This window comes from Chenopodium album, chromosome 3, assembly GCF_948465745.1.
Source record: "Chenopodium album chromosome 3, dcCheAlbu1.1, whole genome shotgun sequence".
In the NCBI taxonomy this organism is placed as follows: domain Eukaryota; kingdom Viridiplantae; phylum Streptophyta; class Magnoliopsida; order Caryophyllales; family Amaranthaceae; genus Chenopodium; species Chenopodium album.
The window spans coordinates 71,799,231-71,904,192 of NC_137836.1; the positions used below are offsets into that span (position 1 = coordinate 71,799,231).

The 104,962-nt window shown below is 34.1% G+C and overlaps 10 protein-coding genes and 1 pseudogene across 14 annotated transcripts; 5 read left to right on the forward strand and 6 right to left on the reverse strand.

Moving 5' to 3' along the window:
- Positions 1-20,497: 20,497 nt before the first annotated feature.
- Positions 20,498-21,883, reverse strand: LOC145624128 (glutathione S-transferase U8-like). The gene is made up of 2 exons (XM_081677089.1): positions 21,552-21,883; positions 20,498-20,887 (listed from the first exon to the last, which is right to left on the reverse strand). The coding sequence occupies exons 1-2, from the start codon at positions 21,867-21,869 to the stop codon at positions 20,528-20,530; spliced, it is 678 nt and encodes a 225-aa protein (XP_081533215.1). The 5' UTR covers positions 21,870-21,883; the 3' UTR covers positions 20,498-20,527.
- An 8,361-nt stretch (positions 21,884-30,244) lies between these two features.
- On the forward strand, positions 30,245-34,766 carry LOC145616106 (phosphatidylinositol:ceramide inositolphosphotransferase 1-like). The gene is made up of 12 exons (XM_081670816.1): positions 30,245-30,753; positions 30,850-30,939; positions 31,571-31,657; positions 31,740-31,808; positions 32,412-32,492; positions 33,029-33,100; positions 33,261-33,321; positions 33,405-33,507; positions 33,968-34,063; positions 34,157-34,203; positions 34,291-34,418; positions 34,510-34,766. Exons 1-12 carry the CDS (start codon positions 30,721-30,723, stop codon positions 34,588-34,590), a joined length of 948 nt encoding a protein of 315 aa, XP_081526942.1. The 5' UTR covers positions 30,245-30,720; the 3' UTR covers positions 34,591-34,766.
- A 6,469-nt stretch (positions 34,767-41,235) lies between these two features.
- Positions 41,236-49,684, forward strand: LOC145616117 (ethanolamine-phosphate cytidylyltransferase-like). Its single transcript, XM_081670826.1, has 10 exons — positions 41,236-41,840; positions 42,678-42,913; positions 43,139-43,311; positions 46,388-46,459; positions 46,906-46,973; positions 47,619-47,739; positions 48,614-48,679; positions 48,804-48,926; positions 49,163-49,257; positions 49,391-49,684. The coding sequence occupies exons 1-9, from the start codon at positions 41,518-41,520 to the stop codon at positions 49,232-49,234; spliced, it is 1,254 nt and encodes a 417-aa protein (XP_081526952.1). The 5' UTR covers positions 41,236-41,517; the 3' UTR covers positions 49,235-49,257; positions 49,391-49,684.
- Positions 49,685-50,357: 673 nt separating this feature from the next.
- Positions 50,358-53,757, reverse strand: LOC145624129 (multiple organellar RNA editing factor 2, chloroplastic-like). Its single transcript, XM_081677090.1, has 4 exons — positions 53,253-53,757; positions 52,113-52,210; positions 51,955-52,020; positions 50,358-50,787 (listed from the first exon to the last, which is right to left on the reverse strand). Exons 1-4 carry the CDS (start codon positions 53,675-53,677, stop codon positions 50,645-50,647), a joined length of 732 nt encoding a protein of 243 aa, XP_081533216.1. The 5' UTR covers positions 53,678-53,757; the 3' UTR covers positions 50,358-50,644.
- Positions 53,758-54,910: 1,153 nt separating this feature from the next.
- On the reverse strand, positions 54,911-58,328 carry LOC145625314 (homeobox-leucine zipper protein PROTODERMAL FACTOR 2-like). Its single transcript, XM_081678372.1, has 9 exons — positions 58,183-58,328; positions 58,000-58,075; positions 57,025-57,477; positions 56,836-56,937; positions 56,462-56,662; positions 56,187-56,358; positions 55,825-56,081; positions 55,603-55,698; positions 54,911-55,489 (listed from the first exon to the last, which is right to left on the reverse strand). The coding sequence occupies exons 1-9, from the start codon at positions 58,326-58,328 to the stop codon at positions 55,091-55,093; spliced, it is 1,902 nt and encodes a 633-aa protein (XP_081534498.1). The 3' UTR covers positions 54,911-55,090.
- Positions 58,329-59,385: 1,057 nt separating this feature from the next.
- LOC145616126 (uncharacterized) lies at positions 59,386-63,719 on the reverse strand. The gene is made up of 9 exons (XM_081670830.1): positions 63,463-63,719; positions 62,220-62,350; positions 61,961-62,046; positions 61,743-61,837; positions 61,378-61,474; positions 61,030-61,144; positions 60,563-60,717; positions 60,346-60,471; positions 59,386-59,720 (listed from the first exon to the last, which is right to left on the reverse strand). Exons 1-9 carry the CDS (start codon positions 63,642-63,644, stop codon positions 59,487-59,489), a joined length of 1,221 nt encoding a protein of 406 aa, XP_081526956.1. The 5' UTR covers positions 63,645-63,719; the 3' UTR covers positions 59,386-59,486.
- A 1,064-nt stretch (positions 63,720-64,783) lies between these two features.
- On the reverse strand, positions 64,784-66,424 carry LOC145616137 (protein WHAT'S THIS FACTOR 1 homolog, chloroplastic-like). Its single transcript, XM_081670838.1, has one exon. The coding sequence runs from the start codon at positions 66,099-66,101 to the stop codon at positions 64,872-64,874; it is 1,230 nt and encodes a 409-aa protein (XP_081526964.1). The 5' UTR covers positions 66,102-66,424; the 3' UTR covers positions 64,784-64,871.
- A 3,196-nt stretch (positions 66,425-69,620) lies between these two features.
- Positions 69,621-79,783, forward strand: LOC145624131 (uncharacterized). The gene is made up of 17 exons (XM_081677091.1): positions 69,621-69,863; positions 69,972-70,061; positions 70,205-70,316; positions 70,441-70,468; positions 74,176-74,274; positions 74,375-74,444; positions 74,538-74,572; positions 74,681-74,755; positions 74,835-74,930; positions 75,978-76,041; positions 77,401-77,454; positions 77,941-78,026; positions 78,122-78,182; positions 78,298-78,362; positions 78,507-78,612; positions 78,876-78,964; positions 79,308-79,783. Exons 1-17 carry the CDS (start codon positions 69,798-69,800, stop codon positions 79,468-79,470), a joined length of 1,359 nt encoding a protein of 452 aa, XP_081533217.1. The 5' UTR covers positions 69,621-69,797; the 3' UTR covers positions 79,471-79,783.
- A 922-nt stretch (positions 79,784-80,705) lies between these two features.
- On the forward strand, positions 80,706-83,015 carry LOC145624130 (L-type lectin-domain containing receptor kinase SIT2 pseudogene; annotated as a pseudogene).
- An 858-nt stretch (positions 83,016-83,873) lies between these two features.
- On the forward strand, positions 83,874-90,103 carry LOC145624132 (uncharacterized). Of its 5 annotated transcripts, XR_014110386.1 has the most exons (4): positions 83,874-86,104; positions 87,319-87,536; positions 87,832-87,886; positions 88,341-90,103. XR_014110386.1 is itself a non-coding variant. In XM_081677092.1 (2 exons), exon 1 carries the CDS (start codon positions 84,123-84,125, stop codon positions 86,094-86,096), a length of 1,974 nt encoding a protein of 657 aa, XP_081533218.1. In that variant the 5' UTR covers positions 83,874-84,122; the 3' UTR covers positions 86,097-86,104; positions 87,319-90,103. The 5 variants fall into 5 exon arrangements, 1 of the variants encoding a protein (XP_081533218.1); XR_014110384.1 differs by having other exon boundaries at positions 87,319-88,409; positions 88,975-90,103; XR_014110383.1 differs by having other exon boundaries at positions 87,319-87,886.
- A 3,069-nt stretch (positions 90,104-93,172) lies between these two features.
- On the reverse strand, positions 93,173-94,182 carry LOC145616145 (uncharacterized). Its single transcript, XM_081670845.1, has 3 exons — positions 93,781-94,182; positions 93,564-93,629; positions 93,173-93,461 (listed from the first exon to the last, which is right to left on the reverse strand). The coding sequence occupies exons 1-3, from the start codon at positions 94,090-94,092 to the stop codon at positions 93,324-93,326; spliced, it is 516 nt and encodes a 171-aa protein (XP_081526971.1). The 5' UTR covers positions 94,093-94,182; the 3' UTR covers positions 93,173-93,323.
- Positions 94,183-104,962: the final 10,780 nt, after the last annotated feature.

Here is a 104,962-nt window from a genome sequence, read left to right on the forward strand (position 1 = left end):
TCAATAACAGTATAATCATGGAACATTCTTTGGTAGGTTTTAATTTTATGCTTCTTATTCTTTGCTGTTTTAAACTCATGTAAGTACTGGTAGTCTTCCTCATCTGGATTAGTTGGCGTCATAATCTTTTCAACCCTTTCTACAGTATCGTCACTTCGAGTATCACTCTCATCTTCAGACATAGCAATGGGGTTGTTCCTAATATCATTACTCACGCTTTCAGACGTGATCACTGAGTCGCTCATCCTTTTTCTACGTTAACCCAATGCAAAGAACATTCAAAAGCATAAAACAAGCACATCATAGAAGTAAATCAATTAGAACATAATTATAACATGCTAAATAAATAAGAAAATAATACTTCATGTGATAATTAAATGCAAAAGAGAGGAAAAAAAAATATGCGTATGATGTATGCATGCATTCCCTTCTTAAGTCTACCCAAAACTCACCAAGTAGAGAAAAAAAAAATTCAAATTTGTTATAAATAAAATGGTTTAAAACATACTTAGTTTCAAATGGATAAAATAAAAAAAAAAATTTGTCATTAAAATTTTAAATCATTGAATAGGCGCCTAAGTCATACTAAGCTAATTGGCTTTAGTGGTAATTAAATCTAACCTAAGCTCTGATACCACTTTGTAACACCCCAATAATTCTCTCTTAAAAACCTGTGAGAAACCTGTATATAACCTGAACAATTTTCAAGAGAATTACTGGTGTGCTACCGCCACGTGTTCAAACGTTAAGGCTATCTCAGAAATTAGCAGCGGAAAACCAAAACAGTTTTAAATAAACCTCAAAACAAAGGAATTAAATCAAAATAAGTATTACAAGATGGAACCATTAAGGCCCTTATTCAAAACCCAATAAAAGTAGTAAGTGTTTAAATTCAGAGTCCTAATAACTTCAAACTCAAAAGAATTAGCGTCAACTAAAAACAAATTAAATTAAATTCAAACTTTGCAAAATAAATAATATGGAAACCACCAACTCTCTACTCAAGATCCCACAACCCTGATGAATGCTGCATGTGTGAGAACCTGTGGTTATTCTGCTCCCCAATATTACAAGTGTAAAAATTGGATCGTCACAGGGTCATTGAAAGGCGAAGGCCATGACCAAATAAAGACACACACAAAAGCACGCAGTCAGCAAAGCTGAGTACATACAAGCTGCGAAAACGAATTGAGAAAATACCTAACATGCTACCAATATTCAAGCACAAGCATCATTAAATATAGACTCAATTCACGACTCGATTCACAAGTTTATTAAGACCTCACTATTTAATATTAACTGACTCGTTTATTTATTTCATTGGATTTAGCAATAGACAAGGTTGTCCAACCCATGTCCCATTCGGAACATCAATAAAGAAAATCCCCATGCCTCCTTTCGGAAACATCAATAAACATCCAACGACCACGGGCGCGACTCCGTGACCGTAGTTAGTATGAGATCTCACCTAACTCCTAGTTTTAGAAAAATAATATTTGAAAGAAGAGACTCGTAGATCAGACGGCCTCGAGAAAAGTACACGGCTAATACCCCATGTACCCCAACCCCTGATTGTCATTACTCCAGAAGTGCACCAATCTAGAGTTTTATTGCTCATCCATCTTGCACTTTACGTGATTTACAGGTTTAAACTTGGTGATGACTCATATGCATAACAATACAATTAATCCAATATCAATTCAATCAAGCAAAACAACTTTCCAATTTCAATTCTTGATTTATTAGTGGTAAGCAACATTTATTATTTATTCCATTACTACCTCGGTGTATAAACACCTTGAGTGCATAAGGCACCCCAAAACCTTAACCTCGTCTTACAAGACTTGCATTTCTCCTTTACTCATCCTGTTTACATAATCCTGAACGAGTAATTATTTGATCTTTACACCAATCACATACCTTTGCCTTTAAGCGCACCTTGCATAAATAAAGCACACATAATACTTGCATTATAAACTAGTGCACATCATTTGAAATTCACAATGTATAACCAGACAATTTAACCCAGTCAATCCTATACATGATACTAAGTTCTCGATCCGTCCTTAAACATGCACCTACAAGCAAGGTTTCGTATCTTGTACGTACCTTGTGTAAACAATCCGGTTGGCCACTTTAAAACTAGAAGTCGCCTTCTACAAAGTCCTCTCCTAAACCAAACAATTAGGAATAAATCAATACCAAAGCAATTAAAATTACAGCAATACTAAACTACTTTAAAACCTCTTAAATTACCAAAACAAAGTCTTTAGATTGTCCCCAAAAATCAAGGTTAGTAATATAACATCCCAACTTTAAGTTTACATGTTAGAATTATGAAAACATAGTGTTTTATATCAAATTACAGCAACTTTAAAGTAGGTAATTAAATCTGAAATTTTGTTTTAAATATATAAAATAACCCCATAAGCATAATTACTTGAAATAGTCATTATATAGCAAGTTAGTGTGTTAAAAACCCAAGAATATATCAATTCAATGCAATTAGAGGCTTCAAAATAAAAGGTATAAAATCTGAAAATTCTTATTAAGATTAGAATATAAATTTCAAAGCTTTTTCAATCACAAAATACCCACAATAAATATTTTATAGGTTTAGAAGCATAAAAACATGAAATTAACACTACTAATCCATAAAAATTGAAACTTTATTAAATCTGAAAATTTATATACAACCAAAATAATCATATTTTGACATACTTTGAACATAGAATAATTAAGTAATTTGTTTAGTACGTTTAAAACATGAAAAATCAACACTTTAAACCCTAAATTTATACATACTCAAATCTGAAAATTAATATAATACTTTAAACATGTTAAAACCCATAAATTTATAATCTTTTGTAATTTACACATAATATCAAAGCCTATTATCAACAATTTCCTAATTGAAAACGAATAAAAATTGAAGCTTTAATTAAAAATAACAAGAATAAGAGAAGGAGAAATAAGGGGAAGGAGAAAGGGAGGAGTCGAACTGCTGGGCTGCTGGCGGCGCGCGGTGGCTGCTGGGCGGCAGGGGCGGTGGCTGCTGGGCGGCAGGGGCGGCAGCAGTTAGCAGGTTTGTTTTTTTTTTTTTTTTTTTTTCTTCTCTTCGTGAAAACAGTAGGAAAGGAGGAGAAAAAAAATGAAAGCTTTTCTTTTTTTTTTTTTTTACGTGAGAAGGAGGAGGAAAGTGAGGGTTTTTGAGGGTTTTATTTGGGCTTTGGGTTTCTTAATTAGATTAGGAGTAGTATTTGGGTTTTAGGCTATGTTAGAATTACTTGTAAATTAATAAAAATACACTAGTTTATTTTAAATCCTTTCATAAAAATAATTTATTTAATGAAATTGCCATAAATATAATTGTAAGAATAATATATAAATAAATTATAATTAAATTAAAATATGGGACTGTCTGCTTTCTGGAAAGTTGTAGAGGTAAACATTATTCCCTATAAAGTTTAGCCCTATATGCTTAGTTAGCATTTACTCATGCTTTAGCTTTTTGTAGATCTGGTTCTATGAATACTTTCCTTCCATTGCGCCGGCGAGACCATCGCCGAGGGGGTATCCAGTGAGCGCCTCTTGGGGCGGCCACCATGTGGACCTGTCTACTGCACGTGTCCGGAGTCGGATCATCTCGGTACGATTTTTGGTGCTTATCTTGCTCTTCTGCGACGTTTTATACATGTTCTTACCCGATTGGTATTTTTATAGGGACCTGAGGTAGTATACCGGCCATGGGGTGGTTGGACAGTCCCTGGATTAGCTGCACAGCACTCTGCTGAGAGCCGTTACTTTCTGGGGACCTACGGAGCGGTTGCGTATTTAGGAGAGAGAGTTGCTAGACAGCACTCTTCCGATGCCTTTGTCGTTCCTGCTCCTCCACCACGCCACATGTTCGACGAGAGAGAACTGTCGAGCATGGCTGAGGAGCCTGGTTCTCTTTGGCGGTCCCATGTGATCCTTGGGCGGAGTTATGCTGAGGAGCTACTTCCTTTGTTAGCTCCAGCCCCCGTGCCGGCCGAGGATGTGAGGGTAAGATTCTTGGCTTTTTGTTTTTCACTGAGTAGCCCCCAAGTAATATCTTACTAATTTCTTTCTGTTTCATCAGGAGGGTCCTACTGAGTTTGTGCCACCTCGTATGCCCATCCACTACCAGGGGATGTACGGGCCGATCGAGGAGATGATTTCTCCGGCTCCTGAGGGTGAGCGCTTCGTGGAGCGGTCGATTCCTCGTCATCAGACCAGAGTAAGTCTAGCTCTAATTCAGAATCTTGTATTCAGTTATCATGCATTTTTACTGACTTAACTTTCCTTGACAGTTCTCACGCGAGGTGGTTTCGGCTATGGCACGATGCATTGATGCCTTCCGGAGCCAACTCGTCCGGATGAGGAACGCGGCTACCTGTCGTCGAGACGACGCTGTCCGAGAGGTACCTTTTCTTTACTTATTGTTTCTGCACTATGCTTCAGTTTTCACCTTGTTTCTGATTTATTTCTTTTGCAGGGTCAGCCGATTGCTTCTCACACCCGTACGAGGCCTGAGGGGCGAAGAGAGCCGGCGAGGTCTAGCTCGAGACGTCGTCGCACTTCGTCAGGAGGTAGAGGTGGTCGTTCCGAGGCTGCTCGAGCCGACGTTGCTGAGGGCTCAGGGTCTTCTTCTGAGGAGGTTCCTGCTGCACCGTTAGGAGAGGCTACCTCGGCTTTCAGAGGTGGTGGGATGTACGAGGTTGGCTCGTCATCGCAGCAGCCTCCGCGGTCTCAGCCTCAGGTTGGCCTTGGCTGGAGCGGTCCTGTTTTGAGTTTCCCTCCTCCTACAGAGACTGGAACTGGTGCTGAGGCTGGAGCTGGTGGAGAGGTGACTCCTCGGACGGCGCAGTTTTATGGCATGATGGGCCTACGTCCTCCGGCGCCGTAGTTTATTTCTGTATATGTATTTTATTTTGACTTTTTGTAGAACTTTGCCTTTGACTTGTTATTTAGACACTCTGTTCTGTAAATCTATTATTATGTATTATTATTATGTTAGTGTATGTTAGTGTGTGCAAATGTGATAACAATTTTGCGCAAAAATTCCGTCATTTTTATTATTGATGGAGGGTATTATCCAACTCTCTCCCCCAAAAAAATAAAAAGGAAAAATAAAACGGAGAGAAAGGCTGATTTTTGAATTTTAATATAAAATCCAAAAAAAGAATAAAAAATTAACTAAACATAATTGCTATATTTAATTAATTAAGAAAAGGATAGAAAGATATTTAGAAAAAATTAAAACGGGGCCATAAAGTCATTAACCGACTCCAATTTAATATCAAAACGCAAACTGAGCACGTGCGGCTGTCCTGCTGACTTGGCGCCAGCTGGCGCCAGCCTGCGGCGCGTGGCGCCAGGCGCTATTGCTAGCGTGTGGTGCCAAGAGCTGTTGTGTGGCGCCAATTTCGGGTGTGTGACGCCAATTGACGCTGACTACGTATTCCAGTCAGGTTGAAATTCCTCGTAATTTGTGCATAAATAGCCCCCTGCTCAGTCGATTATTCACATAATTCCAGCGAAAAAATTATTCTTCTCTTTAGAAAAAATAATAATCATGTCTCTAACCACTAAAACCTTCACCCAATATTCTCATGAATGGTGTCGATCTCTCAATGCTAGAGAAAGAAAAGAATTGGATTTATTTCACTTGGGGGGAATATATGGCATTAAAGGGGTAGATCTAGACATAGACTTCATTCATACCGCTTTAGAATATTGGAACATTGACACACATTGTTTTAGAATAGGATATGATGAAATTAGCCCTTTGCCAGAGGAATTTGGTGTTATTTTAGGCTTCCCTGCAATAGACCTGGTAGTGATCCCTAGAGTAGATGCATATTACTATAAGGATTTTGAGCGCTTCTTTAACTTGAAGGAAAGGGATTTATCAAGGATAGTGAATGGCAATGTGGTGAACTTAAAAGAATTCGCACGCTATTATTTTGATAAACCGCTTTCTGAATCTTTTCACATATATAGAAGAAGGGCGTTCTTATTCTGCATGCTTAATCAATATTGTCTTAGTAGTGGTAAAATTAATGAGGGTCAATCAATTATAACCACTGTGCTAGAACAAATTGAATCAGGGAGAAATCCGATGCCTTTAATAGTTGGAGAGACTATGATTAGTCTAGATGAGTTGAAAAGGGACCCAAAAGCACCCCTTCGCGGTTCTCCAATTTTATTACAGGTAGAAAAATAATATTCTTAATTGCAGAAATTAAAAAATATATTTTTGTATTGTAATATTGGAATTTTTTTTTTTTTTCAGATGTGGCTAATGGAAAGGCTAGGATTAATTAGCCCTCCGGACGACATTGAAAGTTATACGCCCACTTGCTTTGTAAGAAGAAAGAAGCGCATCCCTAAAATTGGGCGCCATGGGTGGAAGAAAGTCTTTGAATCACGTGACTTTGCTATCAAGTGGGTCATCCCATGGTGGAAAATAAAAAGGATGGTTGGTGTTAACAAGCAACCTTTCTGCCGTCTTCCAAGCTTGTCTCTCATGACATATTATTATCCCTGCAGAGTAAAGAGACAATATGGCTTGCTTCAAAATATTCCTTCTGGGGATCTTCGTCCTCCCTATGAGTATCCCATATCTCAAGAAGTAGATAAATTTGACACGTACTGGAGCGCTAGACCTTTATGGGAAGTGATTACCCAAAAGGTTCCCCCTTCTTTGCCTAATGATGTAAAGAAGTGGTTGCTGAAGAAGTCTTCAATTGATCAGGGTAGAACTGATGTGAAGAATCGTCTAGGTGACAGGGTGACACCGGCCAAGGAACGCTTAGGTGCAAGAATTGAGTTCAAGACACCTATAATGCCTAAGAAGAAGAATACTACTAAAGACAAAGGGAAAAGGAAAGTTATAGACAAGAAGGCTTGGGTGGAAAAGAAGCATGGGGTGCTAGCTGAAGGAGAAACAATCTATTCTAAGATTGAATGTAGGTCCTCTAAAGGATGCCTATTGGCTAAAGTAATGGATGAAGAGGAGGAGGCGGAAAAGAATTGGAAAAGAGCAAAGAAGGAGAAGAAAGACTAGAACATTGCTTAGCTTTAGATTTATTAGATTCTTAGTTTTTATTTAAAGTTAATTAATTTCAGCCTTATTTAAATTCCATTAACAATGTAATTTTATTTTATTAATGAAATTTCAGCTTTCAATTAAATTGTTACTTTAAATTTATTTTATTAAAGCAATGAAAAAAAAAACCGAAAAAAATTGATTTTCCAGAAATTCTTCGAGTACGGAAGTCGAAAATTTTCCGAAAAAACACCGAAATTCGCCCAGATTTTATTACTGAATTGGCGTCAATAATTGCGAATTGGCGCCAGTATTGAGGTCTGGCGCCAGGCGCTAATACCGTCGTCTGGCGCTAATGGCTTTTTGCTGGCGCCAGGCTCTGTTCTGTGACGCCAGTTGCTTTTCCGACTGTTGTTGACTTTTTGTTGATTCTGGAATGCGGAGATGTCGAAAAATAAAGTGGCCGCACCCATAATGGGTTGCCTACGTATCCTTTCTTAAGGAATCAGGCCGAACGTAGCTCTCTTGAGTGTCCTACTCAAGTAATTATGGGTAGTATTTTTTAAGTTGGTCAAGATTGGTCATGTTTGAGAATTCATTGCCATCCATATCAGTTAATTTTGCTGCACCACCTGACAGGATTGTTTTGACAATGTAGGGGCCAGACCAATTAGGTCTAAACTTTCCCCTTGGATCTAAAACATTTTTCCTTAGTGCCTTTAATACCAAATCTCCTATTTTGATATTTCTTGTCTTGACCTTCTTATTAAAATGTCTAGCCATACGAGTTTGGTAACACTGAGTGTGATGTAGAGTTTCTAGTCGTTTTTCGTCGAGTAGGATCAATTCTTCATATCGTGCCCTAGCCCATTCGACTTCATCGAGTTTACTCTCTAGTGCAATACGTAGAGATGGTATTTCTAGTTCGACAGGTTGTACGGCATCCATTCCATATACCAAAGAAAATGGTGTATTTCCTGTTGACGTACGGATTGACGTGCGATAACCCCACAATGCAAAGTGAAGCTTGTCAGGCCAATCCTTGTAATTTTCTGTCATTTTCTCAATGATAGTCTTTAAATTTTTATTAGCTGCCTCGACTGCTCCGTTTGCTTGAGGTCTATAAGGGGACGAATGATGATGTTGGATACCATATTTATGTAGCAATTCTTCACATTCGGCTTGAAAGTGAGTTCCATTGTCACTTATCATTTCATGTGGGACTCCATATCGACAAATGATATTTCTCTCGATAAAAAGTGCTACATGTTTTGCGGTGAGTTTAGCATATGATTGTGCTTCAACCCACTTCGTAAAGTAATCAATCGCTACTAGAATAAATTCATGGCCTCCTGTCCCTGAAGGAGCGATCTTGCCAATTATGTCAATTCCCCATGTAGAGAATGGCCATGGTGAGGTGTAGGTGTAGAGCAAAGATGGAGGAACGTGCTGTAAGTTGGCATAAATTTGACACTTAGGGCATCTTTTCACATATTGATGGCAGTCCCTATTCATGGTAGTCCAATAATACCCTTCCCGCATTATTTTCTGGACTAACATTTTGCCATTTATATGAGTTCCACAGATTCCTTCGTGGACCATTCTCATTATTCTTTGTGCATCCACCTTCCCTACACATAGGAGAGCTCGACCTTTAGGTACCCTTTTATGTAGCTCGTTGTCTATGAGTACATATTGAGAAGCCAAAAGCCTCAAGGCTCGCTTAGCTCTTTTGTCAGCATGAGGAGGGTATTCTCCATTAGTGACATAGTTGAGAATGTCTGTGTACCATGGATCTTCTTTTTCTTCTTCATCTTCGTCTTGGACTGGGTCGTCATCTTCTATAGCCTGTATATATGCCGGTTTGTGCCTTTTTTCGATAGTTAGAGGCATTTGCTCGATATCCGTGGGAATCCTAACCATTGAGGCTAATCTTGCCAAGGCATCAGCAAATTGATTTTCTTCTCTGGGTAGATATGTGTATTCTACCTTCTCTAACTGATCGGTAAGAGTTTCCAGATAAGTTTGGTAAGGAGCTAGGCTTTCGCTCCTAACTTTCCACCTTTTAGATATTTGATTGATGATTAGTGAGGAATCTCCGAATATCCTTAACTTCTTTACTCCCAATGCCAGGGCTGTTTCAAGGCCTACCACACATGCTTCATATTCAGCAGCATTGTTGGTAACGTCGAAATCAAGCTTTATTGAGATTGGGACGTGTTCTTCTTTAGGTGATACTAGTAGCACTCCGACACCACATCCCTTTTGGTTTGAGGCTCCGTCAAAATACAAGGTCCAAGTATCATCTTCGGTGACCATCAAATTTTCATCTGGAAATTCGCTGTCCTGTATTGGTGTCGAGTCTTCTATTGGAAAGTCTGCCAGAAAGTCTGACACCACGGATCCTTTAATAGCTTTTTGTGGCATAAACCGTACATCGAACTGGGCTAAGTTGACTATCCATCTTGAAATACGTCCATTGAGCGTTGACTTCTCAAACAAGTATTTGAGTGGATCCAATCGAGATACCACGAAAACGGTATGCACCAACATGTAATGTCTCAACTTAGTTGTAGCCCACACCAAAGCGAGGCACAATTTCTCGAGTGGTGTATAGCGAGTTTCGTATTCGAGCATCTTCTTACTTAAGTAATAGATTGCATTCTCTTTGTTTTCTACCTCTTGTGCTAGCATGGCTCCCATTGTCTCTTTGGTAACCGTCAAATATAACCTAAGAGGTATTCCAGGAAGTGCTGGCGCTAATACGAGAGGATTTGCGAGATAGGCTTTGATCCGGTCAAAGGCTTTTTGACACTCGTCATCCCATGTTACTGGTACATTCTTCTTCAGCTTTTTGAAGATTGGTTCACATATCGTTGTTAGTTTTGATATGAACCTACTTATGTATTGTAACCGGCCAATGAATCCTCGAATCTGTTTCTCGGTCTTGGGCGGTGGCATTGACATGATTGCTTTAATCTTGGTTGGATCTATCTCTATTCCTCTAGAGCTTATGACGTACCCCAAGAGCTTACCTGAGGTGACTCCAAAAGCACATTTTGAGGGATTTAACCTCATATTGTATTTTCTTAGCCTTTCGAAAAATTTCCTTAAGGCTACTTGATGGCCTGGACGGTCTTTTGATTTCACAATCATGTCGTCTACATATACCTCGACTTCTTTGTGCATCATGTCATGGAGCAAGGCAGTTGCTGCACGTTGGTAAGTAGCACCTGCGTTTTTCAACCCAAATGGCATTACCGTGTAACAGTAAGTGCCCCATGGTGTGATAAAAGTTGTCTTCTCCATGTCTTCTTCCGCCATGAGAATCTGATTGTACCCTGCGTATCCGTCCATGAATGAGAGGAGCGCGTGATTTGCTGTGTTGTCTACCAGAATATCGATGTGTGGCAAAGGGAAGTCGTCCTTTGGACTTGCCTTATTTAGATCTCGATAGTCGACACACATCCTTACCCTTCCATATTTCTTTGGAACTGGGACGACGTTAGCGACCCATTCGGGGTATTTGGATACCTTGATGAAACCTGCAGTTATTTGTTTTTGAACTTCTTCTTTTATTTTAAGTGCTACGTCGGGTTTCATTCAACGTAACTTTTGTTTTACAGGTTTCATTCCTGGAATTAATGGTATAGTGTGTTGAGCTATTTCTCTGTTAATGCCTGGCATATCTTCATATGACCAAGCAAATACATCGATAAATTCTTTAAGCAAGTTAATTAAATCGGTTTTTTCTTGTTTATTCAATGTTAGTCCGATTTTAACTTCTCTTTTATGAGTTCAATCATTTGAGATGTCAACTGTTTCAGTCTCTTCAATTACTGGTGTTTTCTTTTCAAGTGTTTCCATTGCTTTAATAAATTCTTTATCTTTTTCATCGTTAGCTAAGCAATGTTCGTCATCTTGGGTTAGGGAGGAACACGAGAAGTAAGGAGAATGAGCGATATTATTATACTCTGAGATAATTACATCAAAGAGTGATATGTCCTCAGGGACTGGATCACTAACTATCCTAGGAGAAGAAACAGGAAGGGAAGGCGTTATAACTAGAGACTTAGAAGATTCTAAAGGGAAAGACTCTGACTCAGACTCTGACTCTGACCCCGACGATTCTTCAAACATTGGCCCTTGTCCTGTCGTGATTGATATCTTCCTCCCACTCGGAGTAATTACCTTGATAGTCTTGCGCCACCCTTGCAGTAATCCTTCAGCTGGAGTAATTAGCTTCGAGGGGTCGAAGTTTTCGCTTTGTAGGACCGTTTGAATGAGTGAGGAGTTGTCTTCCTCATAAACTGGCTCATTCTTTTCTCGCCCAAACAGTAATCCCATGACATTAAAGTCAAAGCATGGAGGTGCTTTCTCCTTATGGACGGGAGTTGGGATTTCATCAGTGAAATAGCAATCCAAGAAAATCTCGAATCCTGGTTGTCGTATGCCATTTACAACAAATGGTTCGGGAAATTCATAGCATGGATAGTCCTCTCCTTCTTTTATAAACTGACCATTAAGCGTAAGAGGGTACTGATCCATTGGAATTGCTTTCTTTTGAATGCGAGCGTCCCTACGTGCTTTCAATTTGTCCTGGGCTCGCTTGAGATCTTTCCGAGTCGGTTCGAAACCAAGTCCGAAAGTATCCAGTTTAGGGAGGCCAGGTGACTCTATCGATTTTGCTATCCCCTTCTTCTTTCCTAAGGTCATCCCAGGGAAGTGTCCTTGTTTCTTCAGCATAGTGTTGATAATCATGTTGGAATGGGGGTCGTGGCAAAGAGATGTCCTTTCATCCTCTTGGATTAAGGAGACTTCTTCGTTAAAGCCCCATAGGTCTTCATCATCTTCGTCGTGCTCCACGTTGATGATTGGATTCTCTATTGATTTGATCCTCATTGGCGAAGCATCAATAGTGATGGGGATTCCTCCAACTATAGCTTTCACTTGTTGGTGGAGAGATGAAGGGACAGCCTTTAGGTCATGGAGCCAAGGGCGTCCTAACAACAGATTGAATGAGGCTTTGATGTCTACCACTTGAAAAGTAGTAGCATGTTCTATTGCTCCTGCCGTCACATTTAGGGTTATTTTGCCAAGAGCTTGACGTCGAGTATTATCGTAAGCTCTTATTCCTTGTGTGGACGGAGTTAAATCCTCATTCTTTATGCCGAGCATCCTCGCAGTCCTAAGTGGACAGACGTTAATAGCCGATCCATTGTCTACAAGCGTCATGGGAACATTCATTCTTTTGCAGACTACTGTGAGGTTTAACGCTTTGTAGTGCTTGTCACCCTCCGGGGGTAAATCTTTATCAGAGAAGGTGATTAGATTAATTGGACTAGGGAGATCACTCGTGAGGAAGTTAGCTAGTCCCTCAGGAGTGGTGTCAGAATCTATCCCGATTTTATCCAAGGCATTCATCACAGCCAACCTATGTTCTCGAGATGTTGCCAGAAGTTTCCATACATTCATCTCTACTTTTGTCTTCTTGAATTGTTTAACGATGTCATTGTCTTCGATGATAGGTATGGGAACTTGTTGTACGGTAGGCATGGGTTGCGTTGAAACAGGAGGTTGTATTCTCCCGGATCTTGTGAGGACGTCTATTGATGCATCTTCTTCAGCCCAAATGTCGTCCGTGGTGTATGATATGGAAGGTGAAGGTCCTAATATGTCTTTTAGATAGACATCTTCTTCATCACTGTCCCATACTCCATTAACATTTATATCCTCTTCTTGTTGAATTCGGACTAATTCCTTTCTATCAATCATTTTCTGCACCAAATCCTTGAATTTGAAGCAGTTTTCTATGGTGTGTCCTCCTGACTGATGGTATTGACAGTAATATCTATCTGTTCTTTTTAATGATTCAAATGGTCTCGGTTCGAGAGGTTTGACTTTGCCACTCTCGGAGAGCATTTTAAACATTTGTGCATACGGGATCCCAATTGGAGTATAAACTTTATTGCTCTTCTTGGGTCTTTCGGTGACTTGTAAGGGAACGTGTTTTGCCTCATAAGCCGTTTTTACTGGTGTAAATTCTCTCTTAGGTTCTTGATCATATTCCTTGCGAAGTTCATTCAGAATTTTGAGAGTTTCATGTAACAGTTGTGATGTCTCCCTCGGATATAGTGTGAGTATTCGTATCTCTACCTCATTTGCTAGTTCTGGAGGATTATCCTCAACATCGAAAAAGATCTCTTCTTCTTCCTCTTCGGTCACTTTGACAGGCTTAATGAGAGATGAGGGGTCAACTTCACTTTCTTCATCGGAGATAACCAATGTGTGAGCTAGAGGTGCATTGTCAATACTCGGTTTCTTACTGGCAGGAGGCAACAGCAGCTTATTACTGTCAATCAGGTCTTGGATAGCTTCCTTAAGCTTCCAACAGCTTTCAGTAGAATGGCCCCTACCTTGATGATACTTGCAATGTGCATTGGGGTTCCAATTAGGCGATCTCTTCTCGACTGGTGGATCTCCGAATGGTCCAATGGGAGTTATAAGACCTTTTGCATTTAGCCGATCAAACGCGGTGTCATAACTCATGCCAATAGGAGTGAAGTTTCTCCTAAACAGTTTCTTTTGTCCTTGGTTGTTCATGGCAAGGACTTCTCCTAGATTAAAGGTGCTAACATTATTCGAGTGGGCGGTTTTGGAAGAAGAAGGATTGTCGCTCTTCTTTCCTTTCCAGCCACTGTTGGAGTTATTGTTGGCAGCTTTAGATTTAGCTAAGTCATCTTCAATATTAATCCCAATATCATAAACAGCCTTAAAGGTATGAAGGTTATTTTGATATTTAAGATGTTTTGAATATTTTTCTTGGAGATTTTTAATGAACAATCTCACGGACTCTTTTTCACTTGGTACCTCAATCATTTTAGTTGAGGTTTCTCTCCACTTGTTAAAGAAAGATGTGAAGCCTTCATTTTCCTTCTGCTTGAGAATTTCAAGTTCTCTATGGTCAGTTTCGACTTTAACGTTGCACTTGTACCTATCGACGAAAGCGTTTGCTATGGATTCCCAGGTAGAGGTCTTTTCTTTTTCAAGAGAAAAGAACCATTGTTGGCAAACGGTCTCGAGAGATAGCGAGAACAAAGAAGGGAAAATTTTCTTATCGACACCCTTGATACTCAATATTGTTTTAAATGCTCTTAGATGGAAGTAGGGGTTGTCGATTGCCCTAAACTTTTGGATGTCGTTGGCACTGAACTTCTGCGGAAGAAGATCCTTATCCACCGAGACCCCTTGGGATGTGAGTTCTTGAAATTTGTAGTCGCTGGACAACTTGCTTAGGCTTTCTTGCATGAGGTCCATCTGTTGTTGCTTCGCGGGATCTTCGATCTTAAGTGCGAGAAGCTTTAGTGTCTCAGTTACAGTAGCCAATTGGTTCTTGAGATCGTTAACTTCTTCCTGAGTTGCCATTATAACTCTTGCTTTCCTCTTGCGAGCTATAGGTTTGTCAAAGAGTTGGACTTGTACGAAGAGGTTATCTTTGATTAATCGTCCTTCCTTTCTTGACCACGCGCTGTAGATTAAGCCAGTTTGCGTTTTAATTACTTGACTCGAATCAGTTTTGACTTTATGGCTTTTGTTAAAAAAAAAGTATGCATATTTTTAGGGAGCAATGCATATTTTTAGGGAGCAATAATGTACATGTGTTTAGGGAACTTAAGTACTATTTATTGGAGGATTAATATCCGACTTACCCCCCTAAAAAAAAATGACGAAAAATAACGCGCGCACACAAGACTCCTTTAATCATGGTCAAGACATGTGTAATGGTGTGTGTATTGAGTGTAAGTGACATGCTTGGACTCTTGTGTAAGACCATGGGACTTAGTGCCTAAACTCGAATATTGATTCAATTAAGCAGAATTAACCGAATTAAACAGGAAACTGAATAATTAGACATTAGGTGATGACTCGACAAATAATCCGAACTGTCGGCCAAGCGACAGGACTGGCGTCACAATATGGTGGTTGGTGCCAGACTTTTTAGTAAATGTTTGGCGCTACACACCATACAGTGGCGCTACAGCCCAGATTTTGGCACCAACATTGGAGCCTCGGTCTGGGACTGTTTTCGATATTATTAGTCAACTTGGGTATGCCTAAAGTCGTACTAGGTCAATTCCGATTAAAAGAAGAAAAACTTTATTGACTCGAATTGATTAATTAATTAATTAATTAGGCAAAGTTCTTTAAGTCATTAATTATAATCTCAACACAAATCAACAAACGGTTAGGAGGAGCATAGAATATATATGCGCAACAAATAATGCACAATTAGTCAAGTAGGCACAATATGATGCAATGAGTTCGCAACCTAACCATGGCGTTAGTTCTCTAAAGTTCGGGATATGGTTTAGTCAAACAGGGTCCATGGTTAATTGTTCAGATGCACCACGTAGAAGCCTAACCGTGAAGGGTTAACGCATGTGGATAGAACACCGCGAGTTTTTTAGGAAAAAACTCACTTCCATGGTTTGGTGAATTCAACATCTCAGATGTACCCTTTGTTGCCAGGAGCGTTCAATCGGGTAGATAGAGCATGAATTCCCAGAGGGTTATGTCCATATGTAGAACACATATGGGTTTCAGAAAAATGAGAAAAAAAATTCAATCAGGAAGTAGGATCGAGCAAACAATACGAAAAACCGGTCGAAATTAGAACGCATATTTCTGGCTCGGTATTGGAGGAAATTGGCGCCAGCAAACAGAGACTGGCGCCAGCTTTTAACTGTAGCGCCTGGCGCCAATACTGGCGTCTGGCGCTACGGCTAAAAGTTTGGCGCCAAGCTCTGGCCCCTGACGCTACTTCCCACATGCCTCAGCAGCTTTCTGTGCTCAATAAAATCATCCAGTTTCGCGCGGTGTTATTTCAGTCCTAGTTGTGAAAGACATTTCTCAAATTTCCTACGTGTAAAATCCTATGTTTTTGACTCATTACGGATGGTCTTTCCAATGAGAACCTTTTTATGCATATGCCACAATGTTAATCAAAATTACGCACATGAAATACTTAGAACTTTTCGAGTCTCATCCACTCATTCTAAATCATTGCCGAAACAAATTCAGGAATTAAAATAGAAATCCTCCCCAGCGGAGTCGCCAAAAACTGTAGGGAATAATTTCAAGCCTTTAAATCCCACTAACTTGAACCCCACTGTGATCATACACTAAAGTACGGTGGCGTCCAAAAGGGAAGAAGATAGAGCAAAAGAGTCGCCAACAAGTTTTTAAGGGACTTGTAAACCGTTCATGAGGTGAAGGTTACACCCCTTAACGATCCAAGAGATCGTCAACTCCATAAGGTCATGAACCAGATAAGGGTCCGGGGATGAAGGTACAAATCCAACCTAAAAGAGATTGAACCTGCCCTAATAATAGGCCTCTACTTTATTCTGCTCGTATTCATGTGCGCTTTCTGACTAACATACAATCAATAGGATTAACCCTAAACCTGTTTAATCTATGTTGGTTGAATTTAATGCACAAATAAACTATTATTGGTGATCACTTGAATTATAATCACAATTAGCCCTAACAAGATTATTAAATATCTTATTAAGCGTGATTGCAAATACCAAATTCCCTTTAACCTGCAATAAAAGGTGATCAAGCAATAACAATATATAATAATATGCATATCAAGCAACATAATAAATAATCATGATAACTAATAATAATAATCATAAATGTTAGAAATAACATAGGAAGCATCATACTTTTAATCATACTTGATATTAAAAACACCCTAGACATGATACTAGGAATACCATAATAACAATATAAACATGATGTCTACATCATAAAATCAATTAATCAATAAAGTACTTACTTGGATGCCTCGTACCTGTTTCTAATTACAAAATACACACGTTAGTAACTTCAAGGAAAATAATAAACAAAGCAATTAAATTAAATAATTGAAAGAGAGATTTGGGACCAAACCCTCAGAAATTAAAACCTTTCACGTCTAGGGCGAAGGCAACTTCGAATATGGCTAGGTGTATCAAGATCTTGTGAATGCGGAATTTTGTATTAAAAAGCAAAATAGAAAAGAATACTAAAGAATCAATGTTATTGATGATTGATGAACGAAAGATGATGAATGAAGAGAATTGATGAAGATTGATTAATAGATGTAGATGATGAAGATAGTTGATAATTGGTGTTGACAATCCGTCCATGAAAACGGAGTTTTTGATACGATATTTATAGAGAAAATCAGCCAAAAAAGATAATTTATCAAAACAGAGTCTGAAGACCACAGAACCACCTTGGCGCCAGCCCTGGCTCATTGGCGCCAGGACCAGTGGTTAGCGCCAGGCGCCAATGGCTGACGTCTGGCGCCAATCCTGGTTCCAGGCGCCAAGGCCTGGGGTTGGACGCCAAACCGGCTTTTAACGCGTTTTCGAAATTCTGATAAAATTCCCGTACTGGAAGATAAAATAATATAATTTCAGTCGAAATGCTATTTAATCTAATTAAAACTCTAAAGAATCCTAATTGAATTAAGAATGATGAGAACCTTCTAGAATGTTCTAGAAGACCAAAACCATTCCTAATTACATTAGGAATGATAAATCATATTAGGCCCTCCCCTAGATCATTGGGCCGTACTTAAAACTCAAACCGGGCCCAGTTTAGTAAATTGGCCATAACTTCCTCAATATTAATCGGAATTGGGCTTATAATATATCGTTGGAAAGGTCTTTGCAAGCCCCATCCAACTACACCACTATTGGACCCATATCATGGACCAACCAAACTGGATTGGCTGTTTTCTTAAAATAAAGTTTTCAAAAACAGAGAGAAGAGAAAAGAAAAGAAAAGAAAAGAAAATAAAACTTTCCGCAACACTAGACCTTTCCACACTTTCGTTTCATTCGATTATGATTCGACGTGAAAGGTACTCATCACTGGGTTTGGTTTTGGGGAGACACAAATGGGTGTCTACACTACCACACTTGTTTTTTCATTCTCTTTCACTCTCTCTTCTCTCCTTAATATATGTGCCTAAATCAAACGCATCAACTAAAAAAAAAAAACGGAGGAAGTATATTACATTTATAACTTGATTTTTTTGGAATAAATTGGTTGTAGAATGATGACATGAATGCATGTAAGGAAATCTTTATCTTAAAAAAAATACAATTATGACTTGTGATTTCCTAATAAAAAATCAAAAAAAGTTAAATAAAGGTAAACTAATTATGAATTATGTTGTACTTTAATGTTAGATCCTAAATATATTTATTTTCTTATTTTATGTGATTGATTCTATATGGGACTAACATTATGAAACGAAGGGAGTAAGAAACGGATGAGATGGAGTACTTAGGGTCTGTTCACATTTACTAAACTGAGCTGAACTGAACTGAGCTGAAATGAATATTTTATAAGAGAGGGAAATTAGCAGCTGAACTGAACTGAACTGAACTGTTTGGAGATAAATTGAACTGATTGAAACTGAACTGAACTGAATTTAACTGAAATTAAGTAAATGTGAACAAGCCCTTAATCATGTTGATATATTAAAATTACTTATGCACATTGAAACATACTCATTCCTTAATGTTACTTTATTTGATATCTTTAACTAGTTCCCATCCCGGGCTATGTCTCGAGATATTGCTTTTCGAAAACTTTAGTATAATGAAGTGTTAGACTGTTAGGTACTGTTTGACATTTGAAACTAAAAACTTAAAAGCTTGGGAATGAAATCAATATATATAGCTTACCAACAAATAATGAGTTGGATTAAGATAAGATGTGTATAATACATTTATTAGATGAAGCCCGTGCGATGCACGGTTTGTTTGATTTTTTTTAAATAATGTTTTTTTTTTTTTTTGTATTTATGAGCCTAAAATTTGTTATATATTTAGATAAAATTCCTAATATTAAAAGATAATATATAATATTTAATTAATTTAAACTTAAAAATCTCATTCGCCAATTTTGCTTACATGGCATTTAAATTATTTAATTCTAAAAGAAATTAATAATCTCTTATTTAATTGGCTACTACTAAGATTTATAATCCTACATGGCGCGCTGAGAAAATTAGATCCTACGTGGCTCTCTAAAAACTCGGGAAAAAACTCCCCTTTATATATATATATATTATTAGATTATTGCTACATAACTGAGTGAGGTTTAATAACTTGTCTAAATCATTTACAAAAATAAATCCATAGGAATTTATTAAATTTCGCTTTGAAATATTTACCATTGATGTTATATTGGCTAAAATGATGGTTAATTTCCTAACTTACATTTCAAAGATCACATATTCGATACCTTGTAATAACAATTTTTATTTTTTAATTGAGAGAGTTAGTTTTTTATATTAAGATCCTATTCAGTTCACCTTTACATATATATATATATTAAAAATAATTTAAATTTAAAGAAAAAAATTATATATAATAGATAATAAATAAAAATAATTTTAATTCGGCAAAAATAAAGTAACTAAGCAGGCTCTAAGATAACACAAAAATAAAATACGAGTATTTATTTGAGAGAAGAGTGTCATGAGGTTTATACACTTGATTAGGGACGGTTTTTAATATATTAGAATAAATATATAGATTATGCGTGCAACGTTAATCTTGCTTCAATACACTATCGTATAAACTTTACGAGTGAATTTGTCACTACATGATTTAGAGGGGGTGGATAGTTCTTTTTTATTTTTTTTATATTTTTTATTTTTAAAATTATAACCTAAAATAATACAGAGTACTCACTTTGTTTTTAATGTTAGTCTCATTTGGTTTTTACACAGTTTTAAATGTAATATTGTAATTTAAATAATCTACGCTAATTAATAAATAAAAAAAGATCTAAAAATTTTCATATTTGAAAATTAAAAATCAAGATAAACTAAGGGTCTGTAATTTTCAGCTTAATTTAATTAAGTTCAGTTCAGTTTAGCTCCAATCAATTTAGTTCAGTTTCTAATTTTCATCTCTCATAAACAATTCATTTCAACTCTATTCAGTCCAGTTCAATTCAGTTCCAATCAGTTCAATTCATTCAGTTCAGCTCAGTAAATAAGAATAAGCCCTAACAAGATTAAACATGACTATTTTGAAATACTTGCAAAACTGTTCAAATATTACATTTCATTTCCATTGGAGTCTTAAAAAATTCTAAATGAGACAAACAAAAGAAAATGGAGAGAGCATGAAAAATTAACATTGATTATAGTCCATCATAACTTAATTAAGACTGCTCCAAATTATAAAGAAAGAAAAACGTACATACACACGTCTTAAAACTCCCACAATACAAGAGAAAATCGATACAAATGATGAGAAACAACGATAAAATTCTCTCTAAGAAGAAAAAAAAAAACATAAGTGTAATACGATCTTTAAGTCGGTCTGTTTTTTTTGCCCCACCCATCTTTAAGAGAACAAGAAGTTATTACACAATCTACTTGTTTAAATTCTCGAGAGTTTCATGACGAAGCTTAATAAGGGCAAATAGACTATCTATTGAAGGCGAATTTTCCTTGATGATGTTGCACTTTACATATTCCTCCATCCATTTGGTCAAATAGGGATAACTTTCTTTTGTAAGAATGTTCTTTCCAAAATTTTCTTGGATGGTTACTAACCCACAACCAATATAGTTTGCAACAATGTCTACAAATCCAATATTTTCCCCTCCAAAAAACTTCTTACCTTTAATCTCTTTCTCAAGGATTTCTAAATTTTCTTTTGCTTCTTTGAGTGTTTTTTCTTGTTCTTCATCATTTGTCGCCCACAATGCATTCCGAAGTGATGGTAAGCACTGCAAAAATAATTTTCACTATCATGATGAGTAATTCTTTAGCCTATATATGTGCTAAATCTTGTTATTTTGTACAAATAAAAGTTACTTCCTCCGTATTTTTCATTTGACGACTTGTTTCAATTACTTTATCTACTTTTATTAGTGCAACACTTGGATTTTTACATTTGTCAATGCACTTCTTTGACCACTATATAATAATAAAAATTACACAAAAATTACAGATTATTGAGGTTGAAAATACGTATTTTATCGAGATGTATCTAACAAGATTCCATATAACTATTTTTCCTAAATTAAAACTCATAAAAGATGGCCAAAGACACGTACGTGTATATATGTAAAAGTCAAAACGTACCAACTCATAAATTTAATTGTTAATATTTTTTAGTACGAGTAAAGATTTATTTTTCAAAAAAAAAATGATATATTGATAATATTTTTTCTAACAAGATTGCATAAATCACAAAAGACAGTTAAAGTAAATGTGTGAATAACGTAACAGTCAAACTAAATAGAAAATATAAAACTGACACAAATGCAACGATGTCAACATCTTTACTAAAGTGAAATATTTAAGACATAAGACACAAAGATCGAAGCAAGAAGTAAGGCAAAATCAAGGGAGTACGCCGTAGTAAAGATTGAGAAGAGATCGAGTTACCTTATCATCGATGAATTTAGCCCAAAACCGAGCCGTAGCCTTATAGTAAGGATCCTTAGGCAAGATAGGATAACCTTCCCAAACCTCATCAATATACTCCAAAATAACTAGGGACTCAGCAATTGGCTTACCATTGTGTATTAACACAGGAATCTTCTTATAAATTGGATTACTCTTTAATAGTTCAGGGCTTTTACTACCATAAGGATCTTCTTCTTGGTAATCATATGAGATACCCTTTAATTTAAGGGCTATTTCTACCCTTTTACTATATGGACTACCCCTATTTCCTAACACTTTTACTCCTTCTTCACCCATATTATAATGATCTGAAGTCAATCAATCAATCAAAGCCTTAATCCCAAAAGTGGGGTCGGCTAACATGAACCAAATTTGATTATTCCGTGTAGTCATCAACATAAATCTTTCTCCTCCATCCCTTACGATCCAAAACTTCATCCTCACGTAAATCCATGCACTTCATATCCTTCCTCACTCCTTCCAACCAAGTCATCTTTGGTCTCCCTCTTCCTCGTTTAATCCCTCCATGGTCCCACTCTTCCACTCTTCGCACCGGTGCACCCTCGGGTCTCCGTCTTACATGTCCAAACCAACGCAGACGATTTTCCCTTAATTTATCTACAATGCCCGCCACACCTACTTTCTTGCGAATAACCTCATTTCTGATTCTATCTCTTAAAGTGTTTCCACACATCCACCTTAACATGCGCATTTCCGTAACCTCCATCTTTTTAATATGCTCTTTCTTAGAAGCCCAACATTCTGTACCATAGAGCAACACTGGTCTTATGGCAGTCCTGTAGAATTTTCCCTTCAACTTTAAGGGAATGCTGCGGTCGCATAGCACTCCCGTGGCCGCTCTCCATTTAAGCCACCCTGACTTAATCCTGTGGGTCACGTCTTGATCAATGTCACCATTCTTCTGGATGATCGACCCTAGGTACTTAAAACATTCACTCATGGTCAAATCCTTTCCATCCAAACTCACCACTTCATTGCTTGTCCCCCTCTGAGTGCCAAAACGACATACCAAATATTCAGTCTTACTCCGACTTAGCTTAAACCCTCTAGATTCCAACCTTTGCCTCCATTGCTCCAACTTGACATTAACCCCATCCTTAGTCTCATCCACCAAAACGATATCATCTGCGAACAGCATACACCATGGAACCTCATCTTGAATTGGTCTAGTTAATTCGTCTAGAACCGTTGCAAAAAGAAAAGGGCTTAATGCAGACCCTTGATGCAATCCGATTGTAATAGGGAAATCTTTTGTCAACCCTCCGCATGTCCTCACATTTGTTGACACATCCCGATACATATCCTTAACTAGGTCTACATACCTTCGTGGGATACCTTTCTTCAACATTGCCCACCAAAGTATCTCTCTTGGCACCTTGTCATATGCCTTCTCTAAATCAATAAAGACCATATGAAGATCTTTCTTCTTTACCCTATAAAACTCCATCATTTGTCTTATCAAATGGATTGCGTCCATAGTAGATCTCCCAGGCATAAAACCAAATTGGTTATCTGAAATGCTTGTGCATGCCCTCAACCTTTGTTCAATCACCCTTTCCCACAACTTCATAGTATGGCTCATAAGCTTAATTCCTCGATAGTTAGAACAATCTTGAGCGTCTCCTTTGTTTTTATAAACCGGGACCAAGGTGCTCTTCCTCCAATCTTGTGGGATCCTTGTAGCCGTCCATATCTTGTTGAAAAGGTTTGTTAACCAATCAATACCAATCTTACCCAAACACCTCCACACCTCTATCGGTACCCCATCAGGGCCAACCGCCTTCTTAGGTTTCATCTTCCTCAGTGCAATCTCCACCTCTACTCTCCTAATCCTTCGCACATACTCCATGTTGATTTCTTCATCACTCATAGAGGTATCTCCTATCACAACTCCATTACTTCCATTAAATAATTCATCGAAGTACCCCTTCCACCTGTCCTTGATGCCCTCCTCTTGCACTAGGACCATTTGGTTCTTATCTTTGACACACTTCACCATGCCAATATCCTTCCTTGCCTCTTGTCTTCTCTTTGCCATCTTATAAATGATCCTTTCTCCCTCCTTGGAATCAAGCTTTTCATAAACCTCCTGATATGCCTTTTCTTTTGCTTGGCGAACAGCTGCCTTTGCCTTACTCTTAGCCTCCTTATACGCTGCAAAGGTTTCATCACTCCTACATTTTCCTAAGGCTTGATAGCATTCCCTTTTTTGCTTAATTACTGCTTTCACCTCTTCATTCCACCACGAAGTATCTCTCTGTACCGAAGTTCTTCCCCTTACTTCCCCTAAGACCTCTTTGGCCACTCTTAGGAAACAGTTCTTCATTCGTAACCAGGTCATGTCCGGATCCACCTCTCCATCCCAATCCGCTTCTTCAATTACCTTTTCTGTAAAAACCTTAGCTTTTGCATCCCTTAGGGTCCACCATCTTATCCTTGGTTCTTCTTGTCTAACTTTTTTCTTCGCCTTCTCTTTCAGACGAATAGTCATTACCAATAGCCGGTGTTGGGTGACCACACTCTCCCCTGGGATAACCTTACAGTTTATGCAACTTTGTCTATCTATGCTCCTTGTGAGCAGGAAGTCTATTTGAGTTGCATTTGCTCCATTCCGAAAAGTTATCAAGTGTGAATCCCTCTTCTTAAACCAAGTATTAGCCAAAATTAAATCATATGATTGGGCAAAATCCATAATAGCTTCACCACCGGCGTCCCTCTGCCCATACCCAAAGCCTCCATGGACACTCTCATAGCCATCTCGGCTCGCCCCAACGTGCCCATTTAGATCCCCTCCAATATATAACTTCTCTGAGTGGTGGACACCCTGCACCACCTCGTCTAGGTCCTCCCAAAATTGTCGTTTCTCTTCTGCATCTAAACCCACTTGGGGAGCATAAGCACTGATAACATTCACAATCTCCTTGCCACATAGCAACTTCAGCCTTATCAACCTATCGTTCTTCCGATAGACCTCGATCACCTCTTTTGCCAACCTCTCATCGAGAACCACACCAACTCCGTTCCTAGCTCCACCATTCCTTGGGGCGAGCCTAATTACTATTTATCGATAATGATCTGAAGTGATTAAGTTAAATATGGATTCTTTTTTTTTTTTTTTTTCTAAAGGATAGAATTATGGATGCTTGGTTTGTTAGTAATGGTAGAACCACTTGGTTGTATTTATAGCTGCGAGCCTGCTAATTGTTTTTAATGTGTATTATATGGCTTATTATTAATTATTGATATTCTTCTTTCCAAACATTAAATATTAAGAGAGTGTTACATACACCCGGGTACACCGTATACTCATAAATATTTTGTTCTTATTTTGATAATTGTTTTTCATTTAATCATCAAATGAAGAGTGAAACGAACCTTGGATTAGTTGAGTGTACGGTACACGCACCCAGATGTATATAACAATTTCTATGATTAAATACTTGGTCTATGATCATTAATTCTCTTTGATAATTAAATAATTTATTACGAAAATATGCATTGTTTTTTATGTAAATGAAAATATGCATTGTGATTTGTGACTAGTCTAACAGCATTTTATAGATTATAATAACAATTATAATCAAGCATTAGTGATAATATATATAGGATCAAAAGTAGTACTCTGTATATATAATGCAAAAGTTAAAGTGATGCACTTGCTTAGCAAATGTAGGCTAGCTACTATTTTAAGCCTATGTCATTAAGTTGCAATAATTTGCAGTTTCTAGAAGGTTATGCAAGATTTAATTTTCGTACCAATTGACTGTTGGTGTAGTGGTGATTGAGACTACACTTGATAAGGAGAACCTGTATTCGATTCCTTGCAACAACAATCAGAAGGGGAGTGGAACCTAAATACCCAAAATTAACCCCTAAATCCGGATTAACCCAAATAGTGAACCGGGCGTAAAGAAGAAAAAAAAAAACTCGTTAGAGTCATCGCACTGCAATGACGTAAGGGATGATCAAATATTATGAATGTTAATTAGCTTAAGCAATAAAAATATACTCATGTTTATTACTTTATTTTATACTCCTGATGTTTGTTTGGTACATATAGTACATCGCACTACTATGTTTCAAGCCTTCAAGGTAGGAAAAGTCAATTTAGGACGACGTTTTACATTATTATTCAATTCATCAAATGGAAAGTGTCACATGTCAATCCAATTAAGGGCATGTTCAAATTTACTGAACTGAGCTGAACTAAACTGATTGAAGCTGAACTGAACTGAACTGAACTGAACTAAGCTGAAATGAATATTTTATGAGAGAGAGAAATTAGGAGCTGAAATGAATATTTTATGAGAGAGAGAGAAATTATGAGCTGAACTGAACTGATTAGAGTTGAATTGAACTGAATTGAACTAAACTGAACTGATTAGAGCTGAACTGAACTGAAATTAAGTAAATGTGAACAAGCCCTAAGTTTGCGAACTAGACCTTACATGAGTAATGGCTCTAGTAGGAATTAAATCCGTTATTCTTACCACTAGCCACTAGGCCATGTTGGTATTATGAGTGGAATTATGGTTTAGGATTTTCTTCTCATACTTCCTCTGTTTTTATTTATTTGCAACAATTCTTTTTTCACGCTTGTCGATGCATTATTTCAATCGTTTATATCTTTAATTATCAATATGTAAAAATTATAAATGTTAAATATTAAAATAAATATAAACCGAGACGAATCTAACAAGATGCCACATGACTATATTTTTTCTTAACTATAAATCGTCAAAGCTAGTCAAAGTGGAGTACATGAATAGTGTAAAAGTCAAAATGTTGCAAGTATAAGAAACGGAGGAAGTATATTACTCCGTATGATTTATTATTATTAATGGTATTCTTCTTTCTGTTTCATATTATACATTTATAGTTTTATACACGTGTCATTAATTATAATTTGCAATTTCTAAGAACTTAAAAAGTATATGCAAGACTCAACAATCATTCTAAGAAGGTTATGCAAGAGTGGCTAGACTAAGGGCCTGTTCTCATTGACTGAACTCAGCTGAACTGAACTGAGCTGAACTGAGCTGAGCTGAGCTGAACTGAACTGAATATTTTATAAAAGAAGGAAATTAGGAGCTGAACTGAACTGAACTGAACTGAATTTCAACGTAAGAGAACAGACCCTGAGACTCATTGCAGTCAACACACTGATATAACGCAAGGGGTCATCTACAATTATACTTATGAATTAAGCAGTTACAAATATTTATACTTTACTCCTATTATCATTTGTTTGGTACCAACAAGTACATTCAGTACATTGTACTACTATGTTTAAAGGTAGGTGAAGTCCATTGAGGGAGTACAATTTTGATACTACTCCCTCCTTTTTTAATACTTGCTCCACTTTTTATTTGCGGCCGCTTTTAAATACTTGTTTCATTTTCTTTTTTGGAAAGCTCTTACAATATTTAATTAATTTCTTTCACCTAGTGGACCCAACATGTATTCTATCTCCTCCAATTCTCTCCACTACTTTTGCCTTTTACATTTTTTAATTCTTCCACCAACCCCACTACCTCCATATTTTATAACTTTCTCCAAATTTTTCTAAAACTCCGCGCATAGAGAAATGGAGCAAGTATTTAAAAACGGATAGAGTACTTATTTATAAAGTATAAACTTAAATTTTGAATTTAGAAAACTTTTAGATTTATCAGAAACAAATTATAAATGTTTGTGTTAAAGTTGTTGAGTTTAATTTATCAAATCAAATAATTATTGAATCTAGTTCATTTTATTGACATTGTTTGAAACTTTGAATTCGATTGTATTACGTATACTATTTGATTCAATTAGCTTTTATTTGAATATGATTTCCTTCCGATTGATTCAATTACCTTTGCTTGAATGCATTTCACTTTAATTTGATTCAATTAGCTTTGTTTGAATCCGTTTCACTCTCATTTAATACAATTAGCTTTGTTTAAATTCATTAAACATTCATTCTATTCAATTAACATTGTTTGAAGGTGTTTCACCAAATATTTAGAAATTTGTATGTTAAGTTTGCTCTTTTTTATATGAGTACTACTTTAAAAAAAATAATCATCTTTCTATTCTTTCACAACATAATACACATTTTTTTAGGCAACACAACGTCACAACATACTATACACATTAGTCCATTACCTTATACTAATATACTTGTAGACAATTCTCTTTTAAATTTCTCATTATATAGTCTTGTTCTATAAGAAAATTTGGGCTCAGCAGGTTAGGCCCAAGCCTCCTTAAAAGCCTTGAATGTTAATTGATTGAAATCTTAATGCTTCTTCTAGACTCTAGAGTTTGCAATTTTATTATTTATTTTATTTTATTTTTATTTTTGTGTTTTAATGATCACAAATGTTTAAAAAAAACCCGGTGTACACTATTTATTGTATGACACTATGAAAGAAGAAAGTTTTCCCTCCTTCATTCCAGCAAAAAAATCTTCACCCACAATTATAACATTACTTTTCTCTCTCCTCTCTTCCTTTCCGTTTTCCAGAGATTCAAGCTAAGCTTTCTCACTTTTAATTTGCTTTCTTCCTTCTTTATCCTAGTATGCTAGTGCATAATATCCTTTATCTGCAAGCCCCAAATGGTTATTACCTCCAAAACTAAGTTTTTTAAATCTTTCAAGAACATTTTTCATCATCAAACGACATTTGTTTACTCAATTGCCCATAATGCTAATCACATCAACAGAAAATGCTTATCAATCATCTCAATTCAATTACTACGAGCTCCCGATCTTCACTAATCCAATTTCTGATGAAGTTGATCTAAATGCATGTACATTTTATTTGTTTATTTATTTATTTTTTTATTGATTTTGTTGTTACGTGATGTTGATCTTTATTATTTCGATTTGTTTGAGTGATTGTACTATTTTTTTTCATGACTATTGTTAATTTTGTGTTTATTTTTGTTGATTTTGATACTCTGTTTTGCATATGCAGCTATATTTTTTTTTGTGAAAAAGGGTCACTTTTGTGAATAAAAAAGGTCACTTTTGTAAAAAATGGTCATTTTTGTGAAAAAGGGTCATTTTTGTGAAAAAAAAGGGTACTTTTGTGAAAAAAGGGGTCACTTTTGTAAGAAAAAAGGGTCACTTTTCGTAAAATGTTCAATGTACAATAAAATTATTGTAAATCAGGGGCATGCAAAAGTTTTTGTTTAATGATAACGTCTGAATCAAACAAAAACTTACCCTTATTTTTAAAACCAGACCAGCCACCATCAAAGTAATCTTGACCATCAATTTATTCTTATGCCTCTTGCTTGACATGCTTGTGATCTCCCCCTTATGATCAACGTTGTAAATCTTGTTATGAATCCTTGGCCTTTTCGTGTGCTAGCAACCTTATGGGAATTGAGTCAATTGACTTTAGTCTTTGAGAGGTGAAGTCTAGGCAAAAAGAATATTATTATCATTGCATGCTAAAAGCTTCTTTTTTTTTTTTTTTTTTTTTTTTTTTTTTTTTTTTGTTAGATCTTGTGTTTTAATCAATTATTTTCAAGAATGGGTATTTATTTCAAGTATTTTGATTTAGAGAACCATTCCCAATCATTGTTATGTTCACCTATTCATACTAGGAATTTAAAGTTCATATAAGAGTTTTATATACTATAAATGAAACATAAGTTTGATGATTTTTTTTTCTTTTATTTATTTATTATTTTTATGAGTCTAGAATCTCTAATTAGAATTTATTTGGATTCTCAAAGTTGAAGTTACAACTAAAATAAGATATAAAAAAACAAAAAAAAAAATCAGATAAGTTTCAATAAAGTGAAAAATCAAACTATTCAAAAAAAAAAAAAAAAAACAGTGAAAAATCAAGTGAATAAAATGTATTCTTGACCTCCTATATTGATTTATTGGAAACTTTCTCAACCCTAAATAAATGAAACCTTGATACTTATAAATCGAATGGTGAATTGGCGACAACATCCTTCTAGAATTTAGTTTCAATTTTTAGCTAATGTGTTCATGTGGTTCAATATCTGTATAAAATTGTTGCACCATCTTACAAGTTGAAATTAGCCTATGAGAAGACTTTAAAGAGAATTTATTCCCTACTAAAATAGATATTTTAATCAGCAGAAAGCATTTAAAAAGTTTCCGAAAGATACAATTTAGTGACAGAGCGTTGAACCTTAAACATTTCAAATCCTTTTACATTCATTCATACACCAAGACCAAGTGACTATCATAATCAATATTAAAGTTACTCTATAACACTTTCTCCATTTTTTTTTTGTAAAAAAAAAACTGGTAATATTCAGCCATAGATCAACTTACCTAAAACCAACCCAATTTTCAAAGTCGACCTAGCCAATCAAGACCTTTAACAAAACCCCGTCCCATTATACACTCCACTAAGACGACGACTAACAAGCATAATAGCATCGCAATGTTGACCAAATGGTATGTATCCATGTTCAAAGATGTTTCAAAAATCGCTAATAACACCAAGCATTAGCCTACTCATTCATAGTCGTAGCAATAAAAATTTGAACAAAAATGTGAAAAATGGGCCCATAAAATAAAATTCAAATTCTAAATTTCAATAGTTGACCACGACCATAATCCTTGATACAGTTAATAAATAATCTCTCTTTTTTTTTTTTTCTTTTTCTTTTTCTTCTTCTTCTAGAGAGAGAAAGAGAAAGAAGAGAGAGAAAGAAAAGTAGGCGTTAATAAAAAGCCTACCTTTTTTGCCAATTCAACTGTCTTCTCCGTGTTCAACTCGCGTTTTCTACCCAGCCTCACACCCTCACACCACGACCTCCACCATTCTCCCCAATCAATCTTTTCTACACAAAATTAATTTAATTAATTTCTGCGATTTTTAAGGGAGATTCATCTTCTTTGATTCAACATTTTTTTTGTTTGTTCATAGTTTAATTATTGAAGGAGAAATTAGGGTTTTCTGTGTTTGATCTTCGATTTGAAGTCGATCTAATTGTAAATTTGATTACTAATTAATTTGAGGAAGAATAAAATTAGGGGAATTTTGAGGTGAATATTGTATATGAGATTGATTTGTGACGGAAATGATGTTGACCTTATTAGATGTGTTGTAAAGTAATATGGCCTTGGTTGTTCATTGCTTAAATCATGTCGCTTTACATCGGTCGCGAAGCTTCAAAGGTGTCTTTCTCTCTCCTCTTTTTTTTTAATTTTTTTTTTTGAAATTTTTCAAAAAATTTTGGAATAATTTTGGTTGAAATTTTGTGTATGATGAAGCTATGGAAGAGATTTTGTGCGGAAGTATCAACCGAAGTCAATCTTCTTTTGGAGCATTGGAAGTACATTTTAGGAGGACTTGTTTTTCAGGTTTGTTAATTTTTTTTTTTTTTAATATAATTTTTGAAATTTTTTTGTTTGATTTTATGTTTTTTGGTACAGATGAATTGGTGAAGATTCAGTTTATGTGTTGATAGTTTTGTTTTAGTTGATTTTTCGAACAACTCGAATCGATGTTAGGTTTGATGATGACTAGATTGAACTGGAGAACTATCAAGTTGTGGTATTTAGTTTTTTTGTAGGAAATTAATGTGATAGTTTTTTAGCTTGTTTGATGATTGAGGGTAATTGGTAGGGAAATATCGAGTTTTTAATCGAATTCGTAGTAATGCATATGAGAAATTTACAATGTAGGATGCTCTGAGGTTATAGAGAAAATGTGTAAGATAGATTTTATTCTTGGAGTATTGTGGCAATGATATAACAGTATGAGCTCATTTAAAGTAAATGATGTAGAGTGGTCAAATTATAATGGTCTTTAATATTGATCTTGTTTTCACAATGAGATGTTGATCGATCGCCTTTTCCTCCGTGATTTGCAACATGGTTTACCTTGAAATTTAGGGTATTATGATGGCTGGCTGGAAGTGGGAGATTTTTAGATTTACTGGTTCATTTTTCCTATAGTACTATCTAATATGTGAAATAACTCTTTTTACAGTATATTCATGGTTTGGCTGCACGAGGTGTTCATTATATACATAGGCCTGGACCAACGCTTCAGGATGCGGGTTTCTTTCTTCTTCCTGTATGTTCATTATCCAAATTCTGTTGATTGGATTCTCTGTTTAATATCTTTGATGTTCTTATCAATGAGTTCATATCTGTAGGAACTTGGAGCAGACAAGGCTTACATTAGTGAGACTGTATTTTCCTCCATTTTTATAGCCTTTGTTTTGGTAAGGCTCCCTTAACTCATACATCCTGGTTTCATTTTTTTATTATATAGTGTAATATAATAGTTTTAGCTCACCAAATAGTTTGTAGAAATTCTGTTAGATTTTTAGCTACAGATGTGGTTTTCGTTATGGTCATATTTCGCTGAATATATTCAGTGATTGGAAAGACATTAATTTAATAGACCAAGCCTGTTGGCATGCTTATCTACTAAAACCAGTTAGTTACTGATGATATTGAAATCAGCAGTGTTGGCATTTTGCTGACCAACTTATATTTGCATTTTCTCAGTCTTGATAAATAATGCACCATTTAACCAATCAATTTTGTTGAATTTGTCATATCTAAGGAGACCTCTTTGCGTATACATAGTGGAAGTAGGTTTACTTTGTCAAGGAATCGTGTTTTATTGTTTTAATTACAACCCTTGAATTGTCTCTCTCTTGTATTTGTTATCTGTCCATTAAAAGCAATTAATTATTTTAAATCTTTTAGATCCAGAAAGACAGTGACTGCTTGACTGGTGTTATATTTCTTATAACCCTTATCATCCATTCTTAATTTATGATTGTATGTTTTCTCATGATGTAATAATTATTTTGCAGTGGACTTTTCATCCGTTCATTCTCAAAAGCAAAAGGTTCTACACAGTTCTAGTGTGGTGCAGGGTCCTTGCATTCCTAGTTGTAAGTGAACATCCACCCTTTCTTGAATAGGCTCTGTGCATTGTCATGCTTAGAAGGTTTTGATAGAAATTAAATCAAATATATTAGAACTAGTGCCTTAGTTACGGGATACCATCTGCTGGAATGTAAAAGTTAACTTCAGGGTTTTTGACAATTCATCGCAATATACTATGAATAATGTTGTAGGTTTTGCATCGTCTAAGTTCAGCTTATTGAAACTCTGTATATCAGCTTTGACTTTTTGTGATGAATTTGTATTTTGAGCTTGTGTTTTATTTATTTCTAGACTACTTTTTCTAGCTCACATAATGAGAAACGTAGGATCCTATCAGCCTCAGCTGTGTCAGCTGTGACTTTTGTGCTGTTTAATTGCACATATGTTTTTGCATATGAATTTTATACTGAATCTATTTTACTATGTATTTATTGTACATATTATTATTAAAAAATATTGTTCCAGTTTACCATATACTGTATTCTTCATGCTACCATGACAACAAAAATAATAATATTGTTGCTGTTAATATTTTGTTCAGGCGTCACAGTTTCTTAGGATCATCACATTCTATTCTACACAGCTTCCTGGTCCAAACTACCACTGCCGTGAAGTAAATCTCTACTCTGTTTGTTTTCACATTTTCACGAGTTTACATACTCTGTGTATTTTATGTCTTGTGTTGTTATAATGTTGGATGGAAATTTTCATTAAAACTGTATTATGTCTTGTGCAATTATCTATTCTGATATGAGTGATGGCTATGCACACAGGGTTCAAAACTAGCTACTCTTCCACCTCCACACAGTGCATATGAGGTCCTTTTGATTAACTGTGAGTTTCTATTATTAAAATTTGATCTTATCTGGTTGATATGTGTTGCAATTCTATGCTCATTATAATTTGCCTGTTTGCAGTTCCTCGAGGGGTTCTCTATGGCTGTGGTGATCTCATTTTTTCATCACATATGATCTTTACTCTCGTGTTCATTAGGACCTATCAGAAATATGGCTCTAAGAGGTAAATTCTTCAAAACAAATACACTTTTTCACACTTAAACACTTAAACCTATTCTCTTTTTACTTTTATCAAATCTCCAGCACTTCTATGTAAAGGGAAACTTTGAGGATTATGGTCTTGTTCTTCACTCTTAAACAAGCAAGTTTGGAAAAAAATTTAGTTCAGATATAATTATACACTGTATATAAGGATTACCTAGTTCTTCTACAATAAAAAAAAAATAGTTTACGTATGTTTAAGTGAGGAGATTATTAATTTCAGATGAAACTTTTCTACGATCAGTAAATGGGAATTTAGGTGAAGAAAACGAAGTTTATGTTCTCAAACTCTTTTTAGATGGTACTCTGTAGTTGTTTTAAATGTAATAACATCTCTCTATTGCTTCTTGACTAGTCTCTTTCTTATCATAATGATGTTTATCTGGCTGTGCTTGATAATTTATTGTTGGGGATCAATCCAGGTTAATTAAGCAGTTGGGTTGGCTACTTGCTGTGGTCCAGAGTTTATTGATCATTGCATCTCGCAAACATTATACCGTGGATGTTGTTGTGGCGTGGTATGGGTTGCCCTCATTATAATCTCAGAATCCTGATTTCATATTACTGTTTTGCAGATAATTTAATTAAAAATGTAAATGTTTTACCCTCAGGTATACAGTCAATCTGGTTATTTTCTTTGTTGACAAGAAACTTCCTGGTAAGTGGTGCTTTATAACTCTCTCCAAACATTTATTGGTATAGCTCTTCATATCATTTGTTAAATTCTTTGTTCATGGCGATGCAGAAATTCCTGACCGGTCCAGTGTTGGCGCATCTCTCTTGCTTCCAGTAAGCAACAAAGAAAAGGATAGCTGGAACAAGGAGGAAAATCACAAGCTATTGAATGGAAACTCCGTAGATCCCATGGATAGGGTACGCAGTTTGTTTCAATTCTCAGCTTTTTTCAATTTTTGTTTATGCTGTATTTTTTGCTGATCAGTTTGCTTGTTTTGAAATTCCACAGCGACAACGAAACGGAATGAATGGGAAGAACCTCGAGGACGGACTTGCAACTCACAATGAAAGTGCAATTAATGGTGCATAGATGAAGAGTTTCGGCGACAACTAATTATGATTGAATCCTGTGTTTAGGAGCTTGGATGGATGGTGTTGTTAATTCTGATTTTAAAATAGAATGAAATTTTGGTTACTGAGATTAATCATTTGCCTCGTCCATGTAGATTCTGTTATGTATAAAAAATATTCTAAATTTGAAATTAATTCAGTCTTTTAGATCAGTTAAAAGTAAAATATAGAATCCTTCTGATGAGTAGTCAGTACATATATAATGGTGCCTCCAGTTGTTTCTTCAGTTATGCATGTGAGAAATCAGTGGATCCTTTTATCTTTAGTGCTGGCAAAAGTACCTAATGCAGAATATTTATAAATCAACAAAAGTATGTTGCTAGCAAAACACTAACAAGAGTTGGCTCAAGTGGCAAGCAACTTGATGTCGCTTAAGGGTTCGAGTCTCACCGTATGCAGAAACTCTTGTTGGGAGACTCACCCACCATAATCCAAGTGTGCTACCCGAGTCGGATTCGGATGTAGTCGGAGCTAAGCTCCGGTGAACCGGATGGACAAGCAAAACAATTGGGGTTTTAGAAGAGGTAAATTGGACTTAAAAAAAAAAAAGTTGTGTTAGTTGGTATGACCTAATGAGACATGTTATATCTAATTAGGCAACTTAGACGATTATGTTCATGCAGATTAAATTGAAGCACGAGTTTTTTTCGTGTCTTTTTAAATTTCTCTAAATCATTCTCATGTCGTTTTTTAACCATAGATATAGAGCCTTAACTACGAAGTACTCCGCACTAGTCAGTTACAAATAACGGAATCACTGGCATGATGCGTGAGTAACAATGCAGCCCCAAACACGCAAAGTTTATGTGGCTAGGAAGCAGCAGCATGTCTGTATATTCTCTCTTGCTTAATGTTTGTTTGCTGTTAGTGTGTTTCGTTTATTAACTAACGTAGCAACAACAATTCAAGTATATGCACATGCATTGATGCACTCTCGGGCGCTGGCGTCTGGCGTGAGTGAGTTGTTGGTTGTATCGACTTTGGTTGAAAGGTACAGAACATAAATGCTGGCTTTGTTTGGAGTTGCCTTTTTTCCTTTTACTTGATGTTGTTGGCGTTTTCTAAATCACATGTTCCCCCACAAAAACTCCCTGTATATATTCTTGTCAATTGTTGCCAATTGTAGGAATTACTTTGGTTTCATGTACTTTTGCATACAATAGATGTGCTGTTTTGAGTTTGGATGGAGCCATAGAGGGGTTGTTGTGGTCTATTTATATTATACTACCTCCGTTTCATAATCATCTCATCCGTAGGTGTTCAGCGTACTATAGAGTTGTAGAAAAGTATAAGGTGGGGATTATAATATAAAGTATAGTTAGTGGGATATCTCTAATTGTTGAGGGAGAATAAATATAAAAAAAATTGTAAGTAGGGTTGATCGGAAGAGAAAAAATAAAATAGTAATGAGTCCTTATTAAATAAGAAATTGTTGCAGTTATTATGAAATAGATATAAAAGAAAAGTGTTGCAATTATTCCAAAATAAAGGGAGTACAAGATACATACTTCGTATGTCATTATTTGTTTATTCCATTTAATTTTTCCCGATCTTAAAGATATATCTTTAAATGTAATTATATACAAATCCCACGTACTCAAAACACGAATCTAACAAGATCTCACATAAATATGATACCATACTCATTTTTTTTTTTTTTTTTTTTTTTGTGTGTAAATTAGATATAATCTGTGGTAAAATTTGAGAAGTCCAAATAAATAAGTCAACAATTTTGTTTAGTTAGTATGACATTTTGGTAAAAAGAGGGTTTGACCTATTAATATTGCGTCATTTTTCTATTAAAAGGAAATATACAAAAGTTAGTTAAATCTTCTTTCGAGAATGTACCCTAACTTAACTTCAGAAAATAAATAAGAAAAGTTATTTTCTAGTCCAGATTAATATTTAGATATGGAGTAATTTTTAATTTGATGGCCTAATAATAAAGTTCTCGATTTTTACATAACCAACTACTCGACCGGGCTATTGAGACACATGATGGAAAAAGAAAACCTAAAATTGAGCCAACGACTTCTCTAAATGGCATTCGAGTTTCTCATGCATAATATGAGTTTGACGAGGGAGCCCAAATTTATAACAGAGATAAACCTGGGTTGTTTATCTCACGCAATATTTGTATTACAAATGCATTGGCTTTCGCGTTGGCCCATTGAAATAACAGAGTATTTTGTTCTTTAATTGTCATATGACAGTGACATATGGACCTAGATGACGGACGTTTGCAAAATTCATCATCTTCCTCCTCCTATCTTCTTCTTCCTTCCCGTGCATCTGCTTTCTCCCACCCTCGATAAAATAGAGAATCAGTAAAAATTATTTCAATTTAGCAAAAATAGCTTCAATACAATAAAATAATTTCAGATCGATAAAATTAATTTCACTTTAGCAAAAATAATTTCAGTTTTACAAAAATAAGGTGAAGTGAACAAGTATTTATTTATTCATTTATGTTTTTTATTTATTTGGACCAGTCCAAAGGAGGAAGCCCACTAAGCCACTAGAACACATAACTAAGAAGCCCAATTAACGTCCCTTATCAACAGATAATCAACTAGAGCTAGCGCTAACATACGACAGACGAAGTTACTACAGTAGCAATTTAGCAACAAGCAAAAGGGACATCATCAACATATAACAACAATCGAACTGCTTCTAGGTTTTTCTTAGTCTTAGCTTATAGATTTGCCTCTAATAGTCAAGATTAGTTTATACTCCCTTTTGTCCCTTTATGTTTAAAACATATGACTCATAAAGCTCTTACATAAAATGAGCTCATGGTGCTAATAACAAAAGACGACATAAAGAGTAATACGTACTATATATCTTTCATGTTTTGAAACCGGTTAACTTTTTCTGATTGTGTAACAACAATGATAGAGGTAATTCTATTTTAATCTATCATTATGTCTAATTATTGTGCAGCTTGAATATCTGTTTTTATAATTATGTTTTTGTATGTGTGTTTGAGGGTGAATGTACAATATCTCTATCTAGTTCATTTCATTTTTCTAGTACTTCTTTTAAAATTATTTAAAAGTAATTCTTATAAAAATTATTCAAAGTTAGAGTATTTGTTGTTAAAGGTAGTAACTTTAGGGGCGTACCTTTGACGGCTTTGAGCTACTTTAAATGACCCCAAGTCCTAGCGAGGTCAATTGCGCGATTGTTAACAAGTTTTTGCCCAACACTCTCACAACAATTAATATAGTGGTACAAAAGACAGGAAAAAATTGCATAACCTCATACATAAAATTTGAAAGTTATATACAATGACAATATTAGATGAGAAATTAAACTCAACTCGTTATGTTATAACAGATGTGTGCAATGGAACGATTTTGGAATTTACCCTCAAACACAATATAAAATAAATAGCAAAACACGATAATAAAAGAGACAATGTTTATGAAGAATTTGGATTTCTTCCCTTCAAACAAAAATATTGTTTTATTAATTAAATTTCCAGTCTTCCAACAAAATAAGTTAATAACCTTCTTGGTGGTTATCCTCCTCAATAAATCATCATTACTTTCACCCTCTTAATGATTTTCCTACTCGAAAAACCATCATGGATGATTTTCCTCCTCAATAAACCGTCATTAACCCTCTTGATAATTTTCCTCTTCAATAAATCATCACAATTTTCTAATAAGTCTAAACCCTTTTATTCATGCTAACCTAGAAACCCACATCAATTTTGATATTTTACTTGTTCCCCAAGCTAGAGGTGATCATTTGCGGGCTTGGACGGGTAGCGGGCCGGGCCTATGCTTATTTTTTGTCCAACGGGCTTTATGTAGCAAACCCGAACCCTTTTATGCGGGCTTGATACTTTGTCCATGCCCGCGGGCTAACGAGCCTTAATTTTTGTTTTATTTTTTTTTATAACACTAACTAATTTTTTTATTATTTACTTGTGCTAAAATTATTTTGGTATAGTTGTCTTATAATTTTTTGTTCACAAATGGTAATAGATTTTTTAAAAAAAGGTTGAAATTATGACATATGTTATAAATATGTGTAAGATAAAACTTATTTAAAAAGTGTTAATGATAAAATATAAAATTAAAATGAATAATTGTAACTAATAAAAGCTTATAGTTCAATATAGTCTCTTTGCATTTATTTTCAAAAATACACAAAGTATGTCATAACTAACTAATTAAATAAAATTATTAAAATAAGATTATTATTAGGGAAATTCTCTTTGGTAACACTATATTTTTTAAAATTCTCAGTGGTGAATTGCAAAAAAAGTTATTATCATTGGTAAACTTGAATTGTTGCTTACCAAAGATAATAGCTATTTTAATATAAACTCACTAATCATGGTTAAATTTTTTATTTTTCAATAATTAATTTATTTTAAAAAAATTAAAAAATCGCATCCCTAACCCTCCCCCACCACCAGCCAGCCTGACCACCCTGACCCCCGTCGCAGGCGGCCACGTTAAGACCGACAAACCCTACCTTTCCCAGCGTCGAACCTGTCCACTATGATCGGCAGGCCTCCCCTTCCCTAGTGTCGAACCCTTCCACGCCCAGATCGCACAACCTTTCTCAGCGAACGACTGCTTGGGCGGCCATATCCGCCGTTGACCCCTCTTTACTAGCAAAAATCGCCGCCTTCAAACCCTTACACTGAGCAAAATCGACCCTAAAACTGAGCAAAATCAACCCTAAAATCGAGCAAAAAACAAACTCAGTGAAATCAAACCCTAAAACTGAGGTGAATCAAGCCTAAAGCTTTGAAAATTGAAGAAACACCTAATTTTCGACCTTAATTTCGAAACCCTAATTACAGCAACACAAAGGAAATTGCAGAAACTAACTAGCGAATAATCGTGAAGGGGTGGTAGTTAAGGGGGAAGGAGAGGTGCGACGAGGTGGGGGAGGCCGGCGCACCGGCGAAGGTGGGGCTGGGCGCCGGCGTGGGAGGGGGGGATGGAGAGTGCTAGCTGTTGGGGTTTGGGTGATTTTTTTTTTTTTTTTTTAAAAATATATAATAAATGTAAAAAAAAAAAAAAAAAAACTAACTATGGTTAAATATTGAGTTAAAATTTATCATTAATGTTATAGTCAATTGAATATGCAAAATTCAAGTTTACCAATGATATTAACTTTTTTTGCAATTTACCACTGAGAATTTTAAAAACCATAGTGTTACCAAAGAGAATTTCCCTTATTATTATTATTATTATTATTATTATTATTATTAGTAGTAGTAGTAGTAGTAGTAGTAGTAGTAGTAGTAGTATATATTAATAAACGGGCCGGGCGGGCTAGCCCGCGATACATATTTCTTGTCCATACACGCCCATTTATGTTAACCGGCCGGGACTAGCCCGCCCAAATATCCAATTTTTTTCAAAAAGGTTGTCCAAGCCCGACCTTTATGCGGGCCGGGTTGGACAGGCTTAGCGGGTCGTCCCGCCCATGAAAAGCTCTATCCCAAGCCTATATAATTCTAGATTGATTATATACCTAAAAGTCTTGATACATAATATCTTTTCCCAAAACCAATATCGTTGGTATTTGTCTATTTGATAAGTTTAGTTTATTAATTTTATTTCTTAGCACAGTATACTAAAACCGTTTATGGCCCCAATCTAGTTCATTTAAATCGTCTACAACATGTGCTAGAAATCCAAGCCATTTATAACCCGAGTAAATATGAATAACTGACTTGTTTCAACTCGTAACTCCGTAAGGACTTAACCTGTTATGTTTGAACCGTTTAAGACTTGTGACCCATTTATCCTAAGCCATTTACTATCTAAAAGCGTTTGAACTTGAGAAAAACTTGTGTAAACATGTATTTTATCATTCTATAGTATTCCATTATTAAAAAAAAACAAGTTTTATTTTATTACAATTTTAATTGAGATGTTAGCAAACACTGATGAGTTGAACATATTATTGGTTAAGTAAAGTTTGTTTAGTAAATGAGCCTTAAACTATTGTTCAAGTTTGTTCAATTAATGAGCGAGATTTTACTGGGCTTCCTTGCGAGTTGTTTGCAAACATATTGACTTATTAGCATCTCTACCACTAGTTCATTACCAGATTAACCAAAGTCATTAAAACATTGATTGATCATAAATCAATCAGATATTCCTAAGCCACTTTAACTCAGTTAAATATGTTTCTGATTTGAGCCATTTGAATCAGATATATGACCGGTCTCGATTACATCCTTACTCGATTATAAGTTGAACCAATAGGAATGTAAACATACCCAATGTATTTCAATTGAAATGGCCATGGCCTCCTAAATTATGGCCCAATTTGATTTGAAACCACACTAAAGTAATTAGACTTAATAATTTTCAAAGTTGACTCAAACCAATCAAAATAAACCTATTTCCACATGACTTGTCTTCTATCCAACCTCAATCAACCCGACCCGAAATCAATTACGCTTTAACACCCTATTCAATCCGATCCAAAATTGATCACGCGTTAACACCCTATTTTAACATACAATGACACAAAATACCTTTAACTTTAGGGGAAAGTACCTTTTATCTTTAAGGGAAAGTACCCTCTTAACACACAAAGAAGTCACAGAGTACCTTTTCAACTAAGAATCCAAATCACACACAAGACACATTCATTGCCTAATATAGTACTTTAACCTTTAACTTGAGAACTTGTTGATAAACTAAAGCATCACTTTTTCTGTGTCAGAATCAATTCCTCCAGATTTCTCTACAACATACTCAGAAGAAAATCAGAAAGATATCATCTTTAACGTTAACAAACAAAAACCCCATTTTCCCAGAAATCTAAGGCAATAGTCAGAATTACCCATTTTATGCCCAGCTGAATTTGAAGAGAAAAAGAATCATCAAATTCAATAACAATGGCGTCGGATTCAATTGTTGAGAATAATGGAGAAAAGAAATTGAGGTTAATTGCGAAATGTGTGGTGGGAGGTGTGGCATTAGGGTTATCAATTTGGGGGATTCATGCTAGTGGGTTATCGGAAACCCTAGAATTATGGGTTCGGAAGAAGAAGAAGCCAATTCGTGTTTATATGGATGGGTGTTTTGATATGATGCATTATGGCCATTGTAATGCTCTTCGTCAAGCTCGAAATCTTGGGGATCAATTAGTTGTTGGTGTTGTTAGTGATGCTGAAATCACTGCTAATAAGGGTCCTCCTGTTACTCCTCTTCATGAAAGGTGTCTCTTTTTCTCTGATTTTATGTGAAATTCATGTATTTTTGGGATGTTTCAGCTGGTTTTTTTTGAATTATGTTGAAATTTGTGAAATGGGTTATTATATTTGTGATGTTTTATGCCTGTCAATGTTGTGTTTACTCAAATGAGCTAATTGAGACTTGAATTTCATGTATTTGTAATAAAAACCCGAATTAGGTTGTTGCGCGAGCTAGCCAGCAAGTATTCTGGTTTGTTCTGCTGAGGCAAAGGCGGTCGTAGATGATTGATTGTTGTAGTTTTGATGTGTTGTTACATTGTCAATTTTGGAATCTAAATGATTATTAGCAAAGTAGACTATGTATGTGTTAACATGTTTGAGTAGTCACAATTTCCAAATGACAACTGAAGTAGATCACCATTTTGTTTATATTTGATAGTGAGATTTTTAGGGGTTTTGGATATGATGTTCTTAGGTTGACTATGGGGTATTACAATTGCTAGAGATGTTATATGTTCTCTTGGAAAAAGAAACTTCTATATAAGGTTGTGCGGTTTCTTTTACGGAATGTCATTAAATTGTTATTGTTAGTATGAAGAGAGCGTGTGAAGTATTTATATGGAAGATATTTCCTTTGACTTAGTAGTGTCTTAGGTAATAAGAAGAGCATTGACTTAAGATTGATATTTTAATTATTTTACGACTTAAAGCTTGCAAATATTGCTGGTAATCTGGATGAAGTTATTGTTACATGTTTAACTCTAATTCTGAAAAGTTTAAGGGATATTGTCAATTGTTGCATAGCTATACTGTTAGATATTGTGATCACAATAGCTCTATAATATCAAACTTTTTGACAGGATGATCATGGTCCAAGCTGTAAAATGGGTGGATGAGGTCATTCCTGATGCTCCTTATGCAATTACTGAAGATTTTATGAAGAAGCTTTTTGATGAATATGATATTGACTACATTATTCATGGGGATGACCCATGTCTTCTTCCTGATGGATCTGATGCTTACGCTCTGGCCAAAAGAGCTGGCCGTTTTAAGCAGATCAAACGTACTGAAGGAGTGTCCAGTACAGACATTGTTGGTAGTAACTCTATTCTAATATTTGATTTATTTGCCCTGCATTATGCTTAATCTAATGTAAAATGGTATTTTTCTAGCTATTTGGCTTTTGGTTCAGTGACAATATTCACCTGCTGCACCTTTGCTATATAAGTTATTTGTTAAGTAGCTTTAGACTCATGCATATGGTTTTCATTTGGTACTGTAACTTATGTGTTTTCCTGATACATTTAGTGTCCCTGTGCAGGACGTATGCTTCTTTGTGTTAGAGAAAGGTCTTCTAATGAAAAATCCAATCACTCTTCCCTCCAGAGACAGTTCAGTCATGGCCATAGCCAAAAGTTTGATGACCGTAGTGGAACTCGTATCTCGCACTTTCTTCCAACATCTCGCAGAATTGTTCAGTTTTCAAATGGAAAGGTACCTAACATCCCCTGTAAACAACTAGAGTATTGACTTTTGGAATGGGGTTTTTCCTTTTTTTTTTTTTTTTTTTTTTTTTTTTTTTTTTTTTTCAATCTTTCATATACAAGCTTGTTACATTTGTTCATTTGAATCCTCAAATTTCATGTTAATTTGAATCCTCAAATTATTAAATTAGGATATTTTTGTAAGAGTTGGAAACATGATTAGATTGCATAAGTCATATTGCTATCTTTGGAGATGATAAATCATCATCATGGTCAACTATCCATTGACTATTAGGTGATACGAAGTATTAGATATGTTAAGACCACTCGAAAAAGGAATCAATTCAGGATATCTTCAGTCAGTGTGGTCTAGAAACAGTTTCATTATATTTTAATTTTTAAGTGTGTGTTGAAGGTATCATACTGGATATAAATTCTAAACAAATGAGGCTACACATTCCAATCTCACAAAGTCTCTTAGAATAATTGCAGACATATAACAAATCAGTGTAAGAAACGGAAAACCCATTACCCCTTGAGTACTTTTTTTTTTGAAACAAGAACATTGTTATTTTGTTCTTCTGCATATCCTGGTGTGTGAAATGGGTGTGGAAAGAATTTTTAAATTGTGGTTTGTCATGGGTTCTCACTCCTAGTTTTTTGGGTTTTAGTCGGTGAATTATTTTTTCTTATATACGCTTAACAGCCTTAACTTATATAACAACATATAACTTCTGACAGAAAAAGATAGGTGGGAGCTAACATAATGATAGTGAAATTGATAGGTTTATGCTTAGTAAGTAAAAAATTTAAACACCTCATCTCCTACTTTGGATATATTTTATTGTTCTTGTTGCTCTCTTCTGCTGGAAAAAAAGGATACTAACTTTGAATAAAGCAAAAGCACTAAACTTCAGTTCTTCACCACTTACCCTTCCTATGCAATAAGACTTTTGGAGAGTTAAGTCCACCTGGCATCCCCTAGGGTTTAATAGTCAGTAGTCAGATCTTAGTTCTATTAGATTTAGACACTAGGAGATGGCTAAGGTCTATGTCAGCCTGATCATTCCATATTGTGCACCATGACCATTAGAAATGTGAAAGAATTTTGATGCCATCAGGCAAACATATATGGAAATTTATGGGGTTAGGGAGAAGGGGTTGAGATCACTGGGGTGAGGTAGGGAGTGAGCTAGCTAGGTAATATTGAGGAAAAGAAGCAGAGCAGATTCTTTAAAATTTTTGGTACCTTTTTTTTAATCTCCCCTATGGCCCTACAAAATTCAAGTATTGGAGGTAACAAATTGATGAATTGCTTTGCTGTCCTGTTGATGAAGACTTTCAGATTATAAGTGAGAGAGCACTGGGGGAGGATAAAAAGAATAGAACTAACGAGGAGAGGAAGTAGTATTGAGCAAGAGAACATAGCATATTTTTGAAGATTTTGGTACTTCTTTGATCTCCCTTAGGGAGTTAGGGCCCTATGAAATTGGAGTATTGGTACTAACAAATTGACGAATTGCTTTGCTGCCCTGGTAATGATGACTTTCAGATTATAAGTGAGAGAGATAGAAAGGATATAACAAATGAAAGGAGGTGAATTAAAAATGCTAAATTTATCCAAAAATTTGTATAGAGATATTGCTAATGCTATTATGGGAAAATCAGTTAATTCATCTTAAAGTGAGATTAACAATCAAATTATTTGCACTAGTGCTATCACCATTGTGTTGTATCCAACTTGCAGACTACCGCAATCACAATCTGTTATATAGTACTCCGTATATCAAATTAAATCTACACAGTATCAATAATTAGAGAGTGAGCATTTCCACAGGAAATAGAAATATATAGGACCAGTCATTTGAGGGAATTAAAATTCAGTATGTGGTGATTAAATCATCCACCAATTGTCACAACAGCTTTCAGTATTTTTTATTTATTTTAATTTTTGATGGCAAGCAACTAAGTATCAATATTCCATTACTCTAGTAGAGAAATCTATGGGGCTAAGATGAGCCAGAGTGCGAGCCACTTCATTAACTTCCCTAAATACTTGTTGGAAATGAAGCTTTAATGTATTTGCAAGGTATTTCACAGAAATGAGGATGATACGATGGGTGTCTCATTTAGTCACACATTCAAGGATAAGATTGGAAATGAAGCTACTCAAGCAAAGTTGTCACAGCTGTATAGAGAAAGTGAATATACACCTACAATGCTTTGGGAATAGAGGTGACCTGGTAAATCCTTCAGTGCATTGCCTGAAGATCTAAGCCTCTAAGGGGATTCGAGGTTTAATGCGAAGTGAGAAACATGTGGTGATAAGCGTTGGTGATAGTGTGAGGATAGCCTTTTAGTTTTTGATTGTTAATGCTACATGCCTATGACATAGTATAATCATAGAAGAACTTGCATGTGATCTAGCTGTGCAGGGGTTGGTTTAGAGAGCCTCTTAAATGTAGATGAGTATGCTTGGGCCTTTTTTTCTCTCCATTTATTTAAAGCTCAGGTTTCCACACAAGTTAACTAGCTCAGAAAGCCCAAGTAAGTTCTGTACTTCTGCTCAGGGCATATAACTGAATATTTTAATTTCAGATCAGCTCAATCTAGGGCTAATATGTTCCAATATGTATATCTTAGGGCTTCTAAGTTCAGGTAAGTTCAATTCAGGGATTATGTGTTACAGTGTGCTCAATGTAGTACTTGAGCTCAGTTAGATTCCAGGATTTGTTAAAAAAAGTGTGGGGCCATGAACCATGAAAAAAAGACAACAAGAGGGAGAGAAAAGTGAAGAAGCATCTTATGCCAATAATTTGGTATAAACAGTTACTTCATTGTATCTTGCACAGGCATCCTTGAATTTGTATGCAGCTATGCTAAGACTTTTGAAATCCTAAATCTAGAAAGAGATTAAAAAGACTGAAGCATTTTTGCACTTCTTGCAAACTAGGTATATACCATACTTAATTAGAGTGCATAAATTTCACTGACAGTCTGAATCAAATTGTATGATCTGCTTGATATCATGCATGAATTGTGCAGTCTTTATGATAGTGATATAATGTTTCTCCTTCTATTTGCAGGGCCCTAAACCAGATTCACGTATTGTTTATATTGATGGCGCTTTTGATCTTTTCCATGCAGGGCATGTGGAGGTATGGTTCTCTTTCTTAACGCTTTATGTCATAATTTTTCTTGTTTTCTGTTTTTCCACCTTCTTATGCCCACATGCTGTCGCTTCTCCTCCCTCCCTTTCTATAAGAGAGATTAAATATTACTTTCTAAGTGGCCTTGCTGGCCTTTATCTATTGTATGTTAAGGTTAAGGCGCATAGAGTTTTCAAGCTTCTATGTTCAACTGAATCTGCTTATTGTATCTTATGACCTTATGAAGCCTTTGCAACTCTAGCTCAATTTAGCTAGTTTAGTTCCACATCTGATTCAGATAAGTCATAAATGAACTGATCTGATCCAAAATACGACATGTAAAGTTGAATAGAGCCGGATCACATTGTTATTCTTGTTTGCATTGTTTAGTTTATTGTTGTATACCTATGAAATTTATATGCTAACTTCAATTGCGATGTTCTTTTGACTCATAGATATTACGGCTTGCTCGGGAATTAGGAGATTTCCTTCTTGTTGGAATCCATACTGACCAGACTGTCAGGTTATAATCTATGCCCTTCTCATGTAATAATTCCAGGACGGGGTTCACTTCAATATTGATTTCATTAGTAGTATCTGTTGTTATATAGCATAGATTGTAATTGCCTTTATAAACAATAATAATCTCTTTGCCTTAAATATGTAGTCCTTTTTCCTTCTTTGCATGTCATATGACCTTGTTTACACCCACAAGTACATTTATAAAATCATTCCGGTATCCTTCAACGCCACTTTTGACTTGAATGAAATAAGTAAATGCTTGGGGAGAATTTATGTGTCTTGAGCTATGTAGTGATAAGTTCCCTAAAACTTCAATTTCCCTCAAAGAAACTAATTTTGGATGATAGAGTTAGTAGAAATTAATTTATATTTGTTTAGGAAAAATGTTAGCCTTTTGTCTTGTTTTCTGTGGTTTTCTTTATTTATTTATCTACCTTCAACTCTACCCCCCAATATAGTTCTCCTGCCAATGTCTCCGTCCACTACACCTCCTCTTTCACCTACTGAGGTTAGGGTGTGTGATGAAGGTGGTGTGGGTATGCCTACCTAAACTTTTTGAGTTTGATATAAGTGTTTTTATTCTATTTTCCCTTTTCCTCCTCTCTCTCTCTCTAGAAACTTTGTTTTAATGTGTTAATTTGTACAGTGCTAAACGAGGTAGTCATCAACCAATAATGAATCTTCATGAAAGAAGCCTAAGTGTCTTGGCATGTCGCTATGTAGACGAGGTCATCATTGGTGCTCCTTGGGAAGTGTCTAAAGATACGGTTAGTTTTCTTTTCCATTTGGTAGCTTGTGGTTTCTCTTTTCACTTGTTGATAGTGCCCCCTTTCATTATACAAACTTTGTGAATTGAAGAGGAGCAATAGTCAAAAAAGGTTTGCTCTAGCCAATATTGAAAATATTGTGCTCGATCTTTCTGTTTGGTCAGCTGTGTTGACATTTATGCCAATATAAATTTCTCTTGGCTTCCCTCTCTCCCGGGTGGCTCCATTATGAATGACTCCACCCTCTCACATTCTGTTTACCCATTTGAATTCTTGGAAAGAGGCAAACATGGAAATCTTTTGCTGAAATTGTTATTATTTATCAGACTTACTGAGCTGCATATCTTTTTAGATGATATATATGTTTAACTATCATTATGATTGTATCATGAATTGAAGGTGTTACATCTAATATAGAACAGTACAGAGAAATTGATTTTTGTAAGCGACCAATAGAATGAGGGATAATTAGTCTAAATTAGCCTAAATGGTCGTACTATCACTTGAAAACATAACAATGGAGTCAATGGACATAGGAGTTTATTCTATTGACACTCCCTTGGATATTTGATTATTGAGCATCTTGTTAAAATGCAAAGTAATGCTCCCTTTTTATTTCTTCAAGGATTTTGTGCCTGTTCTGTTTATCTTTTGTTTATTTTAATTAATAACAAATGGTTCATTTGCTTTTTTTTTTTTTTCCTTCATATTTTTATTAATTTGCTCCATTTCTCTTTTTACCTATAACTCCTAATTTGCAAATTTTTTTAATATAGAGAAATAATTATTTTTGTTTTGACATTAATCAAAACATACTCTATCTTACTACATCATTAGCAGTTTTGTATATTTTACTTGTTTGTTGCTGGTGCAGATTACGACCTTCAATATCTCATTGGTGGTCCATGGAACTGTAGCTGAGAGTGATGACTTCCAGCAGGTAAATACTCTTTTTTTTTTTTTTTTTTTTTTTTTTTTTTTTTTTTTTTTTTTTTTTTTTTTGTCGCTTCAATGTAGTATCTGATCTCTGCTTGATACTAAAATGCGTGAATTGTATTTTACAGGAAGAAGACAACCCTTATGCTGTCCCTATAAGTATGGGCATCTTCAAAGTTATAGAAAGTCCATTGGACATAACGACCACAACAATTATTAGAAGAATCGTTGCTAATCATGAAGCTTATCAGGTGTGCATTTTTCATTCTTACCAGCTGTTTCTTCCTTTTGTATTCATCTGAAAGCTAAGGTAGCCTTTTCTCTACTTACACACCTTTATACATCCACCAAATTATGCATATGTGCGCCTATTTTATTTAAAGAGGGGGGGGGGGGGGGGGGGGGGGGTTCTCTTTTGTTGGATTATTATCTGATTTAACTTGTTGAGTTGCTGTCTGATCTATTCTTCCTGATTTTTTTTTTGCAGAAACGGAATGAGAAGAAAGCAGCGAGCGAGCGGAAGTATTATGAAGAGAAGACTTTTGTGTCTGGTGACTAAATCTATTTAGAAATTATGGATAGGTAAGAATTTTTGCTTTGCTTCATCTTTTAGTCGATTATGAATTGGAATGGCTAGTGGGCATAGTGTTTTATTCAAGTATATTACGAGTATATCACATGGCTGACTAAAATTTTCTGGCCATAACTTCTGCAGGCTGCAACGTTGGTGTTTGTTCAGCATCATTTTTTGGTATTGATATATCTTGCGAATGGAAATAAGATGATGGAAACTGCAGTAAAAGGAGAAAGGGCAATACAGAAAGCTCTTGGATTGCACTTTCGAGGTTCTGCGGTTGCATAAAAAAAACAGTATAGGAATAGAAAATGGATTACTGCTTCTTGATGATAGGCAAGATTATTAGATAGTCATATACATACTTGTGTAATCTTTTCAGTTTTGTGATTACCTTATTTATTTAATTAATTAATTTTGATCCCTTTTCATGCAGTAGGTATTTTTTCAATGGACAATTTTTGGGTAGTTTGGTCCAACCCTCCACCTGAAAATAATAGGGTTATGATGAGGCCACATATATGGATCTCATATTTAATTCACTTCATAAATTTTATGTTGGTGGTCGGGGAGCTTGTGTGCGCGTAGCAAACACAACTACGAGAGGAGCCAACGATGGAAAAACGAGTTTGAGACTCTGGAATTGTGGGTGTTTTAAAATGAGGAGTGGAACAATATATATAGGCCTTCTTGGAAAAAGTTGTGTAGTCTCCCAAAGTGTAAAATTGATCCTCATAATTCCTGGAATAAGTAGTCATTTATATCTCTCTTCATGCTCTTATTTATGAATGTAATGCGCAGTAAGTTGTTATTTGAACAAACCCTTTGCTGGATCATATTACACTCCATTGTTACAATTCATCAAAATTCCATCGTCGGGGGTACATATACATATTGTTTAACAAATGGAAACCTCCCATGATATATTGATAATACAAGCATACCCATCCAAAGACGATGATGACCCAGTAGAGGATATTGATTGAGAAAGAGTGAAGACAGAACAGAATAAGAAAATGATCTATTTTTCCCCCATCACAATTTTGAAAGCAGATCAAGGCCCTTAGTCTGTTAGTCATAGATAAGTCTCCTTAAATTTACCAATTAGTAGCCTTGCAAAACAAATTTTTATACACAAGTCCTTACTGAATATACTTAATCAAACAAGCAGTAGATAAAAGTTCTCATTTCCACAACTCGAAGTCCCACAAGGAGAGACAAAAAGAACACTTTTTTGAACCTAGTGTGACACTGAAATTACAGATAGACTATTGTGAGCCCTAGTTCGACACTACAAATTCTGATAGACAGCCAGCATGACCATGCCGAACACATTACTTGCAAACAACCAGGTTATTAGCCAGCGCAGGTCCTCTCAGTCCATATTCACGGAGTCTACCTCATATTTTCCCTCCTCCTTTGATACCTAGTCCTATCATTATATCTTGGTCTGTCTTGATTTCTTTGTGGCACTGGTTCCACTCTCCTTTGCCTTTCTGGAGATCTCTGGACAATTTCACCATTAACGAACAGCTCCGCTGCAAGAAATTAAAAATACAGCATTTCAGTATAATGATTTCAAAACTATTGCTAGGAGAAGCTCCAAGGCAATCACAACTCACAAATTGTGAAATTCTCTAGTGAATATACTTAGTATATATATGGAGTATCTTCTAAACCTTCACATAGTATCCCTTACTCAGTATGAGTGAAAGGAGTAAGGATAGGGATGACACCACTTTATCAGTTTATCATAGATACTTTGGTAATTTATTTATTAAAAATTATGTTTATTCAGAAGTCGTCAAAGGATGGGACCTTGGACCAATTCGTCTTCCAAGTTAAGCATTACTGGGAATGTAAACAAAGGAACAAGCACAATTCTCTACATTACTTGACACGACTAACCTATTACTTCAGTTAAAAACACATCTTCACTTTCAGTTAATGATTGCAGTTGGCTACAGAGTAGAAAAGGCTATCATATTGCTAATGGATCACCAATTGCAGCAAATAGGACAAAATGTTGAAAAGATTCAAATAGTAGTTTACAGGAAACAACTACTACAATAAAAAAATTCGAACATAGTCAAGTAGGGTCTTGTTTGATTCGTATCAACATCTACTTTCCAAATATCATATTTTTATAATTTTTGTCGTACAAAATCAAAGATATTATTATTTGGAAGTTATGCATTGGCAAACATGTCTTAATGAAATGTGTCAACTAATATGAACAGGAGGAAGTATGCAAAATAAGCATAATCACCGTGAATCACAAACTTAGACAAATACATTTAGGCAAGGATATACTATTCAATATATTAAGTAATTAACAAATTGACATTCAAATCATTCTAGCAGGTTACAAATCTTATAGAGTCAAGGTCCCTCAACTCATGACTGATGACTCTCAAGTATTCCAGTATGCTGTAAGAGTGAGTAAGACTATAGAATATACATGGAGTATATTGCAATAAAAGGAAAGAGGGCATGAAATCAACCAAATTAATAATCTATAAGATAATGCATCGCTCCAACAAATGAATTCAAAATATGTCCTTTAAATGAAATTCACAGTGGCAGCTAATTTTTCAAATATGTTGCATGAACAAACTGTAGTGGAGATGATAGGCATAAAATATGGAAAAAATAGGCATTTAACCATAAATAGAGGCAACATTTTTAATACACTAGCTATTTACCTCCATAATCTTTGTACTCAGCATCCACATAAGAATCAGGAAGCACGAAGAGGACACCAGGCAAACCTACAACAAAAAATGGCATCCAAATTAAAGGTAACAACGTTGAAAGAAATACATTTACCAATCAAATGAGTGACTACTGCATAGTCACATACCTTCCATTTTGTTAGCAGTTTCTTCATCAACTTCACAACCGAAACCAAAGTACCTTTCGCATGACACATTATAAATTTTCTTCTTGGCTTCCTCTTCACTGAGGTAATAAAACAACGTTACTTGAACATAAGATAATTATCATATTCATGAACACAGCTACACTTTAGTTACTAGCTCTCCCTCTAATCCCTGATAACCTTCTTAATGACCAATAAACATGTTCTACTATTCTATCCTATTCTATTCTATTCAAATGCATACACGAATTTATGAAGAAAATAAATAACACAATATAGGCAATTTAAAGTAAAATGAGTTTGAACAAAATGAAATGCTAGCCGAAACAATTATCAGGCCTTGGTCACATTCATAATTTACACAACAAGAACCTGATTGTACGACTGAATGTTGTTGGCACCGGTTTTTGGAAGTGTTAGTACGATTTAGTGTTGTTGGCACTGGTTTTTTGCCATGGTTTTGCGGTCAAAGGTGTTAATTTGAAAACGAAATATTTTCCTTAACCCTTTACAACTTTCCATGAATAGATGTTTTGGAAAAAAAAAAAAAAAAAAAAAGTTTTGTAGCTACCACTCTACCAGGGTATTATGTTTTGAATTAGCACCATTTAATCTATCAAATGATAAAGCACATTAAAATTGTAGAAACAAAACAAAAAGAACGCTGAATTTGCTTATATCTTGCAATTAAAATGATAAACAAGAAATTTTATTATTTATTGAAATCAATATCATTTCTTCCAACTTTCAACAATAAAAAAAACAATCAATATATTTAATCATTTTTCTACCCAAAAATTCAGCATTTAAATAAAAATAAAAATTTGCAACCTCACATACCAAAATCATGAACCAAACAAACAACACCCATTTCACCAGACTGAATAATAATTTATAAACAAAAAAAACAATAAAGCTAATGAATTGATGAAATAATTATATCAACATTTCACACTAAACAATGAAAATCCTAAATACAACAGGAGAAAAAAAAAACAAAAAAAAATTCAACACAAATTATGCGTCAATTGGTGTAATTAAGGTATCGATTAAAACAGTAATACGAATTAATTAAGATAAAAGAAACAAAACCCAAAACAAGAAAAGAGTGATAATATTTACCTTCCAAGAACTTTAGCTAGGGTTTGAACATAACAATCAATCATCTGCTGTTTATTAGCACCTTCACCACCAGGCTTATCCATAACAATCAACCAATGCTCATAATCACACCCAGGAAACAACGGCGCAATCTCCGTCGGAGGGCGATCGCTAAAATTGGACCCACCGGAGTTGTTGTTGAGGGGCGAGTAGGGTCCAGAGCGGTTGACCCGGCATCGGATGGAGTTGAACCGAGTTGCAGAGATGACTCGGACTGAGTTGGAGATGAAGACGGAAGGACGAGCTGGGCGAGGGAAGGCGGAGATGGGCGGAGGGTGGGTGATGGTGGTGGAGGAGAGAGAATTGAGGAGACGTTTGAAGGAGGTGAGTGTGGTGGTTGTGGTGGGGCGGAGGGAGGTGAGAGAGCGGGTTATGGTGGACGCCATTGTTGTGGAGGAGAGAGAAAATGGAGGTCTGAGAATTGAGAATGAGTGTGAGGGTTTTAGGTTGGGAGTTTTCAAGGATAGAACATAGAGGATATTTTTACCCGTTTTGAGGAGTGATCTAGACCTGGTCTATGGGCCGGGTTTGGTTAGATTGTTTTGGGTCGGGTTATCGGTGTTTTTTTTTTTTCCGTGTTTAGAGAGCCACTAGAGCAGGTCATGATAGAGTTGTCAAAAGCTGACCCCACTCGACCCGATCTGAACCCAAATATTAACCGACCTGTATGAATCTGGAAAAATGGTGACCCGAACCTGATTTGAAACCAACCCTAGACCTGAAACCCCATCACCGTGATTAGAATCGATCCAAAATCTCTTGGAACTGGAAGGGGAGCTCTAACCACTTGAGTTATCCCTCACTCTCATCGATGTTGATAATAAGAGGTGTCAGTTGAGGTTAGCAGGTTGGGTTTCATTGTGTCTAATTTGAATCATGGATCTCATGGTACATTATTGTGTTCATGTAGAATTTTAAATCACGTACTTTGAAGTTAGGTATGTTTTTTTTTCTTAGAGTTATAGTAGATGCATATTTCATTGGGGGTTAAATTGTTGAAATATAAACTCCATTTGTATATATTTAAGTGTATTACTTTGATCAACACACATGTTAATGCACAATTTTAACCATTACTCCATAGTATCTTTAGTTTTGTACTAATTTACGGAGTAACTTACTTAATAACATTTGGTTTTTATATACAAGTATTAATAATTGTCAAGTCAAAGTTAGTATGTGAATAATGTAAAAGTCAAACTAATAAATTTATACGGATACAAAGAGAGTCTTGTATGAGATTTTAGGGTGAAAGGATGTGACTCATTTGATTTTAGGCTAAAATGCAAAAATTGCAATCCATGATTTGATACATTCCAATTAGAGCATAACTACTAATAAGGATGTTAAAATCAAATTTTATAATTACAACATTGTAAATGAGAATATATGAAGGTAAGACTAATAAAGTGTTGGCTCACTTTATAAGTTTCTTATCTCGCTCAGATCCTAGAGGTAGGGGTTTTAAATCCTACCAAGTGAGGTGCGTGTAGGAAATTCCTTCCCCTCCCTTCTACTCTCAAGTGCCTGACCCGCAGATACTAGATCAAAAAATCGTAAGGATTGAGGTTTAGTCAAGGTCCTTATTACCAAAAAAAAAAAAACTAATATGTACCACACGAGCCTTAATAAACTATTGTCAACTCGAGTGATTACCATTGATGATATTTTCACTTGTTTGTATTAAAGAGTTTGCAATATAAGGTTAGAGATTTCAAACTTAATCTCAAAAAGTAAAGTGTAACCATTTTAGTGAAACGAAGGAAATATAATAGATAAGAAGTTTAACACGACGAATTTCAATGATTTTTAATTAACAACAAGGATCCTTCTACACCAGCCTGATTTGCACTAGCAGGGGCCTCAAATAATGCAGCCCTGATAGAAGAAAGTGCACCATTTACAAGATTATACAACTTACGTATAGATCTTTTAGGGACATTTTGTGCCCTTGATGATTTATCTAAAAGCTGAAACGAAACAGTCACTATGCTTCCTGCATCCTCCTCTGCTTGACTAGGATCCATGTTAGAAAGTATCGCGAATCCAGAAGGCAAAAGAGGTATTTCATCGATGTCTCCATGGCTCGATAATGTAGTGAGGGAGTCACAAGTCATGGGTGAGAAGAGCACGTATGAGGCTACCGCGCTTTCATGTTTTTCTTGTAGAAAAAAAGTGTCAATTCTCCCTTTACCATCCTACAATTTTCCAAGAGCAGAGAACAGTTATACTGTTATATATTCTTAGGAATATATGTAACAATTTCTTACAAAAAAATGTACTGAATTAACTTGTAATGTAGTCAACATACCACCATTTTGGTAATGGAAACAATGTCTTCAGGACCTTGACCACTGTGTACATGGAATACTTCCTCGGAAGCACGTTCGAGTGCAAGCGCATCCCACTACAGCATAACAGTATGTAATTATAGGCAAAGCAACTATGCAATGCTATATATCATGCATAAACACAAGGAGGAATTTAACACATTCTTGAAGAATAACCAATAATAAGTTCATAAACTACGTACCTTGGTTCGGTTTTTGTCATTGCCCAAGAAGCTAAAAACTTTCTTAGCAGAGAAGGGAAACCAGGAGGATGTAGTCACAGTCAATAAGCCAGGGCTTTGATCATCACTATTAAACGTCTTGATTAAAATGTCGTCTCCTCCTTTAATCGATATAGGCTTGTAACCATTTCCTTCGGTAGCACTAGTAGCACCGTAAAATTCTCTTCTCATCCTCTCTGCTAGCCTCAGCAACCTCTCCACTCGAAATGGACTTACCTCTGCTTTAACATAAGCATCATGTACAAGCTATAATATTAATTAAATTAGGCGGCTTTTGTAACAAGAGGAGGGTGCAGGGGAGCTTAGAATTTGATTATCATTACCTTTAATTAGAGTATTAAGACTATATTGTATTAACATGTCAAGGTGCTGACACTGTCGCGATAATGTATCAACCCATTGCTTTGCACTAAAAACAATTCCTGAGCTGACTAGTGACTTGAATAATGGGTGAACTGATGCAATTTCGGCTTCTGTATGCTCAATCCAAGTCACCTATTTAAGGACCGAAAAAACAATATAAGATTTTGTTTATGTTTATGGACTAATAACAAGATTATATGTTATGTTATGTACATTGCAATATATAAAATCTTGCCTGAGTGTTTCCATCAGGTAAGCCTTGAATTAAGCAGCCAGAAGGTCTTCTTTTGCAGTTCATAAGTGGATTGTCTATCAAACTTTCTAATGAAATGTCGACGATTGCCCACGTGTTGGAGGACAACTCTTTGCAGTATCTTGCAAAGCAACTCTGCCTTGTTACAAGAAGAGGAGAGGGAGCATGGTACTCAGCTGACATCTACACAAACCATAACCAAAATTAATGCTTTAAAGCGATTTCTGTAGTATGTAAGATTTATACAACAGGTTACCGCGTTAGCTATGCAATCCTCTCATAACCCCTAATGAATGAGAGACACATAAACAGCTAAAAACTCGATAACACAAGAATAAGTGAGAGAATTGAATTACCAATTGCAGGGCTCCATCAAAGGTTTCTGATGTTCCCGGTGATATAATTCCTAGGACAGTAGCCCTTGAGAGGATTTCAGAAAACACAAATGACCAAAGTCTCTAAGAAAACAAACCATATGTTAACTAATTAAGATAAATTTCATTAGATCAAAATAATTACTCTAAGCTAAGAAGTAATCAACATACCACATCCATCAAGATTTCGACTATACTTATTGCAGGCATGTGTACATAATTAACTTCTCGCTTACCATGATGAACATTGTTCAAGGACTTGTTCTGTTCTTCCACGACAACATCTTCTTCTTTTGATGACTTATTATTGTTGTTATTAGTAACGATAATTTCATCAAAGTTAGGGAGGTCTAAAGGAGCATCTACCGCGATTATTTTAATAATCTCATCCAATGTGGTGTCTAAGTTAGAGTTAAATTTCCTATTATACTCAACCATGTTAAGGACCTCCATTCCTTTATCCAAATCATGTTGCCATAAGGGATCTCCTTCTACGAACATTTTCGTTACTTCATCCATTGCCTTCTCAGCCAACTCCTCGATTTTATGCTTGATAGTGTCCGCGGACAAAGAAAGAGACATTAGAAGATCAGTTGCTTTCATTCCTTGGCTAAATTCATCAACCTAAAGTCATGAAACAATAATAGTAATAGATTAAGCTATTTAGTTAATGATAGAGTATATAAAAATTGAAGTCCATGACATAAAGGTCACGAGATCAAATCACATCCGTCTCGTCCCACTTTCAAGTGGAATATTCTGCTCATGGTATGAGGGGCCCATGTCGCATCACACCTCAAGCCTAAAGGGCTCTCATGTAAGGGGCGTGATAGAGTATATAATTCAATCCTGACCATGGATTTCAACCATCAGCTTAATTTTTTGGTTGAGTTGTAATTTAACATGATATCAAGAGCCAACATGACAGAAAAGTCACGAGTTCAAATCTCACCCACCCTTTAATTCCTTTCAAATCTCATTAACAAACATTTATTATTATTATATCAATTTGGAATTATAACGTTATTATTAGTTCAATTTACACTATCAACATGGTTATTACAGATAATAACCGAAGTCTCAATCAATATGAAGCAAAATTAATATAAACCCATGTTTGTGTCACCAACATACAATAGACTTTACCTGTGAACTTAATTCGACATTATAATCATGCTGAAACTCAACGTTATTTCCGGGCAGAGGAGACATCTCCATTGAACTGAAACAAGGGAGAAAATGATCAACATTAAGAAATATTGATTGAACTGTGAAACAAAATCAAAGGATACTAGAAGATCAAAACAAAGGTACAAGTACAACACGTACTCTTTTATCGCGACAAATTCATTAGAGATCTTCATAAGGCGCAAGAGTGAGTGAACTTGAGCTACCTGTTGTTGATCCTCCATTTGTGTGGGATTATTTTGATCCTCATTACTAAAATAGTTGCCTTCATATATTGTCATTGCCATTTTTTTTTAAAATGTATTCAATTCGTTCTTTTTTGTTCTATTCACTTTTAATACATATGAATGAATGCCAAGAAATGAATAACATAATCTAAATAAAAAGCCGAAAGCCTATAACGTAAAGCAGTAAAAGTTGTAAGAATGATCATTTGATCAAACTAACATAGCAAGATGTTTGGATGAAAAAAAAAAAAAAAAAAAAAAAAAAAAACCCAAGAAAAACCTACAATTTTGAGGTAAAAAACATAGAGAGAAAAAAATTAATATTTCCTAAGAAAAAAAATCATTATTTCTCCATATTTTTTTGCATGGCTAATTGAACTGATGTCATAAATTGTGCCTTTTCTCTGGGAACAATCAAAGTTTTAGGGTGGTGGTTTAGAACTTTGACAATTTCCTTTTTTTTTTTTTTTTTGCGATGGTATGGTTGTAGCCTTATAGGAGTACAAAAAAGAAGTAATCATAATCCACAACATTTACTCTGTTTTATCTCAAATACTGAAATATAAATTAAAACAAAATATGAGACTACCAATAATAATGATGCGCATTATAATTCCGAACGAACAAATAGTTCACAATTATGAATTATAAATTTAATTATAGTTCGGAAATTACACATGTTAGTTCATATAATATGAACTTATAGATTAGAGATTATGTCTTATATAATATGATACTTTTATTATTATGCCAATGCAAACGAATATATCAGAAATTTTCACATTGTATATGTATAGCAAATATGTTGAAAATGTTTTAACTATATGTTCATTATTATTAAATTATATATTCATTTGGAGCCACAATGTACATTGTGGTGCCTTAATAGTACTTGTATTGTAGTGTTGTATCATCTTCCTTTTAAATGATTCAAAGAGGCTAGGAAATTTCATTAGATGCCATCAAATGTTTTTAACAAATGTGGCTACATTTTCTACACGTTCTAAATTAGTGGCTGAAGTACATCAATGTTGTTAGGCAATACAGCTTCCCCCTTCGTTTGGGGCGTGACTTGGATTGAATCCGAATTAGTTGAAGTTTAATAATTGCAAAACTGTGAGACACAAAAGCATTGATTCCAAGAAATAATACAATTTCAATGTGATACCTCTATGTAGCTAATAAAGAACAACATAATTGATGAATTTGAACAACAGATTACAAAACTGTCTCTGGGTCATTTTCAGAGTGAAAGAGCTTGAGATGACCGGAAGAGTTTAGAAGTGCACTTATCCTACGGAGAGCAGCAATTAGTGTCTGACTGCTTTTGCAGAAAGCAAATCTGATGTACCTTCTTTGATAACCATCAGGTGGACGCTTTGTATGGAAAAATCCACATCCTGGAACTGCAACTACGCCTGCCTGTTTTATCAGTTCTTCAACAAAATCTATCTGCAAGAAAGTGACCCTGAAATTTAGTGAAATTCAACAAGCACACGTTGAAATGACCAAAACATAGCTTTGGTTTGCTATGGACTAACTATAAACAAACTGTGTGTGCTGCTAAGGGTAGTCATTTCATTTTAATCCAGGGTCCAAGGGTAATAGCCTCTGCATATTACAAGAGTTAAGGCGATGTATACATCTAATTTTCCCAAGGGTTGACTAGTTAATAGCCATGATAAGCTAAGAATGCATATCAGGGGGGCCCTCAGGGGGACTTAGGTTGTGCTATGGGGACTTTGGGGATTTATTGGCAGTATTTTTGGGGTTTAATGGGATTGTAAATTTGTGATATGCAGTTTCTGCAATTTGTAAATCTCTGTTATAACTTTGGAAAGGCATTATGGTGACAATCAGGATGCTGATAACGAAATATAAATCCAATCATAAAATGCAAAATAACATGCATCTATAAAAACTCGTCACATAATAGTTTGATATTTATATAGTTGATTACTTGATGAATAATGCCTCCTCCATCATAATCCATATTGATTAATAGTTTGCTATAAGACATAATCTTTATCTTTACCAAAATAATGCGAATAGAAAGTATTGAGAAGATACAACTTACGTCACAGTTACTGTAATCCTTGGGAAGCTCTGCGAACATGAAAAATGAACCCTGAGGCTTAAACTCAGTCTGAAAACCAATCCCACTGAGCAATTCTGCTATGAAGTCCCTTCTGGATTCAAAGTCCTAGTAAACAGAAGTTGTAGTGATAAATTTTTTTAGAGACCACAGCACTGCACTATAAGGAGGAGAGATAATTAGCTGTTATAAATCTTACTGTTCTAAGTGACTCGTAATATTCTGGGGGGCTCTGCAAAGCTACCAAGGCAGCTTCTTGGAAAGGTGCTGGAGCAGAATCTGTTAGTCTTATATGTATGTTTCTAATAGCATCAGCTATACATGCAGGGGCAATGGCCCATCCAATTCTCCAACCTACAAGAGTAGAAGATGATCCAGAAAATTATTTACCAGGCAAAACAATTTACCAAGATTAGAAAATTTTAACAAGAGAAACTGGACAATTTTATAACAGGAAAAAGAAACTCAATTTCATATTTCATAACTTTCAAAATTCCCAAATTTAATTGCAAAGAATTGTCCCCATAACTTTACAAGTAATAAATCTCATAACATGGATCCAATCCTGTATGCGAGAGTGCCACTTAAGAAGATAGGATCCATCCTTGGATAAGAAATGCCAAATATGAAAATGGTTGCATAGTATGGGAAGGTAGCTGAGATCACCTGTCACACAATAAGTTTTAGACAAAGAAGAAGTGATGATGGTCCGCTCTTGCATTCCTGGAAGAGAAGCGAGGGATATGTGCCTTTCATTATCATAAGTTATGTATTCATACACCTGGAAAACAGATTATCTCAATATAAGATGTGGGTTTCACTGTCACCTAGTACTCTAGTAGATGTCATAAGTCTTATGGCAACTATTGATCATAAAAACAGCATTAATATGCAAAAACAAAGACATCATGGGACACCATATAGTACGCTGAACCTCAAAAAAAAAAAAAAAAAAAAAAAAAAAAAAAAAAAAACTTTGATGCCAATTGAAGTAAGAAAATTATCTGCCCGTACTTCATCTGTAACAGCTAGGCAGTCCCATTTTTGGCAAGCTTCAGCAATTATGTCCAGCTCGTCTACTCCAAACACTTTACCTGTAGGATTATGAGGGCTGTCATTTTGTATCAGTAATTTACATCATATGTAGCAGTTTCAGTATACTACATAGTTGTGATTTGAAACATAGTCATCATACTCATCAAAACAATCTAGTGATGATACCAAGCTAACAAACTTTTTCTTCTTTTGACAAATAGCATTTAAAGCCTATAGCAAAGTTATTCAAAATTGCTCCTTTATTTTCTCCTCAATAGCAAAGAATTTAGGGTGCATGACTAATTAATTATTGGAGAGTAAAGAACTGCAAAAAAATTCCAAACCTGTTCAGTACAATAGCTTTTGTCTTGGAAGTACAAGCCTTCATGAGTTTTTCTGGGTCCAGAGTCCAATAAGGAGGGTCTAAGGGCACAAATACCTGGCCAAAAAATCAGAGTTCAGGCAAATGATATACGGAGTATGTATTAGCCATCTTCTATTAAATCATTCGGGAGTAGTGAGCTGAATTAAGCCTTAAGCAAAACATAAAAAAAGGGCTTACTGGGACTCCTCCAGCCATACTAATGCAAGATTCATAAGTCTCATATGACGGGTCAAGCACGATAACTTCATCACCTCGATCAATTACTGCACATGGCATTCAGACTTTCAGAGAGTACCATTGAAAACTTGTTAGACCTACTATCCCTATATTTAGTGAAACAAAATGTAATGCAATTTCTACTAGATAGTGTGCACATCTTCCTTTTAGCCATTGTATTACCCTGTGTTGCATTCTACCAAGCATAAGATGAACTTACAGGCAAACATTGCTGCAGCAAACGCCTCAGTTTGACCACAACAAATCACTATATCTGTCGCAGGGTCAATATCCATACCGTGCATGTCTTTCATATTCTTTGCTACATAATCACATATTTCCTGCACATGTCTACAAATCTAGTCAGATTCAGACTCCATATACCAAATCAAATCTCAAGGATCACAATCCTATAATAGCTTAATTAACAAACTTGCTCATACAAGCTATACCTCAACACTGCTTTATAAACAATTCTAATCAGCTCGGAAGCAAAGAGAATTCTGTGTAAATAACACAATTTAAATCCTTATAACATCCAAACTAGAAACTAATCCTGGCCTCGTCCCAACTAGCAAAAACATATGCAGATAATCATTTTACACATACTTCAACCATCTTTTTAGCACCAATAGTATAATTCCAGCTCAAAACTACCTATTAGGCACATTCAATACTCCCCTTCTATGATAAAACAGAGATGATCCTTAATAAAATTAGTCCACATCAAATGAAATCAAAATATCAACTCCATACCTGTATACAACATATTTACTTCTAGTGCTAAGACTGCTAACAAATGCAATCCATCAGCATGTACATTATAATCCCGGTGTAATTTTACACCCTCTCACATTCCCGTGTGGCATGATCATAATCTATCCAATATGTTTATATGTCCCCTCGGAACACTTTTTTTTTTACCCATTTGCTTATTTGGTTGTATCTTGCATTGGGTTGTTTGATAGAAATTGCCTAATTTTCCAATTTTTATAACAAAGTATCCCAAGAATATCCATCAAGAATAACCCTAGGAAACTAAAATAAATTAAGTTATGGGTCTATTATACATCGAATGTAATTTTACACCCTGTCACATTCTCACGTGGCGTGATCATAATTTACCCACATATCCTTGGAAAACTCGTTCTTTTTACCCATATACTACTTATTTGGACCTCGCCCATACAAGCAAACAACACAAAAAAATAATCTTAGTTGTATCGTGCAACCGGTTGTACAATAGAAATAATTAAATTTACTAGTTCTATAACAATAAGGCAATAACTAAGCATCCCAAGAATATTCACGAAGAATAACCCATAAATAGGAAACTAAATTAATTTAAATCATGGGTCAAACCATCAATAACATTTTGGGGAAGGTGGGTACAAATACAAATAAATACTCCAATATAAAAGAAGAAAAAAAATAAACAAATGAGAGAGAAAATAATGTAAAACCTGTATTGATTAAAGTCAGAATTAATGGCAGAAACAGCAGCATTTTTGATATGGGAAGGAGCAGGAAAATCAGGGAAACCTTCAGCAAGATTAATGGCATTGCAACGTTGAGCAAGATGAGAAAGTTGTTGAATTGGTGAAGGTGTTGATGATTTTGCAAATGATGATAGTTTTTCCTCCATTTTTTTTTTAACTTCTGGGGTTCAAAGAAATCAAATAAAAACCTTATCTTATCATATTAATCAATGGGTCGTGCATGAAAAAGGGCGGCTTTTGTTTATAGATTAAACTTTGTGGGTATTAATTATATCATCTGAATTACTGTTAACACGTCTTAATCAGAATAATCACCAGCTGCAGTTGTACCACTACTTGTACCCGTATTCAATTTGAGTGGACGAGTGGTGAATAGGTCGTTTGAATTGGGAAAATTTGATTTGAGTTTTAGAAAGTTCGTTTTTTCTTTTTAATTCTTTGCTATGGATTGTGATTAGCTTTCGAGTCAAGTTTTATCTAATTTAATTATTCTTTCATTTGGGTCTAAATTGAATTTTGTAATTTCAATTATAATTTGAGATTGAGTCAAGTGTTTTTGGTGGTGTTTGATTAGTTTGGTTGACAACTTAAGTAGAGTGAAAATTCATGAAAAATTGAAAATTGATATGCTTTGTATTAAGTAGTTGTTTTGTTGACATAAGTAAAAAATGAAAGTAAAAATTCATAGGAATTTACATTTCCTACAAAATATCGAAAGCACATCTTGATCAATCAAAATACATTGAGATTTCAAATTCCCTTGTTAACTAAACAAATTAAGTAATTCCTACCCATAAATTTACGATTTACAATGATAATTTAAATCCCACGTTAAACATATAAGCACTTAACCATTAGAAAAAACTTGTAAAATTACACTTTCTAACGTGTCAAGTTACACTTTCTAACACTAACTATTATGTACAATGATAATGTGACAAATACAAATACAAAGTATAAAATAAAAAGCCAAGAGCAAGAATTAAAGATGTTCATTTGGGTCAAACATGTTTCTCTACTAGGAGCCTTGAGCAGAATAAACATTGATACTGATTGCAGAGATTACATTTCCTATAGATGTCAACCAACACACTATCCACAAGAATCGTGTTGCTAAGATAGCAATAGATTACTCTATGATTTCCCACAAGATCAATAATTCAGAGCTTAACAAGAAATTCCAAGCCAGACATTTTAGGTGAAATAATCACTATAAGCACTTTATTGACATATTCCTTCTAGTTACTAGCCCTCAAGAACAATAAACATATCCAAAGTAAATCAATGCAGAAAGACAATTTCATTATGAACCATAAGCATATAAAAGAGAACCGAGACAGACAGACTTCGTATGTTCAACAAAAGTCTCAATATTAGTTATTAATTCTATCAGCGAAACTTGAATCCTTCCTACCGCTAAGTGCTACAAATTTGGCTTTAAATCTCAATATAGGACATGTTTCGATCAAATTTGAGCCATCATATGCTTCCTTAAGGAAAACTGTGCTTCGTACACCCTTGTTGGTGATATAGAAAATACCATGATGCTTGATTAAGCAAAGTATTAGCCTAGCAGGTAAGAGCAACTCAGACTGAAAGGCACTCATTTGAAAAGATGTCATCCTTTTCTCAATGGTCAAGCTTAGAAGCTCATGGAGCACTGCCACAACTCTTTTCCTAGCCTTAGGATCCGCCTGATCAAACCTCCTTGCATTCAAGTATGGAGAAGGAAATTCTGTTTTCTGCCATCTTTCGAGTTCTTCAAGGAAACCTGTATTTGGCCGAAACCCAGCAGGATAGCATATATGAAATGCATAAGGACCAGGATAATTGCCATCCTTCGAAATTTTAACTTTCTTTCCTCTCCCTCCCTCTTTTAATTCCCCTTTTCGAACCAAATTCTCCTCTCGAGCAGTTACTCCAAGTGAAGAATCCCAATTTTCCAAGTACAAGTAAGCCTTTCCATTAATATCTTTCACTGAAAAGAACTCAGGATACTTAGGAATCAATGATATCTTGTAATCCATTGGCAAACCCAATTCATTTTCTATAAGCTCAATCTTTTCCATTGGCACCTTACAATCAACAGTCAACATTAACAACTTCCTCAGATTCTTAACCAGAATAGGCTCCATAAGCATTCGCGCATCATCTTCTTCTGCTGCAACTCGTTGTGCTTTGTCAGTAAGCCGAACTGCAACAGGAGCACGGTCACCACCACTAACATGAAAGATTGTTGGGTACTTTTCAATGGCAGCCATACAATTCCATTTCTGCACAAAACCCACTTCCTTTTCAAGGTCCCTAAGAAAGATACATTTGTTTTTCTGGGATTGAATGATGTCTTTAAGCTGCAGGATTACAGCAGGCTTTTTCTGAAGGTCCATGACTTTGTCGAGTTCATGAACCCTGTAATAGATTTTCTTCTTGGGTTTGCTTCCTCCACTAGTTTTATGCCTGGTTTGTACTAACATATGACTCAAATTTTGACATGGGTTTGAATTCAATGCAGCAAAATTGTGCACAAAAACCCCATTTAAGCGAATCATATTTGAAAATGTTCTTTGAGGCATTACGTCGAACAGATGGTGTGCAAAGTGCATTCAAAACCACTCCAACTTACCCTGACGATTTGCTTAAATAGGTAAATTGACCAAAGCAATTCTATGACTAGTTTGTAATATTGATCCCCGTTATAAACAAATTTGATCAAGTTTTTCTCTTCTTTGAAAATCTGGGGAAAACAAAAATGGTAGAAGAAGGCAATGGTGGCGCTGTTTTCTTGCTAGCCATGAATTCGCTGATGAAATTAGCAGTGAATTCACGATCGCTGAGAAAGGTGGGTAGGAGATAGTGATGATATGTAGCTGCTGGTGGTTGCAGTGAACCAACAGAGGGCTAGAATTGTAGCAGCCCAGTCTATTCAAAAGGAGAAAAACCGGCGGGTGAAAATCGATTCTAGGATAACCTGAAATCGGGAGGAAAATTTTAATAGTCTAACCACTTGAGGTATCTTCACTCTCAAAATCTACACATTTATAACACCGCTCTCATTCATGGGTAAATAAAAAAAATGACATTATCTCTCTACCCACTTTCTCACTCCTCTTTTCCACTTTTTTTTCATGGGCATTTTTTTTCTAAAACTTCTCACACATTCATTAACTAAGAAAAAAACTCACACCACTCTCTCTCCTATTTTTTCTCTCTCCTAAAATATTACTATCATTACATTTTTTTTTATTTTTTTTTGGGGATTTGGTATCATGGCCCACACTACTGTAGCAATGAATTTTTGCCATTGCCATGGGCATTTGAGGATTTCCTCATGGGCATTTTTTCTAATGCTCATGAGTGGGAAGCCAAAATTTCATTTTTTTTTCATTAAAAGGTCATAAACAAAATCGGATGATTTAAGGGTATAATCGTCTATATTTATATTTAATAATGGGTAACTTTATAATATCAAGACAAAAATTAAGTTTAACTAGGTTAGATCCCGTGCCATGCACGTTTTTTCAACCTTTGTCAAGGAGTATCAATTTAAAATCTTTTTTTTTTTAATCTCAAATCAAGCTACTTAATTATTTTTTTTATTTTTATCTTTTTTAAATACATATTATATTGCTTTCTTCTATTTTGAACCTTGATGAATTTTATTTTTTTTTTCAAATATGATAATTTTTCATTACCAACTATATTAAGTTGATCCCTTCAATATATATATATATATATATATATATATATATATATATATATATATATTAAGTTGAAAAATATATATTAATGATTTTTTTTAACTATATATAAATAATCATTATACATTAAAAAGTAATCACTAATTCTTATAAAAAAAATTAAAAAAAAAATAAATAAAAAAGTAGTCACTAATATAGGAATTTATTTATACAAAGATATAGTTAGATATTTAAGCTTATAAATATATTATTATACAATTTTTTTTACCTAAATTTTGGAAGTAAATATTTTGCGTATATTTTTTGTCAATTTTTAAAAACTTTTTTTTTAAAAAAAAAAAAATATACTAAGGACACACCAGAAGATGACACGTGTCATTACTGGTGTGTCTTTTAGTATATTGTTAAATGGGTAACTTTATAATATCAAGACAACAATTAAGTTTAATGTGTCAACTTAAAGGTTTTAATGGAGGTTGGGTGATGGACGGGCTTTAAACGAGAAACCACGCAAAATTCGAGCTCACACAGGGGCGGAATCAACGGGGGCTGGGTTAGGCCATGGCAAATGAGAAATTTAAGGTTTACCGCAGGTCTTGAGTTCGAAGGTTGTTGCTGCATTATTTTATTCTCTAATTTTATTTTATTATTTTTTTTTACTAGAGTCAACAACACCTAATATCTAATGGGCTTGCTCCATTTTGGGGATCTAATTACTTCCTCCATTTTTATTTTATTGCACCATTAGGACTTTTACACAATTCACTTTATCCTCTTTGACCATCATTTGTGATTTATCCATTAGGAAAAATATAGTCATGTGAGATCTAGTTAGATTCGTCTCAAAATCTTCTTTTCGAATATCAAATTTTTATAATTTTTACAAAAGTATGATTGAAGATATTTATAACTAAAGTAATGTATTGGCAAATGTAAAATCCCTCACGGTGCAATAAAAAGAAAAACGAAGGAAGTATTTTTTTTTTCTTGGAAAAATCCCATTAGAATGTACTACTGTATTACTCTAGCTAGAAAAAAAAAAAAAAAAAATGTCATAAAGTTTTAGCTAATTCTCAAAAGTAGGTGCATATCCAACGAGAAATGGAAAAATATGTTGTGGTACAAAAAAAAAAAAAATCATATTTAATCTTGGCCCCCCTAACATAAGATTTCTGGTTCCGCCACTGAGCTCACGAACAATATCAATGGAGGAGGATGAAAGTCGTACCATTTGGGTTTTACCATGCCCTTTATTTCTCTATTTTCTTAGGATTTCATTTAACTCGGCGATAAAGCGCTAGAACACATGGCGGTGGGTCATAGGGAGGACGCTTTCATGGAGGAGGAAGCTTCAATGGTTCCACTTCCATGGAGGATGAAGCTTCAATGGAAATGAAAGCTTCAAACAACGTCAAAAACTAGTACTCTAAAGTTCCAGAGTTAGCTAACGACTCAACATATAAATATTTTTATTTATTTACAAAGGTGTCATTAGATAAATAACTTAAGTTTATCTACAAGATCAACCAAGGGCCCGGGGCTTTGTTATTCAAAAGTGTTTTTCTAAGGTTGTCACAATTAGAGGAAACGGGATTTAATCGATTGAATTGGATCATATGATAGGATCTTACAATCTCATTTTTTTTTAAAATAAATTAGAAACTAATAAAGCTTAGTTACACTACTTAAATAGGCTCTTATAATTTCACTTACAAGCAAAAATAAGGTTCCAAACAAGGCCATAGTGGATAAAATAATTTCAACTTGTCCTTCTAGTATGTGACTCATGTTAAGAGTAACTCGAAATTAACATTAGTTATTTGTCAAAATTGTATAACTAGACATTGGTCAACCTTCACTTGAGTGAAGAGACATATGTCAAGGTTGTTGATATTCTTTAAGGGACAATGTATGTAGGCGCTTTAAATGAATGTAGTTGTGATCAATTCGGCTCACTAGTTATTTTACTCTATGAATCAAATTTTTTATTTTTTTTTAATACAATAATTGCGGTAGCTGGCGACACAATACTCTAACAAAAAGGAAAATTATAATAGGGGAACCTTTGGAAATCAATCTTTAAATAAATAATTTTTTTTTTGTTTTTATTAGTTGAAAGAATGTGCGTTATACCACTTGTCATATGCAACAGTTATATATGACTCGTTGAGTGTACTAAAAATCTAAAATAAGTTAAATTGATTTGCTTTGTGTAGATTATGTTAGCTCTTTTACATTATATGGGGTTTTTGAACCTGACCTATCGTACACAAACCTTCAGTTTTAACCACTAGACCAAAACCCCATTAGTATAACTGTATTATCAATAATTTGATAGATGTACATGACATTACTCGTACTTAATTTTAAATTTACAAACATATGTGTTTTAATAACGTGTCTAACTAAAATAAAACGGAATAAGTAACAAATTAGGCTTGGTTTCGCATCTCTAGGGTTTAAGAACGAGAGTTCCCAATTAAGGGTTTATCTGTCAACAATCCCCAATACTCCTTCAAACGTCACAATTCCAAACCTTCTCTTGAATCCAAATTTAGGGTTTAATTGCTGCAAAAAAAATCAACATAATTGCAAGCAGAAATGAAGGTCAAAGTGATTTCGCGTTCTACAGATGAATTTACTCGTGAACGAAGTCAAGATTTACAGGTTTAATTCTCACTATTCAATAAATTTTAGCTCAATATTTCAATTTTTGCAATTAATTTTTATGCTAAAAGCTGTATTTTTTGTATATTGATTGGAAATTGAAATCAGAGAGTATTTCGGAACTATGATCCTAGTCTTAGACCTCAGGAGAAGGCAACGGAGTATGTTCGAGCTCTTAATGCAGCTAAATTAGAAAAGGTGCAATCATATTTATTCTATTTGTATTGAATTTTTATACTGATTTGTGAATTATGAGATTTTTGTTAGTTTGTTTGAAATATATTTTTTTTGAGTGTTTTGTGTAATTGAATTGTTGATGAATGTTGTGGGGATTTTGATAGATTTTTGCAAAGCCGTTTGTTGGGGCAATGGATGGGCATATAGATGCTGTTTCATGTATGGCTAAGAATCCAACTTATTTGAAATCGATATTTTCGGGTTCCATGGATGGAGGTACCTTTTTCCCTCCCTGAATTTGATTTTGTAATGCTTTTGTTTTATCGTCTGTGGTTTGATATTGTCGATTGCATTTACTTGCAAAGTTTGAAATTATGTTTTTCTTCTCTATTTTGTACAGATATTCGTCTCTGGGATATTGCTTCCAGGTAAATTGTGCAACTTTGAATCAGCTTACTGAGAAAAGTCTGTTAATTTCGGCTTGTTCTCCGGAACTTCTGTTGTTACTTGGGACTTACCTTATTTGATTAGCTTTTTGTTCTTTAAGTAAGTTACAGAAAAGTGTCGCTCATTAGGTTGATTGTGTATGTGTGTGTGTATTCTCCTCATATAATTTTAAGTTAGTAATCGAGTTTCACCAATGGAATATGCTATTATGCTGCGACTTAGGTCTGCTTTGATGAACTTGTCTACCTGTGTTACATGGATTCTTCATTTCATCTCAAGTACCAATAATAAACCCTCGACACTCGGACATGGGTGCAACACTTGGACACTTCACTTTTGGTTCAAAACCATTGATCCCCCCCCCCCCCCACAAAATAGCCGATTCGGACGCTTGGACACATACCCATGTTGGACATGGGTACCCGAGTCCATGTGACATAGTTGTTTCCTGCTGTACTGGGTTTCACCCTTAAAGATGAATTGTTGCTAGAGTACAGTGTTGCTAAGTCCTTATTATTTGATGTCACTTTCTCTTGCTTGTCTATAATGAGTAAATTTGATACTTGAGACCTGAAAGTAGACTATCTTTTGAATTGATGCGCTACCAAGCAGAATGGTTTGAATCATAATTTTGACAAACTACGATGTTATCTATTTTAAATGTCTTTGGTAAATATTTGTTGCTGATAAGATTGAGAATATGATCTTTATGTTGGTATAGTTTTTTTAGATACCCAACGCTCTTAATGGGAACATCCAATCTTTATGTTTATTGAGGTGTTTTATATACCATGTGGCCTAGTGGACCTATTTAACTTAGGTCATAGGACCAATTGTAGAAGACTACCAAAAGTAGGGACTTCTAATATACTCCTAGTTAATCTATGGTTGAGACAGTTTAAAGATGAACAACAATAGATGGGATTATTGTCAATTTTTCCTCATTATAATCATATTTTCTATTTGTTTTACTGGATTGACCCACTCTAGAAAACAATTATTAAGGCACTCCCTCCATGTTAAAAATATAGTCATGTGAGATATTGTTAGATTCGTATCAATATGTAGTTTTTGTTAATATATAGTTAACTTAAAGATATTGATGGTCAATAGACCGTGCAAAGTCAAAGTGGGACTATCAAATTGAATCAAAGGGAGTAACTAATTTGCTTTCATTATCATGGGTAGGTCATACAGAAGGTTCCGTGTTTCCTTATCCTCTTTATATTGAAAAGGCTTTTTGAGTTTATAAACATAATTTCTGATTTGAAGATTCAAAGTCTTATTATCTTCAACAAGTCGAGCCATTCTTTCATTGATGATTTTTCAAAGTGTCATTGAGCTCTACACTAGCGATTATTAATCTAGCAAAGAAGTTAGGGTAGCAACACAGTAGTGGCAAAACCCTGAGTCCCTGATAAATAACAATGAATTTGGGTCCAAACTATAGCCTGTAGCTATTTTAATATATCTCCAAGTGCAACAAAACTTTTGGATCTCAAATTTGATCAATTTATGAAGCAAAGTGAAAACACTAAAAAACTGTTAAGTAGAATAATTGTAACAACCAAAAACTTTAAACTGCACCTAATTAAGTAGAAAGAAAATAATTCTAATTATAGCCAAGAAATGTTAGAAAGCTCAGGTATATCGAATCCAAGATTAAAAGATGATTGAGGAAAAACCTTAACTAAAACTTGGATTTGTCCGGAAAAAAGTCTTCACCTTCTCTGCCTTTTTTGGACCTAGTTGTGACAAAATTTGATCAATTCCTCATCTGCAGTGTTATGGTTTACTTGTTCTCTTTCTTTGCCAGACTTTTCACCTCCTCCCCTTACCTACTCTTTAAAAGAAGAGGTCAACTTTTACTTTACCCACTACCCAAGTACCCAATGCAAACTGTTCATTAAATCCCTTTTGAGAATTATATATAGCATTCCACAAATGCATTTTTGTACTCTGTCTTGAGTCAGATACTGTTATAGGTATCATTGGAGATACGTCTAACTAATTTGAATTTAGCAAATTAAAAACTAAAGTGGATAAGTGGATCAATTATGTGGTTTATGGTGAAAATGTGAAAAATTTCTCTCAAACTCTTAGTTTGAAGATTTTCTGAAGTCTCAGTTTAGTCTCAGTTCAAGATACAAGTAATGCCTCAGTTTTGTGTTTTGATTTAGCTCATTGTGAATTTCAAGCAATAGGTCTTAATTTCTACAAACTCAATTCAATTTCATCTACAACAAAATTGGCCTTTATACAAGATTAGCAAAACATTTAAACTTTCTAATTACCTTAGGTCCACTCTTAACAAACTTCCCAAACAAATCATAAACTAATCCTAACAATCTAAGGCTCTGTTATAGTGTTACATATATCGTAAAAGGTCAGCGAGTTAAAAATCTCTTAAGTTTTTGTCTAAATTTCCTAACTAATTTTTGGGTGATACGTTTTAAATTTTATTTTCTGGTATTTTGTTTGATATGTTCTCGACAATAATGAGTAATAGAAACAAATTGAATTAAACAAAGCTTAAGTCTCTAGAGTAGGGTAATAGGCTACTAGCTAACCATGGGGCTAACCTAAAGATAAACCATTGGACTTTAGTTAGCCCACTAAGCCTAATTAACATCTAATGCAAGTCTCTTAACCAAATTGTAACAATGCCTACTAGTCGAGTTTAGCCCAAATGCATAAACTTTAAATTGAGAGTGATAGCTCAGGTGGTTAGAGCCAAAGCCCACCTCCCGCTTCCGTTGGGACCGATTCTCATCACCTGCTCTTGTGACTCTAAAAAAAAACCTAACAAGCTTAAACCGTTTAAAACCCTTAAATTTTAAACTAATTAGTAAAAATCATGTAGGTATCCAGTACCCAAAGAAAACATTAGTGGAGTAAATGGAAAGCTTTGATAGTATCAGTCATATGTGTAGTGCACAAAGTAAAGTTTTCTTATAAATAAGAAAATTACTTATCACCCAGCCACACTCCCTATATATGTTCGGTCTGATTTCTGATCTTTATTTTTCTAAAATATGTATTGAGTTGTAATGAGTGAATATGATGGAGTATTAGAGCTTTTGCCCGAAGTACCTATGTAAGTTCTAAATTTTTAACCAATGGAAAGGTTAAGAAAACATGGGTTATTTGCCATGGTCAAATTTGGTTAAGAAAGACCAAACATGGGTTATTTGGCTTATTATTCTGCGACAGAGGGCTTAGGAAAGCAAGTTATCAGGATTGATTACTAAGTTTATAGCATCTAAACATCTATCGGAGATTGACCCAAGTAGTGAATATTCTCCCCTATTGAATGGTTGGTGATTTTGTGATAACCTGCCTCTTAACACAACTATATTCAACTATATCTGCTATTTTTTGCATCTGTAGCTGTCATTATATTTCGTACATTTGAGCACAATGATGCATCAAAGAGGAAGATTTACTTTTTAAGGGATCGACCTCTGCTGTTTAAAGATTGCAATTGTACTACCATGTTGTTGTCTTATACAGTAATTAGAGTTTTATATTGAACATATTTAGGTTCCACTGAATTCTGCTTCCAAATTTGGGATAGTATGACTGTTCCTTGTCTGTTCATGAATAATATCTGTTTGTTGCTTGTATGCGTTCTTCTTTTCTAGTTTGAATGTTTGATGCTTGATAGTTAATATCTTTGAAAATTTAGGCGAACTGTTTGTCGTTTTCTTGGTCATCAAGGTGCAGTAAAAGGTTTGGCAACATCGACAGATGGACGAATTCTTGTGTCATGTGGACTTGATTGCACGTAAGTCGTGACATTCATTAGCAGCCATCATCTTTTATACGGAGTATGTTATTAGAATCAGATCAGTAATTTGGGCATCTAATCCCTGTTGTTATTTTAGTGTCAGGCTGTGGAATGTTCCAGATCCGTTTATCACAGACACTGATGAATCTTCTGATATCACTCCAACGGTTTGTCTTCCTTAATTAAGGCCATTTCTATTGGTATTGAATGGGTTCTATCTTTATTGATGGCTCGATTATAATACATCAAAAAATTTGCAGCCTTTTGCCGTTTACACTGGGCAATACGCATACAAGTAAGTCTCCCCGATCGCATTAAGAAAGTAAATTTTACCTTCTCAAGGTAGTATAATCTTTTATCCTCTTTACCAATTTAATAATGATTTGTGCTTGATATCCTATAGAGCTATTGATCACCAGTGGGGCGGGGATTGTTTTGCTACAGCAGGTGCACGACTGGATGTATGGGATCAGAACAGGTTTTACTTCAAACCTGTTTTTCATATCCCAACCTCTCCATACCAATGGATTAAATAACTTTGTGTTTTGTTACACTAGGTCACAGCCAATAAATAGCTTTGAATGGGGAGTTGACACTATTGTATCTGTTCGTTTCAACCCTGGAGAGCCAAATATGCTGGCTACATCAGGCAGGTAAGGAAAAAAAATTATAGTTTGATAATAATCTATCATTTGTGCACTTATGCATAAAGTGATATGCAAACTATTGTTTCATTCATGCATACTATATATATGATGTGCCTTTTATAATATAAGGATGTATATGCATTTTCATTTACTCTGCTTCATGACTTTTAAAATAATCAAAATCTTTTAAAATGCAATCAAGCTTTAGGAACAGAGCAAAATATTCTTTTGCCTTTTATATTAGAAGAATTCCAAAAGCATAGGTTGTATTGTAGCTCTCACATGGACTGGCATTGGCATATTTTCATATAGTTCTGATAAGTTGTTCTATTCTTTTTCTCTTCTTAATTAGTTTCTTAGACAAAATTGACCCTGGAGGTCAATGAAGCTGTAATATTCTACATATATATATTTTTAACTTTATTCTCATCTTAGTAAATAGCTTACGGCCAATTTTATCTGATTAAGCAGATACAAGTATATGACTGATGAACTTAGGCTGATAAAATGATTCTACTCTCCCTTGATCAAAAGCCTTTTCTGGAGCAAAATTGTGAAATACACCATGTTTTTTAATTTTCAATAGTTGACTGTGGAGTGTAGACTAGCATCCCTGCAATTGCATTTATTTCATAAAGATGTTTTAGTTTGCAGAAATGTTAACTTAAAAATCAGGAGAGATAAGTCTGTTGAGTGACCTATGGTTGTTTTATCGTCTGAAGCACCCTTTCTTTTTTTTTTTTTTTTTTTTTTTTTTTTGAAGAATCTCAAGCACCCTTTCTTACTTATATACTTTTCTTTGTTCTAGCCTATTGTTGGTTACATGGTTTAGCTATAATCTGGAAACAATTACAAGCTTCTATAGATTGAGTATGATTTTTTTTTTTTTTAATTTTTATTTTTTATTTATTTTTTTTTTAAAAAAAAATGGGATTTCCAACTTAATGCAGACTTTGGAGCTGTAAAAGTTCTGGCTAAGCTTTCTAGCAATGATTGTCAGTGATGATTCCAGTTTAGTCGATTAATATATTTTTTAAATCTTTTTTTCCACAGCGATCGCAGCATTGCAATCTATGATCTTCGTTTGTCTACCCCAGTGAGGAAGATTATCATGCAGGTACTGCTAATGCACATTTATGTAGCTAATAGCAATCTTGAATGGGGCTAACCAGGTGTATTCTACCAATCTATTCTAAAAAATGTAAGAACAGTGGTAGTTACTTTTATTAGGCCAGAATGCTATGTTCGAATCACGCGATGATGATGGTCTTGGGAGTGTTGTCATGTACTATGCAGTCCTATCTCTAATTTCTTTAACAGTAAAAGAGACTGGGGGGAAGAATCTACAGGACTTTATTTGGCTACACATGGTGTCTTCTGCTGACCTCCTTGGCTCCTTGTTAAGTGTTTATCTTTTGCTATCAGAATTTTATTAGTGCTGAGACAGCTGACATGTTCATGAAAAGGTGTTTAGATTGATTCCAAAATGTAGATTAAGTACAAGTCATATGATTAAAATTTTCCATAGTCCAAGTCTGATGTAGCCACAAACAGCAGGGTGTTACCCCTCATTGAGGGTGCCATTTTTGCCTGCCAAAGTTTATTCCTTCTTTTCATGTTTTTTTTATTTTTATTTTTTTAATTTAATTTTTTTAATTTTTAATTTTTAATTTTTTTTATACAATAGAAATCCGTTGCATAATTTATGCTATGTTTGATGAACTAAAGAAGGCAATAGAACTTTAAGTTTCCAAGTTGAATATCTCATGTTTCTTACGGTGTATTTTGCAAACTGAATTAAAATAATTTGTCTTATGGAAAGCTAGGGAGCAAGGGCCCAAGTTTTGATTTCCCTTACCCTTTATATCAATACCTTTGGAGTCTACTGACTCTACTCCCATGGAATTTGTACTCACAACTTGTACCCCTTTCTTTCCTGGTCACAAACTCTTTCTACCAGTCAACATAGTTACAAATTAGCTCATTTCCTCTGCAAATTCCCTAATGAATAATTTGAAGTAAGCCCTATGCTACATCAAATCTCATGGAGTAACATTCCAATACCCAGCACTATAGTAATTGTTCTTGCTTTAAAGAACAGTCTGCCAAAAACCACTATATATATGAAGTTGCTGAATCTGCCTTTTAATTTAAAAACTTCATTTAATCTCCAACATATCATTATCATTTAAATTGATACTAACAGGTCCTTATGTGCAAACTGTAACAGTAAAAGGTGGCTCCAGGCAGTTTCCTTATTTTCTATGTTGTAAAGCAACCCATGATTTATTGAGGTCTTTGAGGGCCTATTCTTAATTTTTCTTAAGCTTGTTTCAACATTTATGTAAATTTTACTCAGTTGATTGTATACATAATTCCATTTATGACCCTTCAATGAATATGTTGTTAATGGCAAGCATGTTTGGAGTATGTGCTGTTCTTGTCTTGACAAGGTGCTTTTTGCTTGCTCTTGCAGACGAAATCTAACTCAATTGCTTGGAATCCAATGGAACCATTGAACTTCACTGCTGTAAGCATCACTATTTACATTTTTTTCAATGCAAAATGTTTTTCACTTCATGATACTCTTTCTGTCATAGTGTTTGTTGATTTTGTCTCACACTTTGAGCAGTTGATATTGATTTGTGTATTGTAATTCTCCATTCTTATTAACACTCTGTACATCTTAGAATAAAGGTCTCTTTAAGCTAAGCCCGCAAATTCAGAAGTTTTTTACTGTATTAGAATTGGCAATTTATTATTTTGTGGTAAAATTAAAAGCATCAGTGCATTGACATTTTAGTGACCACTTACTTTTGAACAAAAGAAGCAAGTTAAGCTGACAGATAATTTGGAATGGAGTAGTTGGGAGCTGGGACCTCCAAAAGTTGATCGTTGAAAGTGGTTTGATGTGATTTGTTGTGGCAGTTGTCTTTCACTGTTTTAACCATCCTAAGAACAGGCCGTTCAGTTTAGCTGTACAACTTCGTAGTTACTCATGCATGTAATGATGCAGGCAAATGAGGATACCAACTGCTATAGCTATGATCTTAGAAAGCTGGATGGTGCTACGTGTGTTCATCAAGATCATGTCTCTGCAGTGTATGGGTTTACTTGGCACTCTTAAGATTTTACTATAGTCTAGTAAGGATAACTGTGATGATAATGTTTGTTCGCTATCAACTATATATGTGCAGGATGGACATTGATTACTCTCCCACAGGTCGAGAATTTGTCACAGGGTCTTATGATAGAACAGTATGTTATTTGGTCCCTCTTTCTTTCTCTCTTCCCCCATTTGGCTCTTTTTTTTTTCTATTTTTTTTTTAAAAAATTGTCACTAGTATCTATTTAGTAAATATTCTGTTTCCAGGTAAGAATTTTCTCCTATAATGGTGGCCATAGTCGGGAAATATATCATACCAAGAGGATGCAAAGGTTTGTTTATTATTCTGTAGCTTTGCTAGTTTACTATATTTTGTACTCCATAATCACTAAACTGAAGCTCTCATCTTTGTATTGAAAGATAATATGGGAACGCTAGTTGCATCATGAATTTTAATCAGCTTTGTCTTTATGCAGGGTATTCTGTGTCAAGTTCAGTGGGGATGCTTCATATGTTATTTCTGGAAGTGATGACACTAACTTGCGGCTGTGGAAAGCTAGAGCATCTGAACAACTTGGAGTTGTAAGTACTGCTAGATCTCGTGTTGTGTTGTCATCTGAAGTAATTTTGTGCTTTACTTATTTTTATTAAATCTTAGCTTTAGGGATTTAGTAATTGTCTTGATTTTCTTATTTGTATAGAGTAATCAATGTAATACCTAGCTTCTCTAGGTATAGCTGATTTAGAGATGTGTAAATGCCGATGGATTTTGAATTGAATATGTTGATATAGGTTCTTGTTCTTTTATGTTGAAAACAAAATATATATATATTTTTTTTTCGCAGCTACTTCCTAGGGAGAGAAAGAAGCACGACTATGATGAGGCTGTAAAGAACCGCTATAAGCACCTCGATGAAGTGAAGCGTATTGTAAGGTTAGTTTGCCTTCCCCCCCCCCCCCCCCCCCCCCCCCCCGCCCCTCTTCTCAAGGAAAACATTGATGCATAAGGGATGGAAGTAACATGGAAAATTGGCCACACTATAGAGTATGGACTGACAAAAAATATAGGCCGCTCTATGGTTGTGGAATAGTTAACTGTCATCAGGCTTTAAGAAATTGAACTTACTAACAGTTCTCGATACATCAAGGCCTAAGCACACAATACTTCTAGTGAGATTGCAACATGGCAAAAACTATTGGACTTCTGCTTTTTCTTGTGGTCTGTAAGAAAGATGCATATATAAATGACATCCATATGCTTCTTGTTTGCTCTGCAGGCACAGACACTTGCCTCTATCAATTTTCAAAGCCCAGAATTTAAGACGTACAACAATTGCAGCACAGCGTAAGAAAGATGATAGAAGAAGAGCTCACAGCGGCCCATCCAGCGTGCAAAAGAAGCCTCTGCGAACAAGCAAAATTGTCAAAGAAATTGAATGAGTTGCATCAGCTTCAAATTGATAAGCTAGACCCTGTCCCAGCATCTACAAGCTTGCTTGCAACTAAAATGTATGCACAAAGAAGACTATGATTATCGATTCTGCAAGGTGGGATATCTCTATATCAGAACATAGGGACAGAATCTATTATATTTTCCTTAGATAGAAGAAATTTTGGAACAAGTGTAGAGTGACATCGTTTAATCCCAATCTGTAGATTAACCAATGCACCTAAACACAATCTTGATACCTTGTATGTTAGTATTAAATATTTAATTAATTTTAATTTAGTTGATATGCTCTCGGAATCACAATAGCAGGCCATTTGTTGTATTGTCGTTATTGTTGAAGATATGGCCACGAGTATGATCTTTTGATGAATTTTGCAGCAAGGAAAATCATCAACGAGTGGAACCCTTCGAAGTTAGTTATCGGAGATATAGCTATGACTCTATGAATATGATCTTTCTAGAGAAGTTACATTATTCTCCTTTAGTGCCGCTTCTAAATGATCTCTCTTAGTCCTGGCCTTTAATGCAACTTCATATTTAGTATTCATTCGTTTATTCATTGTGCAACAACATTGACATACTTATCCAAACGCATTCCAGGATTCGAAAACTATAAGCCGGTGCTTTTTAAAGCCACCACTCCCTTGTTTTGTAGGAACAAATTTTGGTGCAAGGCGACATCTCATCCAGCCTTCGTGGAGACCCTTGTTGAACAAAACTGTATGTTTCAACCCTCTATGTGTTTATGTGTAATGTTTATTGGAACAACTTAGTCTATGCTTGTGTTAAGGGATGTGCATTTTCAGATATTGGATCAATATCTGTTTTGAAAATTTTGGAAATCTTGATTTTCGAATCGGATCCTAGAAATTGCCCTAAAAAAAAAACAAAAAAAAAAAAAAGTGGAATACTTGATCCCAAATATCTGAAATTAAAAAAAAAAAAAAAACTGGCTCAAATATTTGTATCAAAGAATTTTGTTTAGTTTCTTCATGTAAAAAAAATAAGAAATAGAAAAAAGAAAAAAAAAAAAAAAAAGTGAAAAATTCATGTACATGATTCTGTGATGAAAGGTTTGATCCATTCTTTATTTCTTTGCATGTTCTTAGTCAATTACGATTGTTGGACAAACAATAAATTGTCCTGAAGAGTAGGTTAAAATCATTATCAAGTGGATGTTGAATATTACACAACTAATTTACACAGCCATGCATGTCAACAGATCTTTGACTTTTCAAACGACTTTTCAATTGAATCCTATTCAATCTAAGACATTTTGCATCAGTCATTTGTATTCATCTGTGTTCATCACTCAAATCTGTAGTGCTAAGTAAAGAAACACACTTTCAATCTCATGTATCTAATGATTTGATCTCGAATCTTGAGTTAGTAACAATGATCCTTGTAGTTGTTCTTATATTAGCTGTACATACCTTAGCTCAAAATGAAACACACTTCATTTACAATGGTTTCCAAGGATCCATCAATAAACTTCATGTTGATGGGATCGCGACTGTTCTTCCAAATGGTCTTCTCCAAATGACTAACTACTCGATCCACAAAACTTCCCATGCTTTCTACCCGCGTCCTGTCACCTTCAGACCAAATCGTATATCATTTTCCACCACTTTTGTTTTTGCAATGACTCCTCAAGTTCCAAATCATTCCGGCCATGGAATTGTTTTCGTTATCAGTCCAACCACTAACTTCAACGACACACTCCCATCTGCGTACATAGGACTCTTTAATCCTTCCACTGATGGCCTTCTTACTAATCATATAGTTGCAGTAGAATTAGACACTGTCCAAAATGCTGATGTTGATGATATCGATGGCAATCATGTTGGGATTGATATCAATAGCCTCAAATCTGTTGATGCTGCTTCAGCAGCATTCTACTCTGACGAAGAAAGGGTGAACAAAACCCTGCAGCTTAATAGTGGCAAACCAATGCAAGTTTGGATAGAGTACGGCGAGGTAGACATGCTGTTGAATGTAACAGTTTCTCCATTAAGTTATCCAAAGCCTAGCAAGTATTTACTTTCAAAGCACCTCAATCTTTCTAGCATACTCCTTCATTCCATGTATGTCGGTTTCACTTCTGCTACTGGCCTTGTATCAAATTGTCATTACATACAAGGGTGGAGCTGGAATCAAAATGGGAAAGCGCAAGATTTAGACCTTTCCGAACTTCCATCACTACCAAAAATCAAACATCATATTAAAAAAAACCAGCTTATTATATTTGTAGTTCTACTTGCTGTACTTTTGATGTTTTTAGTAATGATTGTTGCGGCTGTTTGGTTTCTTTGGAGAAAAAAGTTTGAAGAATTGCTTGAACCTTGGGAAAAGGAATACGCCCCTCACAGATACTCATTCATGGATCTTTATGTAGCAACAAAAGGTTTTAAGAACTCTGAGCTTCTTGGAGTTGGCGGTTTTGGGAAGGTGTACAAGGGTGTGTTACCTTCAATAAATCGCCAAGTTGCTGTAAAACGAGTCTCTCATGATTCTAAACAAGGGATGAAAGAATTTGTTGCAGAGATCTCTAGTTTGAGAAAGCTAAGGCATAGAAACTTGGTACAGCTCCTAGGCTACTGCAGAAGAAAGAGGGAGCTTCTTCTGGTGTATGAGTATATGCCAAACAGGAGCCTAGACAAGTTCCTCTTTGACAAGGATGGTAAATCAAATTTATGTTGGTCCTCGAGATTCAACATCATTAAAGGGGTGGCCTCTGCCCTTTTATACCTTCATGAGGAGTGGGAACAAGTTGTCCTGCACCGAGATGTGAAGGCAAGTAATGTCCTGTTAGATGCTGATATGAACGCGAGGTTGGGTGACTTTGGTCTGGCTAGACTATATGATCACAACAATGATCCTCGAACCACTAATGTGGTAGGAACCATTGGGTACATTGCACCTGAAGTCAGTAGAACACAAAAACCTACCACCAGTTCTGATGTGTTTGCTTTCGGAATGTTTCTACTTGAGGTCGGTTGTGGGAGGAGGCCATCAGGCAAGCAGTCTGATAATGATGCAGAAGACTTTTTCCTCAGTGACTGGGCTTATGATTGTTGGAAAAGGGGGGAAATTCTTATGGTAAGTGATCCTACATTGGAAGGTAATTATCAGGAAAAAGAGATGGAACTAATATTAAAGTTAGGCCTTCTCTGTTTGCATCCTAAGGCAGCAGAAAGGCCTACAATGAGGCATGCTGTCATGTTTCTTGATGGATGTGCAACTTTGCCTGACATACCATCTGAATACGACCCTGAAAGCGGAATTTACTTTGGGGAAGTTTGGGGAAATTCAGGTTCATATCCATCATCATCTGGAACTGCCTCTCTCAGGTTCATGTCTAGCTCGAATTCAGTCCTTCAACGTGGCCGTTGAATCATGTATTTCTAGTGTACTAGCTGTTAGAGTACTAGTTCAGATATTTAGTCTACCTTATTAATAAATTGGCGTTAGTTATTGCAAAAATGTTAGGTTAGTAACTATAACATGCAATGTTAGTTCTTGCAATATTGTTGTGTAACTCTAATATGCAATGTCAGTTTGTTGGATCATGTTTTATTTTGTGCTATTCTTCAGAAATTGAAACCTGCATTCAATAGCCTTCTAAGTAAACCTAACTTGCAATGTAACTATGTGAGTCTTTCTTGTGCTCTGATCTATACCTGAAAACATACAAGATCAGTTGCTCAAGGGTCTTTATAGGAAAAAAGTTGTTAAAAATACTAGGCACAATAGAAATTCTAATTATCATGGGTTCACTATTTACAATTTTACAAATCTCATATCAATTTCCTTCCAAAATCATCAACTTCATAAACAACAATTTTTAAAACATACTACTTCGTAAGAGAATTGAAACAACAAGTATTCTTTCAAAAGATTGTTCCTTCTAGCTCATATCGAAAGATGTACCCATATTTCGTTCTTAGGTGTTTTTATTTTATTACCCAATTTACTTTATACTTCGTATGATTTTGGGTAAGCCAACTTTACTTCCTACTAACTCAACATTTTTTTTAGGGGGTCCTACTATCTCAACTTGATTTTCCCTATTTTAAATTTTTAACCTCACTCACCTTTTTAATCCTCTCTCTATCTTACTTTACGTTTTTTTTTCCTCAAACCTAGTCACCTTTCTACGGAATAGAAACAAGAGTCAACAAGAAAACAAGATTAAATTTGTCATAAAATAGACGTTAGAGTTGAATTCAAAATCTTACAAGATTTCATATAACTTTACACAAAGTATTCGTATGATATCAAAATAATACTCGTAGAAACTCATACTATTTAAAACGTGTCAAATAAAAAGAAACCGAAAGTATACTACCTTTGAACGCACAATTACAAAATCACCCTTAAATCTCAAAATTAGTTTACCTTCTTCTTCCCTTCTTCACAGTTCACCCTGCCAAGTGAAGCCACCCTCTGTTTTGCATCCACCACCATAACTGCCGCCGCCCCACCAACCGCTGCCGATAATAATCGCCGCCTTCAAACCCACCTCTTTCCTTTGTTCCGTCACATTTTTAGCTAGGGTTTATGAATTTAAGGGGAATGAATTCAAATCTAAATCCTTAATAAACCCTAATAAGTTTTTCAATAATTTGGATTTTTGCGAGTAATGCCCATCATTGGTTTCGCCTTAAAGAAGCTCAATTCCAGATTATTTTCGATTCCAAGTAAGTTGGTATTTTACCCTTTGCGTTCTTCTTGTTTTATTTCTGATATTCCAGCTCAAAATGTATCAGAATTTGAAGATGAAATTGATAGTGATAATGATAGTGATGTTGAACCTGTTATTATCAAAGAAATATTTGATTCAGCCCCGAAAATGGGTTCTTATCAATTGGGTGATTCCACCTTTTATTTGCTCATTGAAAATTATGCAAATTCAGGTAAATTTAGATTATTGGAGGAAATATTTGATAGAATGAAACGCGAACGCCGGGTTTTTAGGGAAAGGGATTTCATTGTAGTGTTTAAGGCTTATGGGAAATCAAATTTGCCTGAAAAAGCCATGGAATTGTTTGAAAGAATGGTGAATGAATTCGATTGTAAGCCGACGATCCGATCATTTAACTCTGTTCTAACTGTTGTTATTGGAGTAGGTTTGTATGAAAAGGCCTTGAACTTTCATGATAGTGTTGTTGGAAGTATGAATGTTGTACCAAATGTGTTAACTTATAATTTGGTTATTAAAGCTTTGTGCAAGATGAGAAAGGTTGATAAGGCTGTAGAATTATTTAGAGAAATGCCTACTCAACAATGTGTTCCTGATGCTTTTACTTATAACACATTGATGGATGGGTTGTGCAAGACGGATAGAATTGACGAAGCAGTTTCGTTGTTGGATGAGATGCAGGTAGAGGGGTGTTATCCCATTCCAATGACATATAATGTACTGATCAATGGACTTTGCAAGAAGGGTAACATGCTCCGAGCAGCTAAACTTGTTGAGAACATGCTCTTGAAAGGTTGCACCCCTAATGTGGTGACTTACAACACCCTTATTCATGGGCTTTGTTCGGTAGGAAAATTGGATAAAGCAATGAGTCTCTTAAATCACATGGTATCAAACAAGTGTCTGCCTAGTGATATCACTTATGGAACTCTTGTTAATGGTCTTGTTAAGCAAGGAAGAGTTGTTGATGGAACTGAATTATTGCTTTCTATGGAAGAGAGGGGATTCCGAGCTAATGTGTATGTTTATTCCTCTCTTCTCAGTGGGTTGTTTAAGGAAGGAAAGCCAGAAGAGGCAATGAGACTTTGGAAGGATGTGATAGGGAAAGGAATAAGTCCAAATATTGTCCTTTATAGTGTCTTGATTGATGGTTTGTGCCGTGTTGGAAGACCTAATGATGCTAAAGAAGTATTATCTGAGATGATCCATAAGGGCCTTAAACCTAATCCTTATACTTATAGCTCCTTGATCAAAGGGTTTTTTAAGACAGGTAACAGCCGAGAGGCACTACTTGTCTGGAAAGAAATGGAAGATAGTGATTGTTTTCATAATGTGGTTTGTTATAGTGTGCTTATCAATGGTTTGTGTGAGGAAGGGAAACTAACAGAGGCTATGGCATTTTGGAGACATATGTTGGGTAGAGGGTTGAAGCCCGACACTGTTGCTTATAGTTCATTGATTCATGGCTTCTGCAAGGCTGGCTTGGTTGATCAGGGGTTGAAGGTTTTTAATGAGATGCTTTTTCAAGGCATAGATTGTCGGCCAGATGTAGTAACTTACAATATACTGTTTAATGGTTTATGCAACAGCAATCAAATATATCTGGCCATTGATCTTCTGAATAGTATGTTGGATCAAGGTTGTGATCCCGATCTATACACCTGTGACATTTTTTTGAGGGCTTTGAGAGAGAAGATGAACCCACCACAAGATGGGAAAGAGTTCCTTGATGTGCTTGTTTTACGATTATGCCAACGACAAAGAGGTTTAGCTGCTTCCAATATACTGCAATTGATGTTGCAGAAATATTTGTCACCAGAAGCTTCTACCTGGAAAGGAGTTGTAATGTTCTGTTGCAAATATAAGAAGACTATAGCAACTTTGGACAAGTGTAGGATTAACTTATTCCACTGACTGCAATGGTGAGACTTAGATTTGATTTCTACCATAATTACTTTTGTTTCAGGGGCTTCTTTAATTCTATATTTTGCTCTAGATATCTATGCTTTTGCTTGGCTTCAAAAAAAAAAAAAAAAAAAAAAAGTCAATTCTTATTCAAATTATTCGTCACCTTCTTTAAGGGCACAAAAACATCTATGCTCTATGTCCTTAGCAAAATAATTTTTTGCTTTAGAAATGCTCATGCTGGTTTTGGCCTAACATGAATGCATTCCCATTGATTCATTGTCTATTAGTCCCGTGGAGGCTGTGAGATTTCTGAATGTAGACAATTCTATCTCCATGTGACTAGTTGCAACTTACTTTCCTTTAAAGAAGCTGCTAAATATGCTTTTCATTAGTTTCTCAGGTTATGGATTATTGTGAACTCTAGTTCTGAGAATATGATTTAGTGTGCTTAGTAGTATCTTTGTCACTGGCAAGCCATCATTTGTAGGCTTCAGTCAGGACATGTGTTGTTTTGGACTTACATCTGCCATGAACAAACTTTGTAAAATATTTGTATTGATCACATTATTAAAGTGAGTTTACCTTGGTATCTAGTGTTTCTGAAGCAAATTTGCAGTTATCAAAGCATTATTGTTTAAAACATCTTTTCCTTGGGATTGTTGGGTTAGTTTTCTGGTGGAAGTCTATTCCTATAGGATTAGATTCTTCTCAGCATTATGGGGACAGGATGATGTGAGGTTTGGTTTAGGGGCGAGTTTAGAGGTCACAGTGTTGCTGTCAATTAAATTTTGGGAATATGGTGTGGATAGTACAAGTTGTGGCTCATCACTTTTGTGATAAGTAGAGGTGTTCAAGCAGTGCGGCAGTTCATTTTTTTTCAAACACCTTTTGATGAACAGGGCTTTCCCACCATACAAACACAATCTGAATGTTTTGGCAATTAGGATTTAGATCATAGATGAGTTAGCTTGGATGTTGTTCTTTGCCTATTGTTTGTTAATCTTCTCATTTTTATTTTTCTAATTAGCTAATCAAAGTGCTTCCCAAACTTTCTTAAATTTGATCCTATTGTCTTCTTGTGGGCTGATGAATGTAACTTTTTTGGACAACATGCTCACACGCCAAGTTTCTCTCTAACATGTTAATTCAGAAGAAGCCTCTCCAATTTCTAATACAAAAAGGTATGTGCTGTACGATTCTGATCTTGCTTTGATGCTGTGTTTTGTAGGTTCTCGTAGCTGATCGATTAATTACAATGTCCATCAGCTGAATTTTGGACAAATTATTTGAATCAGTTCAGAGGAAAGCTGGACACTGTCATGAACATGTTGCTTCAGGTTCATCTGGAAATACAGATTATTAGTGGCTGTTCATTAGACGGTTACCGCATCACTGATGTAATCATATGATTGTGATATTTAGCTTTCAATGATCATTGATCTAGAGGTATTATATGGATTCTTTCCCCTTCTTAATCGAGTATAAGATCCTGAATTTACTTGATCTACAGGAGGTTTCCATCAATTTCTGATATTAACCATTTTTCTGGCGATAAATTATGCTGCCAGCAGCTGCTCACTTTTATTTCTCATGCCAACTGTATATATGTGCTCACTTACATAATAGATCAATTACACTGGTTTTTTGCAATTGTTGCTTATACCAAACAGAGTATACTTATCCCAAGTCCCATGAATATTGTATTATTGCCCACCTTTACCTATTGGCTCTTTCTTTCCAGTTTCATTGGAAGGCTAGAGGTGCTCTCATTTCTCAGGATGATTTATCAACCTTTGGTGAGTGTCTGTGTACTTTTATTATACACAGCTATGCAATCATTCTAGGCATTCTGCAGAAATAACAATGACAAGAAATTTCCAGCTGAATGATTGGTGTCAGATCTTGAGTATTATTTTGTCAATAGAGCCTTAGGTTACTATAGAAAACATACTGTTTATTGTATTTTAAATGATGAAACTGGCAACCCTGAACTTCAATCTGCGCTATATTTCATCTCTGGTGATAACTTGCAAGTTGCAATTATTGCTGTTATTCTATATAGATTTTAAGATGCAGATTATCCCGACCTTAGAATCTGCAAATTATTGCATATGGACTGAGGAGTGAGGACATGTTGTGAAGGTCTGAAAACTTAAGATGAAAGAGAATCTTGTTGCAGAAAGACTTGTTCTTTATTGCATTTATATATATGATACTTGATGTTAATTTTTTCCATGTTACTTAATGCAGAAATCTGGCCTTCCATCTAGTTGGAACAACCTGTATTACTGTTGATGTATGTTTATCCCTGCCTCACAGGTAAGGTTGTGCCAAATATTTCTGATTTCTAAAGGCTGATGAATGGTTTAACGTATATGGATTCCATGTTATGGTATGTGTTTACTTAGCAATTCCTTTAACCTTAATTGTTGGTGCTCAAGTCAAGTGGTAAAATATTATGTAGCCAAGTGACTGCAAGTGTATTTTGCTATTAATTTAAACTTTTGGTTCTACTTTTCTTTTGACCAATCACCAACAACTCCTTCAAACTATTCCCTGTTTATACCCATGACTTCGAGAATAATGTTTAATAAAACTGCTATGCATTCATAAACCAGAGCTTACTTCTGTTGCTATGTGCACTAGAAAATGATGATGTGCATTTGGTACTCTATATTCGGTTTGTATTTTTACTCATTCCCTTGTTGTAACATGGAAGAAAATACATACCTAGTTTCCGAGTCCCAATATTCAGCTGTCATTCTTGTAACAAAAAGATTTCTTTGGCACAACAGGGGAAACAATGGATAACTTTTTTCTTGCTCTCTCTTCCTATTTTTTCTTTGGAATGTTGAAGTGTGGCTCTTGACTTTTTGTTCTACAGGTGGCATATAATTTGAAATGGGACTGTTATTTCTTCAGTGGCCTGTACGAGGTCACCGCAGAGCTGCTCAAAACAATTCCGTAGAAACATAATGTAAGTTGTGTAGAATAGTTTCCTCAAAAAAAAAAAAAAAAAAAAAAAAAAAAAAAAAAAAAAAAAGAGTTGTGTAGAATAGTTTCTGTTCAACAAGGTGTGGCTGCATATGATCAACATTACAGCCTTAAGGACATGTCATTAAGAGATGTGATTTTAGATTGTGAAGATTACAGATTCCTAACAAATATAGTTCAACCTTCTGCTGAACATGGTTAGTGTAAAGCTGAATTTCACGGATGCAACCAGGCATGGAGGCTTAGATTGTGAAGATTACAGATTCTTAATTAAATATATATAAGCATGGAAGCTGAATTTCATGGATACAACCAGGCATCACATTCATCTGCAAATGATCATGGTTAGTGTAAAGCTGTAAACATTGAAGCCATAGTAAATCTGCGTAACTTGTGTTGAAGTTGCAACGAAGACACAATATCTGGATTGTTACAGTAGGGTTTTTTTTATACTTGTAGTATTTATTCTCATGAGTTTCACTTGTGATGCATTTGTAAAATCATTTTATACTTTTCGTAAAGGTTTTTTTTTTTTTTTTTTTTTTTTTTTTTTTTTTTTTTTTTTCCATTTTTTGGAAGATCATACATTTCAGATTAGAAGAAAATCAAACATGAATAACCCTTCATTTGGGAGACTATCTTAGCTTGTATCTTCTCAAAGGCTTGTCAACGGCAACATTTATACGTAGTATTTTATAGCAAGTTCTAGGTGTTTTTTCAAGTTAATGTTATTCCTGCTCAAGTTTTTTTATTTTTTTTTTTGGTTAATCATACAAAGTATGTTGTTAATGACAAGACATTATTAATCGGTATACAAAGAGAATAAAAATGAGCAAAATTGAATCAAATAAATGTTCAAAAAAAAAACATCCTTGATGCACTTGAAGCCAGATAAGATGGGTTTTGTGAAGAGACTACTGTTTTTTTTTAATTGATTGTGAATTTCTAAACTTTTAGGGCTAATTGTTTACCCTCAAACATAAAATATCGTATTTATGTAATAAAAAATATAAGTACATTAATTTTTTTATTTATTTTTTGAATCAAAGTATTGTTTAACAAGTCCGCCCCTGGTTATGATAGTAAAAAGACAACTTGGTTAGATACCGGTGTTTTTAATCCCTACATCTACAAAAGAAAGTAGATAGATCACCAAACAAACAAGTTAAACAAGTGCACTGTGGATTACAAATTCCTATCTCTTTCCCATATACCCCAAAGGCCCTAAACAAACACGTCGGTGAGGTATTACGTACAAAATTTAAAACCAATGAACCTAATTACGAAATAAAATAAAAAAGAATAAAACATACTCCATATAATGTACTTCGTAGAAGTATATGATTAAAAACATTTTATAAAAAAATACTAGTTGCTTGCTGATGACCACTGAGGGTAGGGTACATAACTAAGCAAAGAAGTACATAGACAGACTAATATAGATTATCTACTTAAAATTCAAATGTATATATATTTCTATGATTATACATCCAAGTTTCTTTGGATCCTAATACAAGCAATTAGAACCAATCAATAACTAGTATAGAATATTTCCAACTAAAAATAAATAAATAAAAGTCCATTATTTATTCAAGTTTCTTTGGATAATGAAACAAGAAAGAAGAATTGACTTAATTTGAAAGATGGGCGAAATGTATAAAAATAAAAACAAGTTGCTAATTATCTTTAATGGGTAAATTAATGCTTCCTTATAGTAGGACAACCAAATGATTGGTACATAATTTTATAAAATATATTTGTGGTATCCCAAGTTTTAGTTCCACATGTGGTGGGAACCCTAATTAAGTTGCTACCTGACAAAATTAATTATAATGATGACCAAAACCTTGGCATTCATCATCTGACAGAATTTATTCATACATACATACATACATACGTAGCATGCAACCCAACCTAACAATGGCAGATTTATATATCTTAATTACCTGCAATTTCTAATAAGTTGAATTTGGTATGTCGCGGTTTGTAGTGATGGAGACACGGATCTAAATAAGTGTCTGACTCAGCTACTTTGTAAATAAAACTTCCATGATTAAATAGGTGTTGAAGTGTTTATACCTTATATTAGAGTGTCGAGTATTTAACCTAACTATTTGAAAATTTTAATTTGAGTAAAAATGTAACATGTACAGTGAATAGTTATAAAAGAGGACGAATGCGAGCTAGTTTAGTTGATAAAGTCAATAGTCATACTATTTTGTTTTACATTTGTGTTTATACACCACATAAAATTAAGTTGTCTTTCTCTAATCTCTTAAACTATATGCCAAGAGGGTATGATGCAAATGGAGAAAAAAAAAAGGAAGAAGAAGAATTTGCTTTGTCTTAGTTCAGTTCAATTCAATGTCAAGCTAATTCAATCTAGAGCTTATTTTCTTCAACATATTTCAAAATCAAATAAACCAAATTAGCGGATCAAAATAAAACTTTTACACTAATTTACTTATAACAAAGCATCGATCTTAAATTACCTATAATATAAATAATAAAAATTTAAAATACACATCAGATGTACACATTATTGAGCCGAATTATATATAACCATATTCCACTTGATTATGTTTTTTTAAGTATTAGTGCAAAAATACAGTTTAATCAAATCAATGCATTATATTAGAGCAAAATTAATCAAATTGGACAAACCTAACAAGACCTTTATAAAATGAGAGTAGAACATCTTAATTATTTTAGGTGAAGAGAACAACTTTAATTCTATATTTCTATGTCAACTCAACACTTTTTTTTTTTTAAAAAAAAAAAATAATAATAAAAAAAAAAAATAAAAAAAAAAAAAAGGTTAATATGATGCTATTAATAAAAAAAATACATAAGAGTATCACATTTGATTAGATAAATTTTGGGTGGTTTAATGGCCAAGCAGGCAAATCGGTATATATCACATGTATGCATTTAAGGTGAGTTACTTTCGTGGTCTAATTAAAGAAGACTTCCTGAAAATTAAATGGATCCACCAAATAGCTAGCTTAGTTCTCAAAACCCTTAATAACTTTAAAAGCTTTATGTCTCCAAATCAATAAAACAAGTTATTATAGATGAACCCCCTACTGATGAATACTGATTCTCATCTCTAATTAGATTATACTTGTACAGTATATTCCAATGAAAATCTATCTAGAGTACCTCCTCCAATAAGAGCATGATGTTCACATTTACTGAATTGAGCTGAACTGAAATGAATATTTTATGAGAGAAGGAAATTAGGAGCTGAACTGAAATGAAATTAAGCTGAAGTGAACAGGCCCAAGTAGTATACTAGTATTTGCCACGATATAATTCGATCAAATCTTTTTTTTTTTAAATAAAAAACATATATTTGTATTGAGTTAGTAGATAGGTAATTTTATCCTTTATCTATCATATGGGGTACGAATAATGTTTAGTATATATATGACGTTTTTATAGACCATCAAAATAAGAAAAAATGAAGCAAATTCAAACGGGCAAACCAAACAAAAATTAGGGTAATATTCAGGGACGTTTTTATATATGTTGCTTGTGTTCTGGTTTAAAGATAAATGATGATTATTCAAAACCCTATTCAATATGAGTATTTACCCATTGGACGTAATAATGTTTAATTTCTTTGAGCTCATAAGTTAAATTGAAGAGAAAAGCTACTAGAAAAAGATCTAAATTTGAACAAATCAGCAAATTGAACTACTCGTTTTAATCACACCCTCCTCGATCTTAATCTGTTTTTGTGTTTGCTTTAATTTTTGCTGGAATTTAATATTACACGTTTAAGAGTATTTTTCCTTTTTTTTTCCAAAAGAAATAATAAAGTAAGTAAATATTTGCCTTATTACTTCATATATGCTACACGCACTTAGTTAATTCATGCAAAAATTCGAAATATTTATTACAATGTTTAATATTAATAATAATAATACCTTAGTATATCTTACAATTGACTACAACATTTAACCTAATTTTACATGTTATACTTAATTAATTACCTAGATCTAGAATATGCAATAGCACAATCCCCCCTACAATTCTTACATTACGTGAGTCATCCTATAACATTGTTTGATCAATTACATGAACAAAATCCCCATCTTATACATCTTCTAAATCGATCTATTTATCTTTGTCACAAATAATAATCTTAATAATGTGCATATACATCTATAATTCCATCAAGGGGGAGCTACATAAAATATTAACAAACTAGACTTGATCTTCATCAATTGTTGATTAATTTGCACTGAGGTAATTAAGCAACATAGAAGTAGGGATCAAGCATAGTCCCTTCTTTCGTAGTTCCGATTCTAGGGAACCCGTGTTCGTGCTATCTCCGGCTTGCCGTGAATTATTATGTCCATTTTCTTGCATCTGAATCAATGCACAACAACTTGTTTAGAATTTTGTTTCACATCAAAAAAAAAAAAAAAAAGCAAGAAAAGTCAAGTTCTTTGATTTATTTTTCTTATTTACCTGGCATATATCTCTACTTTCTATCTCATCTTTTGACTTCATGTAGAAGAGATTCAAATAGTTGACCTATTACAAATCAAGAACAAGGGTTAGAAAATTAAACATACGTGTAATAATATATGAAAGTTATATATATGTAACGATTATTATTATGAAAATACCTAGCTAAGTTAGCTATAATAATAATTTGTTTAATTTATATATATGTATACATTACCTTTGGACTTTGAACGGGTGAACTAGCAGTATCTTCCAATTCATGATCAACAAAAGTTGCTTGTTCCATGGTTTTTCTCTTCTTAGACATCAAATTTTCGCGGTTCTCTTGCAATAGGAAATTAGATGCTGCACCGGAATAATTTGAGGAGGTTTCGAAAGAGGAAAAGAGAGAACTATCTTCGATGTCATCATAATCTTCGTCGTTAATAAAATCTTCAAGGTCTAATTTGATCAAATCACTCGCCTCAAATTTAGATGAGGACATACATCTTCTCTTGTGATTTGTTGTGCTCATCATAGAGTAAGCCATTTTTATGAATATTCTCGATCTATATGTAATTATATCGGGTATGGATTAGGAAACTTGTGTTTAGGGCCGGTATATAATTAGAAATTTTGTTTTCTTGGTGTTTGAGAAAGAATGAGGGCTTGCTTGACTAATTTGGAGCAGTTGAAAGGAGGGTATATGAGCTTATATAGGAGGAATAATGCAAGTTGAAAGGGTAAAAAGAGATTAGAATGAAAAAAAAAGTGGGCCCTAAGAATAAGAAAGTTCTTCTAAATTTATAAGGTGATGCAAAGGAAAGGGATAGGAATTTGGTCAGTAGTTTCAGAATATATTATGTCCCAACTTAAATTGGTCATAATTCTTTTGGGTCCCCCACTTTATTTGACTTGGAATTTGGATGCATTAAAGCATTGCATACATAAATTGCTTAATTATGTTATATAAATCGGAGTATATATACTCCCTCCGTTTCGTATTAGTTGCAATAGTAGACTTGATTCATAATTACTAATTAGCATAGGTGTCAAAATAATGTCTTGTTGAGGTTTTGAATATGATGAGGTGATTTTGGCCAATATCGATCACAATATAAAACATTACATTGTTGATGGGGTGTATCATATTTTACTTTTAGCAAATATGATCAAGTTTAAATTAATGTGATAGTTATATCGATATAAGAAATTGACTTGGTACATTAGTGTTGGATGGATCATTAATAATTCATTATATATATAAATTATGCATGATTATTGCAAAATTGAAGGGAAGATATATTGAATTTTAAACAGTTTTTTAATTCATTAGTAAACTTAGAAATATGGAGAGTCAAATTTGCAAGTCTTAACATACATGATCATGAAAAAACAACATGATAAGCTGGCATACACTATATATCAAATATGTGAAGAAGAAGTCTTCTTATTATTACCCTTCATTCCTCTATCCCTAAAGAAGCATGATTATTGAAATTCAATGGTACGTATCATTAACATACACAATTGACCATTGTTGCTCTCTATACAACAAAAAAATTAAAATTTATAACATGCATAATATGATATGATGATATGATATGGTACAATTACATATAAATTACAAATAAAGTCATGCATGTGAAATCGGATATTAGTATGTACACCAAGGTGTAAGAAGCGCCGAAGGTTAATTTTTTTGTACATTTTGATAATTTGAGCAAATAAAATAACCTTGCATTGATCCGGGTGTATATAATAATTTTCATGTGAAAAATTAGCCATCATTTGTTATTACACATCAAGTTAAAGATAGATATTTAGCTAATTTATCATATATATAATAAGGTGATGATTTAGACTTCTATTATATGTCAACTTATTTGAGTAGACAAAGAACGGTATTTGCTTACATTGTATTGCATCAGATGATGCAAAAACCATATTAACAGGAATTAATATGAAAATTATCAATTAATTTAGATTAAATTAAAGGAGACATACATTTTGGTCATCATTGTCAAATTTATCAACTTAGTTGTGAGTCACTAGTTTTGAGAAAAAGAGAAAAATATGATAAAAGTAATGATACAATGATATGAAGTTAGCAGATAATGTATTGACTAAAGCAGGAATCAAAATATAATTAATGGTTGAATACTTGAATTAAATTTACCAAAATAATATTAATATCTTATGAAATAGACATTAATAGATTCTCCTTTCTTCAAATATATGTGTCACAAGATGCTTACCAAAAAAATTAATTTAATGACAATTAATTTGCTATTGGCTGCCACTTGATTCCTATTCAATAATTGAGATTTGTTTGATTTTAATTCTTATAAGATGAGCATTAATTAACATTAAAAACATCTAATTAAAAAATGATTAGTATGGCCTACATTAAAGATTGCAGTGTCAAAATCAAAATCTACTTTCTAGTGTCAAGGAATTAGAATTAGCTATTCTCTGACAGTGAAATATTTTTAGCTAATGACATAATTTTATATACATGGGGTTTAATTATATGATTAATTATGTGTTTTAGAAGATTGTCACTTATCTTCAAAAATCTTGAAATGATGTCATTTTGGTATTTTTCTTAATCAAAAGGATCTTTATACGTCATGTTCTACGTATAATTGAACTAGTAGGCTAAAAAAACACACACACATTGAATAACCAGCAGTAATTTTGACTCATTAGGGTTTTATACCGTCAAAAGTGTTATATTTCCTTTTTTTATTTGACTTGTTTCATTTATCATGCTTGTCAATGCAAAACTTTAACCATCAACAACTCTGATTCTCAGTAAGTACAAAAGTACAAGTTATACATTATGATAATACTTAATGAGAGACGATTCTAACAAGATCTCACATGAAAATGATTTTCCTTAAACATGACTGACAAAAGACGGTCAAAAGAAGGATGGTGAATAGTTTAAAAATCAAATTAAAAGCGGGTTGCAGTCAAATTAAAAAAAAAAATGAAGGAAGTATACGTTTACATAGTTAACAAAACTGCTCATCAATAAATTGTTGCAATTTCGACCGATTGTGATTCTCTCTAATAATTAGACGCCAGTTAAATAGGCTAGGAATGATCTAAATGGAGTCTGTGGCGTGTTCTAGCTACTTACCTCTAGTTGATTATCACTCATTAAAACTTATTTTATCATATATAAACCCATTAAACCTTAACAAAACTGATTTTAATTGAAATTTGAAATTGAACATTCCTTATCAACCAACCCTTATCCAGACTCATTTTTCCCTTACCTGGACTTATTTTAATCGAAGTACGAGCAATTAAGTAAAAATAAGGTGAACATAACAGACCCTTAATATAGAATATACAAGTACACCCTCGCTCTGACTCCATCTAAAAGTTCTTAAAGACGGGAGATAATTAGACAATAAAAGATGAAAATAACAAGCTAAGCTAAGCTAGGGCAGGTAGGAGGTCAAAAATCATGCAGATCCTCTGATAATCTGCAATTTTAAATCCCAGAAATAAGGATGATCATCATCCTCATCCTCATCCTCTAGGACAAGCTAATGCATAATCGAACGCGTTCGGCGGAATCTTGAAGATCTTCTGTGGACTGTCTTATGCATGATCTGATACTGATAATAAGAGTGATAACAATGTTCATTCTTATCTTAACTACTGTAGGTTATTTGGCAACAGAAATACAGGAAATAAAAAACTTGTCTAAAATACCCATGACATTTGTGACATAATAATAATGTAAAGGATTCATTTCTGTTAGGATTTTATTTTTATTGTTTTTTATTATTTAGTCATTCATATCACCTTGTTAATCATCTCTTAATCACATTTATTTTTAATCTTGAAGATTTTGTCTAATATTTTTCTCATAAAAAAGATATTGTTCCATTATTATGGTGCAGATCATGTATATGTTGACCTATTAGGGCTAATATGATCTTCATTCCCTTTCTTTAAAACTGAGTCCATTTTATTTAAATGATCAGATGATAAATTTCCAAACTTAATTAAACTGTATACAAAATTATATTACAAATATATATGGAGTATATTTTTTCTACTGATAGCATTAAATTGAACTTTTTTTTTTTTTTTTCCCCGAATGTATCTCCTGAATTACACTGTCAAGGCATGGAAGGTTGTTGCATACAGATAGAGATCGAATCGCCACGGTGTCAAATAGACAGCTGAAACATTTCCCCCGGCCCCTTACTAGTTACTTCCAAGTACCTGGACCGCAAATACTAGACAACAAAAACCGTGAGAGTTGATGTCGAGTCAAGATTATTCTCATAAAAAGTAAATTAGTGAAGATTATTCTCATAAAAAGTAAAAAATGATTTATCCATTATCCAAAACCTGTTATTTAATCGACTTCATCACATTTAAAATGACGAGTAAAGGGATATTGCTAACGAGCGCCTCTCAATCCATCTAGGACATTAAATAAGAATTTAAAATATTTCTAAAATGGTACAGTATATGAAATTGAAATATTTTATTTGAAAATACATGTCAAAATCACGCATTGATTGGTGTAATTAATACTGTATTATTTTCATTTTAATGTTTCTACTTTTAGTCATCTTATCTAATACCGCCCTAGAGTTCTTTATGTTAGTGTTTGCCTAATTTAGTAATATTCCTACTTGTATGCATTAGCTGAAGACTTTGATGATAATCTGAATTAATTCAAAATAATTACTACCTCCGCTTCGCAACAAAGGGGTATTATTTGTGAGATATAAAATATTCGTTTGTTGCGAGTAATGCAAAGCAGAGGTAGTATATGTAGACATGTAGTATTAAAGGATGATAGATTACTAAAATTTGTTTTATACACCCGAGTGCACTGTACACCCAACTAACTCAAGGTTAGTTTTTGCTTTTCATTTCATAATTAAATGAAAAACAATTATCAAAATGAAAACAAAATATTCATGAGTGTACCGTGTACCGTCCGAGTATATATAACAATATCTCATGAAGTACATGCATAAATAAAAAGAATTAAGAAAAAAGCACATGCAAATAGAGGTAGCTAGCATGGAAGTAGGTAATATTAAGCACAATCTGTACCACATGACACCACATGTATAAGCCGCAAACTCAGACAAAAATCATTTAATTCAACCATTAATGATAATCTACCCGTTGAGAAATTTAAATTTGAATTGCTCAGTTTAATTTTCATGGAATGAACAAAGAATTAGATCGATGCTTCATTGATTTGAAGAGGTATTTTTCAACTTCATTGGGGATTTTATATAAAAAGATAATTAATTAATTCATCATGCCAGTTTTATATACCTGTATTAAACTTAATTGTACAAGGTTAGTTTATCTTTATTATGATGAATTTAATTCAGTGATGACTTTGTAATTAGTAGCCATTAATTTTTACTTGATGAATGGGTGGGTAGGTATTAATTCTTTCAGTAACACTTAATGGGAGTTCCTCGAAACTAAACAACAAATGAATTAAAATCTTAGGGATTGTAATTGCTCATGACTTTTTGCTCCCTCTTTGAACATTTTAAAAAATGGGTATATATTAAGAATTTCGTCTATTTTTTCGGGAAACAAATAGGAGTACCAAAGTACATTACTTGTATTAAATAACTACTGAGGAAAAATCCCTCAAAAAACAACAAAAAAAACAAAAAAACTACCGAGGAAAAAAAAAGTAAGAGAGAGAATAAATACTGTGTCATAAATGACAGGAACATTTGGCATAAAAACTTTGAGGATAATTTAGGGATAAATTAGGAGAATGAGGTTAAAATCGTAAAAAAGCACTTACTAAAAAAGGAAAGATTCTTACAATGAGATTTTAATTTTGATTTGCCAAAAAAATAATAGAGGATTCTAATAAAGAAACTGAGGGAGTATATAATACTCGTATTTAGCAAAAGCTAACGAGCGTTTTCGGGTCGTTAGATAAGAGAGCTAAAAGTGAAAATATTAATATAAAATGGATCTTGCTAACGAGCGTTTTTGGGTCGTAGAGCGAAAAGTGAAAATATTAATATAAAATGGATCTTGCTAACGAACACCCCCGAGGCGGAGGCGTTGGATAAGCGTTTAAAATATTACTTAAAATGGTATTAATTTGGAAAAGCATGACAAAATCACGCGTCGATTGGTGTAATTAATGTTAATTTTAATTTAATAATCTTTCTACTTTCAACTAGCTTATCCAACGCCACCGAGGCGTTCGTTAGCTTTTGTCATATAAAATTAATATTAATTACATCGATCAACGTGTGATAGATTTTACGATACATTTCTAAATTCGTACAGAGTACTATTTTAATTAAGTAATATATAAACTAATTATCTAGCACCCTAGGAGTCAGGGTCGCTCATTAGCAAGATCCATAATATAGTATATATACATACACAGTTAATCAACCTCACATATCAGTTTTCCTCTGGACCATGGTAGGTGGTATACAAGCAAGTTGTTCGGATTGATCTGAGTTGGGTTCTATTTGAATGGATGGTCATTTTTAGCTAATTAATTAGATTTTTTTTTTCTTTATGTTTCTATAGTTACAAAAGGAAATAGGAATATGTAACTAAGCTAATTGACCACTTGTTTCAATCATAATTTCAGTTAATCTATATATAGGTCATATTCAGGTGATACACATAATACTTTTTATTAAATATGTTTTTGGTTGTTAGTTTGAATCGAAATGAATTGTAGAAAGTTGCGAAGGTTAGTGAAATAGACATAATTAAGCTTACTCTTTAGTTCTTAGGTACCACTGCACCCTCAAGATCAACTTCAATTCATCAACTAATAAGCTAAACATTATTAATTGAGATTTTACTCGTTCACCTTAATAACTTATTTCATGTCTTAAAAATTTTAAATAGAATATGGGTTAATAAGTTCAGACAACATAAATTCAAAACTAATAAATTCCGATAAGATAGAAATCAAGACATTATAGATTAGACAAAAAAAGTTATAAGAATATAATTTTTTTTTTTGACAAGATGCAAGAGTATAAACTTATCACAAAAGTTATAAGATAAATATTATAATATAATGGTATGTAAATTCAATCATAAAATTATTTAAAATATTAAGATTTTCTATGATGATCAAAGTTAGATTATCAACCATAAAATGTGTTATTTTATATTCAATACCAAGATAATGGTGCTTTAATGCTAATACTCGTATATCTTTGAACTTTGATTTACATTATCAAGTATTTCTAATGATTTCAATGTCAAACACTCCATGTACAATGTCTCATCCAAACCAATACATTCAAACCAATAAATTATTTGATGAATACATTCAAACCAATACATTATTTGATGAATACATTCAAACCAATACATTATTTGATGAGTACGTAGTTATTGGAGCGATAGACAATTTGATGTCAACCTCTCAACTCTACAATCTTATAACTTTTACATAGATTCAAAGTAAAATTCATATCAAGTTCAAAATATATATTAAAGAGATTCTTGATACACGACTTTGTTTTTGTATTTTATTATTATTAGGAAATTTTTTAAATAACCATCCAAAAATGTAACCATTTTCTAACTAACCACCCAAAAAAAAATTATTTTAAATTACCACCCTTAATTTAATTAAATACTCAGATTACCACTCAAATTGAAAATACGCTGGAAATTTGTCATGTGGGCCCCAGCCAACGGCTAAAAACGGCTAGTTTTGCCTTCTAATTGTTTTCCCTTCCCGATTTTTCCTATAAATCATTTCCCCTAACTCAATTAGCCATCTCATCTTCAATTTCTCAACAAATTCCACAAATTGGAGTTCATTTGTAACATCAGACGCATCCCTTCAGGTAATAAAAATTAGGGTTCTTGTGTCATTTAATTGGGGGAATTTGGGGGCTTAATTAATTAGGGTTCTTGTGACATTTTAATTGGGGGAATTTGGGGCTTAATTAATTAACGTTCTGCAAATGAATTAACTCATTTATTTGGGTAATTAGGTTATCTAGTAGTATTGAATTGGGGTTTCCGTTAAATTTTGTGATTGATTTTGAATTAACTTTGCTGAAAGCGTAGTTACAAATTGTTGGCACTGTTAGGGTTGATTGGAACAAAATTACTTACCTCTTTTGATGCCATTACACTAAGCTATTCACTCCTTACTGACCTATGTAACTGGTCCCCAACAAACAGCCCCAAGATGACGACTTTTCTTCAATTTAACCTCCCTATTACAACCAATTACCCTCGAATGAATGCCTTGCAGAACAATTAGAGTACAGAAAATTAGGGTTCTAATTTGATGAGGTGTTCAAAATTATGAAGAAAAGGGGATTTTGCAGAGAATTGAAGGAGCAAATTGAATGAAGAATAGGTTGAGAAAATTGAATGAGAAAGAGAATGAAGTCGGGAAAAAATGAAAAAAAAAAAAAAAAAAAAAAAAGGATAACTTCTATGGGGCCCACATGACAGATTTCCACCGTATTTTCAATTTGGGTGGTAATCTGAGTATTTAATTAAATTAAAGGGTGGTAACTTAAAATAAAAAAAAAAGATTTGGGTGGTTAGTTAGAAAATGGTTATATTTTTGGGTGGTAATTTAAAAATTTTCCTTATTATTACATTTAAGATTTGTATATATAATAATAATAATAATAATAATAATAATAATAATAATAATAATAATAATAATAATAATATTATTATTAATAAATTAAAATTAAATTTAAAAAAAAGTTAAATATTATTATTATTAATCCGTATTGTTATTATCATTTGCAATTAATTAAACTTCTTTTTATTAATAAGAAAGATATAAAAAGAAAACAATTTGTTAGTTGGATTGTGTGTTTAATTGGCAGTTTATGTAATGTGAATTAAATTAAGGTCTATTTATAGGGGTGTCAGTTTGGATGATTGAGTTTTATAAAGTCGGGTCGGATTAGATCGGGTCAATTTTTAAAGTTGAGTTATACTAAATTATTATGTTCCTTTCAGGTCGGTTTCGGATCTGGTCGGGTGTGTCTTTGACACCTTAACCTATCATCAATCATCAATCAATAACCTATACTAAAGGGGAATCTTAAATGACATATGTTATTATGTGGTTAAAAAAATTCCCGCCTATTTTTCTTTCCAAATTTCTATTTTTTATTATAATATTGTTACTAAATCTTATTGTATCTTAGATTATTATTTTTATGGAAGATTCTAATAATACCATTTTTATTTAATAAATAAATCAAGATATGTACATGGTATTTCATTAGCTACTAAAACAAATCTACCTTTTTTATATTAAAACAAATCTAAATTTGGAAAAAATAAAATTCAAAAGAAAGGAAAATGTATAAACTAATATCACTTTAATAAATAAAATTTTTATACAAACAAATTCTTATAAAGTAAATGTCAGTATAAATTAAAAAATGCGAGACATACTTATGTGTCAATTGGATTCATTAAAGTTTTAATCATAATAGTCATTGAATTAAGTAAAAATAAATAAATTTGTATTACCCGTGCATGCACGGGATCTAAACTAGTTTATAAGTAAAAGGAAATACAATAAATCATATCTTCTCTACATAAATTTTATCTACATATCCTTTAGGGCTACATATAAGCATACACACAAGAAAACTGTTACACTGATTTACGAGTGTTTTTATTATGAATTCCTATATTTATACCATTTTCAAGAGTGTATTAAATGGTTATATATAGCCCTTACGATCAGGGCCGTCGCTGGGGCGGGGCAGATGGGGCAACCGCCCAGGGCCCAGTTTTGTAAAGCCCAAAATTGGTTTTAAAGAGGGCCTCAAATTAAAAAAAAAAATAATAATAAAAAAATAATAAAAAAAAAAAAACTAAATTAAAATTGTTTAATTGCTTTATACTAAAGTTCGTCATTCATCAATGAATGAAGTTTGTCAGTTATTGTTCCCAAAGCAAATTGAATGTTCCAACTACCAATTCCCTTAATTTTTGCTTCTATAATATTTAGCTTTCCCATGATGAATTCCCCTTTTGATATTTTTAAAAAGTTAATTACTTCTTTCAATCTTTCCAAAGTGTACTATTATCCATATTTAAATTATCAAAAAAATCCATAGTAAAATTATTTGAAGATGAAAATTATTTAAAACGTTGATATAGCTTTGCAATATCCAACTCTTGGCATATTATTATTATTATGGAGTATTATATACTCCCTAGTACATTAGTAGTTTTAATTTAGTTATTTTTTAATTATTATTAGTATAATTAAAATAGCGATTTGATTTTCATGTATCTTTTACAACTAAATATATTTTCATAATTGTTCTAAAAAATATTTTTCCATAATTAAAAGATTGAAAATCTAAGAAATTTTTTTAAGATTTATAACTAATACTTCGTACATTTTAATATTTGATATGTGAATTTGAAGTTAGAGTTGAGGAAGCTAATCTTTTATTTCAAGACGTTTTGCGTGAGACTGGACTCACGTGAGTCCGGGCTCATTAATTAAAAAGGCGCGGGCCTGACCAACCCGACCAAAGCCCGCGCGCCATTTTATAAATTGTCTGAATTTTGTCGTTTTCATCATTTTAATCATTTTCATAAAATTTCGAGCGCCGTCATTCACTGAAATTCAACCACTTCATTTCCCCAAATTTCATAAAATTCAAATCTGCAAAATTCATATAATTCAAATCTGCAAATTCCATAAAAACATGGAGAAATCAAACAATAGGATGATGATTGAAGGAGATTCTGATTCACCTATAGAATCAATTTCCAGCTCAATTACTGCTGAAAAAGGTACAATCTAATTCATAATTTTGATTGCATGTAATTTCAAATTTCATATAATATTGATTTCGATTTATAATTCGCATGATTTCAGATTGTATTATACCGATTTTGAAATGTGAATTTCGACTTAAAATTCGCATGCAAGCCAAATTGAATTTCAGATCGTATTAAATTTCAATTTAATATCAGATCGTATTTAAATTCAAGTTAATTTCTACTTATTATTTGCAATTAATGTCAATCGAATTTCAGATCGTAGTTAATTTCGACTTATAATTTGAAATCAGGCCTAATTTATTTTCAATTACATTTTATTTCAACTATTCATTTTGAAATCAAGTTTACTATAGTATTCGATCGAATTTAATTTCAAGTTATGATTTGCATGCAAAGCTATTTTAATATGTAACTACAATTGTCGCAGAAAATTAATTTTCATTTGAATCCATTTTTTTGATAATTTCAGAGTGAAATTCAAATATACTAACACTAATGATGAATGCAGCAGATAATGTTATTCTAGAAGAAAATATAAATGAAGAAAGAGATGATGCAGAAAGAGATGAAGATGCTGCAAGTATAATAGGTATACAGATAATTAAATG

Coding starts and splice junctions, on each gene's coding strand:
- LOC145624128 (XM_081677089.1), bottom strand. CDS start 21,869: ATGGGTGAAGAAGGAGTAAAAGTGTTAGGAAATAGGGGTAGTCCATAT. Junction 20,888..21,551: donor CTAAATTCATCGATGATAAG/GTAACTCGATCT, acceptor TTATTTTTGCAG/TGCTTACCATCACTTCGGAA.
- LOC145616106 (XM_081670816.1), top strand. CDS start 30,721: ATGTCGCTTTACATCGGTCGCGAAGCTTCAAAG. Junction 31,809..32,411: donor TTTTTATAGCCTTTGTTTTG/GTAAGGCTCCCT, acceptor ATTATTTTGCAG/TGGACTTTTCATCCGTTCAT. Junction 34,204..34,290: donor TGTTGACAAGAAACTTCCTG/GTAAGTGGTGCT, acceptor ATGGCGATGCAG/AAATTCCTGACCGGTCCAGT.
- LOC145616117 (XM_081670826.1), top strand. CDS start 41,518: ATGGCGTCGGATTCAATTGTTGAGAATAATGGAGAAAAGAAATTGAGG. Junction 41,841..42,677: donor GTTACTCCTCTTCATGAAAG/GTGTCTCTTTTT, acceptor ACTTTTTGACAG/GATGATCATGGTCCAAGCTG. Junction 48,927..49,162: donor CTAATCATGAAGCTTATCAG/GTGTGCATTTTT, acceptor TTTTTTTTGCAG/AAACGGAATGAGAAGAAAGC.
- LOC145624129 (XM_081677090.1), bottom strand. CDS start 53,677: ATGGCGTCCACCATAACCCGCTCTCTCACCTCCCTCCGCCCCACCACA. Junction 52,211..53,252: donor CTAGCTAAAGTTCTTGGAAG/GTAAATATTATC, acceptor TTATTACCTCAG/TGAAGAGGAAGCCAAGAAGA. Junction 50,788..51,954: donor TGAGTACAAAGATTATGGAG/GTAAATAGCTAG, acceptor AATTTCTTGCAG/CGGAGCTGTTCGTTAATGGT.
- LOC145625314 (XM_081678372.1), bottom strand. CDS start 58,328: ATGGCAATGACAATATATGAAGGCAACTATTTTAGTAATGAGGATCAA. Junction 56,938..57,024: donor TCGAAATCTTGATGGATGTG/GTATGTTGATTA, acceptor TTGTTTTCTTAG/AGACTTTGGTCATTTGTGTT. Junction 55,699..55,824: donor ATGACAAAAACCGAACCAAG/GTACGTAGTTTA, acceptor GTTATGCTGTAG/TGGGATGCGCTTGCACTCGA.
- LOC145616126 (XM_081670830.1), bottom strand. CDS start 63,644: ATGGAGGAAAAACTATCATCATTTGCAAAATCATCAACACCTTCACCA. Junction 61,145..61,377: donor GCCTAGCTGTTACAGATGAA/GTACGGGCAGAT, acceptor TCTGTTTTCCAG/GTGTATGAATACATAACTTA. Junction 60,718..61,029: donor TAAAACTTATTGTGTGACAG/GTGATCTCAGCT, acceptor CTACTCTTGTAG/GTTGGAGAATTGGATGGGCC.
- LOC145616137 (XM_081670838.1), bottom strand. CDS start 66,101: ATGCACTTTGCACACCATCTGTTCGACGTAATGCCTCAAAGAACATTT.
- LOC145624131 (XM_081677091.1), top strand. CDS start 69,798: ATGAAGGTCAAAGTGATTTCGCGTTCTACAGATGAATTTACTCGTGAA. Junction 74,931..75,977: donor ATGCTGGCTACATCAGGCAG/GTAAGGAAAAAA, acceptor TTTTTTCCACAG/CGATCGCAGCATTGCAATCT. Junction 78,613..78,875: donor CATCTGAACAACTTGGAGTT/GTAAGTACTGCT, acceptor TTTTTTTCGCAG/CTACTTCCTAGGGAGAGAAA.
- LOC145624132 (XM_081677092.1), top strand. CDS start 84,123: ATGCCCATCATTGGTTTCGCCTTAAAGAAGCTCAATTCCAGATTATTT.
- LOC145616145 (XM_081670845.1), bottom strand. CDS start 94,092: ATGGCTTACTCTATGATGAGCACAACAAATCACAAGAGAAGATGTATG. Junction 93,630..93,780: donor CACCCGTTCAAAGTCCAAAG/GTAATGTATACA, acceptor GATTTGTAATAG/GTCAACTATTTGAATCTCTT. Junction 93,462..93,563: donor AAAGTAGAGATATATGCCAG/GTAAATAAGAAA, acceptor GCATTGATTCAG/ATGCAAGAAAATGGACATAA.